The sequence below is a fragment of the Sciurus carolinensis genome, chromosome 17 (assembly GCF_902686445.1).
Source record: "Sciurus carolinensis chromosome 17, mSciCar1.2, whole genome shotgun sequence".
In the NCBI taxonomy this organism is placed as follows: domain Eukaryota; kingdom Metazoa; phylum Chordata; class Mammalia; order Rodentia; family Sciuridae; genus Sciurus; species Sciurus carolinensis.
In genome coordinates, this window is record NC_062229.1 from 1,576,251 (window position 1) to 1,704,343 (window position 128,093).

Genomic DNA, 128,093 nt, shown 5'->3' on the forward strand with positions numbered 1-128,093 from the left:
CCCCGGGTTCAGTCCCCAGGACAGAAATCTTCACACTCTTCTGCTGCCACCGTGAAGTGGAAATGTGATTCTGCTCCTCTCCCCGGCCCACCTCCACCTCGAATGGTGCCTAAAGTCTCCTCCCTGCGTTACCGCTCTGCTCCGGGGTGCACAGGGCTGCGGAGACAGGTCTTCCTTATAACCCTGGGTCTGCCCCTGGTGGCACTGGGTCTGCCATCATGCTGGCAGGCAGGGCACTGAACAATGCTGTCGGGAAAGACCCTGAACTTCATGCTGTTTTTCAAACCCCAGCTTTATTGACATTTAATTTGCATACTACACAACAGAACCAAGTACCTCATACATTTCCTTACTTTTTAGTACCTTCACAGAATTGTGCCTCCAGCTCCACAGTCAACTTTGCAACATTCTCACCCCCCCCCCGACACCCTGGGACACTCAGCTGTCACCCCGCTCCCCCAGAGCCTCTGCTCAGTCAGACGGCTACTCTGCTGTCGGCCCCTACACGCCCCTGCCCTGCGTTTGTATGAACGAGGTCACAACTGTGGTCTTGTCTGGCTGGCTCCTTCATGGAGCACCAAGTGGCCAGGTTTACCCGTGGGGTGCTGTGTCGGTCCCTCGTCCCTTGCCGCTGTGTGGACATGTGGCGCCACATTCTGTTCACCTGCCTCGCATCGCCTCAGTTTGGCAGTTGTGCACAGGGCTGCCAGGAACATCTGTGGACGGGGACCTCTGAATGCCGGCTTTCAGAGATCTTCAGGCTGTATCCAGGAGGGGAATGCTAGACCATCCGGAAACACTGTTTAACTTTTTTCTTTTTAATAGACTTTGTTTTTAGATCCCTTTGTGTTTACAGCAAGTTTGAGCAGAGTGCAGAGTTCCCGTCTCCCCGTCCCCACACACATGCACACACATGTACGGCTCCCGAGTCCACGTCTGGCTCCAGGTGGGGCCCTGGGTGCAGGTGAGGCTCTTGCCCTGACACCTCGTCACCCAAAGTGTGTTGTCAGAATGGCCTCAGATGAATTCCAAGGGGAGAGTTGCAGCCGGCGGCCGTGGGTCCCTTCCCCGTGAGGCAGTGCTGTCCTGCACCTTGCGCCTGTCACCGCAAACCTGACAGTGTTCTAATTGGGAACCTGCCGTGGAGTCAACAGGGGAGATTGACTCCTGGGAGCCCACCCAAGCCTCGGGTCACGTGGGCATGGAGTCCCCACGTTACTGGCCTTAGCTACTCGAGGTCCGGCTCTTCCAGAAACCTCGCGTAGCTGGCCTGGGCCTCCAGATGAACAGAAACACATTCAGCTGTCACACGACTGACGTCAGCTTGGCGCTTGGCGCCGGGACCCAGCCCCCTGCACAGCGACGGTGCTGTCACGGGTGTTTCCAGAGGCCCAGCCTCCTCCCGCAGCCTGTGGGGGTCACGAGCAGGGTCGGGGCAGGTGCAGCCTGCTGGGTCTTCCTTCTGTGACACGGATTTGTCTCATTCCATAGCATCCCCTTCTGTGCCCCGCCGGTGGACGGGAGTAGGACAAGAGAGGTGCAGTGAGGGACAGGTGGGGTCGCGTGAGTCTGCTCAGAAGCACGAGCCTGCAGCGCGTGCGACCTACGTCTGAACGCCCCTGCTGCTGTGCGAGGGCAGTGGAATCGGTGGCCGAGAGACCAAGACGACACCTAGGAACGGGACATCACCGAGGCCTGTCAGGAAGTGCTGGAGGGGGCCATGGGCGGCCGAGGGCTGGGCAGGAGCAGCTCCCCTCGGCTCCGCAGAGGCAGCGCCTCTCGTCCCTCATGCCGCTCCGCTCGGTGGAGGGCAGCTGCCTGGATGGACTCCTCCCTCTGTGTGCACGGTCAGCTCGGCCGGCTTTGCCCCACCCTGTGGCCCCACCCCAGGGAACTTGGCACGTGTGCAGAGGGCAGCGCGGGGTACCGCCTGCCGGCCGCCAGCACACAGAGGCGGGCAGTGTCCCTCGAGTGCCGGCGTGCGCGCATGCGGGACTGCGCTCCCAGCTCCCTCCGCGTGGCCACGTGTGGGGAACAGAGGGGCGCCCGGGATGTGTTCTACAGCTCTTTCAGGCCAGTGGCATCCTGCAGTAGAGGCTGGGGGCCGGGCGGGTCTGGGGTCCACCTCCTATGAACTGAGCCCTGGGCTGCGGTGCTGACTCACAGGTCTCCTGAGGACGCGTGGGCTGTTTAGGGTTCTGTCGCCTTGGAGGACGTGACTGTGGACCTCACCCTGGAGGAGTGGGCCCTGCTGGATTCTGCTCAGAGGGACCTCTACGCTGCAGACCTGCAGGAGCCTGGCCTCAGTAGGTGAGGGTGGCCTCTTCACCTAGTTCTTTGAAAATAATATCTCTTGCTTATCTAAGCCTGTTCCACAATTTGGGAACGTACACGGGGCATACGTTGGTGTCTAAGACAGACTTGGTCATGCTGTCACAGAGCTAGAGTCTAATAGTGTCTCTGTGACAGTGACAATATTCAAATGAAACAGATCTTACTCTTGCCTTGATTTTAAAGACAAAGCTCCTTTGCTGTCATTAATGTGAGTATAGGTTGCACGGGTGGTTTCAGGTCAGAGAGGTTTCTTGTTTGGAATCTCAGGATAATTTTGACCCCATGGGCCCGTTACTGATGGTCTTCAGACTGCCGAACTCTGCGTCTTTCTTTGCCTGTAGAGACCTGCTTCCCTAAAAGATTGGTTCACCATTCTAGCTGGGCATGGTGGCATGTGTCTGTCATCCCAGCCACTCAGGAGGCTGAGGCAAGAGGATCACAAATTCAAGGCCAGCCCGGGCAACTTAGTGGAACTCTATCTCAGAATCTTAGCGTGGGGGCGGAGGCCAGAGAGGAGGTTCAGTGGGGTGCGGAGTCTCCTCCGGGCCTCACACTCAAACACAGCTCGCTTTGTTCTGTTTCAGATTGTGCAGCTCGGCTCTCAGCAGAACCTGTCTAGGGGAAAGTATCTAAGGAACAGAGAAGAGCAAGTTCCACAAGCTGAATCCCTGCGCCTCTGGAGAAGACTGCACACTGGAGAGGTGCTCCAAACCGGGGGCGCAGGTCCGGGGTGCACTGCGCTCACAGGGGAAAGGACGTCCTAAGAACCCGAGCAAGTCCTGACATTCCCTTAAGGAAACAACTATAAGCTGAAGTTCCTGAATCTGTTGCGCTTCTAAATTTGTTTATTTACAAGATTTTTTTTTTTTCAGTGCTGGGGATTGAACCCAGGCCTCGTGCCTGCGAGGCCAGTGCTCTACCAGCTGAGCTACATCCCCAGCCCCTATTTACAAGAATTTTAATGAGAAATTTTTTGAATTTTATTTAGATACTAAATGTTTGAAACAATTCAGAAACCATTATAGAGAAGCCTCCTTTGTATATATATATACATAACATCTATACTTTTTAAATTTTTTGGATGAAAAAATTTAGATGGATGAAATACCTTTGTTTCATTTGTTTATTTTTATGTGGTGCTGAGGATTGAACCCAGTGTCCCTCCGGTGCTAGGCAAGCGCTCCACCACTGAGCCACGACCCAGATGACAGCTATCAATACCACGCATCACATATACTCCCATGCACTAGTGATAGTTATTACTCACTTAATGGCAGGATCCTTGTGTATGGTATTGATATATAAACACCACTGACTACATAGTAATGCCCTAGGTGAATAGCATTAATAATAATATGGATTAATAACACAGTATTAGAACTTTTTCAGGGAGGAATATCCCTAGGCCTCTTCCAGCATGTTTTCCTTTTTTCGGACAATTCGGAATAGAGAAGCTTCACGTACACTGAAATGTAGTGAAACGTGTGCTTCTAGCACCTTTTAAAATCGGGGAAACCCACTGTAAGAACATCTGCGCCTTTGGCAGGAAGCCTCTGGCGGACAGGGCTGGGGAGGCAGTCAGGCGCCGGGGGAAGGGCCTCCAGCCACGGTCCCGCCCCGTCTGCGGGAGAGCAGTCCTGAGGCAGACCCGCCTGCAGGCGCCTCCCCTCGGTGGCCGGCATGGCCGTGGGCCGTGGGCCGTGGGCCGTGGGCGTGCCGCTCGCCTGGGGAGTCTGGGAGCCTCGCCCTGGAGGGCAGCCCGTGGACGGGAATGTGTGGGGACACCTCTCCGCACGGCCACCCTCTGCCGCAGCATCTCAGAGCTGCCCGCCGACACCCCGAGTGCGGGCCTCGGGCCTCGCTAGACACCGAGGGAGAAGCCACGCAGATGCAAGGAGCGTGGGGCCGCCTTCGTCCATGCGGCCAGCTTGCGACGACACACGAGGACACGCTGGGGAGGAGCCCTCAGAGGCCGGTTGTGCAGGGCAACCTTGGGCAGGCAGTTCCGCACTTCAGGACAGACCACCCAGAGCCTGCCACGCAGGCAGGCTGCCCTGTCCTGCAGCCTCCCTGGACACCTGGCCAGTCATCCTGGAGGGCGACCCCCGCGTGGAGGGACCGTGAAGGCATCTGTCTTTGGCCCTCGGCCTTCCGACACTCAGGCCACTCACACCGGGGAGCAAGCGGCGTGGGAAGACCTTTAAATGCTCCGGTCCCTTCAGAGACACCAGGCGACACCCCAGAGGCCTCTGCCGGTGGTCACTGCGGGAGCGTTTCGTCGGCCAGAGACCTTTAGAGTCCACCAGAGGACGCACACCAGGCGGGACCATCCGCCCGTGGACCCGCGGGATCGGATCGCTATATCCTTGAAAGGTCCCGCGGGGACTCGCCGGGACAGGGAGCCCGCGGGCGTGAGCAGCGTGGGAAAGCCTCCAGCTGGCCCTCCAGCCTTCGAGAACCAGTAAGAACCCACACTGAGGAGCCACCGGTGTGCCGAGCGCGGGAAGGCACGCACCGGAGAGAAGCCCTCTGCCCGTGAGCGCCGTCGGGGAGCCTGCCGCTGGCCCTCCACTCCCGAGACCACGGAGGAGGCACTGGGCCGAGCCCTGCGGTCACTCTTGGCAGAACCTCAGAGCATCACCAGAAGTACAGTGACCGGGGGAAAGTGGGAGCCCAGGCCGCGCACGGGTACTGCTCTGAGCAGGCACCGCAGCGGGGCTCGCGAGGCGGCCTTGGTCCTGTCGGGCTTAGAACCGGCGCCGCGGAGCCCCAGCTCTTCCTCGCAATCGAGGAAGGGCCTCTGGCCACCGCGCTCCGCATTCGTCTTCCTCGCCGTTTTCTCCCTCCGTGTTGCAGTCGCTGGACCCACGGGGATTTCAAGTGCATTTCTAGTGTCGCTACAGCTTTGATTTTCATATTGTTTCTAAGTGTTTCTCTTACTTAAATTTATCACTAGAGTAACACAATTTTGGTATGTTTGTGATTTTCCCTGGTGCAGTATGGCAGATAGCACAGAGCACTTAGTTTTTTTAAAATATGGGGTCTCATTAGGCTGCCCAGGCTGGCCCCAAAGGCAGGCCTGCTTCCCCGCCTCCACAGCTGCACAGCTGGGCTCAGAGGCACAGGTCCTCATGTCCCCGTCCACTCGCCCACTTCACACGTCCCACCCGACCCGTGTACCCGGTGATTTTGAGAATTTGCAAGTGTGCCCACTCCGTTCAGTCTGCGGTCTTTTGCAGTTTGCCTTCCCCTTTCTGCCCGGGAACAGCAGTGGCTTTGGGTGAGGAATGCAGCCGCGAGCCTACAGCAGGGACGGTCAGGTGGACTTCGTCGTGGGCACGCAGGGAAGGCTGGAGTGCGTTCCTCTGACTCTCTTTCCTTGATGCTTTGAAGTCAGAATTCACTCATCTGACCTGCGGGAGTTTGGAAGTCAGAATGGAGGGAGCCACTTTTTGGAGACTCACCGTATATGGAGTCTGAAAGGTCATACACAGGGATGTCATGGACGGCTACCTGAGTCCTGCATCTGTGAATCAAGAGTGTCCTGAAAACACCTTCCAGGTGCTAGATTTCCCTTCCCTACAAGCTCCTGCAGCACAAGGACATTAGCATGATGGGACAGTGTGGCTTTCTGCACGGTCCACAGGTCTGACCCCCTCTTTGGATCTTATTTGTATATGAAGTGTAATCTACATTCTGCACATTGTTCTCATGATTACATGTTCCCCCACAAGAAGCCAGACAGAACATGTGCCACGTGTTCCTGTTCTGACCACACTATTGAGTGAACACTGTGAACTAGTTCTTCCACACGAGGATGAGCGGCTTCCTAAACATCCCAGAGCACGGACATCTCCAGCTTCTCCGTGCTGAGTGCAGTCTCTCGGCGTGTTCAGTTATTATGTTTGATTATATGTTGAAAGAATTCAGCACTTTGCCAGGCATGGTGGCCACGCCTATAATCCCAGCATCTGGGAGGCTGAGGCAGGAAGATTGTGAGTTCCAAACCAGCCTCAGCAAGGGTGAGGTGCTAAGCAACTCAGTGAGACCCTGTCTCTAAATAAAATACAAACTAGGACTGGCTTAGTGGTCTGAATTCAACCCCCAGTATCCCCCTCAAAAAAGAATTCAGCACGTTTTGATCAAAGGGTTTTGTTTGTTTCTCTAAGAAAAATTCTATAGACTGTATTTGAATAAGTTGTATAATAACAAATGTCATTTTTCATTTACTCTGAAAATATATTAATATTCCATTGCAGTTAAGAATATGAAATCAACTTTGTGGTTTTGTCATTTCAGGAACCATTTATTCTGAGTCTATATTACCAGATGTACAAGTTTGCATACTTTTCTTAAAGGTATTTTTGTTTTCATGTACCTAAACTTTAGATAGTAACATGACTTCTTATTAATCTTAGGAAAAGTGCTTCATTTTATCAATGTATCCTGGCCAAAGACCACAGAACCTCATATTTCGCCAAGGGAAGTTGAATAATCTGAGTCATCACAATATGGATGACCCACAACCTGACACACTGTGGGGCGTATCCAGAGTGTTTGTAAGAACATGGGGTCAGACCTGAGTGTCGTCAGTGATCAGGATGAACACTGGAGGAGGCAAGCCTGCACTGTGGAAGTTCTCAGATCCCTGATTCTGGGACTGGGAATTCCTGTAGTTCTTATTCATAAGGAGGATGGATGGTGTGAGCTAACACTAATGGACAGAAACGGCAGTCATGGTCACTGTGCAGAATGGAGCTGCTAGACCTTTCAGAGGCGTGACGAGAGGCCCCTCTCCTTCTCGGCCCATTGTGTTCACTAAACACCTGGTTGCTGAGTCTTGGGTGCCTAATGGTGGCTCAGTGCGATCCTTTGCTTCCTGGGATACTTTTCTAACTTATCTAATTACTGAACTGTTTCTTGGTGTTTATCAATGGACTTTTAATTGTTTTCTAGGAAGCCACACAGCTAAACTATTTAGGTTGAGTTCCGCATCAAACTTCATAAGGGAAAAGCTGAGGCTCCTCTGTTTCAATAAATCGACAGGTCACAGACCTAGTGAGGGACGAAGACAGGATGAGAATCCAAACCAAGTCTTTCTTACCCCAAAGCTACTTCCTTCCTTGATGCTAATTTGTGAGCATCCCTCATATACTAAATATTTCATTCTTAAAATGTGCACAATCAAGGCAGTGTAATTATTAGGTATGCAGGTATGAAATGTTTTTTTTTTTTTTTTTTTTTTTTTTGTGGTGCTGGGGATCGAACCCAGGGCTTTGTGCTTGCAAGGCAAGCACTCTACCGACTGAGTCATCTCCCCAGTCCATGAAATGATTTCTTATAGTCTTTGTTATTAAACGTCTGTAGGGGCTGTGTTGTGGCTCAGTGGTAACGCACTCACCTAGCATTTGAAAGGCACTGGGTTCGAATCTCAGCACCACGTATAAATTTTTTAAAAAAGTAAAGGTTCATCAACAACCAAAAGAAATTTTTTTAAATGTCTGTGTACAAAGATAGTAAGCAAATAGCAGAGGCTTGGTTTCTAAGGAAATAAGGGTTTGCGGGAAAGGAAAATACGAAGAGCAGGGGAGACCTAGGAGCGCAAGGCTGGGGACGGGGCTCTCGGAGGGCCCGCGCCAGGCCTGTGCCGCAGAAAGGGGTCACGCAGGGCGGACAGCGCCTGTGGCGGCTGCTGCAGGTCCGCAGCTGCACCTCGGGGTGCTGCGGGGAGAACAGGCGCCCAGGGCAGACGGAGCGGACCAGCCGCCTGCGCGCGGGTCCCCAGGACATCCTGGGCTCAGGCGTCCCACGCCGCTGCAGGAGCTGTGGCCCTAGTGTGCGCCGCCTGCACCTCGGGGCCGCCCCGCGCACCGCGTCCCTGCCCTGCCTTCGTTCAGCCCGTCCTGGGAGCTGCACCCCGCAGGTGTGACGGTGTGACGGCTCTGCCTGTCCCAGCTCTTCCAGTGCTGGCCCTGAGCGGAATGTGAGGCATCCCAAGCTTTCCTGCCGAGCTGTCCCAGGACCGGCGGCCAGGCCATGAGCCCATCTCCAAGGCGAGTGGTTTAGTCGCCACCTGTGGAAGACCGGCCACCATCACCGTCAGCTCGGTGCCACCTAGTGCCCGCACGTGTGATCGCCGCGGCCTTCTGGTTTGGGCGAGGGGTGTGGGCGTACTGGCATCTGGAACTCTTGTAAATCACCAAGAGCAAGATGGGTCATTTACTTCTCGGAGCAGTGAAATTCGCGTGAAATCAGAGAACGTGGAAGAAACAGCCTATAGAACATCTGTAGGAATAGTTTAATGATAAAAGAATCAAAATTATTTAAAACTTGGCGGGATCAAAGAGAGGGGCTGGGCTGGGGCTCAGGGGTGGAGCCCTCGCCTGGCGCGCCTGAGGCACTGGGTCCACCCTCCGCATCACATAGAAATAAATAAGTAAAGCAAAGGTATTGTGTCCACGTAGAACAGTTCTTTTGAAAGTTGACAAGTGAGTTCCTGAGAGAAATATTTAAAAAAAAAAAAAAAAAAAAAAAAAGAACAAGAACAAGAAGGAAAGAGGCTGCTCAGGTAAATGCCCAGGGCACTGGGGTAAAGCCCAGAGGAGCACCCGGCTGGCTCGCCCGAGGACCTGGGTTCATCCCTAGCACCAAAAGGAAAGAGAAAACAAGTAAAGAAACTGCCTAGGAGGTCGTGGCCAGCTGTGCCACGCTCTGCCAGAGCCCTGGGCGACGCTCCAGGTGTTCCTACCTGCAGACAAGGCACAGGTGAGCACCTGGCTCCTCCTCTTTCCTCTGGCCTCTCTATCAGCGATGTGACGCTTAGGACAGTGCCAGTGTAGCGACCCGCCAGTGCTGTCCTCTCCAGCGGCCGGGGTCGTGACCCGCCCATCCGGGCGGCTTCCAGAGCCTCGTCAGGAAGTTGCGCCTTCCGGGAATCTCGTGGGGCTTCTTGTCCAACTCCGTCTCAGTGACATTCCTCGCTGCATTTTCAGTGGTGGCTGATGTTGTCATTTCTGTCATCATCTGAAATACACCATGTCAATCAAGGGGAAAGCTGGTGCACTGGCACATGCCCGCGGTCCCAGCTATGGGCACCGGGACGCTGCAGCAGGAAGAGCCTGCGTCTCAGCGCAGGTGAGACAGCCAAGGAGGCAGTGCCACCAAAGGGCACTCACCGCACTCGGTGAGGCTCTGGATTCAATCCCTGCACTGCCGAAAACATTCTGGGAGGAAACCAGACTGGCATGTGAATGGTGTCTGCGATGACCGGCCAGCTCCCCACCAGCGTCAGCTCCCCAGTCAGTGTGCCACCTGCTGCCCCCTGTTGCCCAAGGTGGCAGATGATGGAGGGGATCATGGATGTCCACAGGTGACAGTTTGCACAGAGGACTTCAACCAGGTTCTTCATGCGTCACTTAAAGACATCACGGATGGGACCTGAGAAGTGACGCTGGAAAGCGTCTGGCCGTGGGCGGTGACGGCGGGACAGCCGGATGGCCGGCACCGCAGTCTGTTCAACTGCCCGCCTTCGCTGGGGTGAAACGTCTGCACACTCAGAACGAAGCTGAGGTGCCCCAAGTCCCAGGGAGCCTTGTACAAGGAAACCAGTGTGGATGCCACTGTGACACCAGAGAAAGAACGTCATCTCCATCACCTCAGCTGGCTTTCCAGGTCACAGGGACACTCAGGTGACTGGATGCACAATGAGCTCTGAAGCCACAGACAACAGTGGCAATCACTAGCTGCTGGCAACAAGGTGACAGGCAGGCTGGCTAGTGCTGCCTCTCACAGTGCCACCAGGGTCACAAGCTACCCAGCTCCAACACCAAATAGCTCAGGATGGGGTCAGTCACCAGGGCAGTTAAGACACAGATGCTCACTGAGAGACCATTGGAGGTGAGAAGAGGCGGAGGTGCTCGCTCCGGGAGCGAAGACCCCTAGCGTAGCCCGTGCTGCAAACCAGAGCCGGGGAGCAGGGCAGTCGGTGCTGGGAGCAACCCGCAAGGGTCCAGATTGGCAGCCCGTGCAAAGACGCAGGATGTGCTGAGGGGACACGAGGCAGTGTCCAGCAGAGCCAATAATCAGAAAATGCGCTGTCACCATGGCTCTGTGCCCTGATAAAACCACTGGGAGCACGGGGTACTCACGTCTGCATTCTGAAACTTGCATGCCGTCGTCTTCTCCTAAACTGAATGGAGCCACCAGTAGGATGCCCAGCCCCAGCCATCGCGCGGCCAGGTAGAACCCCAGGCTCACGTGCCACAGGGTCACCTCAGTGCAGTGGGTCCGAGAGCAACCAAGAGCAACGGCAACGAGCGAGTTCAAAATAGGATCTCCGATCCGCTGGGAAGCCCCTCCCAAGAACCTGCCACAATGACCGATTCCTGTGAGTCGCACGTAGCCATCAACGAGGGAGATGCCCCTTTCGTGATGAAGAACGGAGGGAAGGGTGGACGGAGTCCAGTACCTGCAGCTGGGGACCGGCAGCAGTCATATTATGATCACGGCTGGAAGCAACGACAATAGGACCAAAAGCTGCTCATGTAAATCACATCACACTGCACGGAAGTCGCTCGAGCACCCGCAGGTCCAGAAACCACCGTCACGGAGACCAGACAGGTTTCACGGGAACGTGCGATCAAAGTCTTACAGAACGAAATGTACATGGTGCAACCGACGGTTCCAAACAGGGCATTTATTGTTCACATCAGCAACATAAACCGGGATTTGAAACACGAGGGACCCCACTAAGGGCGAGGCACTCAGAAGGCGAAACGTTAGTAACAACGGAGAGGCTCCCCTCCTACTCCAAGGCTTCGTACAAAAGCGGGGACACAGGTTCCCACAGCCCGAGCACAGGGGCCTTCCCGCCACAAGGTCCTTAGGGCAAGGGGACATTCCCCGCAGGCCGTGCCCTCAGGGTCTCTCCGCGTGGGATCTCGAGTGTGCCTGCAGGGACGCCAGATACCGGAAGGCCTTCCCGCACTGCGGGCACGCGTAGGGCCGCTCCCCGGTGTGTGAGCGCATGTGCACCCGCAGGGACGAGGAGCCGCGGTAGGCCTTCCCGCACCGGGCGCACTCGTAGGGCCTGCCCGCACTGTGTGTCCGCGCGTGCTTCCGGATATACTGGGGACGACTGAAGGCCTTCCCGCACTGCGGGCAGCGGAACGGCTTCTCCCCGCTGTGCGTGCGCGCGTGCTCGCGAAGGGAGGCGCGGCAGCCGAAGGCCTTGCCGCACTGCGGGCACTGGAAGGGCCTCTCCCCGGTGTGCGTGCGCGCATGCGCGCGCAGCGAGGCGGCGAAGCCGTAGGCCCGCCCGCACTGTGCGCACCGGTGCGGCCTGGCGGCGCCGTGGGTTCGCAGGTGCCTTCGCAGGTAGGCGGGGCAGCTGAAGGTCTTCCCGCACTGCCCGCAGGCCCGGGCGCTCCCCGCCGCGTGCGTGCTCCGGTGCGCGCGCAGGGACGCGGGGTAGCGGAAGGCCCTCCCGCACTCGGCGCACGCGTAGGGCTTCGCGCCGCTGTGGGACCGCCCGTGCTCCCGCAGGGACGAGTAGCAGGTGAAGGCCCGGCCGCAGCGCGCGCACCGGTAGGGCTTCTCCCCGGTGTGCGTCCTGGCGTGATCGCGGAAGGACGAGTGGCAGCCGAAGGCCCGGCCGCAGCGCGCGCAGGGGTAGGGCTGCTGGCCACTGTGCGTCCTCACGTGGTCGCGGAAGTACGAGGGGCAGCTGAAGGCCTTCCCGCACGCCTCGCAGCGGTAGGGCTTCTCTCCGGTGTGCGTCCGCGCGTGCCGGGCCAGGTAGGAGCGGTACTGAAAAGCCTTCCCGCACACGCCGCAGGCGTGGGCCTTCTGCCCCGCCGCGCCTCCCCCGCGGGGTGGGCGGCCGGACAGGGTCCCGCCCTTCCCGCCTTTCAGGGACCTTCGGCCCCGGGCACTTCCCGCGCCTTTGCGCGAGGCGGTCCCTGCCTCCGCACCTTCCCCGGGCTTCTCCGGGGAGCCAGCTGTCGCAGGAGGACACAGGCGGCCGCAGGCTTGCTCCCCGTCCTCACCCGGCTGCGGCCTGCGGCCAGGGCGAGGCCCCTGCTGGCTCGCGTTGCGATCACCGGGCTCGCGTGCACACACGGGCGGACTCCCGGGGTGGCTCACGGTGTCTCCACGCGGACCTTCCCTGCTGTCGGAGAGGCTGCTCACATCAGCGCTGTTCAAAGCAGGAAGAGCACTGTTCAACGGCCAGCGTCTGCGGCTGACCGCCCCTAACGGCTCGTCCGTCGTTGCTCATGATGACTTTGACTACTTGGCTGCCCTGGCCTGGGTATGGCCGCAGGCTTCCTGTCCTGGCTGGGCGCTGGCCTTCACCTCGGCCTATCTTACACATGGGGCCTCCTGGTGGGGGTACCAAGCTGTCTCAGATGCTCAACACCAACATCACATGCAGGAAAATACTGGGCTGGGCTCAGTGGTACAGCACTTGCCTAGCACAAGGGAGGCACTGGGTTCCATGCTCAGCACCACACAAAAAAACTAAAATAAAATAAAAGTCTTGGGCTGGGATGTAGCTCAGTTGGTAGAGTGCTTGCCTTGAAGGCCCTGGGTTCAAACCCCAGCACCGCAATTAAAAAAAAAAAAAAAAAAAGAGGTCTTCTGTCCATCTACAACTAAAAATATTTTTTAAAAAGAAAGAAAATACTCTCTTACAAAAACTCTCCGTGTGTACCCAAGTGTTCAGTAACAGAAATGTTTTTTCTTTCTTTCTGAGTTAGTCTAGCGCTGCTGGGAGGATACTCACATGGCTGAGCGCACTCACCTCGAATGCCTGTCCTGGATTTGGTCATCGCCAGGGTTATCAAGTCTCCAGTTTTCTCCAAAAACAGACCAGAAATCACTTCTTGTGAATTTTATGCCTGGATCATTGCTGGATATTCCATTTCTCAAAAGACACCGCTGAAAACTTGACCCCCTAGTTTTAATATGGATGTGACCATCTGCAAAAGTTGGTGAACAGTTATTTCTTGGAAAAGGAATGGAGAGCTAACGGAGGCAACAGGCCCCGGTGTATTTCCTTCTATGCTGACCCAGAAACACACAGTCTGGGCATGTGGCTCAGTGGCAGAGAAGAAAGAGCAGAGGGAAGGAAGCCACGTTTGACAAGCAAAGACGAACACGGGCGCTAAGGAGGCCTCTGGACCTTGGTGCTGGGGGCGCTGTCGGCAGTAAAGGGAACGGACCAGAGGGCAGCCTGCTTCCTAGGAAACGCGTCCGCGTGGACGGAGCTTATGTGGGCAGCAATACTGTGAGAGAAGCCATGCCGGGAGGATCTAGCAAAATGCACCGGCCCAAATCCTGCCCCTCCCGGGGTTCCTGCTCACACAGAGACCCTGAGGGGTCCCCTCCCTGTCCCCAGTGCCACTGGGAGGCCAGATGGGTGTGAGTGGCTGCCTCCCATGTTGAAGGGGCATGACGAGGGCGGACGGGCAGGAAGCAGCCCGCCTGGTGCGCAGCCCCACCCGCCCGTCAGGGCTGCCGCAGGAGAGGAGGGGTCTCACTGCAGCAAAACGGCAGGTCAGCTGCGGCTGGATCACGGCAGAACCTTCACAGCAGTGGGCCCACAGAGCTGCTTCCACTGCTCCAAAGTGACACTGGGGACCCTGCTCACATTAGAAAACTTAGGGAGCCTCAAGACTGACAGCCAAGCCAGGTGGGGTGCTGCGGCCTGTGACCCCAGCTGCTCAGGAAGCCGAGGCAGGAGGCCGCGTTCAAGGCAAGTCTGGGCGATTCATTGAAACCCTGCCTCAAAATTCAAAAAGGGCTGGGATGTAGCTCATTGGTACAGCACCCCTCCCTTCAATCCCGGCATCAAAAAAGAAAAAAAAGACTGGTAAGAAAAATGGCAATAAGATATAGATTTTGTTTCAGGGAGACTTTTGACCTTGTGTTCCACGAAGGCTGGAGCTGTGTCTGTTTCTCCTCAAGCACATTCCAGATTCTGGGCCCAAAGGGAAAAGGACAAGATGCAGTTTTCCCTGGAGGCACAGTGAAGGAAGGAGGCCACTCTCACCTATAGAGGCCAGGTTCCTGCAGGTCTCCAGCATCACATCTCTGTAAAGCTCCCTCTGAGCATGACTCAGCAGCGCCCACTCCTGTGGGGTGAAGTCCACAGCCACGTCCTCCAAGGTCACCGAGTCCTAGAACGTCACACGTGTTATCCCCAGGGTGTTTGGGGAAGGCCAAGGCTGGCAGCCGGGGCTGCTGAATCAACTCAGGAATCCCGAGCCCTTGGCCCTCGCGCCGCTGTGCGAGATGACAACAGGCAGGCAAGTGAATGCCAGGCATCCTGACGGAAAGCACCATGGCGACGTGAGGCCTCAGAAGGCAGCCGCCGGGTGGCCCTGCAGCTACTGAGATGGGCAGTCAGGGGCAGGGGCCGGTGGGAACAAATCACCAGTTAGGCGATGTGGAGATCGCTATGTGGCTTGCTTAAATTTCATGGTAGCCAGATAGCAAAATCATCTCAACTGTCCATCGGCTGACCTGGGTAAGGAAAACGTCTATTCAAACACAAGAAAGAAAGAAAAGGATGCCCGTGTGCACCATCCCACAGTGTGTGGGTCAGGACTCACAACCCAGCCGAGAGACCCCTGGCTGATGAGGACTGAGGCCCTGGGTGGGGGTCTACACCAGGAGGAGATGGGATGTGAGCAGAGATAGGTCCCCTGGGGGCTGAGGGACCCTCCCTCCTTCCTCCAGGTTGTGACTCAGAAACAACCAGACACCCTACAACTCTGAACACGAGGTTTGCCCCTAGTGAGACCTTCAGAAATTTACTCAGTTTGCACAGATTTTACTCTGGCTGCCCCAACTTGGTGCTTAGCCAAACCAAACCACAGGTAATGGCTCGAGGGCCACCTCAGAAGGACAACACACCCACAGACAAATCTGCAGAGCCCCCTGATGCTCAGGAGCCTTCCTGAGCAGAAGTGGCTGCCACTGGCACAGTAGCAGGTCCCCAGCAAGGGAGGCTCCTGAGCCAGCCCAGATGCACCTCCACAACCCCATGCAGGCTCCACTGTGGCTGGGCTCGGACCCCAGTCCCCACCCAGGTGATATAACTGCTTCACACCTAAGCCCTTCGCACTGTATGGGAATCAGAACACAGCAGAGCCACACAGGCACTCCATGTTCAAGGACAGGAGGGCAGATTCTAAGAGATGCCTTGTCCCTCCAATGATGCCTTCAAGGAAACAGCTCAGTTAACTACTGATCCTCATGATAAATCATGAACTCCCAACCCCATGGACACTCCTCGGTTTTATGGGGTACATTTGGCAGAACTGGCATTCATAACTGATGCCCAGCCAGTAATGAGAAGTGGACAAGATCCTGCGCAGCAGGGTCACTGTGGTCTTATCAGTTCTTTCACCCCAAGTCTTCACCCTCTTCACCTGAGTTGTCAGTGGTCTGTGTCTCCCTACAATTTCAATGGAAAGGTGTCTCTGTATTTGAGACATTTTTCCCCAGAAGCATGTCCAGGCTAAGCCCTGAAATACAATGGAACAGCCACTGGCAAAGACAGATCAAAAAAAAAAAAAACTTTCCACCCTCCTTAAAGACAAGAAAAAGGCAAAAAGGAGTTGCTATTTTACATCGAATGGAAGCTGAGGCTGGAATTGGGAAAGACTGGTGCTGAGCTGGACACAGGTGCCACTAGCCACAACTGGCAGGTGACATGGAGTTTTGATGAGTTCTGTGCTCCCAGAAACAGCAAAGAGGAAAGTAATCCCACCCTGTGATTTGGAGAATGGTCCTGCAAACCTGTGGGATGAGAATGGCTGAGCCTTGTAGACCCAGGAGACCAGACCTCCCAACCCCCATTCTCTCTCTCACACTGAACAGCTGCACACTCATCCCCTGGATGCACGCTCATCAACTGGAACAAAAGCGTCTGATAGTCGTGCCTGGGTTCCGCTTGGTCTTCTTCCAGGGGCTGCATGAGGGGAGCTGAGTCTGCAGACAGCCCCTCCTGAGAAGCAGCTGGCATGGGGCGGGGTGGACCTGTGCTCCCATGACCCCTGACTTTCATCATCTTCCCACTACGGCTCTTCTAGCCTTGTTTAGGCTTCCGCGGAGGAAAACTTGTGACCCAGGTCTTCAGATGCATGGCCCTCGCAAGCGGCCAGCTCCCATTCCAGCGCTCCCTCTGCCGTCTCGCAGGAGACCCATCCCCACGTGGCCACATTCCCTTGTCCCCTACACTCAGTCCCCTGATAATCTTTCCAACCCAAGTCTGTACGAAGTTTGGATTCTTTATTTCACACGGGCTTCAAACAGTGTTCCATTTCCCTGTTTCTCACCAAATCATTACTCAGGGAACACGGGGTGGTGCCCAAGTCTGAGCAAGTGCAAAACTGTGACCTGCCCCCTGTCACCTGATGCAGCCGACCTCCCCGTGCTCGCTCTGCTCCCCCTCACAGTTCCTGTTTGCCTCTCCTCATGGATAAAAGGAAAACGTTTTTCTGTTGTATTTGGGGTTTGCAGGTTTCTGAGACTGGAGCATCGTCTCTACTGGCAATCGTCTTCTTGAATAGTCTCTCCTTTTCTAAATCTGGATTCGATTCGGGCAGGCCGCAAGTCCGCTCACCCCGTCTAGGGTACGAGTCCCTCTAAAGACCCAGGCTGACCCCTAAGCTAGTTCCCAAGTCCTCGGCTGCCCCCCATCTGACCCGGAGCCCCTGTTCGCCCCCGCCATCCCCCAAACTAGCCACCAACTCCTCCCGCCCCGACCGTTTTCAGAAAATGCCAGGTTCCCCCGACCTCGGGCGCTGTGGCACTGTCGCCCGCGGCCCAAGCGCCAGGGCTCCGGCGCTGCCCTCCGGGTGTCGCCTCCCGAGGCCGCGGACTCCGGGGCGCGGGGAAACACAGGCCGCTTCCACCCAGCCCTGCCTGGGCTCGGGCGCCGCCCGCACTCACCATCCTCCGCCCTCCGGGGCCCCGTGCTGGATCCCAGCCACCCGCGGTCAGTGCGGGAGAGCGCGGGCACCTTCACCTGGGACCGCTCGGCAGCGAAGCGCCGCCCCCGGTCCCTGATTGGCCCGTGCTGCCTACGCCAGGGCTCTTGATTGGACGGTTCCCGACCCAGAGCTTTTTATTGGTCAGTATCCAGGGCCCCGTCCCCCAAATCGCGATTGTTCGCCGCATCTGCCCAGATTGGACAGTTCTCCAGGTTCGGCCGACCGCAGCTTGAGTGACAGGCGCGCCTGGAATACTCTCGGGCAGCGCTTCCTGTCCCCGGACATCCGAAGCTGGGCTTGCGCCCAGCTCTCCTCTGCGTCCTCCTCCTGGACGTGGGCACTAGGTGTGCACGAGAACTGCAGACTCAGTTTCCTCCTGAGGGACGCCCATACCGGACAGGACTGGACGGCACAGTTGACCTGGGTGCCTTCAGGGTCATCAGAGTCCGCTGGGCCGCGGTCACCCGTGCTTCTGCGCTCTTGGTTTAAAAACAATGACATCACCACGTGGGCTGAAGGTCTGCTCCGTGTGGATGTTGGGCTGGAGACTGGACGCTCCGCACGACCCTCCCGGGCGCACGTAGCCGGCGCTGGACACCAGGACCCAGGGCCTCAGAAGCCCTTTGCACTAGGGAGGGGCTGCAAACCTCAGCCTGTGAACAGGCAGCAGTCAAATCAACCACAAGCAAAAAGCCGGTGGTTTAACTTGCCAGGTTTATGGCACTGAAAGAAAGATTCGTTTTTGAGGATGCCCCTTGAGAATCCTGTAATGTAAAAGGCTGTGGTATCCCTAAGACAACAGTTTGTTTGTGTTTGCTTTTCCATTTTGCAGTTCCTTTAGGTAAAACCTATCCTCGTTCCTGATAACAAACAGCAGCCAGTTATTTCGGACCTCCACACTGGATAAATTCCATCTCTCTCGATACCCAAGTTTGCGTTCATATTCCACAGTATTTGGTGGACCCTGATGCATTGGCTAATTTTGAAACGCTCCCTTAGAATTCTGTGAAATTGCACAAAGATGAGAGCCCTGCTACCAGGGCTGCCACCTCGAAGCTGGTCTCAAAGCTCCTGATACACGTGTCCAGTCAAACCCAGAAACAGTGTGAGCAGGACTTCTTCCGGGCTTGAGAACTGATTTCAGGATCACAGATTGAGAGAACTGAGTGGTGCTCCAAAACCAGGCTGCCCTGGTCCTTTAAAGGGAAGGAAAGGCCAAGGACCAAGGACATCCCACAGGTTACCTAAAAAGAAAGGCAACTGTGCAGAGATGCCATCCTCATGCCAAACTGAGTGTCACCAGGCTGTGTGGATGTAGCTGACCATTAGGTGGAACTGCTTAGCTGCAGCCCCCCAGTGAGAGATGTTAAGGGCTTTACAGACCTTGGCCTGGTTCAAAGGTCAGTATTCTTGTGTTAACTTTTCAGGCCCAGTTCAAGAGTTCACTTTCCCAACCAGCTGCACCTGTCATCCCAGCACTCGGGAGGCTGAGACAGGAAGATCACAAGTTCAAGGCCAGCCTCAACCACTTAGCAAGACCCTGTCTCAAAATAAAAATGAAAAGGGCTGGGGATGCGGCTTAGTGGTTAAGCAGCCCTGGGATCAATCCTTGGTACAAAAAAAAAAAAAAGATAAAAAATAGAGTGCTGAGTTCAATCCCCAGTACCACAAAAAAGAGGTTCACTTTCCTAGGCAGCCCTTCAACACACACATAGCCCTGGTCCCCGATGGCCTTCCGCTCCATTCTGAAATGCTCCTTAGAAGCTGCTTTTTTCAACTTTCTTCTGGACTTCACGCACTGGGTTTGGGACTGTCTGTTCTGTCAGCGAACCTTACTGATGGACTATGGAGTTTGACTACCTAAACCATCCTGTTCATAGACACCCTCTTGCCACTGATTGTGACCCCCTTTGAATTCTTATTTTAATTGATTTAGGAAAAAATAGTAAAATTCTAAATAAATCTGGCTTGAACCTGAAAATCGTAAGGAGATCCAGACAGGATCAGGCAAGAGCTCTTACGGGCGCTCAGGATCTGTACAGCTGACCCAGCCAGCCCTGCTCATCTGGGCTTGCCAGGGCTGGGGAGATGGTGAAACCACCAGAAAACAGATCAAGATGTGCCCTGGACTCACGTTCTGTACTGCTCAGCGTGTCCCATGTGTCCCATGTCCACAGATGCTATAGTCAGGTCTGGAATGTCCCCAAAGGCCCACGGGTTAAGGCTTGGTCCCTAACTCAGTGCTCCTGGGAGGCGGGGGAGGCTTTAAGAGGCAGGGCCCTGTGGGAGGTCGTAGGCCACTGGGGCATTTCCTTGAAGGGGACTCCAAGGAAAGCGACTCTGGTCTCTTCCTGTTACTCCTGGTCATGAGACAATGACTCTGCTCTGCCATGTTCTCCACCATGATGTGCTAACTTACCACAGGCCCAAGAGCAAGGGAACCAACTGTCCATGGACTGAAAGCTTGAAACCTGAGCCCAAACAGACCTTTCCTCTTTATAATTTGGTTACAAAGAGAAAAGATTTAGCCAGATGCAGTGGTGCATGCCTAAAAACCCAGTGACTTGGGAGGCTGAGGCAGGAGGATTGCCAGTTAGAGGCCAGCCTCAGCAACTCAGCAAAGGTCCTGAGCAACTTAGCAAGACCCTGTCTTAAAAATGAAAAGGGCTGGGGATGTGGCTCAGTGGTTAAGCACCCCTGGGTTCAGTCCCCAGAACCAACAAAAAGAACAAGGTTGATATTTCAAAGCTGCCTGATCTCTGCCAGGTAACAATCTTCTTTCTCCCAACCAGGAACCCATAAGAAACTCTAGGTCCCACCCCAGTCTTGGCAAGGTCAGAACTGCACCAAAATATTGGATCCCAAGAGGGAATGAGCTGAGGAAGGACCCTGTTATCCCCAGGCCTAAACGCTGGCAGGCCCAGTCCATGGACATCAAGTGGGTCTGCGTGAGAACAAAGGGCCCTCAGGCAGGCTGGACGGTTGAAGAACCCGCAGGGAGGGCTCAGACTTTCTAAACACAAGTAATTCAAGGGAACTGAGGTGGACATTGAGGCCTTCTCCTGGAGAAACCGTCTTTCCGAGCTCAGCCCTAGGTGTCACTAACAGCACTCTGGTTGTGAGAAGCTGCAGTGGTCTCCTTCTTCCTTCTTCTGTCCACTTCCACTTCCAAGGTCCCACTCCCAGGCTGCCATCAACAGCACTCCCTCCGCTGCCCCCGCCCACAGCAACACTGGGCTCTGTGGACCCCAGACCTCTGCCCCTACAGAAGCCACCGCGGCCCTAATTCCTCCACGGTCAGTTTCCCAAATGCTTAAGCATTGGCAGACTTGGAATCTCCTATCAATTTTTACTTAATAAATCTCACGAATGATCATGTATTAGTTCACCAGCGGCTGGTTTCACTTAGAGATGCTTCAAGGGGGTGGGCACGCTGGCACAGAGGGCCAGAGGCCTGCTCCAGTTGGCTCTTACAGGTCACCGAGTTCAGCCTCTCTGCCGTCACACTGTTTTACAGCTCCGCAAATGGCCAAGGGCTCTGGGAGTGGCTTGGTGGCAGAGCCCTTGCCTGGCATGCGAGAGGCCCTGGGTTCAGTACCCAGCACTGCAGAGAACAGACAGCAACGCATAGGCGCCCTGCCGACGGGCCCGTTCTGCCCAGGGGAGGGCCGACCACCCGCCTCCCTGCAGCGAGCAGGGCCTCCCTGGCCTGCGCTCCAGCCAACACTCCCAGGCTCCAAAAGTGTCCACCAGCTGCAGCCCCAGCTCCTCCTACGACACCCCCCCCCCAGGTTTTTTTCCATTAGTAGATGGGGCCTTGCCAAGTTGTGGGGCTGCCTTGAACTGGTGCTCTCCCCGTCCCCACCTCCCAAGTGGCTGGGAGGACAGGCATGTGCCACTTGCCCAGCAAGCACAATGTCCTCCAGGGGCACCCAGGCTGCCCTGTGTGTGGGGACCTCACTGTCTCTTGGGTTGCTTCTTGGCTGTGTCATGTCCACTATGGAGATGGGCCACCCTGAGCTTAGGCACCTGCCTGTGGATGACGTCTGCTGCTGTGAACGCTCTGTGTCCTGCTTTAATTACCCCAAGGCAGCCGCGTGACACGGCAATACTCTACAGACCGACCCTCAGATCCCACCAACCCCGCACACCCCCGCCACCCCAGCACTGGGGAGGCTGGCGCAGGAGGAGGCCAGGAAAACATGACAAAGGCCGGGAGGGGCTCAGTGCTAACGTGCCCTGGGTTCGAGCCCCAGGACCAGAGAAAATAAAGTTCACATCAAATTGCAAGGAACTCAGAAGGGCCAAGAGCCTTGAAAATGAAGCACAAAATGCTTCCTGGTTCCAACACTTGCCAGAGCGCAGAAGCAGCACCGTGTGGTGGACAGCCAGCACGCCACGCCCTGATCTGGCCCCAAGCGCAGGGAGGGCACAAGAGCCGGTGAGGTTCAGGCACAGGAGAAAGGCCCAGAGAGAGAGCCGGGCGTACAGTCGACTGACTGCTCAGGGGAGTGCCGAGGCCCTGCAGTGGAGAAAGGCTCTCTTCTCAACAGGTGGGTGGCAGGGCAGCCACTGCCAAAGAATGACATCAGACCTGACCTCACGTCAAGTACAAGACTGAGGCGGTCGAACACCTACAGGTGAAGCCAAACTACAAAAGGAGAAAGACGGGTAAGTCATCCTGACCTTGGACCTGGCGGACACGTTCACGCTCTCACGACTCAAAGGACACACTGGAGAGTGAAAAAGAAACCCGCAGAGTGAGAGGTGGGACTTCAAGTCACATACCTGATAAGGAATTTGTACCCAGAATAAATGAAGTCTCACCACTCGATTTGAAAGGGACAAAAACCCAGTGAAGGGGTGGGGTCTGAATAGACTATTTTTGTTTTAAGGAAATTATATAAATGGCCATGAGCCCATGAAAAGATACCCATGACTGTCAATCACCAGGGAAATGCAGATCACACCCACAGAGGGTCCTACTCCTCTGGTCGTAGGATGGGCAGAATCCAAGACCACGACCATGACGTGCTGGCAAGGATGTGGAGCTCTGTGCACTCCAGGCTGCGGCTGGTGGGAATGCAAAACGAGGCGGCAGTTCTTCAAACAAACGAACTGCCATCTGACATGGGATTCTACCCCAAAATAACTGAAAACAGGTATAAACAAAGCCTCATACACTCGTGATTATAGCAGCATTACTCCTAACAACCAAAAGAGGGTAAGTGAAATGTCTACCAATTGATTTCTAAACAAACACAATGCGGTCCACCCACACAATGAAACAGTATTCAGTCAGGAAAAGGGATGTTCCAACATGAACGAACCTTGGCAACATTATGCTCAGGGAAAGAAGCCAGATGCAGGACACATTCTGTATATGATTCTACATATGAAATATCCAGAATAGAGAAACCTATAGAGAGAGGTGGATTAGAGGATACTCACAGCTGGGGGTAGGGAACAGGGAGATGGAGGTAAGGCTAAAGAGTACATCATTTCTTATTGATGTGGTAAAATTGTTCTGATGTTGCTATGGTTGTGCAAGTCTAAAAACACTAACAGTCACTGAATTGTACACTTAAACTGAAGGAATCTTATGGTATCTCAGTTATACCTCAAAAGTCTGCATTTTTTAAATACACAGTGAATATTTTTTTCATATTGGGGATGGAACCCAGGGCCAGCACAAGCCAGGCAAGGGCTCAAACACTGAGCACACCCAGCCCCCTTTACTTATTTTCTATCTTGAGACAGGATCTCACTAAGTTGCCCAGGCTGACCCTGAACTTGTGATCTTCCTGCCTCAGTCTCATGTGGATGAGATGACAGACATGTACCACTGCACCTGGTCACACTAACCTATTTAAATGAAAATAAAAACACTAGATGTCCGGTATCATACTGGACCTCAGAAGCCACAATAAGAAGAATATGTGCAATCATGCTTGTGGAAAACACTGAAAATTCCAAGAATCTGCGGAGAAATCAGGGTAGAAAAAATACCTATTGACTAAAATTGAATCAAATCTTCATGACAAAACTGAGTCTGTGAAATCTGGCCCAGGGAAATGTGCCTTAGGAGAACTTTCAAAAGTTGAAGCTTTGTTGAGTAAATTTGTCACTGTCACCACTGTCACACGTCTGTCAACCAACCTTCCAAGTAACCATGAAGGACATGAGACCAGTGGCACTTTTAAGTGTCAACCAGAATGATTTTCACTCCATGTGGGCCACTCCAAGGATGATCTGGTAGTTTTTATTACAATTTAAAATGTATGCCGTCACAACGGCCACACCTGTAATCTCAGCTATCTGGAGTTTGAGGCCAGCTTGGGCAGCTTAGCAAGATCCTGTCTCAAACGTTTTAAAATGCTAAGATGTGGTTGGGTGTAGAGGGCTTAGGCGGCACGACCAAAACCTCAGGTTCAATCCCCAGCACCAAAACAGTAGGAAGAGGAAGTTCCCCCTCAGTACCTGGGAGAGACCAGTCCCAGGATCCCCAGATACCAAAATGCCTGCAGCCCACGTCATTTCTGCAAAGTGGTCTAGTGCTTGCACAGGGCCAGCACACACCCTCCCTCCTCAGACTTCGGGTTGCCTCTCCATCGCCCAGTTCCACACCAACGTTACCTACACAATTGTCGCACCATGCTGTTTGGAGAAAAGAGTCCACGTGTTCAGTACAATTATTTTTAAAAATATTTTCAAGCCAAGGTTGGTTGAATCTACAGATGCGGCATCGCTGGACACTGATGACCGGCTGACTGTTCATGCTGAGGACATCTCTGAGAGTCCACAGAGGCCACTGGAGGTTTTGGCTCGAGGGGTTCACCCAAATAACAGGGGGCAGACACTGGATCTCCTTTTTCGGGCACACCGTCTGGTGCCATACTGGGTGTAGGCTCTCACAATCCTTTAATCTGATAAGTATACAAACCATACACACATTATGCTTCCCAAATATGGAGCGCCACAAAAGTAATATTGGCAGGGCGGGGGACGTGGCTCCGCGTGCGCAAGACCCCGTGTGGGACCCCAGCAGCCCCCACCCACCGAACACGTGGCGGTCGGGAGGTCTGCACCGCAGGGCTCTGCTTACTTGCCGAACGCAAGGACCAACGGACGTGGGACCCGGGACCCCGAGCACCTTCCGCGGCCTGTCGGCCTCACGCGGGGGCTGACCAGGGCCGGCGCCCGCGGCTGCAGAACCGGATTTGCGGAGGCGTCTCCGCCAGGCCTTCCAGCGGCCGAGGACAGGCCCGAGGGCGCCTGGGCGCAGCGTCTCCCAAGGACGCGCTGGAGCTCAGGTGCCGGCGCTCCGGCCCCCAAGTCACAGCGGCTGGGACGCCATCAGGAACCGCGGGCCGTCCCGCTGGCCCGGCCCCTGCGGCTCTCGCGCTCCGAGAACCCGACTCCATTTCCAGCCCAGGAGCAAGACTCAGATAAGGAGATGGCCGGCACCGCGACCCCGGGCCACCTTCCCTCGCGGTTCCCAAGGAAACCGGGGCGGCCCCTCCACCCGAGGCGCCATTCGCTGAGCCAGAGCAGACCACACTTCGAGCCGGTATCATCTAAGCCCCAGGATGCCCGGAAAATCCCACGGCCCGCCCCGCCGCTCCAGCCTCGGCACCGCCCCGGAAGTCCGCCCCAAGGCGATCCCGCCCCCTGCCCTTTGAACCTCGCCCCGCCCTTTGTCCCTTCCGCCCCAGGCGAGTGCCAGCCGCGAAGGCCACCCAAGGCAGGCGAGGTGGAGAGAAGAGAAGTCATCCTCGGGAGAGAAGGACTGCTGGGGGCAGAGACAGCCGCCCCAGAGCAGCCCGGCCCACGGACCGATACCCCGCTTCCGGTTCCGGTTATTCAGGAAGCGGAAAAGAAGGCGAGTCCGGGGCTTGGGATTGAGGGACGGGCCAGGTCCTCCAATCGATGATCAAAGAAACTGTTCCCCGCCGTCCTGGGCGGCTAGTCCCGCCCCCGAGAGGGCGTGGCCCAGTGCTGTGGGCGTGACCATCCCTGGGCCCGCCCCTGGGCGCGGCTACAGCCGGAACGAGGCCCCGCGGCGAGGCTGGGGGTGCCTTCGGTCCCTCAGCGGCCGGATGCGCTCGTCTACGGTGAGCGCTAGAATGAGTGCGTGTCCCGTGCCCACGCGTGCCAGGAGCAGGTGTGGCACGCCCACCGTGGGGATTTCTCCTCCTCCGGTCCGCCATCCCTTTCTCTCCGCGTGGCGGTTCTTACCAACGAAGGCGCCGTGGTTGCGTCCCCGGCGCTAGATGGCGACCTCGCTCACATTTTCACATTTGCAGATATTTCACTGTGCCTTGGATAGACCCAGCAAAAACTCAGGAAGTCGAAGTCATTACCTTCCAACCCTGTGGCCCAGAGACAAACGCTGTCCGGTGACAACCTTGGGTAGCCTTCCAAAACTGTTCTGTGTCCCTAAGCAAAACTATGCATTTTTTTCCAGTAAGCATCGTGAAACTTCTCTGCATTGAGGAGGTACAGCCATAAACTGATCACAGAAACCCTTGCACCCCTTCTTAGATTTCACTAGGAGGAACAATATTAGAAAATGGAAATATATAATAAATATGTCCCAATGTGGTGGCATGGGCTGTAGGGCCAATCGACGGGGGTATCTGTCCTTTCTGCGGCTTCCTAACCCTGCCCAGCTGTTTGACTCCCGTCCCACCCAGGGAAGGCCCCGCCCTCTCCTGTCCTCCACACCCATCCTTCTGCCTTTTACAGGTCTAAGGTATGAAGCGCTCCGGGTGCAGAGGCTGGCGGAGGGTGACCGAGGTGGGGCGGTGAACATGGTGGGGTGTGGAACATGGATGTACTGAGGCGCAACACACAATCAACTGCACTATTGCAGTTTTTAGATTGACTCTTGGAAAGCCACCATAAAGAAAAGAACGCAGAAGACAAGAAGAAAACACTTGTAAGTGCATCCAAGGATTCAACCAATCTCTGAAACTATTTAAGATGTTTCGTCTGTGAACTTCAGGGGCAGCTCAGTGATGGAGCACCTGGGTAGCATGTGCAAGGCCCTGGGTACCATCCCCAGCAGGAGAGGGAGAGGGGTGGGGAGGGGGCGGGGGAGGGGGACAAGAAGGAGTTGGGGGAGCGCTTGCCTAGCACCTGTGAGGCGCTGGGTTCGATCCTTAGCATCACATAAAAGTAAACAAAGGCATGGTGTCCATCTACAACTACGAAAAACTTTTTTAAAAGAAAGACAAATGGTTTTCTAGTCTGTACTGAACATGTAAGCCAGTTCCCTAAGCAATACAGGGTGACCGCCATATACAAGGCAGGCATTCACATTGTTACTTACTGTAGAGCATCTAGATCGCTCACGGCCCATCAGCAGGTGCGCACGTTCTGTGCGGGCCATCGCCATTTTATGCAAGGGACTTGAACTTCATGGTGGGCACTACCCAGGGGTCCTGTCTCCCCATGGACAGGAAGGGACAATGACAAGTGTATCCAGAATATATAATCAGAGGAAAAGCCACCACAAAAGGGCCCCCTCTTTACTCCAAAACATCCCAGTTTGCTATTGCTCCCCTATATTTCGGGCCAGAGGGCACAGAATGCCATAAACTCCGAGTCAAGTGGTGGGGGGAGGGTATGCATAACCTATAGATACATATTTATTAGAAATGAGGAGAAAGCTAACCACAAAAAGGCGGCACTGGAAGTCAGGCGCAGGAGATGCCAGGGAACTTCCTCTGACTTCTGAAGTTATAACCAAAATTCGCCAAAGCCTGGCATGGGGGCCACGCCTGCCTTCCAGATACTAGGAGGCCCAGGCAGGAGGATGCAAGTTCGAGGCCAGCCTGGGCAGCTTGGGGAGGCCTTGTCTCAAAATTAAATAAAGAAGGGCTGGGGGCGCGGCTCCGTGGGAAGATGCACTTGGGTCCAGGGCAGGGGCGACTCCCCAAATCGTTTCCCTGTTTGGGCACGAGGTCTGTGCCAGCCAGTGGTCAGGATCATTCCAGGGCTCTGCTGCTGTTTTCTGGAAGTCTCGGCTGCAGCCCTTCCTAAAGTTCGGGGGGTGTGCTGTTTTCAAGACTGTCACGGGAAGGTGATTCCTTTGAGGAGTTTTAGAGTGGTTTGTCCGTGGCTGTCACGGGAGTCCCAAACGAAGCCAGCAGCACGTTGCTGGTGAGAGCCGAGCAGAACAAACTGCTGGCCTCACCTGCCGGAGGCGCTGGTCCCACGAGTCCCTGCGAGGGCCTCCAGGCCCCGCTTCCCCCGGGCCCCGCTTCCCCCAGGCCCCGCCTCTTAAAGGACCCCCCACCTCCCAATAGCGCCGGCGGGAGCCCGGCCTGCGGGGTCGCTCCAGATGCAGGCGTAGGGGGGAGTGGTGGAGAACGTGGGTTCCTGCTTCAAAAAGTAGATGAACTCAATTAGCAGGGCGAGGTCTGGCCTGGGCAGAGTGCCAGGCCCCCGGAGCTGCAGCACTGCAGGAGGACGCTCGCTCTGCAGCTGCCTAGTCAAGACCGGTTCAGGCAAGAACCCTGCCCCTGGGAGCTTCTGGCTGGTTTTCCAGGGAGCCACCCCGCTGCTTGCCAGTGCAGGAAGGGGCTGGGGCTGGGTGGCGCACCTGGCTCTGGATGTGATCTCCAGCCCTGGCCTGGAGGACCAGTGAGGCTCCCACGGCCTCTGCAGTCACGGCCTGTACTCTGAGCCAGGAGGAGCCGTAGAAGGACCTTGAGAGGACCAGGGATGGGATCTGCCTTTTTTTTTCCTTTATAGTGCTGAGTCCCCCGAACCTAAGGCCCCACAGAGTGCGCTGCCCCTGAGCTGCACACCAACCCTGGCCTTTGTTTAGTTTTGGTACTGGGGATTGAATCCAGGGGCCCCCCACCACTGAGCCACACCCCCCACACTTTGCCTTTATCTTGAAACAAGGTCTCAGTTGCTCATGGCCTTGCTAAATTGCCCAGGCTGGCCTCGAACTTACAATCCTCCTGCCTCAGCCTCCTGACCCGCTGGGATTACAGGTGTGCACCACTATGCCTGGTTCCAGGAAATGTTTTACATATTTTTGTTCAAAGTCTTCAAACCCTTGTGTGTGTTACACACTGGATTCCGACACGTATTTTGCCACTCAGATGCTTGATCTGTATGTGGATTTCATAAAATTTGCCTTTGAAAAATTCTATTTCTGTGCTCAAATTGTTCCAGACATATTTACACAGGTCCCTAAACATTTACGGTGACCAACTCATGCCCGGTCATCAAGCACTGTCCTGATTTTAGCCCTAAACATCCTGGCAGGAAAACCAGGATGGTGATTCAATCTAATTGAGAGGCTGTTTTTAATTTAAATTTTAATTAACTAAATTAAACACCCATTTCTTTGGTCCTCCTAGCCACGATTCAATAGCCACATGGATGGCATGAAAGGAAAGTGAAACCAGGCGAGCAACTCAAGCCAGACAAGGAGATCCACACACACACAGTTTATTTGCCAGAGTCTGACAAAGCCATCGCTCAGAAAGGGCGAGAGGCAGGGAAAGGCTAACTGGGGTGTTTTATGGGGCGGTTGGCGTAGGCTTGCATGAGCGGTCCATGTGAAGACCCTTGGTGGGCTTTTCCTAGTAAAGCCTGGGGTGGGCAGTTCCTAGGAATTACCTGCGGTGCGTCCTCAGGAGAACAAGGGACATCTCAGTGAGGTTGGTGAGCAGGTGGTGAGGGGCCAGGAGCTACCTGCCAACTTCCGTTTTCTCTGCAAGCACCTCTCTAGGGCAGCAAGACCCATTTTATAAATGGTGTCGAGGACGTGAAATGGTCGCACAGATGCTAAGCCGTTAAGCCTTGGACCTGATGATCCCCCTTTTTGTTTTATGTTGGACCCTTGGGAATGTGGGCGAAGGTTGCTCTTCTAGCTGCTTCCGACTGGGTGGGGCGTGGGCTCAGGACGCTGGGGGCGGGAGGTCATTGGGACATGGGCGAGGGTTTGACCTGGGAGGCAGCCATCATGGTCGGACAGGCACACACATTCCCAGGGAGCCTCTGGCTGACCCCTTAGTGAAGACTGCCCGGTCTGTGTGTTTGGTCAGTGTCCCCATGGACTGACGAGGAGCAGCGCTGCTCCCCAAGGAAGAAGCAGGCTCTGCCTGTTCAGCGGCGCGAGGGCAGAGCCGGCCGCTCCGTAAGGCCACCTCCACCGGGAGGAGACGTGGGCCTGCAGGGCCTGGTGGCCTCGGTGGACAGGTTCAGCCGCCTCATCGGCAGTTGCTCAGATTGTCCAGCAAGGTCTGCGCTGTCCTAGAAGCTCCCCAGAGTCCTGTGGAAGTGAGGGAGGCGGCCGGGGCACTGCCCTGGAGACGGGGAGGCAGACGGCACGTTCTCCGGGGTCGCTGGACCAGTGTCAGTGCCGCTGACTGCAAAGGGCAAGTCGGGCCAGCGTGACCCGCACGCGGGGTCCCACGGCGCGGGAGTGGGTGCCGGTGCTCAGGGACGTGGGCAGAAGCAGGTGCCGGGGAGTGAGGTGGCGTGGAGCAGGGGGTTGAAGGGTGGGGTCTTGAGCGGTGCCCTGCAGGCCGCACTGTCCAGTCGTCCCTGGAGAGGGGACGGGTGTGTTATGGGAGTGCTCTCGTGGCTGTGGTTGGGCGTGGTCGCCGCGACTGGGAACTGGTTTCACGGGGCACCTGCAAGACAGTTCCTTCCACGTCCGAGTCACTGACAGCCTGGAGAAGGGATTGAGAGGGTTTGCTGAGTCACAGAATACAAATGCCATCATCGATCCAAATAAACTACCAGCAGCTGCGTTAAGAAAGGAGGGGTGGCGGGACCCCCAGGAGCCGAATCCTGAAGCCTCAGCACGGGACCCCAGCATCCAGCCTGCAAAGCTCAAAATGAAGCCCGTTATTGGGCTGAAAGGCGGGTGTTGAGCGGGGTCCCCAGACCAACAGCATCGGCCTTTCCTGCTTCTCAGGCTGGCCGCCACTGAGGCAGGGGATTGCCGGGCCGGGGATCAGCCAGCTGAGTCAGCAGCCCCCGCGGCCTGGGGTGCTGCTGGGCTCCCTCCCCAGCACAGGGAGAGGGAGGAGGGCAGAGATGGCCAAAGGACACTCTGGAGGTGACAGAATCGTCCCAAAATTGGACCGTGGAGATGGTTGTACGATCGAATCCACTCACTGAAATCCATGGCGCTGGATGCTTAAATGGGTGACCTCATCTTATGTGATTGGTTCTGTGAGGCTGCGGTGAACCTTCTGCCTGTAGAGGGGGCCAGAGTCCACAGCTCTGCTCGGCCCGCGGTTCCCGCCTTCCAGGGGAAATGAACTGGACCCGGGGCGGCCTAGCACAGCCCTTCCAAGCCCTTCCAAGCCCTTCCAAGTGCCTGGAATAAAGCCAGCCCCTTTGTGTAGGTGCCGGCAGCAGAGGCCCCGCAGGCCCTGTCCAGCCCGCTGTGACCACAGCTAGTCCTGCCTGGTCAAGGCCTTTGACCCCAGGACTGGGACAGTTGGCCATGGCACCTCATCCCAGCCACAATCCTCCCAGAGGGAGGGCTCCACCTGGCAAAGTGCAGACTGGGACCAGCAGCTGGGGTGTGACAAGGGGCCTTGACCTGACCATCAGAAGACCTGGCTCCTTTTTCCACAACTCAAAGACAAACACAGACATAGACGGGCCTCCCCTTTCCTGACCACCTCAGCACCGCTGGGCCCAGCCCCCGTGCAGACAAGTGTCCAGAGGGAATGCAGGGACCTGAGAAGCAAAGCCACCCTCACCCCCCAATTGAGACAGGCAGAGAAACACCAAAAGCACGTGCAGAGTGGACGGCCATGCGTCCCACCATCTTCCAGACGGCAGTGCCCAGCAGGGATTCAGTTCACAAGGGGGTGTCCACTGTCCTTAGGAACTCGGGAGAAATAAATACATTTTTTAAAAGACAACTGTTTGCCTGGCACAGTGGTACATACCTATGATCCTAGCTACTCAGGAGTCTGAGGCAGGAGGATTGCAAGGTTGAGGCTAACCTCAGCAATTTAAGCAACGTAGTGAGACCCTGCCTCAAAATCAAAGATAAAAATCGCTGGGGAGGTAGATCAGTGGTTAAGCACCCTGGGTTCAATCACACATACCAATAAATAAATAAGTAAATAAAAGTTAAAACCAGAAGAGCTAGACATGGTAGGCACACCTGCCATTCCTGCTACTCAGGAGGCTGAGGCAGGAGGATTGCAAGTTCCAGGACAGTCTGGGCGATTTAGCAAGAAAGACCCTGTCTCAAAAGGGTTGGAGGAATAGCTCAGAGATTAGGTCACAGGCACAGGGCCCTGAGTTCCATCTCCAGCACTAAAATATAAATGAATGAACAAATAAATAGATGGAGAAACCATGGGAGAAGAAAGAAAAGAACACAGCAGACGGAGTGGCGGGCAGGGAGTCCTTCCTGAGAGTGGTTCTTGTTTTACTTTTTGGTCCTGGGGATTGAGCCAGGGGTGCTTAGCCACCGAGCCACAGCTCCACCTGCTTTTTTGTTTTATTTAGAGACAGGCTCTTGCTAAGTGGCTCAGGCCTCTCCAAGTTGCTGAGGCTGGATGGTTTGGTTTTGCTTTTTGGTGCCAGGGACTGAACCCAGGGGCAGTCAACCACTGAGCCACACTCCCCGCCCTATTTTGTATTTTATCTGGAGACACTGCACCCCACTGTTAAGTGAGTGTTTAAACAGTCCTGCTGGTGGAAGGCATCCGACTGAGGAAGGGGAGAAGAAAGACTCAACGGTGGGGCCCGTGCCGTGGCCACCCCTGTCATCCCAGCGGCTCGGGAGGCTGAGGCAGGAGATGGCAATTCAAAGCCAGCCTCAGCAACGGTCAGGCGCTGAGCAACTCAGTGAGACCCGTCCCTAAATAAAATACAAAATAGGGCTGGGATGCGACTCAGTGGTTAAGTGCCCCTGAGTTCAACCCCCGGTACCAAATAAAATAAAATGAAATAAAAAGGCCCAAAGGTGGATGATTATTCACCAGTGACACAGGGGCAAAGCCGTCTCTCTATTCCTGACCTCTGACCTCCAGAAATTGTGTGAGATGATAAATGTGGATTGTCTCGAAGGGCTGTTTGGGGCAGTTTGCTATGCAGCCATGGCTGACTGATACTCTGGGCTTTCTTTCGGAGGGAGAGCCAGGTCTGAGAGATCCCAAACCTACTTACAGAATGAGCACAGCTTCCTCCACACTCAGGCCCATGGGGAGATCTGGTTCATTGCCACTGTGTGGATCTGGCGTTATGGTGTAAGGGTTATGGAAAGTGTCCTGGTCCCGGTGATTGTGTGGTGGAGTGTGTCCCCAAAGTTCATATGTCAGAAACAGTCTCCCAAGATGTGCTGGTGGTATCGGAGGTGGGGCCATCAGGAGGTGGTCAGGGCCCAGTGAGGTTGGGGCCGGGGACCCCAGGATGGCATTGGTGGCTTAAGTCCTGAGCTGGCATCTGCTCCTTCCGTTACCTTTGACCTGGACCTGCCAGTTTGCAGAACAGGTTGCCCAGTAACCTGTTCTTCTTTTTGTACTGGGGGTTGAACCACTTAACCCCTGATCCACATCCCCAGCCCATTTTATTTTTTGAGACAGTTTCACTAAGTTGCACAAGGTCTCAGTAGCTGAGGCTGGCTTTGAACTTTCGATCCTCCTGCCTCAGCCTCCAGAGTTGCTGGGATTACAGGCGTGGCCGCCGCTCCCGGCTTGAACCCACGTTCTCTCTGAGAACCCGCAGGCTGTGGTGTCAGTTATGGCAGCAGATGAACAGCCGATCTCTCTGTCTCTCAGGCCTTGGTCTCCTCTTCAAGGTGGGATATCGGCAGGCTGGAAGGGCTGAGTGACTTGCTGCAGTCACTTCAATGCTTCTTCTGTGGTGGGGGTGGGGGGTGGGGGCTAGGGGAACAACCTGGGGCTGCTGTGCCTGAGCTTCACCCCCAGCCCTTTTCACTTTTATCTGGGGATAGGGTCTTGCTGAGGCTGGTCTCTAACTTGCGATCCTCTTGCCTCAGCCTCCGTGGTCGCTGGGATTCAGGCACGCACCCCCACACCCAGCTGGTTACTTCATTTCTTTTTGGAGCTTTGTGGTGGGTAAGAATGTGTCCCAGAAGGATGTGCTGAAGTCTTGTGTCCCCACCCCCCACATACCCATACCTGAGAATGTGACCTTCTTCAGAAATAGAGGTTTTGCAGGTGTGATTCGTCAAAATGAGGTCACACTGCATTAAGGTGACCCTAAATGCAGAGTCCGAGGTCCTAATAAGAAGGGGGAAATTTGGACACAGACACGAGGTGGATGGACAGCCACACAAACGTGGAGGTGGAGACTGGAGAGAGATGCCCTGTGCCTACAAGCCAAGGGACACCAAGGACACAGACCTCCCCGGACCCTGGGAGAGGTGGGATCTTCTCTGGAGCCTGCGGAGGGCCCCACCCGGCTCCCCTCGGGACCCCAGGAGAGGACTTCCTGTTGGGCTGAGCTGCCCAGCTGGCTAAGGCTTCCCAGAAACTGGTGCAAGTGTCCACCAGGCGGCGAGGCCACGCCTCCGTCATCCGGGCACCCAGTGAAAGGGAAGTGGGAGGCAGAGAGCCACGCGTGGGGAGTTTGCTTGCCAGTCAGGCTGTCAAAGGCCATCACCCGTAGGAAAGCGAGAGGGGAGGAAGGACTTGGCTCTGGGGTGCTCACAGGGCAGGAAGGACTTGGCTCTGGGGTGCTCACAGGGGCAGGAAGGACTTGGCTCTGGGGTGCTCACAGGGCAGGAAGGACTTGGCTCTGGGGTGCTCACAGGGGCAGGAAGGACTTGGCTCTGGGGTGCTCACAGGGGCAGGAAGGACTTGGCTCTGGGGTGCTCACAGGGGCAGGAAGGACTTGGCTCTGGGGTGCTCACAGGGCAGGAAGGACTTGGCTCTGGGGTGCTCACAGGGCGGGTTTGGGCTGCCTGAGTGGGAGCCGCGGTGGGGTGGGTGGGTGGGCTGCCGGGACACAGGAGGCGATGCGCCAGGCTGGGAGGGGAGGCTCCCTTTTAACTTTTGTTTTCTCTGCCAGCACCTCTCCAGGGTGAGAAAGCAGAACTTATTTTATAAAACGGCGGTCAGGACTTAAAATGGTTGCACAGGTGTTCAGCCGTGAGAGGTCCAGAGCCTGCTGCTCGGTCAGGCCGCCTCTGCCGGGAGGAGACCAGGGCCTGGTGGCCTGGGTGGAGGTTTCCATAGCTTTGGCCACTTCGTCACCAGGCTGCTGCCATGCTGGCCAGATTGAGGTGACGTCCAGGGCTCCCCCGGACAGTCCTAAGAAGTGGGGGACGTGCTTGGGTCATGGACCAGCGCGGGGAGGAGGGTGGTGCTGCGAGGAGCCCTGGGGCCTGCAGAGCTGCGCGGCGTGAGCTGGGGGCCGGCACCACTCCCAGTGCCGCGGTCCAGGCAAGCGCTCGGAGCAGGGCCATGGGAACCCGGTCGGCTGGGGCGGGGGGCGGAAGAGGAAGAGCGACGTTGGTGGCGCTTGGGACGAGGAGCCGGTGTCCTGGGAGGCGCGCAGCAAGGTCCCGTCGACCCTGAGGGGGGTGCGGGGTATTCTGGGGACTGGACAGCAGGCTGCCGAGACTGGACCTGGCCTGACGTCCAGACTCGCTGACCGCCCGTGGAGAAGTCCAGGAGGAGAACTGTGAGTCGTACCCCAATGGCCGAGGCTGGGGGACCGTTGGTGAGAGGCGAGGGGATGTGCCCTGGACCGGGTGGACGACCACGTCGGGAGGTGCTGGGTGCTTGTGGCCAGTCCTGATACTCTGCGTGGAGCCGTGGCCGCACCGTGGCTCCGACCCCGTGTTCCTATGTTGTGACCCAGGGATCTGGTTTCTCAGGGAGACAAATGGCTTGGTCCATTGTCCCCAGTTAGAGCTGTGTGGACGTTTGGGTAAGCGGGCTCCTGGCCTCCCGTGAGAGTGGTCAGTGTGGGCGATCGCGCGAGCAGGACGTGCACCCCTGCCGGGAACCGTCGATGCAGGAGCCGAGTTTTCAGTTTTCAGCAGAGGAAGGAGCGATGGTAGTCCTGTGAGGTCAGTGTGCTGGCTCCAGCCAGGCAGTGGACCTCGCAGGCCTGAGGGACGTCCGAGGCGAGGCTGACGGCCCGCAGGCCTGAGGTGGGGCGGAAGGTGGAGCCGGGCGGTCCGTGGCGAGCATTTTGAATCACCAGGCATACCTGGTCCCTGGAGGGTGGTTTTGGGGGTGCGATGGGGGCGTTCCACCTTCCCAGAGGACTGGGGGGCACAGGGCATGTGGAAGTGCCAAGGGACGGGAGAGCTTTGGACACCAGCTGGGAGACATGAGGGGTGAGTTCGGGACCAGGGTCACAAGCAAGGGGGACGGGAGTGGACTGAGGAGGGGCGCGTCAGGAGGGTGCTGGCCACGCGTTGCTGGGAGGTGGGGAAGGCCTGGGCCACCCCCTGAAAGTGTCAGCAAGGACAGGAGAACCCCTGGGGCTCAGTCCACGTCCCGAGAGGCCTGTGGGTGGTCAGATCGGTCCCCACGAAAGAGAAGGGCTGTGAGAGTCAGGAGGAAGCGGAACAGAAGAGAAGGCACCGCAGGGGCCAGCTGGCAGGGTGGCTCCGGAGGGGACGCGGGTGGGCGGGCGTGAGGGCCGCAGCCCAGCGGTGCCGCCGCGATCCTGAGCCGGGGGAAGGAGCCACGAGGCTTTCCAGCCGCCGGGGCCGGGGTTACGAGGAGAGGGAGCGGGAACCCTTGTGGGGAGGGTCCTGGATGGGTGGCCAGCCTGGTTCTGTGGACAGCGGGTATTGGGCTTGGGCTGGAAAATGATGGCCTTGAGAAAAACTTGGACGGGCTCATGGTGTGAGGCGGGAGAAGGGCAGCGATGCCTGGACCTCAGGTGGGTGAGGGAGGAGAGCAGGAGAGTGGGCAGGGGCCGGCGCCCAGGGCAGTAGGCCAGCGGGTCCAGGCGCGTGTCCTGCGAGGGGCGTGGGGCACCTGGAGATGGTGCAGCGCAATGAGTAAAAGCTGAAGAGTCAAAGGCACGAACGGGAGGGGTCCACAGGGTCGCGACTGCCCTGCACCTGGCAGGGCGCTGACGGCAGGTGGGCCCCCAGAACTCCTGAGGCTGCATCTGGGGCTCCAGCGTCCAGGGGGGAGAGGGACCTTCCCGCCAGGTGCAGTTTCCCGGCTTCCCGCGAGCCACGGCAGCAGTGAGTCTCTGGGTCCTGGGCCTCGCCCATCCTCCGTAGCCAGTCCTAGGTCTGGAATGAGGAGCGGGCACACCGGATGGTCTGGGGCCGCTGTGAGCTCGGGGACAGTCGACAGCCCAATGTCCTTCCCGCTGGCACTTAGGACAGGGGCCCCGGGCTTGCCAGGTTGTTCTAAATGTGGTCAGACACATTTAGGACAAGGCCCAGTGGGCCCCTTTCTGAAGCAGTGGAACCAGGGGTTGGCGCAGCTGTGGGGGGCTTGGGCAAGCAGCTGGCATTTCCGCTTGCGGGCCTTCTCATCTCTTCCACTGTGCACCTTAAAAGCCGCAGCCCGGACCTCGGCTGGAGGAGCTAGGGGTCCTTTCTCCAGTCGCTTTAGCCCAGCCTTAGTGTCGGGAGAGCTTTGGGAACAGAAGTAGGTCGCAAGGCGTTGCCTCCCTGCCGGACTCGGGGTCTCGAGAGGCGGAGTGGAGCAGGGCCTTAGCAAGGCGGCCCGGGAACATGGGGTCCTCTGCCTAGACTTGGATCACTTCTTGCAAACCTTCACCATCGACAGCCTTATGGGCCGCAGGCCGGAGGCCTTGCCCTGAGCAAGTCAAAAGTCGCCTCGTCATCGTCAACCAGCCTGGTCATTGTAACTCCAGCCAGGTTCCTGATCGGGAAGGGCCGCCCGGCCGAGAGGGTGGGCCTTACTGGTCTGGCGGGTCCCGTGGGCATGTGCCCTGGCCTGTTCCCAGACTCGCCTCACCAGGTGTGAGGGTGCTGGATGTGACCCTGTGGACTTCCTGCCAGGTGAGGTCACATGACTGGGCCAAACACTGAAGTTCCTTTATGTGGGAGGTGGAGCCGAGTCGCTTCTCCACCAGGGAAAGGTCCAAGAGAGAGAGAGAGAAAGGGACAAGACGCTAACATGGCCACAGACTCCAGGGCGCGGAGGGGGCGGGGCCGTGGGATTTGGTGAGTGGCCATTGGTGACCACGTGGCGGGGGAGAGAAGAGAGGGGCCTGGGGTGTCTAAGGCACTGGGAGTTGATATGGTGGGGGGTCATCAGCAGGTCGAAGGTGGCGATTCGGGAGCTGGCGGCTCAGCCTTGGGAGGAGTGGGCGTTGGGTCAGTAGGAGCTGAGAGTCTGCGAGGGAGGGCCCGGGCTGCAGAGAGAAGGTCCAGAGCCCAGGCAGGAAAAGGCCCAAGTGTACGGTATCTCCTTCCATTTTCCTGAACGCTCGCAGGAGTTGAAAGATCCCTAAGGATACTGGGATCCAATGTGCCGTGTGGCGGCCATTTGGAGTCACTGTCGAGGGTATATTGAGGCCAAATTTGGTTACATAAGCGAATAAGCTTTGGGGATTTGAGATCTGGGGTGAGATGGAGCGGCCCTGGGTTGGCCAGGAGGCAGCTGGGGGCTGTGTGGAGGGACTGAGGGGGTGTTGCCATAGTGAGAGTGGGGTTAGTGGGTCTCGAGGCCAGGTGTCCCCCTGGCCTCTGTTACCACTGCGTAGAAGACGGTCACATGGAGTCGTCACCACCGCAGGGCACGCCTCAAGGCAAAGGCCTGTAGGGGTGCCTGGGTGCCCGCACTGGGGCTTTTGTAGACAGAGAGGACCTAGTGAAGCCAGAACTGGGGACAGGCAGTTAGTGTAGGAACGGGATGGGGTCAGGTGGAGGAAATGGGGGCCAGGAAGCCATCTGCCTCGGAAGTCAGAGACGCCCTGGGAGAGTGGAGTGTCAAGGACCTCAGGGCTCCCTGGTTACCAAATTCACCTGCCCTGGTCAGGGACTACAGGCAGGGAGCTGCTGATTCATGCCCCTGGGCCCTCACCTGCCTGAATCACCTGGCCCTCCCCCTGCCCAGTGCTTCTCACTTTATGCAAAACCAGGCCTAGTCACTTAGGCAGGAAGGAGAGATAAGGGGGAGAGAACGGAGAATAAAACCTAAAGAAAGGACCAGACTTGCTCAGTCGGATGGATTCCGCCTTTGGGTCCCCTTCCTCCACTCGGGAGAAGTCTGCTTCTACTTTTCCTTAATAACGCTTCTTACTTTCTCCTCTACGCTTGCCTCGTGCTTCTCTGGCGTCATACTTCACCTGGGGAAGCGGGATCACCGGGCGGAGAGGGAAGGAGCCCCTGCCAGCCCGGAGCGCACCCCACTCAGTGTAGGGATTCAGCTGTGGTTGCCAGAACCGTGGCTGGGGTCCCCGGCCCTCGGAGGACACTCAGCGGTCACTTCCCAGGTCTCCTGGGGCGTTTAACCCAAAGCTGGGGGAGGAGCCACTTGGCCAGTGTTGGGACGTGGAGGAGATGGAGGCCTGGTGTCTCATGGGGGCCGATCGGGTCCCAGGGCGGCTCAGACCCTTAAAGCAGGGGAAGCAGGCCTGCTGGGAGCCAGATTCGAGAAAAGGGTCAAGCAACACAAACCAAGCAGAGGGCCACACGTGGGGAGTTTGTTTGCCAGTCAGGTGCTGACAAAGGCCATCACTGGGCGGAAAGCGGGAGGGGCAGGAAGGACTTGGTTCTGGGGAGTTCGCAGAGGCCTGAGGCCCCAGGAGCTGCAAGTGGGAGCCGCAGTAGGGGGCCAGTCGGGAGGGGACGCTCCCTTTTAACTTCTGTTTCCTCAGCAAGCACCTCTCTCGGCAGGAAAGCAGCACTTAATTTGTAAAATGGCGGCGAGGATTTAAAATGGTGGCACAGATGCTAAGCCTGGGACCTAACGCTGAGGGGTTCACGCTGCCTGTGCTGGGCTCCTGGAGGCCGCCGCCCACAGGGCCGGCCCAACCAGCACCTCTGCGTGGCCTCTGTCCTGCCTGCCTGGTCTGTGCCACCAAGAGGACAGCAGGCCGGGCTCCGCCACCCACGCCCTCCAGAGACTCCTGGGCCTGGGCCCCTGTGTCCCCAGGGGTGGGGGTCTGAGCTCTCCGGGCAGACCTGGGGCATGTGTCCCCAGCCTGGCCCGGGCTGCTGTCCTCAGGGAGGGAGTCCTTGTTACCCAGATGGAGCTGGGGCCCTGCGCTGAGCTGCTGCAGCTTAGTTTTTATTTTATTTTTTTATTTTAAGCAAACATTGTGAATGTCTTAGAATGTGAATGGCTTTTTGGAAATGTCCTACAGACCTCGAACAGCCTTAGCCCAGAGCCGCCAGCCAGGGGCCTCCTTGCCTCTCCCATCTCCTCCCCAGGGCCAAGCCAGGCCAGGCAGAGTGGCCAGAGGTACAGCTGTCACCCAGCCCTGACAGGGCTTCAGCTGGGACAGCAGAGTGGCCATTTAAAATGCTTCCAACTCCCACGGATCACAGGAACTTGCAGAGAGCCCAGATCCCCGACCAGTGCTTTGCTCCTTCATGATGGAATGTTCTAGATCTTTGCTGTCCAGAAGGGGAGGCCCTGACAAGGGGGGCTGGTGAGCACTGGACCTGCAGCTGGGGCACCTAGGAAATGGGACTTTACATTTTATTTATTTACAGAGGTGCTGGGATGGAGTCCAGGGTCTTGTGAGGCAAGCTCTCTAACAACTGCACTATATCCCAGCCCAGCCCCAGCTGCTGCTTGCTAAGCAAGCCTCTCTCTACCATTAAGCCAAACACACAGACTTGTGGTGCTGGGGATTGAACCCAGGGCCTGTGTATGTGAGGCAAGTGCTCTACCAACTGAGCTATCTCCCCAGCCCAGCCCAGCCCCAGCCCTTTCTTTTTTTAAAAGTATTTTTTAGTTGTAGATGGACACAATACCTTTATTTTATTTACTTGTTTTTATGCGGTGCTGAGAATCGAACCCAGTGCCTCACACGTGCGAGGCAAGTGCTCTACCACTCAGCCACAACCCCAGCCTCCTTTTTCTTTTTAGTTTGAGACAGGGCCTCACTAAGTTGCTGAGACTGGCCTTGAACTTGCCATCCTCATGCCTCAGCCTCCAGAGTCACTGGGATATCTGAAAGGCATGCATCACTGAGCCTAGCACATTTCATTTAATTTTTATTCATTTTGGTTTAAATAGACACTGCTTAGTGGACAGCATGTGAAACAATGAAGCTCGGGATGAGGGATGTACCTGAGAGGAAGTCCAGAGCCAGGGACCCCAGAGAAGAGCAAGGCAGAGAGGGAGCCTCAGCAAGCTGGCGCCGGGTCTTCCAGGGCCCACACCCCACTCCACAGCCGCCACAATCAAGCCTTCCTGTGTTTACATCAGAGCCTCCTGGCCGCCCAGCCCCCAGCTCCACAGCACGGATGGAACAGAGGAGCACCCTCCGTGCAGCTCCTGCCTGGGCAGACCTGCCCGGTGCCCATGTGGACAACACAGGTCCGGGGGGGGGGGGGCACCTGTAGCAGAAGACAGCTGGATCTAGACTCACCACCCGAGGCTCCACCACGGAAACCGCTGAAATTCCTTCAAGATTAGGCTAAACGTCAGGACGGCACCCAGGCCTGTAACCGTCATGACCGGACAGGCTGAGGCAGGAGGATCCCAAACTCAAGGCCAGCCTGGGCAACTTAGTGAGACCCTGACTCCAAATAAAAAGGGCTGGGGGTGCAGCTCAGGAGTAGAGCACCCCCAGGGTTCAATACCCCAGACTGAAAAAAAAATTTAGTCTAAGCCAAATCCGGAGAAAAATAGTAAAGGGATACTGAGGGGAAGGGAGGGAGGGAGGCCCCCATGAGGACGTGACTTCTGAGGGCTGAAGGATGTGAGCACCCGAATCAGTGGCTATCCAAGTGAGACTCCCAGGCAGAAGGAACATCTCTTACAAAGGCCCTGGGGCCAGCTGCACAGCCTCTCCCCCCAGAACTCTGGACAGGGCACTTCATAGTTGGAACCAGAGCCAAACACAACTCTTGGATCCTCCTACCATAGGATCCTATCCAGACACACACAGGAGCTTCTTGCCCGTGCAATGCCCTCCTGGCCTCCCTTTCTTTCCTAGTAAACTCAGCTCTGTTCTGCCTTAGAAGCTTCAGGCTCTGCCTGGAATATCCACCACTCTTCCCCACCCTGGTCTTGAACTTGGCGATTCTGAACCAGCCTCAGGCCCTGAGCTGTTCCAGCTGTCAGCACTCAGATCCTTTGTCACTGCACTGGGAGGACAGCAGGGAGATGTCGCTGATAAAATGTGTAGCCCCGGGCGTGGCTCACAGGAAGCTGGGGATCAAGAGGAGCTATCAGGTTCTCTCCGGAAAGGGGACTCAAGCATCATTTATATTGCACGTTATTTAATATTGAGGAAAACCTCATTGGTCTTGATCTGAGGACTAGGGTTAAAATGCCAAAGATCCTACTCTACTGTTCCCCCCTCTCTGCCTAATGTCACTCTTGGACAAAGCTAAAAATACAGACCAGTCACGATGCAGGTACTTGTCGCCCAGCGCCTGTCCAAGCGCCACCCTCTGATCCTCAAACCCTATGGCCTCCTAACTACCCGTGCTCCTGGACCCCACGCCCCACGCTGCCTGCGCCCTTCCTTCGGGCCAGCGGGACCGCAAGGGTTAAGCCGAGCCTGCGCTTCGCTGAGTGACAGCCTGCTCGAGGGCCCGAGCGAATCGGCCAATCGTCGACGGAGAGCGCAGCCCACGTGGGCAAGCGGCCTCGCGATTGGCCAGCGCCTCCGGCGGCCGCGGCTGGGCCCGAGCCCACGTGCAGCTGCGGCTCCGTCCCCGCCCCGCGGCGCGGTCCAGGCGGCGGGGGCGGGGCCGGGGCGGGGCCGGGGCGGGGCCGGGGGCCGCGGGGTCAAATGGCGCGGGGCCGCGGGGCGCTTCCTCCGGGCCTGAACTTGGCCGACCCCGGCGGCTTCCGCTCGGCTCCTCGCCCTCGGGGGTGCGTTGGCAGGCCGTTTCCGGGGGGTCCCGGGGCTCCCGCCCGGAGGGCTGAGGGCGTCGGGGGCAGAGCCCGAGTCCCGGAGGGTGGCCGCCGCGGAAGCGGCCAGCGCCTGCACGTCCCTTCCCGCGCTGATGAATTCTGCCCGGTGCCCCTGGCGCACTCGTACTCGGCCTTCAAAACCCCTTTCCAGGGACCTCCTCTTGTGCTTCAGAACGTGGTTTCGGAGCGAGGGTTGGGCTTCGGCCACCTTCTCTGGGCTCCCCGTTCCTGACAGGCTGGCCTCACCTCCCGCACCTCTGGGGCAGGCCTGCGGGCAGGGCTCTGTGGTTTTTGGAGTCTGGCCCACCGAGATCAGGCGGGGTGCTGGAGGTCAGGGGGCGGGCCTGGGCCTGGGACCGAGGCCTGGAAGTGGGCGCTACTGGGGGGCCCTGAGACTGGGCTGGGGGCCCGGTGGGTTCTGTGCTGTCCTGACTGCCTTCTGCCCTCAGGACCTGCCGGCTACTTGCTACTTGTGGAATCTGTGGTTCAGTCCTGGGAGTCGCTGCCCGAAGATGACCTCTCTGGGCCAGCCCACGCCCAAGGGCACCCGCAGAGCATCTGGGGTGAGAAGGCTGGGGGTGAGGTGAGGCCCAGGCTCCGGCTCCTTTGTCCTTTGGGAGCCGCGGGCTCCTGCGAGGCTTTGCAGCTGGAGGCAATGACCAGTCAATCCCTCCCAAGGACAGGTGTGCAGGTGCAGCCTTTCAACTGAAGCTAGCCTTCAGTCACGGCTGATTAAACACAGCCCTCTGCCCACCTGCCTCCAGAGACCCTGGCCAGCAGGGGACCCTTTAAGTCAAGGGCCACATGGTGGACACTTGGGACCTGAGTTGGAGATGGGAGTGGAAGGGCTCCTTCCCAAGGTTGGGCGGTGCTGCCCACCCCGGTAGGCTCGCTTCTCCTGCGCCGAGCCCCTGAGATGTAGTCTGATTTATGGGGTTGGCACGGCTTGGTGGCGGAGCACCTGCCTAGCGTGCACCAGGGTTCAAGTCCTACCACTGCTGAAAGGGAAAAGTCTGGTCTAGCAGTTGGGCACAGTGAGAGGTCAGTGACCGTGACTAGTGCTGACCTCAATGGTGGCGTGCTGCCACCAGCCGTGGGCAGGCGGGCAGTCTCCCAGAGCGCCGCATTTGCAGTTGGGGCTGGAAACGCCTGCTTCGGGTTTTAGTGCACTGCCCTGACAGGTTGTCCCTGGGGGCAGCCCTGGCAGGGTGGAGGGTCCCAGGGTCCCGGTGACTGAAGGGGTGGAGAGTCCCGGGGTCCAGGTGACTGGAGGGGCCGCTGGTTTTATTCACCCCCCTTGGATTTTCCAGCGGGGTCCAGGAATCTCTGGGCCCGGGAGCCCGCCAGCCCTGGGTCATCCCTGCACCCTGAGCCAGCTCAAGGACCAGGTCTCCAGGTGAGAGGCGGAAGGAGGGAGGCCCTCTCCTTGTGGCCCTGTCGGGTGGTCTCGGCGTGCGGGCCTGAGAGTCGGGACCGTCACTGTGCCTCGCAGGAGCCTGAAGTGAGGGCCTTCAGGTTTTCATTTGAAATGTCCATTTTTCTTCAGCAAGAATCTGATCCCGTTCCATCTGTTTTTGTTGTTGTTTTTTTAATTGAACCCAGGGGTGCTCTGCCACTGTGCTGCTTCCCCGGCCCGTTTTATTTTGAGACGGGGTCTCACTGAGCTTTCCTGACTCTGTCCCTGGGTGGACACGTGGGCCGCCTGCCTGGCTTCCATTTGTCCTTTCCATTACTGCTTTAAACCCTAGGGGAGGCGGGGGTGCGGCTCAGGGCAGAGCGCCTGGGATTGAGGCCCTGGGCTGCACCCTGAGCCCCGCGTCCTGGAGCTGCTCCCTCCAGGGCAGGGGCTGGTTCTGGCCCGCCCAGGGCCCAGCAAGGGGCATGGCGGTATCTCCAGCCGTGTTCCTCCCCACAGGCTGCAGCTTCGAGTGACCTCTCAGCTGGAGAGCATCTGCCACCTGGTGAGTGGCGCTGCCCGGGCCCCAGCTCGGCCGCCTTGCCGGGGACCCCCAGGAGCCCTTGCTGTGGCTCCCTTTGAGCCTGTAGTGTTGACAGGAGTTTTTAAAAGTAACACCTTGCTGGATGTGCTGGGCTTCGCTGTTAGTGTGATGCCGCTGCAGCCCAGTCGGTGGCTCAGGTGGCGGAGTGTAGCTGGAGTCCTCCCCGGAGCTCAGGGATGCTTCCTGCTAGAGCTTCCAGAATGTTCTGCATCCACAGCCCCCGCCAGCCACTCAGCCCTGAAGTGCAGCTGGTGCAACTGGAGAGTGGAATTTTCCTGTTTGATTTAGCATCAGTGCCCCAGGAAGGAGGGGCCGTAGAGGAGGCCGCACAGCATAAAGGCAGTCAGCTGCCCAGGGAATCTGCAGAGGGTCCTGAGCTTAGGCGGTCAGGAAGGGCTTCTGGGGCTGGGCTGGTGACTCAGGGGTGGAGCACTTGCCTGGCACCTGTGTGGCCTTGGGTTCCATTGGCAGCACTGCACTCAAAAAGGGAAAATGATCCAGAGGAGGCTTCAGCTGTCAACCCAGCTGCTGTGGAGGCTGAGGCAGGAGGATGGCAAGTTCAAGGCCAGCCTGGGCAACTTAGCAAACTGTCTCAAAAAGGGCCAGGAATGTAGCTCAATGGTAGAGCACCCCTGAATTCAATCCTTAGTATTCACATTTCAAAAAACTGTCGCTAGCGGGCTGGGGAGACAGCTCAGTTGGTAGAGTGCTTGCCTTGCAAGCACAAGGTCCTGGGTTCGATCCCCAGCACCGGAAAAAAAAAAAAACAACAAAAAAACTGTCTCTCTGGAGAGAAGAGGGAAGGGTGTTCTACAAAGGCCCTGGGGCAGGACCACACCTGGCAGGCTGCCTGCAGAGCAGAGGGTGTGCCCATGGGCAGGCCTGGGCTGTGGGAAGATGATCAGAATTCCTAGATCAGCTATCACTGAGCTTGGCAGCTGGCGTGTCATTCAAGAGTAAGGACCAGAGAGGTAGAGCAGCTTGCCCTGGGTCACACAGCTTGGGGGAAGCACACAGCATTCAAACCCAAGTCCCTGCTCCCATGGGCCACCTCCCAGCATGGTTCCTGCTGTTCGCAGTTCTCCAAAGTCCGGCAGGACCTCCAAGAACATCACAAGCAGGTGAGCTGGGCCCAGAGCTCGGGAGTGTGGCTGTCCCTCTTGGAGAGGGCAAGAGTGGGAGACAGGTGCAGGGCCTGTGGACCTCGGGAGGATTGGGCCTGACCCTGGGGAAGGTGGGGTCATGGAGGGCTGTGGGCTGAGGAGTGGAACCCTACTTGAGTCCCGAGGTCCCCATGAGGCTAGGGGAGCCCCACCTCTTGGAGATCTGCAGGCCCCATCCCGTCTGAGCGGCTTCCAGGAGCCTGGCTGGCCAGTCCTTTCTGGCCTGCTCCCTGGGTCCCTGTGGCCCTGACAGCCTTGGCAGGTTTGCCGCTTCAGGCCGGGTGCGGTTCTGTGCCAGACTCCAAATTGGGTCCCCCGGGTGTCTGAGTACTGCTGAGGCCCCGGCTGCCTGGGCTGCAGGGGCGCCTGGCTCCCCACCTGTCAGCTCCGGGCTCCTGGCCCAGTCAGGCAGCGCACGTCCGCCATCCAGACCGTCCTGCCGCCTGGCCCTTCTCCTGGGGGCTGGCAGGACTCTGCCGGTGCCAGATGTGACTGGCAGAGGGCCCGGGTTGGGCAGCTGGGGAGGGGACGGGGAGAGCGGCAGAGCGTGGTTATTCAACAGACACTGTCCATCACCTGCTCAGAGACCCACGCAGGTGTCGGGGACGCGGGGAGGAGCAGCACAGACGCTCCTGGGCCTGGGCACGGTTGGGGCAGGGTGTGGGTGCGGCCGAGCAGCAGGGGAGCCAGGGCTGGCCTGGGCTCAGTGCAGGCTGCGAAGGTGAGCTGTGAGCAGACGGGCAGGAAGGCACTCCAGCAGGGTGCAGCCCGTGCAAAGGCCCTGGGCAGGGTGGAGCCCCGGCACTGGGGCTCAGCGAGAATCCCATACAGTGGGAGCAAGCGGGGCAGGAGGGCATGCAGGGCCTTGCCCACCGCAGGGAGGACTTTGACCTTCACGGCAGGAAGCGGGAGCCGTGGAGAACTGCGGGATTGGAAGGAGGGACTGGCTCCGTGGGTGCTCTCGCGCCCCCTGCCCGTGCACGAGGGGAGGGTGAGGCTGGAGCTGGAACGCCCCCGTGGTTAAGTGGCCTGGGGTTGTGTTCAGGGAAGGACCTGCCGCAGCTGCAGAGGATTGGGATGGGGCACCCCCAGGAGGGCTCCTGCCCGCCTGCTGCAGCCTGGGGGAGGCCTGGGCAGACCCCCCGCTCGGCGGCCCTCCCAGCTCCCTCCCAGCTCTTACTACCTGGGAGCAGCAGCCCCCTCCGCAGCCCCTGCCGGCAGCCTCCCCAGGGAGGCCCAGCAGCAGGCGGGAGCTGTGCCTGCTGAGCGCATTAAAGCGCCGGTAAATTGCACATTAACAAGCCGGTGAATTGGAGAGGGCTCCCCTGGGCCGGCAGCCGGGAATCCATCACTGCTGCCAGCAGCCGCGGAGGCGGGGCTGGGTGGAGGGTCCCGGCCCCTCCTGGCCCTGGCAGGTGGGACCCCAGGCAAGCTCTGGCCCGTGTCCCTTCCTGACGGAGGAAGTCCTCCCAGCCTCAGGTCCTCGGTTCTCCACCGGCCACGTGGGAATGTCAGGAGGCTGTCAAGTGGGGCTGGCCAGGGTGGCCGGATCTTCAGGAAGGGGACGGCGGCTGGGGACTGGCTTTCTAGACCCACTTCACCTGCAGAACAGCCCCAGCCACTCGGGAGCGGCTGCTACAGGGGGCGGGGGACAGACACCGCCATCCCTGGGGCCCCCGGGAGTGGGGCTGGGCGCACCTGTGCAGCTGCCACCGTGTGCCGCCCTCGGTGCGGGCAGCCCCAGGAGGCTGTGCTCAGGACGCCGTCCTGCGTCCTGACCCCACAGGCCTCAGGACAGACCTGTCACAGGTGTTCAGAGGCTGCCCAACGCAGGCCCCACAGCTGCCTCTCGAGGCTTACGCGCCCCCTGAGCAGCCGAGGCCCCGGCCGTCTGGGTGCGAGGTCCCCTGTGCCTCCTGCAGGTGGACGCCCTCCTCCAGGCAGTGGAGGCCCACAGCCCCGTCCTGGACGGCCAGCCCGTGGAGGTGGGTTTCGGGCCCCCGGAGGGAGGGCCGGGCTGCAGCGTGGCCCCGACTCACCCCCGTGCCCGCGGCACCAGGTGGGCCAGCTCTCCCCTGGGGAACAGGCCGGCCAGGGTCACCGGGAGGCCCCGAGCCCCAAGACCCCCCGGCTCCCAGAGGTCAGGACCCTGCGGCTGTGGGACTTCGAGAACATGGTCACCACGAGGTCATCCGACTGGCTGCGGCGGCCCCAGTCCGTCTGGGACCAGGGCGAGTGGCCCTCCCAGCACGGCGCGCCCCAGTTCTGGCAGGACATCCTGACCGCGCAGCTCTGGCAGGTCTTCACTGACGCCCATCCCTGCCCCAGAGGTGAGTGTCGGTGGGGAGCAGGCTGTGGGGTCAGGCCGAGCCTGCCACCTCTCCCTCTTCTGTTGTCGTAGTGAGCAGGCCGGCGCTGGACATGGTGAGTAAACACGCCTGGTGGGGCCGGGGGCCTGGGCATGGGCGCTGTGGTGTCCTGGCGGGGTCCCGGGTCCCGGCAAGGTGAGTCCCCCTCCGCTCCCACCCCACCCTGCCCCGCCCCAGTCCCCAGGGCCTTGGTGCCACCAGAAGGGTGTTGAAGCCAGCGTTTCTGCAGCCCTACACCTCCAGGACGCGGCCCCAGGCAACGGACGGGCGCCTGGGAGTGGCCTGGGTGTCCCTGAAGCCTTCTGGCTCCGAGACCCGGTACAGCGTGGTTGCTATGCTCAGCAAACCCATGTCCCTCGGGCAGGACAGCAAGGACCCAGAACCACATGACGAGGACACAGAAGCCGGAGACCCCTCGGGTAAGCGGGTGGGAGGGGCCGGCTGGGGAGTGGCACCTGCCTGGGCCCCGGCCCCACAGCTCCCGTCCCGTCCCCACAGCTCCCGTCCCGTCCCCACAGCTCCCGTCCCGTCCCCACAGCTCCCGTCCCCACAGCTCCCGGCTCATCCCTCGGCTCATCCCCTCCCAGCTCCCAGCTCCCCTGGAGACTCCCAGGAAGAGGAGGCTGCCCCGGCCGGCCCTGCCCAGGTGAGCTCTGGCCCGGTGCCACCTACCCTGCAGGCTGTGGCACAGGGCAGGGAACAACTGGCTCTCCTCCCTCCCAGGGGCCCGCCGGAGAAGCCGTACCCCTTCTGAAGCTCATGTAAGTGCCCGCGCTGCCACCTTGCCTGGGAGGGGGCCAGGCAGTGCCTGCCTATCCCGCCACCCCAGAGGGAGGGACCGGAGGCACGGGGCCCACCGTGCTGTTCTCCAGCTGAGCTGGCTCCGGGGACTTGGGGGACGAGTTCCCAGGGAGGGCGGGGCGGCCGCCAGACTCGGGTGCGGGTGATCCCAGTCTCTCCGTCTGGGGGAGACCAGGTGCCGGAGGGAAGGCTCCCTGAGGAAGGGGCTCGGTGCCCGGGATCCTGGAGCCTGGGCAGGAGCTTGGCACTCCGGGCAGAGGGAGAGGAGGGCAGCGGGGACGGTGGGAAGGCGGGTAGAGCTAGAGGACCCCACCTCGGGAGGAAGGGAGAGCTGCCGCAGGCAGGTCACCGCGAAGCTCCGTCCCCAGATCCTGGGACCCCGAGGACCTGGGGGACACCTGCAGGAGGCCGGACGCCTTGCCCGGGCAGTCCCGGAGGTTCGCCATCCCGCATAGGCTGCAGAGGATGCGGCTGCTGCGGCACAGGGAGCCCGTGCTGGCCACGGCCGTCAGCAGCTTCACGCGGCACGCGTTCACCTGTGGCAGGGGCGGCGTCAAGGTGTGGAGCCTGGTTGGCCAGGTGGCCGAGGACAGGTTCCCCGACGGCCACCTGCCCGCACACACACAGGTGAGGGCCGTGGGGCTGCAGGTGTGGGGCGCGGGCAGGCCGCCACAGGAGGTGACGCCCATGCCACCCCCAGGGCCCAGGCGCCTACCTGCGCACCTGCCTGCTGTCCTCCAACAGCAGGGCCCTGCTTACCGGCGGCCACAACCTGGGCAGCGTCTGCGTGTGGGACCTGGCCGCGCCCTCCCTGTGCGTGCAGGCTGAGCTGCCCTGCCCAGGCCTCTCCTGCCAGGCCCTGGCCGCTGACCTGGGAGAGCACTTGGCCTTCGCTGGCTTCACCAACGGCTCCATCAGGATCTGGGACCTACGGGATCGGCGCGTGGTCAGGTGTGGCCCAGGGGTGGGCGGGGGCCTGCGTCCAGCCTCCCTGGAGCTGCGCCGACCAGGGTCTAGCTTGTCGGAGCCAAATCCTTCCTTCTTGAGCTTGGATCTGGGAGTTCTGAGCGGCAGCCTCTGCTGGGCTGCTCACCTGCAGCCATGTCATCTGCTTTTCCCCAGCTGGGACAGACTCCAAGGTGCCTTTTGTCCTGGGGACTGAACCCTGAGGTGCTCTACCGCTGAGCCACACCGAGCCCTTTTCGTTTTTTGAGACAGTACTCACTGAGTTACTTAGGGTCTCACTAAGTTACTGAGGCTGACCTCCAATCTGATCCTCCTGCCTCAGCCTCCCAAACTGCTAGAATCCCAGGTGTGTGCCCTGTGCCTGGCTCAGATTCTTAAAAGGGCAAAATCGTAAACAGCGAGTGGACGGTCTGTCACTGGGAGTCCTTCCACGAGACGCCTCCTTGGCAGCGTTGTGATGGGAGTCCTGGTGGCCTGTGGAGGCCGGGAGGGCCGGGTACTGCACCAGCTGTTGCCCAGCCTGCGCTGGATCCCCCTGGCTGCCGTCTTGGGGGGTCCGCCTGCCTGTGGCCTCAGGCCAGCGCCCCTGCGAGGGGTGTGGGGCAGGCCAGGTTCTGTGTCCTTCAGCTCCAGTGTGAAGGTGCGGACTCGGGTGGGGGCACTGTCCAGTCGGGGCCCAGAGCATACTAGACGAGTGACTGAGAAAGGCTGGTAGCCCTTCAGGAGCCCGAGTTCCAGCCTGACCCTAGCCTGACTCTTCCGGCCAGGGACCTCTCCGGCCAAGTGAACGGGGCCAAGAGCCTCGTGGTCAAGGACCACACCATCTGGACGGGGGGTCTGGACGCCCGGCTGTGCAGCTGGGACCTGAGGATGGTGCGGGAACCCCTGGTGTACCTGTTCGAGTCCCAGGTATGCGGCTGTGGGAAGGCTCTGGTGACGGGCAGCAGCTGCCCTCTGGTTAAGACAAGCTGGATGCTGAGGAGGGCACTTGGCCCAAGTCATTCCAAGTGACGCTGCTGGGGCTCGAGTCCTTAGGGTTCTCGGGGCGGAGCACAGGGACACCCGCCATCAGCCTGGCGACTCGGGAGGCCTAGGCAAGAGGAGGGCAGGTTCCAGGAGGGCCTGGGCCACCCAGCGAGGCCATCTCAGAACATGAAGGGCCATGCGCGGCTCCAGGGTGGGGTGCCCACCTCGCAGGTGCCAGGCCCGGGTTGGGACCCAGCACTGCCACAGAAGATCCTCGACCATTGCCCGAATGCTCCCCAACACTCGCGCTCCGGCCAGGCCTGTCTGGGGAGCCGTGCCACAGCCAGGCGCCCTGGTCCACTGCAGCCCAGGAAGCCGCTGTGCCCTGCCGGGCGGGGCTGACGGCACGGCCTCTGTCCCCAGATCATGAGCCTGTCCCACAGCCCCCAGGAGGACTGGCTGCTGCTGGGCATGGCCAACGGCCAGCACTGGCTGCAGCACGGCAACGGGAGCCGGGCGCGCATGGCGGGCTGCAAGGAGGGTGCGGTACTGGGGTTGCAGTTCTCCCCTTGCGGTGAGCCGCCTGCCCCGCCCCGCCCCGCCCCGCCCCGCCCCGCCCCGCCCCGCCCCGCCCCGCCCCAGTGGAAGCCACGCCCCGCCCCAGTGGAAGCCACGCCCCGCCCCAGTGGAAGCCACGTTCTTGCAGGGGGACGGGCGGAGGGTGTCTGGGGCCCTGCCTTCCACAGGTCCAGCCTCAGCCGTTGCTGTTCCTGCGTGACTAGCGCCCTTCCGCTTCCTCCCAGGCCAGTGGTGGGTGAGCGTAGGGGTGGACGAGCTGGTCACCATCCACAGCATGCCTGCGGGGGCCCTGGTGTTCCAGGTGGGCGGCAAGCTGCAGTGGGCACTGGGGACCTGGGGGTCCCCGAGGGACCAAGCTGACCTGCCAGGCAGGGCCCTGGCCGTGGTCCGGGCACTCAGCTGGCCACGCCCCCAGGTGCCGGAGCCCTCCTGCATCCTGTGCTGCGACGTGTCCTCGGACAACCGGCTGGTCGTGGCGGGGTCCGGAGACCAGGCCTCCGTGTACCTTGTCAGCTACTGAGGCCTCGCGACCGTCCGGCCCTAGCTCCTCGTCGTGTCTGTCCTGGGGGTGGTGGGGGTGCAGGTGGTGGAGGGTGTGGCCCGGCCGGGGCCTGGGGTCCTGCAGCGTTCAGCCGGGGCTTTGCGGACTCCCATCTTCACGTAATAAAGCAGCTGGAAAAGACGGTCGGTGTCCTGTCCCTGGGAGCGAGGACCCTGTCACCTGTCACCCCGTCACCCGTCACCCCGTCACAAAGTGTGGCTAAGACTGAGGGGACTCCGCAGCCCTGTTCACAAGCACCCCTCCAAGCTGTCTCCCGCCCCAAGACGGTCCCCCCCACGGCTGGTCCCGGTCCCACGTGGCTGCCGGGAGGTGATCTGCAGGACGCGTTCCAGGAGACCAGCAGCTCTCAAATGGGCCACTCTGCCCAGGGGCGCTGAGTGACATTTCCCTGGGCCTGTGGCTGTCCTGACTAGGGTGCTGCTGGCACGGCGCTGGAGGTGGCCAGGGCGCCACCCCAGCCACTGCCGACCCCGGCTGAAAGGGGTCTGTCTAGCATCTGCTCTCCTCAACCTGCAGTGTCCTTGCGCCCATGGTGCCTTCAGCAGGGGCCCTCAGGACCCTCCAGCACCGTCTGCCCTGACCCGAGGGGTGGTTCCCGTCCTCTGACTTGGCGGTCACCTGCTGGCAGAGTTCTGAGCCCTGCACCAGAAGCCAGATCCTGGGACCCGGGAGAAGTACAGCCACACCCCAAATAGCCCCTGTGCAACTGGCTTGGATGTGGGTTGTCACCGTGGGGCTCACTCCCTGACATGGCAGTGTTTTGAGGTCATGGGGCCCTTAAGAGGTGGTGCTTCCTGGGAAATGAGGCCTCGGTGTTGCTGTGGCTCCCTTTGGACCCTGGTTCTCTTACAAGAGCGTTGACCCCTGAAGTGCTGTCTGGCTTCCTATCCCCACATAGTGCCTCCTGGTGTGCATCTGCCACGGGGCCACCTGCTGTGAGGTGATACAGCCAAGGGGGCCTCAGCAGAGCTGGCCCAATCCATTTGGATGTCCCATCTCCAAAACTGAGCTAAATAAACCTCCCTTCTTTATAAAGGACCCAACCTCAGTTATTTTGTTATAATAACAAAGGAACTTGCTATACTTTAGATCTTGAATGTCCCATAGAGGCAAGGTGTTGGGAGGGGGTTCAGCCTGGCAGGGGCATTGGCCACTCTGGTCATCCCAGCAACTTAGGCTGAGACAGAAGGATCGAGGGCCAGCCTGGGCCACCTAGCTAGGCACTGTCGCAACATTAAAGGGCTGGGGGTGTAGCACACGAGGCCCAGGTTCCATCTCCAGCCCCGGGAGAAAGGTGGGGCACTGTGGGAGGTCTTAGGTCATTGGGGGCATGCCCTCTCCTCGCCTGGTGGTCACCAGGAGCTGAGAGGCTTCCTCCACCACTGATGTGCTGCCCCAGCCAGAAGCAATGGGCCAACCGACCGTAGACGGAAAGGTCCAGACCCAAGAGCCAGAATAAACCTTCCCTCTTTATAAGCTGATGGTCTCTGGTACTTTGTCCTGATGACGCAGGGCTGGCTACAGGACGCAGGGACCGTGGTGCCCTGTACACCGGGCTGGCCAGAGCTTTGAGGACCACGGGCAGCCCCTCCGCCCCACCTGGGGTGGCGCTCCATGCTGATGCCGCCTGGGCCCAGGGGCCACTGGGGGCACTTGGCAGAGCTCCGGGAGGGGAGCGCGTTACTTGGCCCCCAGCCCCGCCCGGTGCCTGGCTGGTCCTCCTGCAGTGGCCTCTGCCCAGCACGTGGGCTGCCCTCAGCCGGGAAGAAGCAGCGGTGGCGGTGTGGTAAAGACCTTTATTTCCCCAGAGTGTGAAGTCTCGGGGGGAGGGCCGGCGTCGCCAGCCCGAGGTGGCCCTCCTCAGTAGACCACCTCATACACGGTGGCCTTCTTGTCCCCCGAGCCCGTCACGATGTACTTGTTGTTCCTGGAGATATCGCAGCTCAGGACCGAGGAGGATTCCTTGGACTGCAGACAGCAGGAGGGAGAGCGGAGAAGTGAGGCGGACGGCGTGCGGGCCAGGACAGCAGGGCCAGGACGTCCTGGCCCGGGAAGCGGGACAGCCTGTTTTTCTCGAGGGGTGTGGACACCGACTTTGGATGCTCAGCCCACAGCCGCTGGACAGCTGCTGCCTTCACCCCTACGCAGGGTCTGTAGGAGGGCGTGCCTCGGGCGAGCAGCCCAGCGGACTGTTCTGCGCGTGTCCCGTGATACCTGCCTGTTTCCACCCAGGGGTACTTCCGACCCAGGACGGGGCTCTGCCCTGATCCAGCCTCCGTGGAGAAGCAGCTGGGGCTGGGGCGGAGCCTTGCTGAGCAGGCGAGCTCTCTCAGGAAGGGCAGCGCCTATGTTCTCCCAACAGGGAGAGAAGAAACTGCAGGGCGGCCCTCTCCCGGGAAGCTCAGAGAGGGCATGCACCAGCATGCAGCCACACAGCCCAGCAGAGGGCCGAGGCTCCCAGCACAAGGACCAAGTCCAAGGGTCAGCAAACTCTGCAGAGAGCCTGACTGTAAATACTTTTTAGGCTTTGCCTCAAGTCCAAATAAGTCTCCGTTGCGGCCTCCTATCCTCCTATTTTTTTTTTTTTATAATCCTTTAAAAGTATAAAAGTCACTCCACAGCCAGGGGGATGGGTATAATAGCAAGTGCCCCTGGAGGGTGAGGATTCTGGAGCAGCCTCAGGGCGGAGGCAGCGAGGCCATAGGGGCAGGAGCCTCTCTACCACACAAAGGAGGTCTCCCCAACACCTCTGCACGCTGCAGGGTCAGCCCCAGGAGGTCCCTGACATCTCAGAGCCAGAGGGAAGCAGCAGGGGGCGGGAGCGGGTGTGGAGGGGGCGGAGCCTGGGGGGGGGAGATGGGGAGCCCTGAAGGTGGAGTGGGGACCCAGCCCGGCCCCTGACCGGCCCCTGACCGGCCCCTGCCCGGCCCCTGCCAGGGGCTGAGCTCTGCCAGGGCCGACAGTCAAGTTGACCTTGCGAGTTTTACCGCGTCAGAAGCTTTCTAAGGCGGGCCAGGGCGCATGGCCCGTGGGCTGAGTGGCCCGGCGCCCTGCATACCTGGAAGATACTGGCTCCGTAGGGCGTCCTCCAGGCGTTGAGCAGGTTGTCCTTCCCGGTGCTCACGAACCAGCGCCCTGGGGAGGTAGTGAGGACCCTGTGGGCCGCTGGCTGGGGAGGGAGGCACGGGCCCAGCCGCCCCCTCTCTGCCCCCACTTCACTGCTGCAAAGCCAATGCGGCAGGGGCTCCCACACCCTCGAGGACGGAGCCCCGACAGCTGCAACAGCTGTCATGCGCATGCCTGAGCAAATCCGACTCTGCATGTGGGGGGAGGTGGGGGTACTGGGGGCTAAACCCCGCGACCCCTCACCCACCTACATCTCCATCCACCCCCACTTTTTAAATTTGGGGACAGGCTCTGGCTAGACTGCCCAACCTGACTCGAGCTAGCGATCCTCCTGCCTCGGCCTCCAGGGCCGCGGGGATGACAGGCGGGGCGAGGCAGGGCGGGGGCGAGGCATACCGCAGGAGGCGAACTTGAGCGACAGCACGCAGCTCTCGTGCAGGTGCAGCTGGTACTTCTCCGGCTTGCGCACGTGCAGGATCTCCACGCTGCTGCTCTCCATGCCCACCGCCAGCCAGTCCTGGTTGGGGCAGTGGCCCAGGGAAAAGATCTAGGGGAAGAGGGAAGAGGGAAGAGCGGGGATCCGGGACCCCTTCGGAGGTGGGGCCCACATTCTCTGTTGGCGGAGAGCCGTGGCAGCTGGCCAGGGCCGCCTGGGTAAGCCACGTCCAATTTAGTATTAATCAGAGTCACAGCAACCCAGAGCACAGCCATTATCTGCTCTGAGCTCACGACAGCTCTGGGGGCGCCTGGCAGGGGAGGCAGGGGAGGAAGCCAGGCCGACAAGCCTCCCCTTGAGCAGCGGGTGAGGCCAGGAGATTCGATAAAGGCTCAAGGTCAGACCAAGCCTGGAAGCCAGGACTTCCGAGACCCAGCTGGAACTCTGCCCACCGGCCAAGGCCTGCTCCTTGTTTCCACCTGAAAGGACTCGGTGTTCCCCCACCCTGCACGGAGCCCGTCCTGGGCACCGGGGGGACTAGGGCCAGCTCCACCCCAGCCTCCCCGGTCTTCCGGCAGGTGGGACACGTGCAGAAGCGACCGAGAGATAGAAGGGAAGACCGAGGGTTTCAGAGTCCCAGCCTGAAGACCCATTCCTGACGCTCCACTCAGTCCTGAGACCCCTGCATCCTCCCGGCCACTTCCCCACATCCTTCAGCCTTGACCACCACAGCACCCTGCGCAGGGACCTCTCCAAGCCCAGTTTCTGTCCCACATAAGCCTCCACCTGTCCCCTCAGGTCAGTGGCTCCCAGGGTGAGTCCTCAGTGGGGAGGGGAGCTGTCAGGAGCTCTCCATTGAGTCCAGAGGCTGAAAGCTGAGGAGAAACCAGCTATACAGTGAGATGAGAAGACACGAATGGGTGGACAAGAACATGCGGGAAGATGATCTGAGGATCTCAGTGGCCTCATAGCTTAACATGATCAGGCCTTTTGTATTATCCTATGTTTTTGGAGAATTAAAGGGGATGGCCTGTGGATTGATCTGGCGGACAAGAAAGAAGGGCTCAAATAATCCCATCCTGAATCTGGAATTGTGCCACCCACTGAGGACAGGAAAGGAGTCTGGGATCCTGGAACTCCCACCAGACCCACAGCCAGCCCACCTGGGAGCTGAAGTCATGCTGCTGCAGCTGTCGACCCTCCCGCAAATCCCAGCAGCGCACAGTGTTGTCCAGGCCACCAGTCCAGAGCCGAGTGCCATAGTCAGAAATGTCGATGCAGCTGGCACCATCCGTGTGGCCCTGGAACTGCCTGGAGAGAGCAGGGCCCTGTCTGTTCTGGAGTCTGGGCGTCTCCAGCACACACCCAGCGCACAGGGTGGGAAGGCACCTGCTGGAGGTCAGGCGTCACCAGCCACCCACCTGACCATGGTCTGGTTCTGCAGATCCCACACCACAATGTTGCCATCGCTGCAGCAGGAGAAGCAGACCTTGGCATCCGGGCTGACCGCCAGGGCATAGCAGGCCGGCGCGGAGGAGGTCAGCTCGGCCTTGATGCGGGGGGTGGGCGCCGCCAGGTCCCAAATGGACAAAGTGCTGGCCTCGCCGCCCACAATCAGACTCCGGCCGTCAGGCAGCAGCTTGCAGGAACGAATGTAGTTGTCCCGGTTCTGGGGTCAGCAAGAGGCGGCAAGGGCTAGTCACTGGCCCCGGCCACACCTCTTGGACCCTGGCTGGAGGTCGCATCTCCCCAGCCTGGGAGTAGCTCCACCCATTGGCATGCAAGCCCCGCCCCTCCGAGTCCAAACCCCACCCTGGTTGCCTGCAGCCCCGCCCCTTGGTTCAAGCCCCGCCCCTCGCGCGCAGAGCCGCCCTCACCAGGCAGTCCAGCTGGGCCACCGGCGTCTTGGCGCCGGGCTGGCCCACGTCCCACACCTTCACGCAGCCCTTGCCGCCCGTGTACACGTGCTGCGTGGAGCCACTGATGGTGACTGCGCACACCACCTCCCCGTGCGCCAGCGTGTGCAGCTGCCGGGCGTGCCGCGGGATGCCTGCGCCCACCAGCGCGTCCGAGGGGAAGGGCACCGGCTGCATCTGCCCGTCCGCAGACACGTGGAAGGAGTAGGCCCTGCGTGGAAGGCGGCCGTGACCACCGGGGCAGGCCCTCTGCGCCCTCCCTGCAGCCGTGCGGGGGCGCCACCGGCACATTAGGGAAAGGTCAGGAGGACGTGGTGGGAGCGATGGGAGTGTGACCAGGACAGAAAGGACCTGGGTGGTGGCCTGGCGCACGCCAAGCCAGCATTCAACACGCTTGCTGGATCAGGACCCATGAAGATGCCCCCGAGACCCAGCTACTGGCTGCTGACCGGGGCCAGTGAACCCAACTTGGTCTCTTCTTTTTTGTTCTGGGGGTTGAACCCAGGGGTGATCTACCACTGAGCTACAGACCCAGCCCTTTTATTTTTTGAGACAGGATTTTGCTAAGTGGCTGAGGTTGGCCTCCAACTTGCCATCCTCCTGCCTCCACCTGCCAACTGGCTGGGATGATGACTTAAAATCTTTTAAATTTCAGCTCCTTGGCTGCACTAACACATTTCAAGTGCTCAGAAGTCACACATGACTGACTTAGACCACAGAAGGTCTAGAACATTCTCACTGCAGAAAATTCTAGTGATACCTGGAGTCAAATCATTTTCTGGGGTGCTGCAGGGTGCGGAGCAGTGTCCCCGGCCTCTACCACTCTATGCAGGAGCTCCCCCTGCCCCACTGACCACCACAAATGTCCCCTGGTGTGGCCAAGGGTCCCTGGGGGCAGAACCACCCTGTAGATGGCCATACCATGTGCTTTGCACCCTCCTCCAGGAACTGTGTTTGGAACCCCTGGAAGGGTGCGAGGAAACCCCAATGCACAGTGCAGCACCTGGAGGTGGCAGGAGGCGGGCTGGGCCCAGGGAACCCCACCCGGTACTCACGGCTTTCCCCCCGGGATGCCAGGCAGGGAGGAGGAGATGGACGACCCTCGGAGGTGGGGGTGTGACTCAAATGCCATCTGCAAAAGGCCAGAGAGGGTCGCCTGGGGCCAGCGCCTCCCACCCACCTCTGCCCCCTGCTGTGAACTCTCACAGCTGTCTTCAGGAGCCCCAGTGTCGGGAGGGTCCTGAAGCTGACCCAGCTCCCACAGCTACACAGTGCAGTCCCGTTTCCATTGCCCTCCACTTCACTCACGGCTGCCTTTGCCCACAGCCAGGGGTCTGAGTCAGGTGAAGCTTGTGGGCTCCTGAGACCCTCAGGTCACCTGCACACCTGCCGAGCCAGGGCCCACCCCTTCGGCCATCCTCCTGCCTCTCCTTGGGTAGTGTTTCCACCCCCAGGCCCCTGCCCCTGGGCCCTGCTGGTGCCCGCACAGCTGGACTCACCATGGGGGAGCGTCCGTACACCACAGAGCTGCTGACCTGGGGGGACAGGTGGAGACTGACGTAGGAGCCGGGCATGGAGAGGTCCCCATTGAGGGTGCTGTGGGAGCCCAGGCTGAAGGTCGTGGTGAAGGGGCTGGACAGAGTCAGGGGGCTCCTCAGGGCTGAGTGAGAAGGACAGGTCTTCACCACCCCATGCCCGTCCCTCCACGCGGCCTCCAGGATTCCAAGCCCTGGCTGCTCCCGACCCCGGGCACCGCTCCTCTGGGTGGCGTGTCTTTCCAGTCCCTGGGTTGGCTCATTCTCCAAAACCCACCCGGGGTCCACCCGTGCTTTAGGAACGGGCTCCCCACCCCACATTCAGCAGTCACTCTCGTCCCTCTCCTACCCCCACCCTGCTCGTGCAGGGCTGGGAATGTGGGGGCCTGGGTCGCCTCCGTACCACCCGCAGCCCTGAGGGAGCCCAGAACCAGCACAGCGTCGCCAGCCCTGGCGTCACGGGTAGGAAACAGGCTCAGAGAGGCTGGGTCCCTTGTCCAGGGTCACAGAGCTGGTGACTGGCCACTCCTGGCCCAGAACCCAAGCCTGACTCAACACCAGGTGCACCAGGCTGAAGCCCCAGAGGAAGTCACTTCGGTTTTCTGGGCCTCAGTTTCCCCAGGTGTCCAGCCAGGGTGAGGAGGAGTCTGAGAGCCGGAGGCCCCCCAGGGCATGCCGGGCAGGGCTGGGACCCCGCCCCGTCCTCCCATCTTCTGAGAGCCCCCGGAGCAGGCCCAGCCGGGCGGCAGCAGGCTGCACTCACCCACACTGTCGGTGGACGGCGCGGGCTTGGCGGCCAGCGGGCAGAGGTGACTGGCTGAGCTGGGCCCGGGGGTGGGCGCGTCCTGGGGCGGAGAGGAGTCGCAGGATTTGGAAGCAGGCGTGCCCGTGGGAAGGTCGTTCTGCAGAGAGGAGCAGGACCAAGCGCCCAGGGGTCCCGTCAGGAACGGGGCAGGAGGCGCCACAGGGCCACAGGGCCACCGGCCCGGGGGCCACGGACTGTCTGCACACGTGGGAAGGATGGCGGCGACCGGGTGCTGCCGCCGTGCGAGGCCACTGCGCCTCATTCCAGAAGGCTGGGAAGGAGGTGGGAGACTGGGGGGCGGGGACCCGAGCCAGTGGCCACGCCCAGAGGCTGCCACGCCCAGAGGCTGCCACGCCCGAGGCCGGCGGTCCCGGGAGGACCAAGTGGGCAAGCCAGGGTGCACCGGGTTCCTCCTCACCCACAGCCAGACCCGGGAGGGCTCCGTGCCCGCCTCCTCTGCCTTTGGAAAGCTGTTCTTGTCTAGTGTCCAATGTGGCTTCCCGGCTACACAAACTGCCCCGGCCAGGCCCACACGCCCAGGGAGAGGGTGGGGTCGGGAGGACTGGGGTGTCCCCTGCAGAGCTGAGCTTTGCCACATCCCCAGAGGCCTCCCTGCGGGGAGGGAACAGCCCCAACCTCTGGCGGTCACCATGGCAACCCTCTGGGAGGGGAGGCCTAGAAACCAACCTCCTCCGAGGGTGAGTGTGGGCCAGGGTCCTGGGGGGATTTGCACGGAAGGGACTGCGCATGCCAGGAGCCTCTGGCTGGTCCATGCAGCTGTCCAGGAAGGACGCCGGTCTTGGGAGCACTGTAGGAGGCTGGCTCTTCCCGGACAGCTCTCCCCTCCGCCTGGGGCTGGGGGGCTCTGAAGGCCCCTGGGAGGGCTCCACACTCGTGGGTCTAAGTCCAGCCCAGAGAGTGCCAGTCCTCTAGTGGGGTTTTCCCGGGGCCCATCTCTGTGGGACTTACTGTCCATTGCAAGGACACCTGGTTTCCAGGTAAGGTGGAGTTTTTCTTCTTCTTTTTTTTTGCGGTGCTGGGGTTGAACCCAGGGCCTTGTACGTTGGAGGTAAGCACTCTACCAACTGAGCTGTCTCCCCAGCCCGGGAGAGTTGTTCTTAATATTTATTTTCCAAGTTTAGTTACGAAGCTGCTTTTAAAATATTTACTACTGAGGCTCCACAAAGTGGATCTTTGCAGGAAAAATTAGAGGACAAAGGAATCATGAGGAAGCAGTGGGTCTGAGCCCCACTCATGTCCCCCCCACTGTGTCTGTTTTCAGGCCCCTGGGATAAATGGAGTTTCAAGACTCCCCACCTCTTACCAGGATGAGCTCCTTGGGTCTGGGGAGTGGTGAGCCAAGACTGGAGGCCAGGGAGGCTGGACTGTCCACAAGGTCCCCACGGGCAGGGACACAGATGGATGCCTTTCCACAGGGGGTGGTGGCCGGGCTGGGGGGCTCGGAGGGCTGGTCCTGGGTTGGGGGAGACGTCAAGGTGAACTGGGAGCCCTTCTCTCATTGCCCCCAGCTGCGCGTCCACCTCTGGCACGGGCAGCTGGTCACCTGGGCCTCGGGTGTCTGCTGAGTGGGTCTGGAGGCAGCAGCTGCTTGGTAAGGGCTGGGCACTGTCCCCTGAAGGGACAGAGGGGCCAGGGAGCGGCGACCCTTCCCCAGACCACGGGAGCCCGGCTTGACGCCGCGCTCGGTGCCTTTGCTTCCCCGCCTGTGCTGTGACAGGGACACTTCCTGCCCAGGCTGTCCCATCCCAGCCGTCTCACAGAGGGGCCGGGACCCCACGGCCTCTGCCCATTCCAGAAGGCCCCCGGCCGCCTGCATCGGGGAGCGTGGACCCCGGCTCACCTCGTCCACAACCAGGTTGTAGTCACTCTTGTCCTCGTCGCTTTCCTGGGGGAGGAGGGAGCTCATTCTGGTCATGCCCCTGCCTCCGCACCCCTAACATCTCCCAAGAGGGAGTCCTGGCGTGGCCGTACTGTCTAGACCTCCACGGCCTGCGTGCCGCGGCAGAAGGAAGGCTGGCAGTACCGGGATGGCCCTGGGGGGTGTCCCCAGTGGAAAGGAGTAGAGGGACAGAGCCCAGCGTCCCAAGGGTCCAGCCTCTTGGCCTCAGCGCTCTTGGCGAGGGAGAGGCAGGGACCAGAAGCCAGTCTCCCAGCAGCCCTGTGTGGCCGGCTGCTCGCCCACCCCAGCCCTGCCTCCCAGGCCTCCTGGGGCCCCTGGTCTCAGCCCTGCCCTCTTCAGGCAGCCCGTTCTTCCAAGACCCAGCTCCACCTCTGCCTAGATCCTTCTATGGCTCCCCGGTGCTGCTGGTGGAAAGACCAAGCCCAAGGCTCCATCTGGTACAGAAGCACGGTCCTGCGCGCTCTGGTCAGGAGCACAGGCGGCTTGGACTCTGGTACCGGAGGCCACCTTTGGGCAACATCTGGTTTCCTGGACACCAGGAAGACCCAGGTGCAGCCTGCATCCTGGAGGCCAGGTTTGCCGCAGGCGAGTTTGCTGACGTCCCTCCCGTGCCCTTTCCTTGTGAGCCCGGGGCCTCCACGTGCCAGGCAAGCACTCGAGGACTCGCTCACACCCACGCGCTTTCTTCCCTAAGTGAAAATGAGCTGGGGCATCCACAGGAGCTGCGGCCCACGGGAAGATGGAAGACCCGCCGGCTGCCCCGCCGCGCGGCAGGGCCCGGTGGCCAGGTGGGAGCTCGAGGCTACAGGTCCGCAGCAAGTCCCAACGAGAGGGCCCTGGGGAGACCTGAGGGCCCATGGAGGCTGGTTTCCCAAAGGCAGCGGGAGGGGACGCCAGGGGCAAGCACGGAGGAGAGAGGCCACCGAGGTGACCTCGGCAGCCCCGTCCAGAGGCCACAGAGACAGGGCCACCCTCTGGGCTGGCGGCCTGGGGCTACGCTGAGTGAGCGCAGTGGACACGGTCGGGCTCCCAGGGGCGAGCCGGGCCCTGAGCTGGGCCGTGCATGGCGCCCCAATCCTCCACCTGCCCCCAACTCACACAAGGTCCTGGCAGGTCCTTGTCCTCGGGTCTCTGCTTCCCGTTGCCACCAGGGCCACTGGGTCGCTCCTCCTCCACCAGACTCTCGGGGGGTGAGGGGGACGCACTCTGGGGAGACGAGCCGGCGGGGAAGGGTCAGGGCCCTGGGCTCCCACCATGGCTGAGGGCCCCCCTGCTGTTTTGGGGGTCTGTACCCCAAGCTTCCCATCTGGAAAATGGGCCTCCAGAGGGAAGATTCAGGGCTGAGCTCTCGGCTCACGGGGAGCAATGGTGAGTCCCTTGCGGGGGGGTGGGCAGAGCGGGAGACAGGGGCCCTGGCAGGGCCACATGTGACACCCAGGTCCTGCCCCAGAGCCTGACTCCGCGGACAGGTGGGAAGCCCAGTGCGGGGGACACGGCTCCCTCGGAGCCCTGGCCTGGAATAGAGCTCAGCCCCAGCACTCTGAAACGCAGACGGACAAGGCAGACACCGCGGCACCAAAGCGTGGAACAGATGTCACTGAAGCAGAAGCAGCAAGCCACAGAACCCTAGGCACAGAGGCGCTCGCCTGGGCCCGGGGCCAGTGTGGCTTCTGGCTTGCTGTGTGACCTGGGCCAAGTCACCAAACCTCTCTGACTCTGTTTCCTCATCTATATAATGGGGCTCCCCGTGCCCACTCCCCAGGTTTGCTGGGAAGACGCAGGGAAGTCAGGCTGTGGGGACCTGCCGCCCATGTCCAACACAGCACAGCCGGAGTGCCCCACATCAACCTGGACCCTCTCTGGGGTGTTCCTGGGCCCTGCAGCTGCTGGGCAGCCACCCTGGCCTCCACCCACTCCAGACCAGGAGCTCCCAGTGGGACGACCACACGTGTCCCCAGGCGTGGCCCAGGCCCCCGGAGCTGATCAGAGCAAAGACCCACTGCTTCCTCACCCTGCGGGACTCCTGCTCTCAGCTCCCCTGGGTGACCCCACATGTGCGCGTATGCGACACGCGAAGGAAACAGATCCACAAGAGGCCAGCATCCCCGACACCAGGGGTCATCTCAGGAGGTCCTCGTGGGGGGCTGGACAGTGGGCACCAAATTCCATGTGCAACGGAACCTGAATGTGTCCCCACAGAGCAATAGACCTGGGTGGTGTCAATCAGCAAGGCGAGAGCAACAGATGAGTGACAGCTAAGACGTGGTCGTGCTGGGTGGGGGTGGCACCAAGTCCAGTGACTGGTGTCCTTACAAGGCCACATGGTGGGGCGTGGTGGCCGCACCTGTCACCCCAGCTGCCCAGGAGGCTGAGGCAGGATAGCAAGTTCAAGGCCAGCCTGGGCAGCTTAGCAAGACCCTGTCTCAAAATATAATGGAACGGCTGGGGCTGGGCGTGGCCGGGGGCCCCAGACCCGGAGGCCGGAGCACACGGACCCTGCAGGCTTTGCATCCCAGCCAGTCGGAGGCCCCCAGGACTCTCCCAGGCCCACGGTGCATGAGCGAGGGGATGGCCTGCTGCCGCTGACCTTGTGGAAAGGCCACAGAACCCAGGAGTGGAGCCTGCTCTGGGGACGCCCTTCCTGGCACCCTGTCCCCTGGGGTGTTTCCTGGTTAGCTGCTTGTTTCTGGAGCTGCCTGAAGATCTTCGCTACCACTGGGTGGCTTGCCAGGGGCCGCAGGTGCCCGTGACGTGCCCAGGGTGCTCATGGCGCACCCGGAATGCAGAGCGCACTCCGCTCCGGGGAGTCACAGACAAGGGAGATGGGAAATATCTCGCTAACGGAGTTCCTCCCGAATACAGGCCGGAGGGACAGGCGTCTGGGCCCTGCGTCAAACAAGACGCGCTACTGGCGTTCACTCCACCGCGTGACCTTTAGTGTCTACGGGAGGCTTCAGTGCTCACGTCCGGCAGGCCCATGGGACCAGGCTCCCCGGACCCAGCACTGCCTCCTGATCTCCACGTGCGCTACCCAGGGGAGGGAGGGCAGGCTCCCGCACACCTCTGTGAGCCCAGCCTCTCCGGGAACACCAACGTGCTTTGTTTTTTCGGTACCAGGGATTGAGCTCAGGGTCACTCAACCACTAAGCCACCCCCCAGCCCTATTTTGCATTTTATTTAGAGATAGACTCGTGCTAAGTGGCCCAGTTGACCTGGGCCTTGCCATCCTCCTGCCTCAGTCTCCCGGGCCCCGGGGTGACAAGGTGGCCACCACACTGTGTCAGGTGGTCCTGTTGCAGCTGATAACAAGAACGGCCTGCAGGGTGGCTCACGAATAGGCCGCGGGCAGAACAGACGCAGCGCGTGATGGAGCGACGCTCACCCGTGACCCGGAAGCACTGGAGAAGCTGACGGGTGAACCCCGCGGCGGGGCTTCTCCCCACGGGGGCTGGGGCAAGATGGGGACTGGGGTCTCCTGAGGCCCCAGGCCCAGAGTGCCCTGCTCGGGCCCTGTGCACACGGCACGTGCCGGTGCCCCTGGACTTACCCTGCTCAGCGCTCTCTCCACTGGCAGGAGGCAGGAGGCAGCGAGGGAAAGAGAGGAGGCTCTGGTCGGGCGAGGGCGCCCATCCCAGCAGCCCCGCCCGAGCCGCCCGTCCCTCCCGGCCTGTTTGCAAGGGGGCCCTGAGGAGGGCAGAGCTGCCCAGCACGCAGCGGGGCGAGGCTGAGCCTGGGGCGGGCCCTGCCACCCGCCCACACCAGCTCACCTCTGGGCCCCTCGGCCTCGGCACCTGCTCGATCCTCCTTGGCAGTCGCCGCCAGCTGAGCCTGGGCGGCCAGAGCTCCGGACAGGGCGAGCAGCCCAGTGGCACTGCTGCCCACCAGCCCGGCCGGGCGAGGGGTGAGGGGCACGGGGGGGGCGTGGTGGGACAGCGGCTGGAGCTGCTGCTGCTAGAGGGGAGGAAGGATGGGCCAGGGCGGGCGGGAGGGCACCCAGCAGTGCCCGGCCCGGGGTGCAGGGGGACAGGGCAGGGCAGGGGCAACGCCTGGGGCCTGGAGCAGCCAGAGCCCGGCCAGCTGCCTGCCCCTCCCTCCCAGTGGCAGGTGGCCGGGGCCTGGGGGTGCTGTCCCCAGGGCAGCGGGGGCCGGCGGACTCACCCCGATGAGGCTGTTCAGCTCCCCCACCGTCACCTGCTTGGCCCGCTCCACGGCCTGGAGAACCTGCTGCTGGTGCTGGACAGGGACACAGGCAGAGGCCCCCTGAGCCCCGCCGCCCGCAGGGCCCGGCCGCCCAGCCCTCCTGCCGCCCGCCCGTTTCAGCCTCCCTCTTTCCCTCCCGCTCCTCTTTAAATCAAGCAGTAAACACAGTCAGGCACCCGCGGGCGGCCGTGCGGATTCCGCACCTGGGTCCCCCCAGGCTGCGGCGCTCCAGGCTGGGCCCCTTGCTGGGTGGGTCCTGGGTGCTGCTGAGCAGTGTCCCTGGCCCCCACCAGCTCCAGGCCAGGGGCACCCAGTGCGCTGGCCTGCACGGCCCCAGTGGAGAGCCACCGCCCACCAGGCCAAGGAAGAGAAGGGCCAGCCTGGGGCCGTGGGAGTGGCTCAGCGGCCAGCACTTGCCTACAGCGGGTTCCAACAGCCCGCGGCACAGAGGAAGAGGGGGCGGCCTGCAGAAGCCCCCAACCCAGCTGCCTTCCTGTGCGGGGCCTCCCCGGGCCTCCCTCGGGCCTCCTCGGGCTTCTCTGTGTTCTCCTGCCTCTGGCCTTTCACTCAGCGAACTTCTTCATCCCCAGTGCCAGGGACGAACCCAGGGCTCACACAGCTGGGCAAGCCTGCCATTGGTGTGGAGCCTGGCCCAGCTGCGCAGTCACGCAAGTGGCCACACGCGGCCGAGGCTCCCACGTGGCGTGTGGAGAGCAGCGTGTCCTGGACCTATGGCAGTTTGCTCGCTGTGCTCCTGAGGACGGCAGGAGGCCGTGGGAGGACATGCCCGTGTGGGCCTGTCCAGGTCCCCTTCTTCTATAGAGGGTCAGAGAGTGAACACTCTGGCTCTGCGGGCAATGGGGTGTCAGGTACCGACTCAACTCTGCCACTGCAGTGGGAAAGCAGCAATGGATGCCACGGAGGACAATGGCGTGGCTGTGTGCCAATAAAACTTTATTTACAAAAACAGGCCAGAGGGCCAGATTTTGCAGGTGGGCTGCAGTTTGCAGATTCCTGGCCTAGGGGGACAGAGTAGCTGGGGCGGATACATGGGCCTCTCGTCACTCCTTCCCAAAGTCCTATTACCTGAACTTCCTAAGGTTCTTTTCCTTCTCACTCTGGCCCTGTGCCCACTCTCAACTCCAGGTGCCGTTTCTACAACCTGCACCCAGACAGGACCACTTCCTGTCCTGAGCCTCAGGAACCTCAGCCTCAGAGGGAGTGGGAGTCCAACCCGGCTTGCGCATCTCCCCTCCGCTTGGTCCCCACCGCCACGAGGGCCACCCTGAGGCAGAAACTCTCCTTGTCACCAGACACTTCAGACAGAAGCAGGCACAGCCTGTCACAGGCCCTGTGCCCAGACAGTGGGGGTTTCTCCCAGGCTGACTTCAGTTTCTGAAGTTTTGATGAAGTGCTCCTTCCAGCTGCTGAACATCTGTGCTAGTTCTATCTTCTCAGAGCCATTGTCAGAATGCACAACAGAATCGACCCGTGTCGCCACGCGTGAGTGCCCAGGCGGGAGCAGTCGGCAGTCACGGGCCGTCCCCTCCGCCACCTCCAGGACTTTCCATCTCTGCAAACTGAGGCTCTGCCCATTCCACACCAGCCCCTGTTCCCCTCATGCTGCTTCCTGTCCCTGTGGATCTGCCAATTCCAGGGCCCTCCTGGGGGGACCTGCAGTGTGTCCATCTCTGTCTGGTCCCCACTGAGCACCACTCAAGTGTCACCCCTTACGGGGCGCTGACCAGGCCCCGTCCCTTCTTGGCAGTACACATGGTCAGCTCATCGGCACTTTGTGACCACACTGATAAGCAAACAAGCACAGAGAGGCACCTGTCTTGTCTAAGGCCACACAGCCAGGATTGGGACTGAGGCGGCGGCCTGGCTGCAGGGCCTGAGGGGTCAGCTCTACAGCTTGTCACCGCACAGGGGGAAAAGCCCTCCATCCTCGTCCTCGGCCGACAGCTGCCTCCACGGTGCCCGCCTCCACCAGTGGACACCACAGACCAGCGCGGAGGTGCCCGCCGGCCCCCGCACCTGCCGCCCTCCCCACCAGGCCCACTCACCTCCTGGGTCAGGAAGGGGATGATCTGAGCGCAGATACCGCTGAGCCGCTTCACGATCTCCGCCTGGCGGGAAGCGACAAGACCGGCTTGGCCAGCTCCCCGGGTGGCAAGCAGGGGCAGGAGCGGCGCCCCAGGTGCACTGGGGACACCGAGGCCAGCCAGGCACAGGCCCAGGGTGGCCTGGAGTTCGGACACCAGACTCAGGTCCTGTGACTCAATCCACCCCTGACGCACACAGGCCTGCAGGGAGCAGTGCCCCAGCCCGCATGCCCAGAAGCCCAGAGGCACGGGGTGCCAGGCTGGTGGGCCCACGTCGCACCTGGGCACAGCCCCTCTCTGGGCGTCATCTGCCACCTGGGGATGCTGTGAGTCACAGGTGGCAGCGTCACACATGCAAGTGAGGGTTCTGTGGCCCTCGTTGTGAGCAGAGTGCCCAGCAGAGGCCGAGGAGAGGCGGGCTGGGGGGACCGTGGGCTTTGCCTCCACCCGAGTAACAGGTGTACTGCATCTGGGGGGTTCACCCTCCAGTCCCGTGCCGGGAGGGCACAGGCCAGATCCCCAGGGCCTGGGCAGGACACCGCGTCTTTCTCCCGGTGAGAGTGTCTACTGCACGCACCCATGGATGACACTAGGCTCCCCCAGAACAGGACCTCGGGTCCAGACGTGCCACAGAGAGCACGGCAGAGCGGACACCCCGGGTACCCCACATGCCCCGATGGGGGACTCTGCCATGGACGCTGACACTCTGACGGACAGAATCTAAGCATCTGTCGGACTCCGAGGCCCAGGACCTCTGCCGCCTTTAGAAGCCACCGGTCTGTCTCAGAATCTCAGGGCAGCCTTGGGCCACTGCAGTCGATTCCAGAAGCTAACACCACCCTCAGAACCCTGGGGGAAACATCTCAGCAAAGACCAGTCAATCTCAGAACCTTCTGGCAACACCACTGGAATGGACCTCAGAACCTCCAAACTACCAACAGTCTCCCAGGGTCCACCTCCAAACCTCAGGTGCTGGGCAGGAAGGGACCTCCAAGACCGTCCACCGGGGCCTTTCCTGGGACAAAGGCACCTCCACAACCTCCCAGCCAGATGCCCGGCCTGCCCTCCAGCGGACACCCAGCTCCTGCCCTCTGCCTGCCTCTCTGCTGGCTCCAGCTGGCTTCTGTCCCCAGAAACTGAAAATCACTTTGCTTTCGTGAGACTGAGAAATGCTCCCCATTCCCAAATCAGCCCTCCAGGACCTCTGCAGAGAAGTCAGGATAAGCCCTGCTCCTGCCTCTGCTCTGCCCCAAACTGATGCCACCTTCCCTCAGGAACACCCCAACCCTGCAGTTACCTGCTTATGCATCTCTATGTTGAGCCCGTAGGACATTTCATAGTACTGCGAAGGAAGAGCCCATGGGAAGCCTAGGAGCCAGGGGAGGGCTGGCGCAGCCGGGTGACGCCGGGGTCTTCAAGAGCACCCTGGCCAGGGAATCAGCACCACAGAGCCCCCAACCCATGGGGGTCCCAGAAGGCGAGTCCAGAGGAGGAATCAGGGGATCTGCTGGAGGAGCCCCTTTGCCCTCCTAGGAGGTGCCCAGGACCTGGCCCCACAGCCGTGCCCTCAGGGGAAGCCGGGATGCCACCCAGCCCAGGTTTCAGTAGGGAGGGCAGCGCTGGGGCCAGCAGGGGCTGAGAGGTCCAGCCCAGCCCAGCCCTTCTCCCGCCCCCGCGGGGCCGGGACCCCTCACCATGACATAATGCCGCTGCATCTCTGTCTTCTCACTGGCCAGTTTCTCACACTCCAGCTTGAGGCTGGGAAGGAGAGGACAGGCGGTCCCCACGCCCCACGTGGGCCAGTTTCCAAAGTGAGGAGGTGGCCCCCTCCCCACTTCCTGGCAACCCTCCCGCGCCCCCGTGCGCGCCCGCCCCCGCCCCTCCCGCCGGGCGCCCACCTGCCCGGCTGCGCGGCCCCGCCCTCGGGCTCCAGGTGCCGGGCGGCCGCGGGCGCCTCACCTGTGGTACTGCGCCTGCAGAAACTGGAATTCCTCCTTGATGCGGTCGCAGATCTCCAAGATCGAGAACTTGAAGGGCTGGCCGGACTGGAGCGGGGTCTGCGGGGACGCGCGGGTCTGAGCGCCCGGCCCGGGGCGGCGGGGCGACCCCCCTGCGCCCCGGGCCCGCGCTCACCGGGTGCCTTCCCTGGGGGTACATCCTGCCGTCCGAGAGGCCCGGCGCCGCCGGAGCTGGACAATGTGGGCGGGGGCGGCGGCGCGGGGCGCGCGGCGGGCGGGGGCGCGGCGGCGGGAAGGTCGGCGGCCGGCTCGGCGGCGGCGCGGGCGGCGGGCCCCGCGCGGAGCCGCCTCCCTCCGGCGGGGCTCGGCCGGGAGCCGCGGGCAGGGCCGCCTTAAGGTGGCGCCGCCGCCCCCGCCGCCCCGCCCGGCGCCCGCGCCCCCCGCGCGCGCGCGCTCGGGACCCGGTCCCCGCGCTCTGGGCCCGCGGGGAAACTGAGGCTGGCGGCCAGGCCCACGGTTCCACCCCGACGAGGAAGCGACCAGCGCTCCTTGCCCCCCGTGGGGAGGGCACCCGTCTGGGGTCAGAAATGGCTTTTCCCAGGCAGTGACATTGGGCTCAGATGGAAGGGTCAGGAGGAAGCCGCCTTGCCAAGCGCAGGCAGGGACACCTGCCAGGGAAGGGACGGAGCCAGGCTCCACTGCACAGCCCGGCCAGCCCGGGCAGTCTGGGCCTGGGCTGCTCCTCTGGAAGCAGGGGCTGTGTTGGGAGGAGGCTGCCCTCCTAGGTGGGCAGGCCCGGCCTGGCTGCCTGGCACAGGGAGGGAGCCAGCTCTGCCAGCAGAGGGCGAGGCTCTGCCCACCCCGACCACCCGGGAGCATCCTCACCCAGCGCACCTGGCAGTGGGGAGCCCGTGCTCCCATCTTGTGTGAGAGAACCCTGAGTCCATTAAGTCAGTCAGCAAACACGCCAAGGCCTACTGTGCGGAGCTGTCCTGGTCCACAGCGCCTCCCGTGGACGTGTGGCTAGGCAGTGGGGGCAGCTAGGGGAGGCCCCCTGTTGCTGCTGGACCTCTAGGCGGGCAAGTCATGAAAGGGCACAGGAGCCCCTGCAGACAGGGCTCCTCTTCAGCAGACGGGCATTGGCTGAGCACCCAGGACAAGTGCCCAGCGCCCTCCAGGCACAGGGACACAAGGGTGAGGAAGAGCAGCCCCCAGCCCTGCAGGCTAAGCTCAGGAGAGAGGGGCAGCTGACTGCAGGAATCACAGCGTGGAAATGACAGAACTACCCGTGTGTAAAAAGGAACAACGCGGGGCAGGGGGTGTGCACATTAACGAGGGCCCACCACCTGGTACGTGGGGCGAGGCCTCACTGAAAAGGCTGACATGGAGGATTGTACCGGAAGGATAAAGTCGGGGGGCCATAGAAGAGAGAGGAAGAGAGGTCCTGGGGTCTGCAAAGTGGGGGTGTGTGCTGGAGTGCTCAGCGGCCCCTGCTGCCAGCAAAATCAAATTTTGCACGATGGTGCACACCTGTAATCCCAGCAGCTCAGGAGGCTGAGGCAGGAGGACTGCAAGTTTGAGGCCAGCCTGGGCAACTTGGCAAAATACTGTCTCAAAATAATGTGGCTCAGTGGTAGAGCACCCCTGGGTTCCATCCCCAGTACCGAGAAGTAAAACAAACCACAACCCAGGTCTGGGGGTGCGGCTCAGTGAAGAGCCCTTGCTGGGCAGGCGCGAGGCCCCGGCTTTGGCCCCCGGCACTGCAGAGATAAATAAATACACGATCGGACCCAAACTGCACTCCCTTCCCACAATGCTCTGCTCAAACCCCCAGCCCCTTCCTCCATGACCCCGACTCCTGATCTGCCAACACCCGGGGCGCCGCCCAGGCCCAGGGCCTTGGCACTTGAGCGTCCCTGCCTGGACGCTCCCCGGTGGCTTCTCATGGACACTGTTCTTTTTCGGTGCTGGGGATGGACCGGGGCCCCACAAGCCAGGCAGGTCCTGCCGCTTCTCCTGTCACCTCCAGAAAGGCCCCTCCGGCTCCTTCCCATAGTGGCCGGCACCCCACCACCGGCCTCCCCTCAGTCCCACTCCTTGCTGGCCACCTCTGGCCCCTCAGGGGCCTGGCATGAAGCAAGCTGGAGGCAAGTGCCAGAGTCGAGGGCAGGTGCCACACCCCTGCCTGCCAGGTCCCACACGTGACCCCACAGTGCCAAGAGCCCGTGACTGCAGGCACTGGGGTCTGGGAAGTCCCGAACCCAAGCCCTTTCCAGGACATGACCTGCCTCCCCAGGACACAGACTGTCCCGCGCGACACCCTGTGTCCATACAGTGGCACCCAGCCCTCTTCACCTGCCCCATCCCACCCCTGGCTTCTCTGGGCCCTCTCTTGCCAAAGGCCCTGTCTGAACTCCTCAACCCTGGGACCTGCCCTCTGGTGGAGCTGAGGAGGGGACCCAGGCCCTCACATGCCGGGCAGGGGCTCTACCACCGCACCACGTCCCACCCTTTTCATTTTACTGTCAGAAGGGCCTCACTAAGTTGCCAGGCTGGCCTCAAATTTGCGATCCTCCTGCCTCAGCCTCCTGAGTTGCTGGGATGACGGGTGTGGATCACCGTGCCAGGTTCCAGGGCTTTCCTTGAGTCATCTCAAGGAGGCTGCTGGGAACAGCCTCACTTCCTCCCCCACCCCTGTCCCTGAGGCCCTCCACACCTGGGGCCCTCCCTTCTCTCCAAGCACAGGGCTCTCTCTTTCCTTAGCCTGGTCACCTGAAAGTCACCTTGGCCTGTGCCTCAGGGACCCCATTTTCCCTTTGAGGGTTTAGTGACCCCCTTCAGAGGGATCACTAAACCTAGATCCTTACCATGAGACCAGGCCTGTGGACCCGGCCACCAACTGGCCATCTCCCCTGGGTGTCCCCAGACCTGTTCCTGATGCTGTCAGTCCCACACCCACCCTGACACTCAGGCAGAGCATCCCTCAGTGGCCATGTGACCCCCTCCCCACCCCAGCCACCGGCCCTCCCTCCACCAGCCATGTGGCTTCTCTCCAACCTGGACCACAAACCAGCTTATCCCCAGCAAGCTTCCCCCTGTGGCCTTCAATCTGTCTGGCCCTCTTTCACTCTAAATCTTCCCCTGGCTCCCCACTGCCCCCAGGGACAAATTCCCAGTTAGCCTCACCTCCTCCAGCAGTTTACACCTCCAGCTCCCGCCACCTTGCCAGATTACCTGATTTGCTTTCTTTCCCTCCTCAGGGCCTCTTCTCTGCCTGGAATTCCCTCTCCCTCCCTTTCTGTCTAGAGAGAGTACATCCTTCCAAGGCCTGGCTCAAAAGCCCCTTCCTCCAGGTAGCACTTCCAAAAGCCATCTCCTCAGTCTCCTCTCGCCCCTTCCACAAACAGGCAGACTGCCTGATGTTGGAATACAAATGGACATTTATTCTGGAACCACTTTCTCACGCTGCAGGACGCTGGCACCCTAAGAGGACCCAGCACCACGCCGTGCCAGGCAGGGGCTTCCAGGACAGGTGGAGGGAAGGGACAGAGCTGCACACTGCTTGTGCCCAGGCCCAGAGTCAGTGCTAGGCGAAAGAAGAGCCAGGCATGAAGGGACCCAGAGAAGCAGAGGGGAGCTGCCCGCAGAGCAGGGGAGGTTTCCTGGAGCAAGGCTCCCTGCCCCCAGCCACTGGTTCCCTCAGGCAGGCACTCCTCAGGGGAGGCACACACAGGTCTGCGGAGTGCCTGGGAAGCAAGACCACACACACCCCATCTCTTGGTGTGCGCAAGCTGCCAGGAAGGAGGAGCAGCTTCTCTGAGCCGCAGCGTCCCCACCTTTGGGAGCAGCGGGTGGGATTTGGGGAGGCTCAGGCTGTGAGAGGCTGGGAGACCCCTATGACTGCTAACTCCCAGAAATGCACATCCTGCCAGACGAGGAGCAAGGAGGACTCACAGGCAGGGAGCTAACAGTTCTAGCACAGTCTCTTCCCTCTTCCTCCACCCAGAACACTCTCCCCAGCCAACTGCACCCAGGAACTTCAAGCTCCACCTCCTGGGTCTCAGTTTCCCCCTCTGCAAAGAGAGAGACGGAGCTGTCAAATGGAGAAGGGCATTTAGCTTCCACTCTCTGTCCTCCCACTGTACAGAAAGACTCAGCCCCTGGTTCCTGGCTGAGTTTTTATGATGTGGATGTGGGTTTTTTAAAAAAGGAAAAAGCTGAGAAACAGCGCTGGGACCCCGGATTGCTCAGACCACCTTAAATCAGCCTCACCGCCCCAGCTACTGTGGAAATTCCTTTCTCCACGGTGGTTGGCTGAGCGCGCCAGCCAATCCACTCTCGGCGCTCCCACATGGGTCCGTGACGTCACAATGGGCGCTGGCCAATGGGTATCAGGATGCTAGCAACCAATGGCAGGAGGCTGTGAGATCGACTGGGCCAATGGGAAGGCGGCTAGGCGCTGCCCGCGGGGTCTGGCGAGTGTGGTTCCCCCTCCCTAGGCGGAGCAGGGACCCTCGTGGACCGCCAAGCCCTGCTGGGGCGGGGGCATCCGGCTTGATTGTCCCCCAAAACGGAGTAGCAAATAGTGGCAGGTCTCCCCTTAAGAACCAGAGCCTGTCGCCCAACTTGCTACTTTGCGGAAGCCCGGCCTGCCTGCGAGGCAGAGGCGGCGCCTTTCGCCCCATTTCACAGATGGGTAAACCGAGGCAAGGAGAAGCGCAGTCTCGCGGGTCGCCCAGGGAAGAGCCCGGACTCTTACCCGAGCCTGGAGGCACCGGGCATCAGCTCAGTTTTATCCCCAGAAGGTCAGGTGGGGGAGGGCTGGACCCACAGATGGAGGTGGGAGCGGGGGTGGCTGGACTCCGCCTCGGTGTCCCCGAGAGCGGACTGCAGAGCAGATGAGAGCAGGGCTTCTCGGGAAGGACTACCAGCCCCAGAAGCTCGCGCGCCGCGCCGGCCCGGGCTGTCAATCAAAGTAACGTGGGTCCCTCTCCTTGGCGCCCCCGCCCGCGCTTCCCTCCTGCCAGCTCCCGCTCCCTCCCCGCCGGCTCCGGGCCCGGCGCGGTATAATTACAGCCCATTGATCCGACCCGGGCCGGGAAAGCGGCTCCCTCGGGGAGGCCAAGCCTTTGGCTTCCGACACCGCCAACCTCTGCCTCCCGCGCCCCCCAGCCGAGTTGCCGGGCCACCAGCCAGGCCGGTCCCCTCCCGCTGGCCCCGGGCTCGCGGGTGACCTCTGAGCTTCAGTCCCCCGCCACGCTTGGCCGCGAGCCCCCCTGGAAAATTCGCACACGTTTCTTCCTGCTTAGGAACAGGAGGATCCCCGCCCCCAAACCCGAGGCCGGGGCCTCTCTCTGGGCCTCGGTTTACCCCCCTAGGCAGGGCTCGTTCCTGAAAGCCATTCAGAGGCTGTTCGGAGCGCCAGGGCTAGACCACACTGGGGACCTGAGGAGGGGTCCTCGAGCCTGGGAAGAGGGGGCGACAACAGCACCCGTTCAGCCGCCGGTAGTCGGGGCTGGGGCAGCGGGAGGACCAGCACGGTCTCTGAGCGGGCGTGGGAGACGGGAAGACCTCCGGTTGGGCGGTGGCAGGTGTTTCGGCTGGGGTCCTGCGGCTGGTGGGCCATGCCTTTCAACCATCCTAACCTAAAGCTGGCAGAAGGAAGCAGAGGCACCTTCGTCCCTTTCCAGAGACCAGGGAACCTTGAGCTGAACCCTGGCCTTGCTGGTGGGTCTTCGAGGGCCCCGGCTATGAAATGGCAGAAGCGGACACCAGGGTGGCCAAGGCCTTCTCCCCTTTCCCGTGGGAGCTAGGGAACTGGCAGCCAGTGGCAGGAGGCGCTGGAGCTGGAGTGGGAGAGGGGACCAAGCGAGGACCCAGGGGCTCCGCACAAGCAAGACTGCCTGGGTCTCCTCATCTGGAAAGCAAGCTGGCAACAGTCTTCGCGTGGGCTGCCCACAAAGCAGTGAAGTGACCCACGGTGAATGATCAGTAAGGGGCGGCCGCCTGTACCCCACTGGGCCCTAACCAGCCCTCCTCTGCACCTCAACCCCCACCCCTGCCTGGGCTGTGTCCCCTCCCTCCCTCTCACACCGCTGATCACTCACAAAGAGAATCAGATGGTGTCCTGGTCCTGCTCGAGAACCTCGGTACCCCGACTGCCTCGGAATGAGATCCAAACTCATCACCTCCGTGTGGATCTGGCCCCACCAACCTCCCGTCCACCAGTGCTCCAGCCTCAGGGCCTTTGCACCTACCATCCCCTCAGGCCCTCCTGCCCTGCCAGCGCAGTATCGAGTGTCCCACCCTGGAGGGGCCAGCCTGGCCTAGCACCTTCCTTCCTGGACAGTGCCTCCCACGGACCCTCTTCACAGGTCTGTCCCTCCTGCTACTGTCCTGCTTATGTGTCTGTGGTCGGCTCAACGCCCCCCACCCGGGTTTGCTGCACTGTGTTTATTGGGAGAACACATGGGCGAGCCAGAGATGGCAATGGCCTCGGCAGGGTCACCCTGCGTGTTGGGCAGGCAGCCAGGCCCCTGGCTGGGGGCACCTGCAGCTGAGCTCTGAGGCTGGGCCTCCTGGGTAACCCGCGGAGCTGAGGTCAGGTCCTGCCTCCGTGTCATGGTGGCATCCTGACATGGCAGAGTCCTAGAAAGGTGTCCACTGGGTAGCCAGGGGCTCAGATGGCACAGCGAGGACACTCGGGCGGGGCGTGGGGCTGGGCTGCCACTCAGGTGACTCCATCTCCATGGGCCCTGTTCCACGTGGCCCCCAGCTGCCCTGGACACTGCTGCCCCACGCCCCAGGCACAGCACCTGAGGGGCCGCAGGGTGGTCCATCTGAGTGTCCCTCCTCCAGCCTCAGCCTGCTCACCTGGGAAGGGACGGCGGCATCCTCTATGCCAGAGGACCCCTGGCTCCCCTCGGGCTCACGGTGGCCCTCCAGTCCAGGCAAGAGGGTGACAAGTTCCAGGCCAGCCTGGGCACCTGGGGAGGCACCGCCGGGGTGTGGCTGGGGGAGGCCTGGCCGGCCTCCCTGGCAGCAGCAGAAACAGGAACCCAGAGGGACAGGCCAGCCCCACCTCCCGCCTGCCCCGCCCCCACAGTTCCTGGCTTGGAGGTTGGGTCTCTGTCCCCACGCAGCTCCCCAGGACAGGCTCCTGCTGCCGCCAGGTGACCTCAGAGAGGCCTCTTGACTCCCTGCCCCAGCGCCCCCCCCAGCACCTGCCTGGAAACCAGCTCCCCCTCCTCCTCTGTGGGAAGAGGGCTGTGCTCCAGCCTGGTGCATACAGCAAGCGCCTAGTAGATGCTGGCTTTAGGAATGAGAGGACGCCTTTCTACTGAAGGAAGCCAGGACCAGCCCAGGGGCCACCTCTTGCCCGCCTCCCAGGCCTGGCCGAGGGCCAGGGAGCTTGGAGCCCACCATTCACTGCCCGGGCCCAGCGCCCCACCAGGTCCTGCGGGCAGGGGCTGCCTTCCTGGGTCGGGGTCTGGGGATGAGCCCCGACTGACAGGAGAGGAGGGAGAGGGGATGACAGAGGGTCAAGGTGGGCTTCCAGGCCTGGCCAGCAGCCAGCAGCGCTGGGGCTGGGGGAGGTGGCTGAGACCGGGGGGCACAGAGCAGGGACAGAGGGAGGGAGGGGAGGGACAGGGAAAGAGCTTCAGGGACCTACGAAGAGAGCAGAGGAGCAGAAAGGAGCAGACCAGCCAGAGCCACAGACACCCGGCCGGGCCAAGGCAGGGCCGTGGGGACAGCCCTTGGCCAGCGGGCGCTCGGTGGCTGAGCTCCCCCTCGGTCTCCCCAGTCCCTTCCCAGGAGCCTGCTAGCCGAGCAGCTGGCTGCCCTGTCCTGCCGCACACCTGCAGGACCCCGGCGTCCCAGCTCCAGGCTGGCAGGCCGGGTCCTCCTGGACTGGCCAGACCACCAGCTGTCCACCCGCTGCGTCAGGGGCCCTCAGCAGCAGAGGCCAGAGCAGCCACAACAAGCCAGGGGACGGGGAGGGTGGGCCCCAAGAGGCCTCCGCCTCCCCAGAAACTGGGTCCAGAAACTTCTTTTTCTTAGAATGAGTGGTTAAAGGTGGGCCTCCCTGCCTTTGAATCCAGCTTCCTTGGCCGCGTGACCTAAAGCAAGTCACCTGGAGCCCCGAGCCTTCCTGTATCTGTAAAATGGCTTCACAGACATTTTCAGGAATTGCAGAAATCAGCTGGGCACGGAGACTGATGGGCTGAGGCAGGAGGATGGGAAGTCCCAGGCCAGCCTGGGTAACATAGCAAGACCCTGCCTCAAAATAAAACCCAGAAGGGCTGGGACGTGGCTCGGTGGTTCAGGGGCCTGGCTTTAAAAAGAGAAAAAAATGCAGGAATCGAGAGGAACACAGGCGCCTCCAAGGCTCACAGGTTCGCATGGCCTCCCTGGTCGCTGGGCTTGCGCCTAGTGGGCTCGCAGCTGCGTGCTCACCTGCGGACGGCAAGCCAGCGGGCTCTGGTGCTGCGGGCAGCGGCCCGCCCCACAGGCCTGCCTTCCCCTCTGCCCAGGCCTCGCCCCCATCTGCAGAGCTGCCTGTTCCTCCCTCTCCAAGGCCACCCCCAGCGCAAGGTCCCAGGCCACCCAGTGAACAGGGACCTCAGGCAGCAGCCATACTGGCCCTGGCTGCCACGCTCAAGCCTCACGTCCTAATTCTCCTCCCTGGCTGGGGACAGCAGTGGGGGTCCACAGGCCTCCAACCCAGAGATGTAGGCTGGCCTGGTCCTGTGGGGTGGGGTCCCTGATGCCAGGAGTCTGAGCTGCAGGCTGGCCTGGGAACACTGAGGACGCGGAACCACTGAGTGGCTGGGCACCGTGGCGCACACGGGGGAGGCTGAGTCAGGAGGATCATGAGTTCAAGGCCAGCCTGGAACGTAGAGAGACGCACGGTAACCTACACAATAAAACGTAAGAAGGGCTGGGGTGCAGCTCAGTAAGCGCCGCTGGGTTCAAACCCTGCTACCCAGCAAACACGAAAACCCTGGCGCAGATGGGCACAGGAGCGAGGCCCTCCGGGTCTCCTGGCCCCAGCCGAGGCCCAGTCCCTGCCTCAGAGCCAGGGAGGGGGCGGGGGGAGCGGGCAGAGCTCGCGCCTCTGGAGACGGTTCTCCCTGAAGGGCAGGTCCTAGGAGGTCGGCCTCCCGGGTCCCTTCCCTCCAGTGCAGGGCACGAAGTTGGGAGCATCGCTCCCTTCCCCCTCCCCCTCCTCCCCTCCCCTCCCCCTTCCCCCTCCCCTGCCCCTCCCTCTCTCCCCTCCCCTCCCCGCCCCCTGCTCCCTCCCCACCCCCACCCTCCTCTCCCATTCCCAGTCCTCCCGCCCCTTCCCCCTCCCGCCCACCCCGTTCTCTCCCTCCCGCTTCTCTCCCTCCCACGTCCTCCTCCCTCCCACGTCCTCCTGCCTCCCCATCCCCCACCCTCCTGCCTTCCCAGCTCCCCGTTCTCTCCCTCCCCCTCCCTCCTCCACCTCCCCCCTCCCTCCTCCCGCATCCCAACCCCTTGTCCTCCGCCTCATTAGGCTGCGGGCCGCGGGCCCATTAGCGGATCAATTAGCCGAGGTCGCGCGGGCGGGGCCGCACCCTCCGCCCCCGCCGCGGCCGGGATGGTGCGCGCCGCTCCGCCTGCGCAGGGGGCTCTGTGGGGTCCTCGGGTGGCGCCCTGCGGACCCGCCCCCCGGCGCCGGCGCCCAGGGAAGGGAGGCCCGGCCATCCCCCTGCCTTCCCCGAGTTCACCCGTTTTACGGATAAAGAAACCAAGGCCCGGGGCTGCGGTGTGGCCGAGCCACCTGCCCGTGCCCACCAGGTGGAAGAGCCAGGGTTGACGTCCACCTGGGGACCCACCCCAGCCCCAGGCCGCCGAACCTGGGATTTGGCAGGGAACCCTGCTTCGGGAGAGGATCAGGGGAGGGACTCCTGCCGAGACGCAGAGGATTCGAAGGCTGGGGAGGGATCCTTGCAGCCAGAGGAGCTGCGGTGCAAAGGCCCCGGGGCAGCGAGCAGCTGGAGGCTTAAACCTGGCCACCCTGCTGGATGGGAGCTTTCAGAGGGCTGGGCAGCCAGGCGGGCGGCCGCGTCTCCCGGGCCTAGGTGAGGAATTTATAATTTGTTCCAAGGGCCAGGGAAACCAAAAATAATCTACTTTTTGTCTTTTAAAAAGTTGTGAGCTGGGCTGGGTTTATGGCTTTCGGTTGGTAGAGCGGGCCCTGGGTCGAGCCAGGGGAGGTGGTGCCTGTTACCCCAGTAATTCCGGAGCCTGGGGCAGGAGGATCACAGGTTGGAGGCCAGCCTGGCAAAATGATAACAATAATAATAAGTAAAATAAAATAAATTTTAAGAATTGTGGAACAGAGTAAAAGGAAGAAGCCAAAATCGTGAACTGGAGCGCACTGGAGTGAGTGGTGGGTCAGGGTCGCCAGGCAGATTCACTGGCACCCTGCGGCTGAGGGCTGAGGACCAGGCACGGTGACCAGCTCCTGGGCAGCCTCCACAGAGAGGAGCCCAGGGGCCATCCTGCAGGCACCTGGGCCTGTGTTCTTTAGGTAAGTGGGATCAGGCAGCCCTGTGTCTCCCTCCCTCCCTCCTGCCTCCTCTCCTCCAGGTGCTGGGGGTGGTGCCAGGGGCTCCGCCACTGAGCCTCATCCCCAGACCTGGCCTCCAACTCGGGATCCTCCTGCCTGGGCCTCCAGAGCCCTTGGGATGAGAGGCGTGAGGGTGGCTCCTGGTGGCTGTGCTCTCCTGCTGGTACAGGGCTGGTTTCCGTGTGTGCAGGCCTGGTGTCACCTGCAGTGTGGCCTCTTTTTCTTTGTCCTTGTAAAAGCCACTGTGTGAAAGTCTCTGTTGAGCCCTCTGCCCTGGCTGGAGCTCTAGCTCCTGCCTTGGGGCAGTGACCCTGACCTCGGACTGCAAACACCCGCTTCCGGGCGTGCTTGGCAGAGCCACCTAGCATTTCTGGTAGCAGATGATCCAGGAGGTGAAGTGGCACCCCAGCCCTCTTTATTTTTCATTTTGAGACTGGGCCTTACCAAGTTGGTTATGGTCTCACTGGGTTGCTGAGGCTGGCTTTGAACTCGTGGTCCTCCTGCCTTAGCCTCCCCAGCTGCTGGGATGACAGATACAGCCACAGCTGACACACTGGTGCTCCTCCAGGTGCTTTGGCTTCAGTGGGCTTGGGTGGGACCATTCTCTCCTTAGGGACGGAGGCTTCTCCCCCAAGCCAGCTGTTGCCAAAGTGCGCAGCTCCCTGGAGTTGGGGTCCCATGTCCTGCAGCGCTTGCTGAGAATGGATGGACAGCCTGGGATGCCCTCCGTCTGAGTCCGGGGCGGGTCCCCAGAGAGGGCCCACTGGCAGAGGCAGTGGGGGACTGCAGCCTGCTTCCTGTGGGGTCCAGGCTTGGTCAGGGGTCTTCTTTAAAAAGGACTAGCACAGGAGTCTCTGGCCTGAGTATCCAAAGCCAGCTCTGTCTCTTGCTGGCCCAGGGACCCCTTAGCCTTTCTGAGCCCCCTTATCCACCTGTCAAAACAGCTGGCTGACCTGCACACTGGTGCACATCTATGATCACAGCGACCTGGGAGGCTGAGGCAGGAGGACCTCAAGCGGGTGGTCAGTCTGGGCCACTTAAAACCCTATCTCAAGGGAAAAAAATAAAAAAGAGCTGGGGATGTGGCTCAGGGGTAAAATGCCCCTGGGTTCAGTCCCCAGGCCCCAAACCAAACGAAAACCCACCTGGGTAACGCCAGAGCATCTGGGCCATGCTGTGTAACCCCAAGCCTCCAGCACACCCTCTCTGAGCTGAGTATCACCTACCTGGGACCCTGGTGCCACCCTGGACCAGGTGACTAGACTGGAAGGAAGTGCCCTCCACCCCAGGCAGGCCCCTCCAACACAGAGGCGGGACGGGGAGCCTTCTGTCCTTATTTGAAAGGCATGGCTAAGGCCGCTGCCCGATCTCCCTTCTCTGCGGAGATCACAGGGCACCCGGCTGCCCAGCAGGCTGTGTGGGTGCTCTGCTGTTTTCAAACCGCCTTTCTGTCTTCTTTCCCCCTTATATACCTGCTTAGCCCAGCCAAGTACTGGGAAAAGCAAAACAATAAAACGAGCGGCCAAGACGACGTTAGTACCCTCATCTTTATTCGGGAAGGGGAGAAGGGAAGTCCTGGGCCGCCCCCACCCTGCGTGTCCCGCTAAGCTCTCTGCGCTTCGCCCCCTCGGGGGCGACGGGAGGGGACCAGGTGGCTGGGGGCGTCTGGAACTGGCGGGGGAGGCGGAGGCGGAGGAGGAGCAGGTGGGTCCTGGGCCACTGGGTGCCCGGGCGGGAGGTGTCGCATGCAGTGCCGGGGTGGGCGGCGGTGGCGTGTGCGGGAGGGGTGCTGGGAGTGTGGGTTTCTTGAGGTTCTGCTCCCCGCGGACCTGGTCCCCCGGTTGCCCTCCAGCCCTCGGCGTGGCCCACCTGGGCGGGTGTCACCTGTTCAGGCTGCGGGGCAGGAAGGGGGCCGGCTGGGCGGGGGCGAAGCCAGGGGGCTGCGCGGCGGGCGCGCCCATCAATGCGGCGGGGCGGGCCGTGCGAGCCGCGCCGGCCACTCAGCGGCACCGTGCGCGCCGGCCGGCCCGCGCCGTCCCCTCCCGCCTCCCGCCGGCCGCCGCCGCTAATCCGACTTCTCCCCGTCGTCCTCCTGGTGCGCGTCCCCGTCGTGGCCGTTCTTGTCCTCCTTGGAGAGGTGCGCCTGCGAGCCCAGCGCCGACAGCGACAGCAGGCCGGTGCCCGCGCTCACGGCCGGCAGCGACGGCGGCTGCAGCCCCACGGGCAGGGGCGTCAGGGGCAGCGCCAGGGCCTGGAGCTGCGACAGCTGGTGCGCCTGGAGCTGCTGCTGCGGGGTGGAGGGCGGGCCGGCGTGAGCCGCCGGCGGGGCGCCTGTCCCCCCGCCCCGGGGCCCGGACCTACTCGGATGATGGAGTTGAGCTCAGGCGCCGTGACCTGCTTGGCCCTCTCGATGGCTCCCAAGACCTGCTGCTGGTGCTGGAGGCGGGTGGGAGAGAGGGGTCAGGGATGTGGCCAGGGAGCGCCGGGAAGCCCCCTCCCGCCGCTTCCTGTCGCCAAGCCTGGCCTTTTCATCTGGCAAGTGGGGACCAATGGGGGCGCACAGAAGCTCAAAAGGCTGTGTGCCAGGTACTTGGAGAAAGGCTGTGGGTGAGGAGAGAAGCCTGGACCGCAGGCAAGGAATAACGGACATGGCTTCTGCGCAGTACACGACCTGCGCAGCTGTACTGGGACGTCCTGACCCTAAGAGGCCTGGCTGAACTCTGGGTAGGGCTGACACAGGGTCATTTCCTAAGGCAGTTCTGCCTCAAAGTCGGTCATCAGATGCCAGGATCCACCCAGCCCCTTTTCTGCCTTGGCTACCAGGAACCCTGTTTTGAAAGGCAAGCCCCAGGCTAGGGCAGGAGGCGCAAGTGCCCGCTCCTCTGGGGCTTTCCCTGTGTCCTGCTAGAACGGCTCCTGGGAAGACGGGTGGGACCAGGACAATGACAAGCTGCAGGAGGGGGCTTGAGGGCAGGAGGGCGGGCGCATGTCTGTGCAGGCCACACCCTGTCCCCTGCCTGTGTCTCGGCCCCGCCCCAGCCTGCCCACCCGGCCCCACGCAGCAGCCCCCCACTTCACTAGAGGCCGGTGTCAGGGAGGCCCAGAGAGCAGAGTCCCTGCCCCCGGGGCGCCCAGCACTGGCAGCAGGAGGGGGCGGGCGGCTCCTGGGCTCCCTTACCTCCTGGGACAGGTAGGGCAGGACCTGGGCGCAGATGCCGTTGAGTCTCTTGACGATTTCAGCCTGGAACACAGAGGCTCAGTCCCAGGGAGGCCAGGGGCAGGGCCAAGGCTGGGCCAGGCGGGGGCACTGGGCAAGGCCCCTTCCAAGGAGGGAGGGGATGCGGGGACATCCCCAGGTCAGGGCAGAGGCAAGAGCCAAGCCCAGAGGGCCAGGGGCTTCCAGGGTGGCCAGCCTATGGGCACGTGCCCCTGCCCACTGTCACAAAGGAGAGGCCATGCAGGTTGTGGGGAAGGCTGCCCCCCAGGCCGCAGGTGTCAGGTGAGGGCAGCTGCTCCTGCCCAGGGCCGGGACAGCCAGGGACGGTCACCTGCTTGTGCATCTCGATGTTCAGGCCGTAGGACATCTCGTAGTACTGTGGGGACAGATGGGTGGGGAAGCACGGGCCTCAGAGACAAAGGGGAGGCCGCAGGCCGGGGGCAGGCGGGGCGTCCAGCAGAGGGCAGGCCGGGCGCCGCCCCTCCCCCACATCCCAGGGCTCCTCATCTTTTATCTTTCTGTCCAGCCTGCGGGTGGGCCGGGCTCCCTGGGTATAAATAATCCAGGATAAACAAAGCCCGCGGGCCTGGTTCCTGGGCCAGCGGCCTCAGCAGCCCAGGGCTGACCTGCCCCTCCCCTGCCCCCCCCACCCCTTTCCCACGCGTCCCCTGCTGTCCAGCAAGCTCCTCCCCGTCCCGCAGGACCCCAGCCACAGCCCACGTCCTCCTCAGGCAGGGCCCCGGGCACCCCCCTCCCGACGGACCTGGGCGCAGAGGGTTAAAGCGCCCGGTGCCAGGCCTGGGGGGCACGTCAGTTCCAGTGCCCGGCTGCCACTTCCACCTCAGTGCCAAGGACAGCCTGGCTCGACCCGGCGGCTTGGCACCTCGGCCACTACCTAGGCGGCCGGCCAGGCCAGCGGGCGGCTGCAGAGAGCCGCCCAAGTCCTCACGCTGCCCGAGCAGGCGGCCGCCCTGCGGCAGGAGGCCTGGGGTCTGTCCCCGCGGAGGCCGAGGGTCCTCACCATCACGTAATGGCGCTGCATCTCAGACTTCTCACTGGCCAGCTTGTCACACTCCAGCTTCAGGCTGAGGGCGCACAGGGAGAGGGGAGAGGGGCTGGTGCCAGGTCACCTTGGAGGGTGGAGCACGAGCCCTCCCTGGGGCAGGTGCGTCCAGCGGGACTGGGCAGGGACTGGGCAGGGGAAGCCGGCTCCCAGTCTGTGTAGCCGGTGTCGCGAAACCAGCCTGTAGCTACGGTGGCAGAAAAGCCACGAAAATCCAGAGCGGGCCCTCTCAGGACACCGCCACATCAGCAGAACCCTCCTCATGCTCCCTTTAGAGAGGCCCAGAGAGGGTGAGGAGCTGGCTCAAGGTCACACAGCTCTCAACCACGGGGGAGAATTCTCTAGACACACAGGACAGGTGAAGAGGCGGTGGGAGGACCTGGGTGCCAGGTGGGCTCTGGACTGGACGTCCCAGGATCCCAGTTCAACCAGGGGCCTGCATTCCCTCGGAGGTAGATAAGGCGGAGTGGGCAGGAGCGGCCGGCAGCCCCAGGCCCTGCGCGGCCCGGCTGAGCGAAGACACCCTGCACATCTGCACGCCAGGGCCGTGGTCCAGGGTCACTCCTTTGAGGCCGTCCGGGTAAGAATGAGCTGTGGGCACCTCTCCAAGGTCCCTCAAGGTCATGAGGAAGGAGAGCCAGCAGGGAGCCTCCAGACCCAGGAAAGGACTGGGGGCAGGTGTCCCTGTCCCTTAGCTGGTTAAATCCAGTCCCGCAGGGGGCTCCGCATGCCCACCTCCAGCACCTGGGCACAGAGGGCTGGGAGCCCCAGCTGGCCTGGGTCCCCGCTCCACCCTGCGGCTGCCAGGCTGGGTGCCCACATCTCTGGGGCAGTGGCGTCCTGGGACGGACCCACCTGCAGGGCAGGTGCTGGGGGCTGCAGCCTCCTGCGGGCCCTGGACAGGTGCTTCTCCATCCCAAGCCCAGGAGCCTGGCAATGCCACCCCGCAGTGGCCCTGAGGGTGGACCCGCCGGGTACCCATGGGCTCTTCTCCTGTCATCTCAGAGACCCGGGAGGCTAAGGCAGGAGGATGGCAATTTTGAGGTCAGCCTGGGCAACTCAGAGAGACTGTCTCAAAATAAAAACTGACGAGGGCTGGGACATGGCTGGGTGGGTGCGCGCCTAGGGCCCGTCCCCAGCACCAGCCAGCCAACGAAGCAACTAACACCAAAGACAAAATACAAAATAAGAAAGAAAATGTCAGTTGGTGGCCACCATTTAAAAAACCAACTGCGGCTGGGTGGCAGAAGCTTGCCTCGGGGGCGCGAAGCCCTGGGGCCCCTCCTGCCTGTGAGGCTAGCGCTGACCACTGGGTCACCCCAGTCCCTCACCCAGAATCCTGAATTCCAGAATTTCTTGAGGCTCCAGTCTCCCTGGGCCATTGTACCTGGGAGGCCCCAAGTGTGCCCCCAACATGTTAGGGCCCCTCAGTGGACAAGGCCCAGCACGGTGGTCGCACTCAGATCCTCAGCTGGCAATGGACCAGCATCTGGGCTCAGCACGCTGGCGGGGAGCAACAGGCCCGCGGCATCGGGGGACTGGAACCAAGCTCCTGGGGCCTGCCAGGAGCCAGTCCCAGGGCCTTCGGCTGCCAGTGCCTCTCGTCCCCCTCTCTGACATGGGCACAAAAATGGGACAAGAGGGTGAAGCCAGAGGGCCGCTGATCGGCACTCGGCACCTTTCTGGGAAGCACCCAGAAAGGCTAAGTACTTGTTAAAACGACCACCAGAAAAAAAAATCCCCTTTCTTCTTGGAGAACCCGGGATCCACAAAGAATGCGTGGCCGGGACACAGGCCTCGTCTGCAGAGCCCAGGCCCAGCCTCCCACCTCCCTGACGCCCTGGCAAGACTGCTCTTTATTTTTTATTTTTATTTCTTTAATTTTTAGTACTGGGGATTGAGCCCAGGGGGAGCCACATCCCCAGCCCTTTATTTTATATTTTGCGACTGGGTTTCCCTAAATTGCTGAGGTTGGCCTCAACTTTGGATCCCCCGGCCACGTCTCCCGTTGCTGGATCACAGGTGTGCCCGTGAGCAGAGCTGCAAGGCCCTCTGACGGTCGCTCCTGCTCCCAGAAGCGAGCACTGCAAGCTGGGAGTCAGGTGGGGACCTCTCCTACTCAGCTGCTGTACATCCTGCAGAAAATTCCTAACTTCTCTGGGCTTTCGGACACTCTCAGCTCCTTCCCCTGAGTCCTTTAGAACTGTGAGAGCAGTGGGGGGGAAGAAGCAGGAAACCTTCCCTCCATCAGGGAGAGACAGAAGACCAGGCCGCAGATTGTTTTAAAAGGTGACAGAGCTGGAATATGAGCCCCTAAATCCAGCTGTTGGGAAAGCTGTTATCCAATAGGGGTTGGGAGTTCGTGGGGAGAGGGGGGCTCAGACGCCACACAGGCTGGCTCTGCAGGCGGATTATCTTAACATTTCCAGGACTGGGTTCTGTTTTGTTTACATATAGATCTACCTACATACATACACACACACATATATATACATATATTTTTTTTTTTTGGTACCGGGGACGGAGCCCGGGCCCCTCACCCCTGAGCCACACCCCAGCCCTGTTTATTCTTTATTTTGAGACAGGGCCTCTCCAGGTCGCTGAGGCTGGCCTTGCACTTGCCATGCTCCCTGCCTCGGCCTCCCGAGGGGCTGGGGTGACAGCGCGCGTCACCAGGACCGGGTGCCTCGGTGTTCGCGTCTGGGAAATGGGCCGCCCGCGCCGACCGGGCCGCGGCACACGCCGAGCGGCGGGGCCGGCCGCGTGCGGGGTCGCGGGGCGCGGGGGGCGCCGGCTCACCTGTGGTACTGGGCCTGCAGCAGCTGGAACTCGTCTTTGATGCGGTCGCAGGAGTCGGAGGTGGTGAACTTGAGCTGCTGCGGAAGGTGCGAGGAGCCCTGGGGGAGGGGCGGCGGTCAGCGCCCGCGCCCGCGCCCGCCCGCGCCCGCCCGCCCGCCCGCGCTCACCGAGTGCCGGCTTTGGGGGAACATCATGTCAGGGCGGCGGGGGGCGCGCTGCGCCCGGGCTGCGCCCGCTCGGAGCTCGGGCGCCGGGCGGCCGCGCCTTTGTCCCGGCGCCGATCGGCAGCTCCCGGCCGCCGCCTCCGCGCCCGGCCGCGCCCGCTTCCTGCGCCCCCTCCCGCGCCGGCCGGCGCGCCCCGGGCCCCGCTTCCCGCGCGCCCGGCCGCCGCGCTATTGTCTAATGGCGGCGACGCCGCGGGGCCGCGGCTCGGCTGCGCGGAGGCTCCGGCTCCACCTGCTGCCGCCGCCGCCGCCGCCCGAGCCCCGTGCGCGCCGCCGAGGGGGGGACGCGCGCGCCCGGGAGGCCTGCGGATCCCCACCCGGCCGCCGCCCGGGCCGGCCCGCCGCGGTGACCTTGGCCGCGCGCGCCCCCGCCCCGGGCCGCGGCCCCGGCCCGCCCGCCGCGCCGCCGCGCCCCGGCCCGGGGGGCCGCGCGGGCGGCCGGGCCTCGGCCTCCCCCGCGCCCAAGAAAGGGGCCCGCCGCCCGCCGCCCGCCGCCGGCTCCGCCATGGCGCGACCCGGACGCGTGCCGCGGACGTGCGCGCCGACCTTGACTCCGGCCGGCGGCGGCCCGCGCCCGGCCTCGGGGTCCTCCTCCGTGGGCATACGGGCGGCGGCTAGGCCGGCCTCGCGGGAGCCACGCCTTGGACACACATTTATTGAGCGCCTACTGTGTGCCAGGCTGTGCTCCGGGACCCGGGGCGCGGTGGGGGCGGGGTGCACGGCCCCGGGCCGGGTGGAGGCCGAGACAGGCCAGAGACAAAGCCCCAGAGCCAGCTCCCCGGCGGGTCGGACCCGCCGAGAGCCAAGGGGAAACGCGCGAGCCGTGGGCCGGGGAGGCCAGGCGCTGCTTTAGACAGGGTAGGGGAGACCGGCGTCAGAGAGGGCCTCCCTGGCCCCAAGGAGGACGCAGTAAGGGGCTCACGCATGCACAGGGGGGGACGTGTCAGCAGAACGCACGCACTGGCAGAGGCCGACGCAAAGGCCCTGAGGCAGAACTGCCCGGCAGGGGTGGCCTGGGAAGAGGACGGGCAGGGAGGCCTGCTGCACCCTGCGCCTGCCCCGGGGCCTGTTCTCAGAAGGGCCTGGGCTGATTCTCTGCTGGTGTGTTTTGAAATTCTTCAGTCATTTTTGAGCGAGGGGCCTCCTGGTTTCATTTTGCACTGGGCCCTGCAAATCCATTCTTTTCTTCTGGTTTTTTTCCCCCTTTCTTTTGTCTGTTGTATTTTGTTTTTGTCTTTGATTTCTGCACCTGGGGAGGGGGAGGTTGAACCTGGGGGGCTCTGCCACTGAGCTGCACCCCCCTGGGCCTTCCTTATTTTGAGAGGGGGTCTCAGTAGCTGAGGTGGCCTCACACTTGATGTCCTCCTGCCTCTGCCTCAGCATGGAACCAGACCCACACCAGATTCAGGCTTAGCTCATATTTTGGTCCTGGGGATGGAGCCCAGGGGCACTTACCACTGAGCCACATCCCCAAACCTTTAAATTTTTAAGAATTTTGAGACAGGTTTCATGCCATGTTGCTTAGGGCCTTGCTAAATTTCCCAGGCTAGCCTCAAACTTGTAATCCTCCTGCTTGGGCCTCTGCAGTCTTCAGGGTGATGGGTGCGCACCACCGTGCCCAGCTGGGTGGAGGCTGTCAGCCTGAGGGAGGTTGTCGCCATGGACCATTGTGGGCAGAGGAAGACTGTGCCCTGGCTCCACTTCTGAAAGCGTTCCCTTCCTTGCGCAGCCTGGGCCTCCAAGAAGCTGTGGAAACGGTGTTACCTTACCTCGGGCAGCGCGGCCCTCTCCATGGCTGGGCTGCCTCTGGGCCTGCGCTGTTCCTGGGTGCACAGTGAGACCCTGCTCCACACTGAGCAGGCAAGGGGCCGCGACTAGAGCGGACGGTGAGCTCACCCGGGCCCGCCCAGTGCCGAGGGGATGGAGCCCAGGGCCTCATGCTAGGCAAGCTTTCTGCAGCTGAGCTACATTCACCCCTACTTATTTCTACTTTATTTGGAGACAGGGTCTCACTAAGGTGCCTCGTCTGGCCTGGAGCTTGTGATCTCCTGCCTTGGCCTCCGGAATGGCCAGGATGACGGGCGTGGCCATCACACCAGGCCTTAAAGCAGGTAGGCTGGCAGCTGGCTGGCTTTTGCTGCTGGGACTTGAACCCAGGGATGTGCCACCAAGGAGCTGCATCCCTGGCACTTGATTTTATTTTTTATTTTGAGACAAGGTCTTGCTAATCTGCTATGGGCCTTGGCGAATTACTGAGACTGTCCTCAAACTTTCCATCCTCCTACTTCAGCCTCCCAAGTTGTTGGGATGACAAGTGTGTGCAGAGCCACATCTGGCTTCTTTTCAAAATGAAGATCAGCACAAAAAGCCAGGCACAGGTAGCTATGGTCCCAACTGCTTTCGAGGCAGAGGTGGGAGGATCAGATGAGCTCAGGAATTAATTTGAGTCCAGCCTGGGCCACATAATGAGACCCATAAATAAAAAAAAAAAAAATCAGCAGCAGGTATCAACATGCTAAATCAAGAACAGGGTCAGTGGGGCAGGCCAGGTCAGCTGTGCAGACGAGGGTCAAGCTGGCCAGGCCTGGAGCAGCGAAGCAGGAGGCTGTGCCCCGCCGCCGTCCAGCTGGATTCTGGAATCGCAGGCTCCACAGGTCACACGGAGTCCCCATCAGGGTGGGCTGCAGAGCGTTGGGCAGTCAGGACAGAATGAGGATGCAGGGCCCTGCTTAGAAATGACGAGGAACCTTGCCGGTGTGGTGGCCGAGCGGGGGGGCAGGCAGCTGGGCAGCTCCGCGAGAGCCTGTCCGCATGTAACGGGGCTGGGAGCAGAGCTGGTGGTCAGCCCTGGGTCCAGTCCCCACTCGGCTGACAGAGAAGGGGAGGGATGACCAGGAGCTTCCAGAAGGGGCAGCAGAGCCCTGGGCCGGGCAGGGCCCTTCTGGGCAGCCGCCTGGTCTGAGGCTCAGCCTCAGCACACTGGGTGGGGAAGGCAGAGCCAGGCCCCGTGGGCATGTGGGTCAGTTGGGCCTCTCCGAGGGGCCCAGCCCTTTGAAGCAGAGTCCCTGTGAAATGGTGGTTGGTTTTCAGGTAAAAAGGGCTTTTTTAGCCTGTGGAGCAGCCCAGGGTGGTGATGCCGCTGTGACTGATGAGCGGCCAGCGTCCGGCCTCCTCTGCACCAGGCTCTGGCTTAGGCGCCTGAACTGTGGTGTGGCCGTGGTCTGTTTGAGAGATGGCCAGAGAGGTGGATGGACTTGGCCGCAGTCACACAGCGGGGAGGTGGCAGAGCCAGGGCGTAAGGCTGGCTTCACGCTCGGCCCCAGGCTGTGTGGGCAGCTCCTACCCCAAGCGCGAGCGAGGTGATGCCCAGCAGGCTGCAGGCCCGGCTTCCCTGGGCCTGGGGCCCTCGCTCCCGTCCAGGCCCGGCTGATGTCCCCAGGCACTGCACGTGTGCCCTGGGGGTCGGAATCACCCCAGCTGGGAGCGCGGGCCGAGGGCATCGGAGTCCCCAGAGCTGGTGGCAGAAGGCTCTGGAAGGTGGGCGGGAGGCCGGCAGTGGAGGCCACAGCCCAGCCAGGCCCTGCGGGCAGGGTCGGAAATGGAAACGGCCCCGGGACAGAGAGGTCTGGATCCTGAACTGACCGAGGGGAGGGCACGGCGTGCCCTGCGTGTGGCCCCACGTCCTCCTCCCGGCGCCTCGGCCCACATGGCGGCCTTCCCTGGCTGCCCGTTTCTCGGCCACGTCTGGGCCGGGCAGGGCATCTGTCTCCTGCTTCCCTCTCCCGTTACAGATGGCCCTGGCCCCAGCCGGGCCGCGCGGGTGCTGGCCGGTGATGGATGGGGCCGCGGGCCATTAATCAGGCCCCAGGAAGCAGGTGGCTGCCTGCGGGCCCAGGACCTCCCGCCGCCAGGCCTGGTGGAGGTGGCCTCTGCTGCCCGCTCGGGGTTGGAGCCCCGTGGCGGACCCTGGCTGGTGACGGGGCACACTGACGCTCAGCGCCTCGGGGTCCTCAGCCCACACGAGGACTCCTAAATGCAGCTGTGGTTCACCCATTGCTTCGCTGAACACTTACTGAGCACCTACTGTGGGCCAGGCAGGTTTAGAGCGGGGACCAGGGAGGACCAAGAGGCCTCCCCTGCAGGGCTGCCCACTGGAATCCAGTCTCTGCCTCCTCTGCCCACAGCCTCTAGGGCTCCCACCTCACCTCCACGTTCCAAGTCCTCCCTGCAGCCCACAGGGTCCTGCGGGGCCAGCCCCGTCCCTCCCACCCCTCTCCTCCCTCTCTTCTTTGCTTCAGCCACATGGGCTCCTTGCTGTGCGCGACACCCAGGCTGTGTCCTGCCCCAGGGCCTTTGCACAGCTTATGCTCACTATTTCCAGTGTTCTTCCCCATCCCTCAGCGTGACTAATTCCTTCTGCTCCTTCCGGTGAGGCCTCCTTTGACTGCCTGTGTCATTATTTCTTTTTTGTTCGTTTGAGACAGAGGTCCTGCTGGCCTCCAACTTGCAACCCTCCTGCCTCAGCCTCCTGGGTAGCTGGGACGACAGGCGTGGCCCTCCCTCCTTATGACTGAATTCCATCTACCACGGGCCACTCAAGTTTGTTTATTCGTCTCTCGATAGATGTTGGTGGTGGCTGCCACTCGCTGCTAGGATCCCTGATCCCTGAGCGCCTGCACAGGGTGGTGAGATGTGTCCTCGGGCAGTTCGAGGGCCGGACCTGCCGCTCAGCCGCAGCTCTGTTTGACCGTGAGCAGGCCCGACTCCTCCGCGGGCGGCCCGAGAGTCCACCGAGGCTTCCAGCTTGGGCACGACCCCCGCCCGCCTCCCTTTCCACTTTACTTGCTTTTTAGTTTTTGATTCGTTGGTTTATCCACAGAGCTGGGGTGGGAACCCAGGGCCTGAGCACCCCTGGGAAGTGCCGGCCGAGAGTCTCCCGTGGGGTTGAGGGGTGTCTGCGTGGCTCCCACCTGCATGATACGATTTTTTTTTTATTATTTTGGTACCAAGGATGGAACCCGGGGACTTCCTGCCCCTGAGCCACATCCCCAGCCCGTTTTATTTTTTATTTTTAGATGGGGTCTCACTAAGTTCCTGAGGCTGGTCTCCAATTTATGATCCTCCTGCCTCTGCCTCCTGAGTCGCTGGGATTACAGGCCTGCGCCACTATGCCCAGCTTGTAATGCAAATTTTAAAAGTTAAAAAAAAAAAAAGTCATCCTTGTATTTTTAATTATTTGTTTGACACAGGATTTGGCTGTGCTGCTCAGGCTGGTCTCCAATTCCTGGGCTGGAGAGAGCCTCCCGTCTCAACCTCTCTAACTGGGACTACAGGCACCTGGCCTGCATAACACCACATATTTCTTCACCTTTTATCTTCTTATTTATTTTTGTGACACTGGGGTGGAACCCAGAGGCGCTCTACTGAGCTGCACCCTAGCCCTGTTTGTTTGTTTATGTAAACATTTTTTTTTTAGTTGTTGATGGACCTTTATTTTATTTTATTTTATTTATTTACATGTGGTGCTGGGAATCAAACCCAGTGCCTCCCACGTGCCAGGCAAGCGCTCTGCCCTCCAGCCACAGCCCAGCCCCTCTATGTCTTAACAAATCTGAAAGGGTCTCACTGAATTGCCCAGGCTGGCCGTGGACGCGTTGCTCTCCTGCCTCCGCCTCCTGGCACCTGGGTGACTGCCGCGCCTTCCGCCCGCCGACTGAGCCACAGCATCAGCCCCAGCCGCCCCAGCTCCAGGCCTCGCCAGCGCCCGCCCGCACCTGGAGGTGGGCCGCCGACTCGCGGCCTCTGAGATGTGCCTCCCTCTTGCCGTGTGGAGCTGAGCAGCAAGGCAGGTGGCCAGACCCCAGCTTCAACGTGCACGTTAGGTAAGGCCCGGAACGTCATGACGGAATGAGCCCGCCTGTCATCCAGCGGCGGGGGAGGCCGAGGCAGGAGGATGGCAAGTTCACGGTCAGCCTCAGCCACTCAGTGAGACCCTGCCTCAAAATAAAGGAAAAGGGCTGGGTGTGGCTTGGCGGTAGAGCTCCCCAGGGCTCCATGTTCATCCCCAGTTAAAAAAAAATAAAATAGAATATGAAAAGAGGTCTCTTTTCTCCAGGTCAGGGGCGCAGACGGACGGGAAAGGCTGGGGAACAAGTGGCCTCTGGTTTTCACCCCACCACTGTGGCGCAGGCCTGGAAGGCACGGCCCCGGGGCTCCCCGGGCCTGGGGTGCAGCCGTGCCTTCCTGGGAGAGGCCTGCGGCCCGGGAAGACGGGAAGGCCCACGCAGCCTCCCTCCGCCCTGAGCGGGTGCGGGCTCCGCGACAGGCCTCAGGACGGCCGGCCGTGGGGAGGGGTCCCTGCAGCAGGGCTGCTCTGTCTTGCTCACCACCGTCCCAGGGCAGAGCCTGGGGTCTGGCAAGTGACTTAGGCGTGGCACAAAAGCCGCTCAGTGCGCCCAGCGGCCAGCGGTCACCAGGCACGCGGGAGGCCCTGGGTCCCTTCCCCGGCACAGCGGACCTTCCTAGGGGTGGGTTCTGCGCCCACCGACTCACCGCCAGCAGACAGCGACTCCTGGAAGAACCGCCCCCACGCACTCTGACATCCAGTCAGTCACTGCCCCTCAGACCACAGGCAGAAGGCCGTGTCCACACCCACGCTGTGCAGGGCCTCCCCTGGCTCTGTGCAAACCCTGCTGAGCCCACCCCAGGGACAGCAGCATGAGAGAGGCGTGGCTGGGAGTCACGTCCTGCTCCGCAGGAGGAAGCGCGGAAGGGCTTCGCGCCTTCTTTCCCAGAGCTGTCAAGCATTTAGTGAGCAGCTACTGTGTGCCCGGCCCACACGTAGGCGCCAGGGATTGGAGACCTCCACAGCCCCACCTTGCAGCCCCCAGGATGACCCGCACTCATCACATAGCTGCACAGACACTGTGGTGACGCTGCATCACCAACTCCAGTGTTCCCGCGTCACCCCGACGCCCAGGATCCGGCCATGTCCCTCCAACCCTAAGGCCGCCAGCCTGGCACGGGTCTTGCCATCTTGTTCAGTGCAGTAGTTTTTCATCTCACTTAGAATTTAGGGGAGGGGAGGAATAATGACCATGACAATGACAACAGAAAGGGGAAAATGGTTTTAGTGCATGGAACTGAACACTGAGGAGGTTAGGTTAACTTCAGGCACAGCTGGATCCAGGGGCTCCTGATGCTCCCGGGGCTGCCTGGCTGCTCGGTGCTGGCCTCATTCCCGGGGCAGCTGTCTCCCAGGGGCACACCGCCTGCAGCTTTGGGCTTTCATTCCCAGCTCAGCGACGCCAGCCAATTCCTGCCGCTTGATTGCAGCCTGTCTCAGAGCTCGTTCTCAGTGGCCAGTCAGGTCACATGACAGCCAGGAGTCAATCAGGACAGCCTGGGTACAGGCCTCTGATTGGCCAGTCTTGGATCACATGAGTTCATTTCCATCTGCGTGGCCTGTAAGGAAAGGCTGTGGGTGGCCGGGTGCGTCACATGACGTCATCGAGGCTGCTCGCGACCGGATGCTGAGAGGGAGGGGGAGGAGGAGGGGGAGGGGAGGGGGAGAGAAAGGGGGGCGGGGGAGGGGGAGAGAAAGAGGGGCGGGGGAGGGGGAGAGGAAGTGGGGGGAGACCCCGCGGGCCGGGGAGGCAGCGGCCTGGCTGGTGAGGCGGTTGCAGGTGGGGTGCAAACGTTCCCTGCACTTCTGTGCGGTCTCGCCTTGGCTTTCCTTCTCTGTGGAATGGGTGGGCAGGGCCGGGCTGCGGGAGGGACGCCACCCAGATTCCCACGCCGTGCCCCGTCTCCCCGTGTGGCTCAGCCCCGAGACAGCCAGTCGCCGGCCAGGTGCCATACGCCTCCCCCTGTGTGGCCAGGGACAACCTCAGGGCTCAGTGCCCCCTCTGTGAAGGGGGCAGAGGGCCGTGTCCCCAGGTTTCTCCCATCGATGGAGCCAGCAGGACCAAGGCTCTTTGTCGTCCTCGCGGCCCGGCTGGGAGAGGAGCTCGCACTTCGCCCTGGATGCCACCCCAGCACGCAAAGCAACACAAGAAAAACAAAAGAAAACGGAGGGAGGAAGCAGGTGGCCGCTGGCAGCGGGCTGTCTCGCCGTGTGACACCTGTACCTGTCAGGTGCGCTGGCCCTCGCCTGGCACGCGCTTGAGGACGTCCAGCCTCCAGAACCGTGAGCTAAATAAACTTCTGTTCTTAATAAGTCACCTGGTCTCTGGTGTTTAGTTACAGCAACAGAAAGCAGCCGCACACAGTGGCTGGTGCTGGGAGTTCTGCCTGTGTGCTGGCCCCTTGGATGGGGGTGTTGGAGTGCTCGCCCCAGAGGGCTGGCATTTGGAGGTGGGGTCCTGGAGGGGAGCTAGTCAGCTTCCTGGTACTATAACAACAGTCTTGAGGCCATTCACTCAAAAAGAGGAAAGGTTCACACCAGGCTGGGCACAGTGGCACACACCTGTCATCTCAGCAACTTGGGAGGCCAAGCCTGGAGGATCACAAGCTCGAGGCCAGCCTGAGCAATGTGGTGAGGCCACCATGAGAAGCATGACAGTTCCAGAGACCCAGTCTCAAAATGCAAACTGAAGGGGACTGGGGATGTGGCTCAGCCACCGCACACCCCTGACTTCAACCCAGGGCCGCCAAATGCCATAAAATAGAAGTAAAGTCCACACAGCCCTCAAGTGACAGAAGTGGGGTGGCAGCGCGGGTCCAGCCGTTGCCGGTGCCTCCTGTGACTGCACCCTCCCCAGACCCAGCCCGCCCGGAGGTGGGCAGTGAGGACGTGCATGTGCGCTGGACAGCTGCCCTGAACTTCCTAGAACAGAGGTTGTGCAGTGGTGACTTGCAGTGGCTGGGGACACCGTGTGACCTGAGGACGGCGCCCTGCCACGCAGCAGCCCGGAGAAGCCGGCAGCCCGATTCAGGCCTGACCTTCTCCTGCCTGACTCTGGGTTCCAGTGTGGACCTCACAGGACAGATGACGTGGGACACACAGGACCCCTGTGCCCAGGGGGTCTCAGCGGGGGCAGTTCTGGCCCCAGGAGACACCTGCGTTCGTCCACGGTCCCCAGGGAGAGACCCTGTTTCAAAGCTCCGGTGGCCACTAGCCACACCATCTATTTTCTTGCTGAACTAGACAGAAACAAAAAGATGAGGCCTGCCCTGACCAGGCTTCGAGGGTCGGTCAGTCACAAGTGGCCAGTGAGAACCTGGGACTCTGAGGTCAGCAGCCCTAACCACCGGGTAGCCAGGAGCTGCGGTTGCAGGCCCAAGTGCGTCCACACGGGGGCAGCATCTCCCCAGGATCGCCCGCCTGCCGAGGAGCCTTCACAGATCCCAGCCAGCGGCCTCGGCCAGGGTCCTCCTGGCACTGTCCGCCTATGGGGCTGGGCCCTTCCTGAGTGGGCATGCGGGGCCCTGCAGGGTGCTGAGCAGCGTCCCTGGCCTCCACCCCATCCAGGCCAGGACACCCCAGTCATGACTGTTTCTTCCCTGGGGAGAGGCTGAGGGAGGAGGATTGCAGGTTGGAGGCCAGCCTTGGCAGCGAGACCCTGCCTCAAAATGAAACAGAGCGGGCGCGGGTGTAGCTCGCGCGAGGCCCCTGGGTCCTTCCCGGGGCTGAGGAGGAGGGAAGATGTTCCCGGCACCCCGGGCGCCATCGCTGCGCGCCGGCGGCCACCGAGTTCACCTCTCAGGTCCTGCACGTGATCTGCCCTGTTGGTACCCGCGCCCGAGAGCCCCTCCGGTGCCAGTCCTCCCTCGGGCCTTTCACAAGAGGCAAGCGGGCGGGTGGACAGGCGGCGCCCTGGCCAGGCTCCAGGCGGCCCGGGTCAGAGGTCGGCCTCCTGGAGGCCAGCGCGGCGCAGCGACGGCGGGGCTCACACTGCCCACGTGCGCCCCGCGCCCTCCCGCCGGCGGCCTCCGCGGCTTTACTGCTGCTGCTGATAAGCCGGCCGCCCAGAGGGGCGCACCGCACGCACCCCGCCGCGCCCGGCGGCTGCGCCTCCAGGAGCCGGTGCGGAGCCTGGCGCAGGACCGGTGGGCGCGGTCGGCGAGGTCGGCTTCAATTGTTTCAAAGGGCCCCGGCGGGTCGCCCAGGAGCCTGGCTTCCCCAGCGCAGGAAGGAAAGGAGAGGATCAGCCACGCGCGGGTGGGGGCCGGGCCTGCGGGGGTCCTCTCAGGACTGGGCTGCCCAGGGCCCTGCTTCGCGAGTGGCCGCGGTGGCCTGGAACCAGCTCCTCCTGCCTGAGTGCCCCAGGCGCCGGGGGACAGGCCTGGGGCCGCCTAGGGGTTACAAGTAAATCACAGCCAACGGTGATCTGCAAGCACGAGTGCTGACTGTATACAGCTGTGGTTCCATTTATGTACTTCCCAGCTGGACCTCCTGGGGTCTGTTGGCCTCTAAGTCCAAAGGAAGGACCCAGACTGGCTGGAGACCCGGCCACCCAACCGGAAGGCCGGGACAGGGTGAGCATGCTCAGAGTGAGGGGCCTGTAGGTGAGGGCCCTGGCCACACGTGGCACACATTGGAGCTTGGAAATCATTAAAGGCAATAATGAATTCTAAACTTTTTTAAAAGGTGAAAATCCATGAATCCAGTAAAAACATAGATCAATGAAGTGAGAAGGAAGGGTGCAGGTCAGAGGTCAGGGAGGCAGGCGGGGCTGAGGCAGGAGGAGGTTACACGCAGGGTGCTCCAGGCAGAGGACTCAGCTGTACAAAGGCCCTGGGGCAGAACTGAGTCTGGAGTGTTGGGGACACAGCGAGGAGACCGAGGGGGCCCCGTGTCTGAGCAGAGGAGGTGGGGAGGGGCTGAGCAGGCTGTGCAGGGCCTCGTGGGCCGCAGGGAGGACTCGGGCCTGACCCGGAGAGGGGAGGAGCCACGGAGGCCTGGACAGAGGCGGGACAGGACTTAACTCCAGCCTAAACTTAGTTTTAAGCTTCACATGATGATGTGGAGAACCACTAGTTGTGTGTCCCCAACACAGAACGAGGGCTGTCCCTGGCCCCACGCAGGTGCCTCTGTGGGAGCACAGACTCCCCGGGCTCAGAACGGACCCCTTAGAAACACTGCTTCCCAGACTGGGCCCTGCGCAGCCTGCCTCAGGGTCAGAGGGCGGAGTCCACCCGCGGGGCCTGGGGAGCTGGGTGGGGCCGAGGGCCAGTGCCCACAGCCCTGGGCATCACGCCCTTTGGCCCTAGCCTGGAGTCAGACCCACCTGCGCGTGGGAGGGGATAGTTCCTGACTCTCTCTTGGAAGGAGTCAGCTGGTTCTCTGCCTGAGGTTCAGGCAGGGCCTGGGGCCGGGAACCTGTGGGGAGGGGATGAAGTATCTGCCCGAATAACTGGGCACAGCACCTACACCTGTCATCTCAGTCACTTGGGAGGCTAAGGCAGGAGGATTGCAAGTTGGAGGCCAGCCTCAGTCATTTAGGGTCTTTTTCTCAAAATGATATAAAAAGGGCAGGGGATGCAGCTCCGTGGCGGAGCACCTGTCCAGCGCACCTGTCCAGCGCACCTGTCCAGCGCACCGGGGGCCCCAGGTTCGTGCCAGCACTGGGGCGGGAGGCACAGGCATGGGTTCGAGCTGGCTGCAGGCGCCTGCTCCTGTGGCCACAGAGATGCGGACCGGATGCCAGCAGCCAGATGGCCTTGGCCGGGCCTGCCCCGCCTGCAGAGGCCCGGTCACCTTTGAGCTTGCTCGGGCTCCCTGCCAGGCAATGACCTTGCGGCCAAGCCCTCTCGTAAAACCCCTGCTCCTCAAAGTCCGGGGCCACGGCCACCAGAAGGGGAGCAGGCGGGAGGGGCAGGGGCCACCGAGGAGCTGCCGTGGTGGACTCTGTCCCCTGGCTGTGGGTGGAGAAGCCAGAGTCCACGCAGCTCCCGCTCTGCCCGGGTCAGGCTGCTGCCCCTCCTCGGGCCTCGGTTTCCCCTCTTGACCTGAGGGAGACTTTCTGGGCCCCTCCCAGCTCCTAGCAGACCCTCCGCGTGGGAGGGGAACATCGCCGACCCGCCAGACAACCACTGGGCTCCTCCCTGGGGTGGATTCCCAAGCTGGTGGTGGCCAGTGGTTCAGGCAGATGGACTCGTCCATCCCTATGTGTTCTCTCGTGTCTTGCTGGGGTAGCCCCGTGGCTAGTGCTGCCCACATGCGGGAGACCTGGGCTCTGTCCCCAGCACCACACAGGAAAAAGGCTCGCTGGTGTCATTGGCGGATGTGTGCCCAGTTCCTTTTTAGTGCTGAGTAATATTCTACTCTGTGTCTGGTCACAGCTTGCTCATGTGCTTGGTGATGGTGGACACCCGGGATGGGTCCAGTCTGGGGTGCAGTGAGCCCCGTCCTGTGTGGACACTGCTTTCCCTCTGCTGGGCTTGTGGATCAGTGACCAGTTTCTTTGCAGCAAATCAGCCCCAAACAGTGCCTGAAAAGAGGGAGCATTTATTATCTTCCCCAGTTTCTTTTCTTCCCTCTTTTTCTTTTCTTTTTTTTTCCTTGTGGTCCTGGGGACTGATACTGGGGTGCTCTACCACTGAGCTGCACCCCAGCCCTTTTTACTTTATTTTGAGACAAGGTTTTGCTGAGTTTCTGAGGCTGGCCTCAACTTGCCATCCTCCTGCCTCAGCCTCCTGAGTCTGAGGTGACAGGGGTGGGTGCCGTGCTTGATCCTCCCTTTGTTTTCGAGATGGATCTTGCCCTGTCACCCTTGCCGGGTCACCAAGGCTGGCCTTGAATTCCTGGGCTCAGTGATCCTCCTGTCTCTGTCTCCCAGGTGGCTCTGGCTCGGGTGTCTCCCAAATGCAGTCGGGGTGTCAGCAGGGGCTGGGCAGCCTGCCAAGGTGTCCCCCCGGCTCTCAGCAGGAGACCTGTGCTGTCCCAGGGACCCCAGCAGCGCGGCTGGTCCCCTCAGGACGCTGAAGCTGGGCTCCGGGAGCGTGGAGGCCGGCCGGCAGCCATGGCGACCTCCCACTTGGCTCTGGAATGGGCCCGGCTCTGCCTGGTCAGTCACGCGGGCTGCGTGCCAGGGACAGGGGCTGCCGGCGGACTGTCTTGGTGGCCATCTGCCACACTCTCAGAGGCACCAGGAGCGCCCGGGTCCTTCTCCAAGGGCACAAGCACTTACTGAGCACCTAGTGCATGCCAGGTGCTGCGCTGGGGCCCGGGGACGCGGCGGAGGGGCAGGGGGCAGAGCTGCTGCTGGAGTGGCACTTGTGCCCACGGTGACGACCCCCCTCCATTCTCGGCCCAGCGCCTTGCTTGTGGAGGGTGCCACAGTCCACCCGGAGCAGGCTTCCATTTACGGGGGGGCGTACACGCTCCAGAGGAGACGAGGAGGCCTGAGGGGGAGGCTGGCTGGCGGGCGAGGTGGGGTGGGCTCGGAGGGAGACCTTCTGGGACAAGATCAGGGTCTTGCTGTGCTGAATGTGACCCCAGGGGCCCCGTGTGCAAATGTCCAGGGGCAGCTGACCCCACGTCCAGAGCTGGGGAGGCCTGCGCTGGGTGGCCCGCGGGTGCCTGCGGGCGTGGGCAGTACTGAGAGCCACCCTGGAGAGGCCAAGGTCCGGTGCTGGACTGGACAGCCCGTGGAGATGGGGAGCCATGTCTGGCAGGGGACAAGGACCATGGCCAGTGTGACCAGTGCACACGCAGTCACTATGCTGACGTCATGACCCGGCGGCCGTGGCGGGAAGCCATTGAAGACCCCAGGCCAGCCGGCATGTGGCGCTCCTCTCACTCCTGACTTGGGAGGCTGATGCTAGGAGGGCTGCAGGTTCGAGGCCAGTCTTAGCGACTTAGTGGGCCCATCTCAAAAAATCAAAGAAAAAGAAATACAAAGGGCGGGGGATGTGGCTTGGTAAGTGCCCCTGGCGTCAATCCCCACGCCAAAACCGCCACAAAATCCCTCAGGCCGGTTACAGCCGAGATGTATATGTCCATTCACACGCCCACTTTTATTGAGCACCTACTGTATGCCAGGCCCGATTCTAGATACAGCAGAGCCAAGACAAAAGCCCCGTCCCCGCTGGAGCGGGAAGCCACCAGCCGAGAGCAGATGAAGGGGAACTTCAGACTGAGAGGCGTTGGAGCGGGTTCAAGGGCCGCAGAGCGATGGAGTCAGGGGAAGACCTGCAGGAGCCGCTTTCGGGCAGAGGCCCGATGACAAGGTTTTTGTCCACTGTGCCCTTGGTGCCTCTTGTCTGTGAGTGGGGCTCAAATCCATTTGTGGGGGAAGCCAGGAGCCCCAGCCTGGCTGCATCCAGCTGAGGTGAGGATAGAGGCCCCAGCGATGAGAGTTTCAGGGAGATAACCTTCCCGCACCCCCATCAACCCATAAACGGAGACTTTGACCCTCCTCCCCTCCTTATCTCAAGACGCTGAGAGCAGCAGATCAAGGGCCAGCGCCAAAGACGTGACAGGCGGCTGGGGCTTGGAATCTGGGCGGGGCCCGGTGGGGAGAGGGCGGGGTCAGGCCAGGCCAGGACAGAGGTGCCAATCCAGGGAGCCTCTCGGCTTCTCCCCTGCAAAATGAGCTTCCTGCCCCAAGAACTCTCCATCATTCCAAGCACGTGGACCAAGCATCGTGTGTGTTTAGGTTTCTTTCGGTAAAAGGCCAGGTGGAAAATGTTTTCGAGGGCTGGGGATGTAGCTCGGTGTAGAGCACCCCTGGGTTCAACCTCCAGCACAAGAAAAAAAAAAAAAAAGAATCCCTCAGGGCTGGTTAGGCCGAGACCCCTCCGCAGAGGAGCGCCACAGCGTAACAGGGTGTGGTTATGTGCCAATAACACCGTTCTTATGGACGTGAAATTCCAAGTTCACGTGGCTCAGAACATGGCTCTATTTTTAAATGTAAAGCCATTTTGAGATCTGCTGTCCAAGAGCTGGCAGCAGCCAGAACTGACCAGGGTGGCGGCCTGCCAGTCCCTGTCCTAAGTGGCCACCAGGCAGGCCCGCCTCCACCTGCAGGCAGCTGAGCGTCACTGTCACTGCCTCCAGCCAGCAGAGAACACACAGGCGAGCTGCGCCCGGGCGGGAGGGCATCCCAGGAGGCCGGGAGGGCCAGGAGGGCTTTAGGCAAAGTCAGCCGCGGGAACACACTTGTGTTTCTGCAAGTTTGGTGGCAGCTTCACCTGCGTGATGAGCATCGACATGTCAGCTCGCTGCGTAGATTTAAGGGGCATACGGCAGTGCCTGGTACACAGCAGGTGCTCCGCTGATGCCTGGCACGTGCCTGGTACACACTAGGCATTCTGTATATGGCAGGCACAACAGGAATGCCTGGCGTGGGCCTGGTAAACAGTAGGCACTCTGTTCCTGCTTGTATCTGTCTGGTATTATGGCAGGCAGCATTGTCGAGTATACAGCGGGCGCCCATCAATGCCTGTTCCAGCAATGAAGGCGCGCAGGCCGTGGAGACGGGCCGAGAGCGCCCGAGCACGCCCGAGGCGGGGGAGGCGGGCCGAGTCGGAGGCCGAGTCCGCCGCATTCCCACAATCCCGGGCGGCCTCGCCCGGCTCTCGGCGGCGCAGCCCCTTCCCACGTCGGCGCAACCAAACGCGCCCGCCCCGCCCCGCGCGCCGCGCCCCGCCTCTGGGCCGCCGCAGTCCCCGCCCCGCGGTGCGCGCGCAGGGCCGCGGAGCTCCCATTGGCCGCGCCGCCTGCCCGTCGCGCGCCCAGCGGGCTAGGTTGTGCGGCGCCGTCGCTCGTCGCGGCGGCTGCGGTTGGCGGCGGCGGTGGCGGCTGCGGTTGGCGGCGGCGGTGGCGGCGGCGCGGCGCGGGCGGCGGTGGGTCCGCGGCGGCGCGGCCGAACGGGGTCGGCGGCGGAGGCGGCGGAGCGGGGGCCCGGGCGAGGGCGCTGCCGGGCGCGGCGGAGGCGGCTCCGGCGGGCCGGGCCGGGCCGGGCCCGGCGGCCGGGGGGCGGCGGCGGGGGCGGCTGGCGGCGGCCGGCGGCGGCCGGGGCCGGGACGATGACTCTGGAGTCCATGATGGCGTGTTGCCTGAGCGACGAGGTGAAGGAGTCGAAGCGCATCAACGCCGAGATCGAGAAGCAGCTGCGGCGGGACAAGCGCGACGCCCGGCGCGAGCTCAAGCTGCTGCTGCTGGGTGAGTGGGGCCCGGCCCGCGCGTCCCGTCCCGGCGTGGTCACCCCCGCCTGGACCCCTGGACGTCAGCCCCGTCCCCAGAGGTCCAGCCCTGCCCCGGGTCCCTGGACTGTCACGCTGCCCTGGTGGTCAGCCTGTCCCGTGCCTGGACAGTCCGCACGACTCCAGTCCCCTGGATGGTCAGCCTGACTCTATCCCCAGAGGACCAGCCCTTCCAAAACTTGGAGGGTCAGCACTGCCCATGGTGCTATCCTTCCCCATATCCCCGCAGGGGCATCTGCCTATGTTGTGCAGGGCGGCCCGGGTCTCAGTGATCAGTCTGTGCCTGTGGCCATCAGTCCTTTCCCAGATCTCAGGAGGGTCGGCCTGACCCTGCTGTGTTGGGCAGCCCAAGCTCAGTTTGCTGCAGATTCTGTGGTGTTTTCATCTGCCTGTGGTGGTCAGTTATCCCCATCCTTCCAGGGTCAGCCCCTGCCTTAATCCCTGAAGGGTCAGTCCCTGCCCAAACTGGCCTGAGTCCACAGTGGTCAGCCTGTGCTGATCATATGGTGGTCAACCTTTCTGTAGTGGTCAGCCCTGTTGCAGATCTGTGTGTGGCCAACCCCTGCCCTAGCTGTCCATGGTGGCCTTGATTATTTGGTGACCAGTCCAGCTTCCTTTGTGGCCTGTTCCTGTTGTGATGTCCAGGATAGCCTGGATCCCTGTGTGACCAGCTCTTGCCATGCTGTCCATGTTGGCCTGCTCTTTGGGGGTTAGCCTTTGTGGTCAGCCCTTGCCCCTGCTCTCCAGGTAGGGCTCCTGGATCCCTCTGGGGTCAGCCCCTGCCTGTGTTGTTCAGGCTAGAGCCCCTGGAACTCTTCGTGGTCAGCCTCTGCCTGTACTGAGTGGGGCCCTGGCTTCCTCCAGGGCCAGTCTCCTGCTTCTTTGGAGTTAGTACCTGCCTTTTCTGTCCAGGTCAGGTCCCTGCATCCTGGGCTCCTGGGCAGCTTCCTGCATCTGCTCTCCACATTGGCCCCCCGGACCTTTGGGGCTCTGCCCTCTGTACCTTGTGACAGCCCCTCCTGCATAGGACTGGCCTCTAACCCACCCCACCCAGTGTCTCCCTCTTGCTGTCCCTGTGTCTCTGCAGGGCCAGACCTTTGGGCTGTGATCCACAGGACACTCACCCCTCACCTCCCAGGTTCCGCCTGGACGTGTCCCATCAGGTGGAGTCCTGTTCACTGCAAAGACTCAGCTGTCCCCCTCCAGACTCCGCTGTGCCCAGCTCCCCTGCCTCCCTCCCCTTCACAGGGAAACAGTTCCTCTGCGTGGAATACACCCTGCTGGGAGCAGGCAGCCCCCCTTTGGGTTGATGCTGAAGGACGGCTGTGGGTTGTCAGGATGGCCCATTCCTTGGCCTTTGTGGCCTCTGTCCTTGGTGTCCTGGTGGAGCCGTCACACCCTCTAGGGAGAAGGTTCAGTGGGAGTGTGTGTCTCCATGGCCTCAAGGAACACCTGTTGCTAGGAGCCAATCAAACCAGCTGTCTGGTGTTGTCACCCCAAATAAGGGCCCCGGGGAGGACTGGCCCCTTCAGCGGTTTGCAAAACAAGCTCTGGCCCGCCAGTCCTTCCCTCCTCCTTCCCAGGTTGCTGGGTTAGCTCTGGACCCTGGGCATACGTAGTGCATATGTGCCCTGTGCCCACAGGTAGCCTTGATGGGCTTGGTGTGGCTGTCCCCGAGTGGACACACCGGGGACCTCACCGCCACCCAGCCGGGTGGCAGAGGAGCCAGCTGGGGAAGGGAGCGTGTTGCCTCCCTGACTTGAGCTGGGCTCCTGGCCCAGGCTAGAGGCACCTTCTTGAGAGCTTGTTTGGAGATTCTAGCAGGGGAGCGCAGCTACTCGTATACCCTTGACCGATTAACGGTCCTCCTCTATCGGGGAAGGTCGTCCTCTTTGTGTGCGCAGCTTCGGGAGGGACGCACGTGGAGCGGTGAGGGAGGAAGGGGACATCCACCTAGCCAGCCAGATCAGCCGAATCAACCCTGGTGATCAAAGGGGTGACAGACGTCGCAGCTAGGTCGCCCTCACATCCGAGAGGCACCTTCCTGAAGTGCCTCCAGGTTGACTTTCCAGATGTGTTGGGTTCACCTAAGGCTTCACGGTGGCCATCTCTCCAGGAAAGGGAGGCAGGCGGAGGACAGCGTGGTCCTGGCTGGCTTCTGCAGCGGGTGGGAGGCTTTTCTTTGCTGTGGGGAGAGAGTTAGGATGATCTGCATCAAAGGACAGTACAGATGCCTCGCCCTGCCGCTGTGACCTCAGGCCGTCCTCCCCTGTGAAGCCCAGCAAATGAGCCTGGTGGTTGGGCCTGAGGTTGGGTCCACGTTGCTGCCAGAACTCCCATGCCTGCGACTTTGCTGAGCCCAGACTCAGGCTGGACGTCTTGAAACTCCCATGCCCGTGTCCTGCAGTGCCCACCTGTCTGTAGACCTACTCTTCCCCTGCTGGGTGACCCCAGCAGACCCCCTTCCCAGCCTGTAAAAGGGGCATCCTGTGAGGCTGATGCCAGGTTCAGGGTAGGCAGGGCAGAGGGGAGAGTGTGGAAGCCCTGTGTGCCCAAGGACGACAGGCGTAACGGCGTGAACATCACACAGGGACTCAGGGCCACGCTAGGGGATTGCGGGGCTTTGCATTGGCCTGGGTGTTGGGAGCTGGATGGACGCAGCACACTTCTGTCCAAGCGGCCTTTCAGTCCAGATTGAGGACTTGCTGGAAGAATCGTGACCTGTGGGTTGGCACTTGAGGGAAGGGATTCACTATTAAGTGCCCCTCTACCCAGCCAGTACCCACTCCATTTTCCCAGTAAGCCAGCCTGAGTGCACTGATTGTCCCCATTGGGCAGGAAATACATTGCAGGTGGACTCTGAGGTTCCCAGCCTGAGGCTGCTGTCCACTTACAGCGGGTGGCACATTCGGGTACCTCTGAGTGGTAGCCACCTGGCCCTGCTGCCAGGGGTGGAACCAGGCAGGCCTTGCTTTTCCCTGGAACTCTTCCCCGGTCCCCCTGCGGCTCCTTCTCAGAGTCACAGAGTGGAGTCAGGGAGGCAGGGAGCACGCTCTGTGGTTCTGGCCTCTCCCCAGGCTGGGGAAGCAGGCACGCTCTGAACACCTGGTGCGCAGCAGGTGGCGCATGCTGGGGAGGAGCTGGTGCACTGGCTCCCGAGCAGCATGTGACCTGTGAGACTGGTCAGCTAGGCGGGGTCTTCCTGGCAGCACCGTGGACATTAGGGCCGGCCGTTCTCTGGGGGCGTGTCCTGGACACTGTAGGGTGTGGACAGTGGCCTGGCCTCCACCTGCTCTAGGCCAAGAGCTCCAGACAGTGACAAGTGTGTCCTGGGGCAAAGCACCCCATTTGAGAAGTCCTGTCACACAGTGGCGTAGGATGTGACGCGCTGGCGGCAGCTGGTGTGTGATGGGCGTGCGGTGCCTCCTCAGAGTTTGGTGAAGGCTGGTGGCGTGTCGTTCTGCTGAGCGGTCCGTAGTCCTGTCTCGTTTCCCTGCTCCCAACATGTGCGAGCACTGCTTGTGGGTTTCATCTTATTCCTGGTGCTGTCTCCGGCGTGTCCTGCCTTCCTGTCCATGGTGGTGACCACCAGCAGCGGGCCTGGGCGGTGGGGACTGTGTGTGTAGTGAATGTGCTGATGCAGCCTCCACCCGACATGCTGCTGCCGCTCGTAGGGCCCCCAGGAGCAGGGAGCACGGAGGGGCAGAGGCCCCTGAGGAGCCGGGTGCTGGGCTCCCCACAGGCCCCCAGACCCCTGTCCCCAGCGCCTGGCTGTCGTGTTTCCATCAGTTGGTGATAGACTCCCTGGAGGCCGCTACCTGAGCCTCTTGGCAGGAGTGTGGTTGGGAACTGGGGACAGGGAGTGCTGTGCCGAGAGGCCCCCATCCTAGCAGGGCTGAGCTCACGTGGCTCCAGCCTTTCTGACAGTAAAGCCGGTGGTGAGTTCTGGAGGCTTCCTGTCCGCCCTGCGGCCCTGGCCTGGTAGCCAAAAGCCTGGGATCCGGCCTGGGGAACGCTGGCCCCAGGAGGACCGGGTGTGCCTCCCTGTGGAGGAGGACACAGGACGAGCTTGCTGACTTCTGGCAGGGTCCCTGTGCCTTGTACCCGCAGACTGTGGAAGCAGGAAGCACCTCGGATGGCCTTGTCCACCCTGGAGCCCGCAGGAGAGGGACAGCACTCACCCCAGGATGTGCGCTTACATCCTTTACATTTAAATTCAATGATTAGCTGGGTGTGGCGGCACACGCCTGTCATCCCAGCAGCTTGGGGTGAGGTAGGGGTGGCAGGTTCAAGGCCAGCCTGGGCAACTCAGCAGGACCCTGTCTCAGAATGAAAAATAAAAGGGCTGGGGGTGGGGCGCAGTGGGTAATCGCCCGCAGTTCAGCCCCCAGTGCCCAGAAGAAGAAGAAGAAGAAGAAGAAGAAGAAGAAGAAATCGGCCAGCTGGAGGCCAGGGTCGCCCAGCCCACTGCCCTGGGTCACCCCTCTGCTCCGGGAGGGTTGCTCCTCCTCCCACAGCCACAGGGCTGAGCACCTGAACTGAGTCCTGCAGTAAAGACTGCCCCACACCAGCAGGTGATGTGCCTCCCCACTCTGGCCAGGCCCCTCCTGAGGTCAGGGGTGGGCCTTGAATGCGGTGTCCTCGGGTCACGGAGGTCCTCTGTGGCTGTCCCTGTCCGGGCCTCCTGCCTCCACACTGCGGTGGGACCAGCAGTGCCTGTCCTTGGCTCAAGCCACAGAGGGGTTTCACTTGCTGGCTTTTTCTGTGGAGTCCTGCTCTGTCGGGGACCAGGATACTTGGCAGCAGGACCAGGGTTCTGGCTGTGGGAGTGTGGGATGTCTTGGTGTGCAGCCACCAGACCATAGGGGAGTGGTGAGGCCCAGGCGGGGTAGCAGAGTGAGGGGTCCTGCGGGACCCTAAGCAGATGCCCCCAGGGACCTGGGGATGCCTGGCAGTACTGCAGTTTGACAGGCATCCAGTGGCTCACAGCACTGGGCCGCTGGGCACCGGGTCACTGGCTTGGGGCCTGTGCCACCTTGCGGTCATGTGTGCTTCTGCCCTCGAGGCCTGCGCCTTCTTCCTGGGTCTCCTGCCCTCCTGGCTGCAGCAGCATTCTTCTCCAAAGGCCTCCTGCCGGATCGGGTCATCCGGGCCCTCTGAAACTGCTGCCCTGGAACCAGACTCCCAGCTGGGCACCCGAGCCTGTGCCCCTTGCCCACCTCTGCTCCCTCTACCCTTCCTTGCACGGTCTCTGTGCCTTTGGTGTACAGCTGGCTGGAGCATCCTGCATCTCCTGGGTCCTCTGGGTGTCCCAGGTCTCTGGGTAGTGAGCAGTTCAGAGGCACCTCTGCCACTTGCAGCTGTGAGACCTCAGGCCCGTGTCTGTTTCTCCACGGGGTGCAGTTGAGCTCAGGGACCTACCTCCAGTCCCATGAGCACAGGGGGATCTCACATGGCTGCACACACCCAGGGTGAGCCTGGCTGCAGCGGGCCTCCACAGGAGCTTTTTCCCAGGAGGCAGAGCCAGGCTGTAGGAGGCTCAGCTGCACACTTGCGTCAGGCATCCCCACTTGGGCCTGCGGACGTGGGGCCGCGTCAGCCTCGGGGGTAGGTGTCCTGGGCGCTGCAGGGTGCTAAGCAGCATCTCTGACCTCTGCTCACTCCAGTTCAGGAACACCCCGAGTTGTGACAACTATGGATGTCCCCAGACATGGCCCTGTGTCCTTGAAGTGGTGGGATCACCCCTGCTTAAGGACTGCTGACCTGTGTCTCTCAGGATCCCTTCCCTGCCTTTTTGCTGCTGGTCAGCTTCTTGTTCTGCATCCTCTGTCCAGGACACATGGCACCAAGCCACAGGGGTTTCCAGGTGCTTGTTGAGTGACTTGTTGGCTGATTAAAGCCCATTTGCTGAGGAAATGAAGGGAAATAACCTGGCATTCCGGACTCCTGACACCCACAAGCTCACCCTAGCTCTGTCACCAACTACCTGTGACCATCTGCACCAATCCGCAGGCAGGTGGGACCCAGGGACAGTCTCCCACCAACTCCTCTTGAGTGCTTTCAGAGCCGGGCTGCCCAGCGTTGGGGGAGAGCACATGAACCAGTCTTTTGGTGTCATTAAGCCTCAGTTTCCTCATCTGTCAAAAGGTAGCCATGGTCCTCTGCCGTAGAACTGTCGCTGGATTAAACTGAGGGAGACCAGTACTGCCCTTCTCCCGCAGTGGGTCACCCTGCTGTAGCTACTCCCTGAGTGGGTGTGGCCGAGCTGGAGGGCTTCCTACTGTCGCTTCTCCCCAGTGGGTGTGGCGAGCTGGAGGGCGTCCTGTAGCTCCTGCCCTAGTGGGCGTGGTAAAATGGAGGGCCGTCCTATTGCCATTCGTCCCTGAGTGGGCGTGGTGAACTGAAGGGCCATCCTATTATCGCTCCTCCCCAAGTGGGCGTGGTGAGCTAAGGGACCGTCCTACTACTATTCCTCCCTGAGTGGGCGTGGTGAACTGAAGGGCCATCCTGTTGTCGCTCCTCCCCGAGTGGGCGTAGTGAGCTGGAGGGCCTTCCTACTGCTGCTCCTCCCCGAGTGGGCGTGGTGAGCTGGAGAGCGGTCCACTGTCGCTCTTCCCGAGTGGCCGTGGTGAGGTGGAAAGCCCTCTGTTGTTTCTCCTCCCCGAATGGACGTGCCTAGTGGGAGAGCTGTCTTCTGACCCCGGGAGGATGCTGAGCTGCACTGTGTATAGGCGTCTGTCCTGGCAGACTCTGAAGCTAGTGCTCCCCATGTGGTCCTGCTGAAGTCAAATCGCTGCCTTCTGGGACCACCAGGAAGATTGAGGGTGACAGCAGGAAAGGTTGCGGCCATGCTGGGGCACACCATCTCTCTTACCTCCTAGTCAATCCTAAGAGGTCTGTGCTGATGGGCAGTGGTTCCCTTCACGCCTGCCTGGGCCTGTGTCGTGGGGCGAGTGGTGCTTGACCTGCTCTCAGTTGCTGCTTTTCTGACCCCTAGGGCCAGGAGTGGTGCTTGGCCTGGGGTGTGTAGTGAGCACCGCGTGCGGTGGGGACTGCCTGCCCCTCTGGGCTTCACTCTGCTCAGGGCCTCTGAAGGGGTGAGGCTTGCCTGGTCTGAGCCTCCCTGGTGACAGATGGCAGCTGGGCAGACACACTCTGTCCCCATGCCTTGGGAGGTGCTAAAGTTTGGTTCTGGAATGTCCCCCAAAGACCCAGGTACTAAAACTTGGTCCCTAGATGGGGCTGTGGGTGTGTAGTGCCTTTAAGAGGTGAGACCTGGTGGGAGGGTTTAGGTCATTAGGGGGCCTGCTTGCACAGGTGACCATGGGACCTGTCCCTTCCTCTGCCTCTGACCCTGGCCATCGTGAGGGTAGCGGTTGGCTTCTGCACCATTCCTGCCGTGGTGCGCTGCCTCCACCGAGGCAGGGGCAGGCGCTGTGCCTGCACGAGGACTGGAACCTCCACAACCAGGAGTCGCGATAAACCTTTTCTGTGTGTAAGTCGAGCATCTCAGGTGTTAGAGTAGCAGAAAGCTGGCACTGCCCAAGCCCAGTGTCCTGCTCACATGCCCACAGCTGGGTTCAGATGGGCAGGTGGGCAGGACTAGGGACTCACCAGGTCTTCCTGACTCTAAGGGGGCTTTAGAAAGGGCACTGATAAGACCCCAGGATGCAGGGACAGGGCTGCTCAAAAACAGATGTTGGTGGATGACACGTGACTGAGCGGGGTGGGGTCAGCCAGCCAGCCTCAGGGTCAGTCTGCAGGGTTCTTACTGTAGCAGGGTAGTGAGGGGCCATCGATGTCTGCACCTTTGAGGCTGCGGGAGGGGCAGCAGCCAGCCCCAGCCACACCAGGGTGGAGAGATAAGGCTATTTCTCTCACTTCCTGTGGTTGTCACGTCGCCTGTGGGGCCCCTAGTGTCAGCAGTGTGGGGCCCCTGAGCAGGTCCTCTCAAGGTCCTTGCTGGCTGAGGGGCTGTCAGTGTCCCTCACTTCTCTTTAAGGAGGGACCATGTCCCTGACAGGGACACTGATGGTACTCAGACCTGGCAGTTCACAGCTCTGTGGCCTCTAGGAGGGACTCAACCTCACTGCCTCCATTTCTCCACCCATTAAATGGCAACTGCAGCGACAGGCAGTTCTGTTGCTCCTTCTGGATGCAGTGACTGGTCTGTGGACCATCTGAACTGGGCAGTGGCTGTGGCTGTGTTCTGCTGTCCTCTGCCGCTGGAGACTGCCTTCCTCTAGGCCTGCAGCAGCTCCTGGCCCTCTTCCACCCCGCTCCTGTCATTGTGGGCCTGGCCCGCGTGGGTGGCGCAGGTGCCTGTGCGCACACGGGGCCCTGGTCTCCCTTGGCCCCGGGGGCCTTCCTGCTTTAGTTCCCATCTCAGTCTCGGGTGTTGAAGGCTGGGCTCTGGCCCTGGAGCCCCGAGGCAACCCTCAAAGCCCTGCTCCTGGCTCCGAGGTGCACTCTGGGGTTGCAGCCGTGGCCCCGGCCTGGGGTCGTGGGCAGGGCGGCGCTCGCTCCATCCATCCTCCAGCTGCCGCGAGTGCGGGCTGTGCTCCTCCTGGGCTCTGAGTCCTCCCTCCCTTGCCCTCGCCCCTTCCGCATGTGGAGACTGGGAGGACTCCTGGCTGGCCTGTCTCGCGGCATGCTTGAGGCTGAGTGTGACTTTTTCACTCTCAAGCTGGATGGCGGCCTCAGCTCGGCTTCCGGCCCCTCCTAGTGGTGACAGTGAACTGCCCAGGCGTCCTGCAGGGACCTGCTCCACTGACCGCAGGGGCCCTGGCAGGAGGAGCCGGCACTGTGACCGCGGGTGGCAAAGCGCCTGCTTGTGGTTGTGTGGGAACCTCTTGGAGACGTGGGTGCGCCAGACCCTGAGACTTGGAAGAGCCTGGGGGCAGGGCCAGGAGGCAGGCCGGTCCCTTCAGCCCTTTCAGGAGTGTTGTGCAGCTCTGGCCACGTGGGGGCTGCGGCAGAGGGGCCCGCAGGATGGGGTGCCCAGTGTCCTCCACAGAAGGGACCGTGTTTGGGAGTGCTGGGTGCTTGCTGAGAACTGTGTCCAGGTTTCCGCCCAGGGTTCCTGCTGTGGCATTTGGGAAAGGGAAGGACCTAGGGACAGCCTGACTCCACGACACCACCTGCTCCCAGGCGGTGGGTGGGTCCCCCTCCATTCAGTGAGGCGCGGTGTGACCCCCGCCTGGTGTCACCTTGCTGTGACCCTGGCCGCCATCATGTCCATTCCCGAGGCTCCGTCACTGCCTCAGCGTGGGGGCCCTGGAGGAAGCCAGGTGCTTCTCTGCAGATGCCAGGCGCTTCTCCTCTGGCTCCCTGTGCTGCTGGAGGCGTCCGGCATGTGCTGTGTGGGGACGCAGGCAGGAGGAAAGCATCCGGCGGTCATTCTCCCTTCTGTGGGTGTTGGACAGTAGGTGGCTGATGTGGGGTGAGCGAGAAGTGCTGAGCTCGTGAGAAATGGGGACTTGGGAGACTGGGACAGCACAGTGCCGTACAGTCCAGTCGGGCCCAGAGACCACGTGGCCTCTGAACTCCTGACCTCTGGGAGGGTGGTCCCTCAGGGCTCCTGGACACAGCTGCCAGAGGCAACAGAGGCAGCTGTGACGGCAAATGCTGTTGTCCCCGAAGGGGGAAAGTGACCAGCTAACCCGATGCCAAGGAGCCTGCCTCGCTCCCTGCCTCACTTCCACATCTGCAGAGTGGGCAGGCCGCACGTCCCGCGTCAGGCCCGGCCGCTGCAGAGCTCTGTGTGCGGGGACCGTGGGCAGCGGCCCTGGCTCACCTTCCCCGCCCGCAGGCACAGGCGAGAGCGGCAAGAGCACCTTCATCAAGCAGATGCGCATCATCCACGGCGCCGGCTACTCGGAGGAGGACAAGCGGGGCTTCACCAAGCTGGTCTACCAGAACATCTTCACGGCCATGCAGGCCATGATCCGCGCCATGGAGACCCTGAAGATCCTCTACAAGTACGAGCAGAACCAGGTGAGCTGCGGCGCAGGCGCCCCTAGTCCTCCCGCTGCTGCCCCGGCCTGCACAGCAGCGCCGTTCCCTGGGTGCCATTGGCTGCTGTGATGGACACCACCTGGTGTCCCTCGGGGGGCTGTTGGCTCCCTGCTCTGCCGATGGGGACCTGCGACCCTGCAGGGGAACCGCCTCTCCAGGCCACCTGGGCAGTTGAGCAGTGAGGCCCCGCACGCACAGGCAGCCTCCGTGACACCTGGTGCAGGTGCAGTTGCCAGGGTGTGGCTGGCACGGTGCGGCTCACCATGCAAGTGGCAGCTTAGTGGTCTTAGTGTGCACAGGGTTGGGAGCCCTCAGTGTCACCTGGCTCCCATCCCTCCCTCGCCCCCGTGTCCCCCTGTCCCATCGCCAGACTCCCCTGTCCTGGACCTTCCTGTCCCTGGTCCCACACTGTGGTCTTGTGTCGGGCTGTCACTGAGCACCAGGTCCTCAAGTTCATCCACGCTGCAGCTGTCCCCACGCTCCAGCGTGGGGGGCCCGCCGTGTGCCCCCTTCGTCCACTGATGGGTGTGCGCACCCTCCCGCGGCCACTCTGAGCCGTGCTGCTGCGTGCATGTGCCCTGAGGCGTCTCCAGGCCCTTGGGTTTGGATCCTGCTGAGGACCTGCCAGGTGGCCCTGGGTCGAGGCCGCACCATTTCACGTGCCGCCAGCGTGTGCTCGGCGACCCTTGCTGGAGACCCCTCCGGCCTTTCTTTCTCTTTTATTCTTCTTCCCTTTTTTTTTCTTTTTAATAAAAGATGTTTTTTTAAAGAATCTTTTTTTCGTTGTTGATGGAGCTTTGTTTTGCCATTCGTGTGTGAGAGGCGCTGAGGGCAGAACCCAGCGCCCGCCTGAGCTGCCTGACGGGGATGGCTTGCCTTTGCGGTCTGTCTTCAGGAACGTGGGTCTTACCCCAGAGACCCAGGTTGCCCTGTGCCGACCCCGGGCTTGGGGTCTGTCTGTCCAAACGTGCTTTAGGTCAGTCTGTTTACTTGAGACTCCCGGGCACTCAGCCAGGCCTCTGACATCTCTTTGATTTGAGCCCCCCACCCAGAAACTCCAGGTCGCTGGAGACCCTCATAAGCCTGGGGTTGGGTTGGGGCCTCGCTCTCTGGGGCCTGTGGGGTCCTGCCACGGATCTGCAGTCTTCTCGCCGTGACTGCTGAGAGTCCAGCACTTGGGCTGTCGGGTCTGGACCGCGGTCACGACAGCCACTGGGTCCGTGAATGGAGTCACTGGTGTGCACCTTTGGTTGCCTCCTGCCTGTGGCTGCTCTGCTAGGATGGCAAGTAGATGGCTGTCTGTGTGGCCACAGAGCTGGCAGGTTCTCTGCCCCCTTGGGAACAGGCTTGTCCCTGATCAGCAGTGTCGGGTGGTGGCTTCCTGGAGGCACCCTGCTCACCCAGGTATCCCCACGGGGGCCACAGGGGCTGTGGGTTGGAGAGGGCTGCCCGGCAGGGCACCAGCCCGTGAGGACGGCCCCGGGTTCTGGGACCCAGCCGCAGGCTGCCCTTGTTTTCCACTTGGCCGGTCACATCCACCCGCAGTCTGAAGAGGGGCAGGTGGAGAAGAGGCCTCTGCCAGGCGCCTGCCCTGCACAGTGAGCGCGTGCCGCGGGCCTGGCCCTCCTCCCAACTCCTGAGGCGCGAGGCCTCCACTGCGTGCCTGGGGTCACGTGGCCACCTGCCGCGGGCTCCAGTGCTGGCTGTGTGGCCACTGAGTGCAGGCGGCGCTGCTGGGCGTGTTGAGTGAGGCTGGCTCCTGGAGGCTGCCCCGCAGCCCGGCCCGCTTCCCCTGTGGACTGGGACCCAGAGGGCAGCATCCTGGCACCTCTGGGAGAAGTGGAGGTGGCGTGCGGCGGTGCCCCTGCCTGCCAGTGCCTGGCCTGTCCATCCCGGCCTCAGGTCGGGGCCGAGTCCCGTTTGTGGGGCTTGTTGTCGTTCTTGGTTCAGGACGTTTCTGTTCGCGTGTGTGCTGGCTTCCAGTCCCCTCGTGTCCCCACTTGAAAAGCAAATCCGAGGTCTGCCGTGCAGCCCTGGGAGGCCCGTGGGCAGCCGCCTCGTGGGGCCTGTAGTGAGGCTGAGTCTGCCAGGCCGGAGGCTCCAGGACCTTGGCCTTGGGAAGCCAGTCCTGGGCTCCTCTTCTGCCCTGGGCACCATGCTGCCCATTCTGGCTGGGACCTGGCCGGGCACCCTGCCTGAGCTCTGGGCTTCTCCATGTGGCCAGGCCCTGCCCGTTCACGGTGCCCTTGCCCCCAGGCCAACGCGCTCCTGATCCGGGAGGTGGATGTGGAGAAGGTGACGACGTTCGAGCACCAGCACGTGGAGGCCATCAAGACGCTGTGGGAGGACCCTGGCATCCAGGAGTGCTACGCCCGCAGGCGGGAGTTCCAGCTCTCGGACTCTGCCAAGTAGTGAGTGCCCATGTCCTGCCCGCCAGTCTCGGGCCTACCACAGCATCCTGCAGGGTCGCATCACCCCTGCGCAGGTTGTGCCACGTGCTGGACGTCAGGACTCGGTCCCCCCGCCTGGGTCGGGAGGGTGGGTGTGCCTTCGTGAGTTGGGCCTGGGCCCTGCCAGGCTGCTCCTGCTTCTTCCTGGGGGAGCCCTAAGCTCTGTCTTCTGGCAGCGGCCACCTCTGCGGGACCACCAGGGCCAGGGTGGGCTGCCAGCCTCCCGCCCCCCCCGGCCTCCCACCTGCCTGCCCACCTTTGGGAGACTGTGGTAGAGCCCAGACCAACAGGGGCTTGGGGCGTGGCGCCTGGTGGGAGGAGGACTCCAGCCAGACCCAGCTGGGAGGCCTGCTGAGGACTGCAGAGTGGGTCTTGGCCAGGGAGGGCCTTCAGGGCCCCCGAGGAGCTGCTACTGCGAGGTGAGGCTGGACACACTGGACAGCACCTCGCGTGCCGTGACGCGCCGGCAGCAAGATGAGCGCAGTGGGCCGCACACCAGGCTCCCGGGGCAGGTCCGCCCTCCTCTGGGAATCTGCAGCTGCCGTCAAGTGACACGCCTTCCCTCGCCTCCAGCCAGGGCCCGGGTGGCCAAGCGAGAGCCTGTTGCTGCGACCCAGGGGGCGTGGGGGTGCCTCCCCTTCCCCGCAGCCTGGCCCTGCCTGGCCCCCGGACCCGCAGCCTGGCTGTGGCGCACGGTGCCGGCTCTGCCCCTCCTGGGCGGGTGGCCCAGCAGCCCTGCCTCCTGTGTTTCAGCTACCTGTCTGACGTCGACCGCATCGCCACCTCCGGCTACCTGCCCACCCAGCAGGACGTGCTGCGGGTCCGCGTGCCCACCACTGGCATCATCGAGTACCCCTTCGACCTGGAGAACATCATCTTCAGGTGCGGCCCAGGGCGGTGCCCTGTCCCCAGGCCAGGGCCGAGGGCAGGTCCAGGGCGGGGTGGATCGTCCTGCCTGGAGGTGCAGAAGAAGCCCGCTGTCAGAGGCTGCCTTTCCTCGGCCCCCGAGCCGGCCCCGGCCAGGAGCTGGGGAGAGGTGAGGCGCTCCGAGCTGCAGGCCCAGGGCGGGCTTCCTAAGGCCCTGGGGTCCTGCCCTGGGCTCTGGGTCTGCTCCAGCTGCTGGACCAGTGGTGGACGGAGGAGTCCTTTCTGGGCCCTCCCTGGACCCTGTGCGTGGTGATCGCACGGCTAGAGCGGGCCTGCTGCTGCCCCTGGGCACGTGAGTCCCCGCTCGGGGACTCCACACCCGCAACAGGGCGTCCCAAGTGGGCAGTGAAGCAGGGCTCCAGTGGGGCCCTGGGATCTGCCTGGAGGCTGCTTCGGCCTCAGTGCTGCCCAGCAGCCCTGCTGCTCCGGGGCTCTTGCCACCCTCCCCAGCATGGGGCCTGCGTCCAGGCTCTGAGCTGGTCCCTGCAGCCCAGGCCGGTGCTCTGGACCCTCAGGAGCTGCAGTGTCCACCTTGTTCAGTGAGACCTGAGGTTTGGGGTTGTTTTCTTTTTTTCCCGTGGGGCCTGTGACCTCAGAGAGTGGTTGAGGCCGCCCAGCCAGGCCTGGTGATGGCTCCCGCCCGCTGTGCTCCTCCCTGTCCCCTTGTCCCTGGGGTTGCTCTGCCCTGGCCGCACCGTCAGCAGCACCCTGTCTCTGAGCTCAGGCTCGGAACACCATCTCCATGTGGCCGTGGCCTGTCTCCTGCCCTCTGCTGGGCACACGGCTCCATCACATGCCCCGGCCCTCGGCCCATCGCCCTTGTCCCTCTCCGTGAGCTCAGAGGGCTGACCAGGGGTCAGGGTCCGAGTGTGCCACCCAGAGGCACTGGGGATGCGTGGTTGCCCAGCTGTGAGAAGATCCTGGTCCCCAAAAGGGAGACTCGCATGGCAACAGGGCTCCCAGGGGCTCATGTGCATCAGGACGCCTCAGGGCTGGAGAGGCTGTGGTCCCACAGCCAGGCCCTGACCACACGCCCACTGCTGCAGCTGCCAGCCTGGGCCAGGTCCCGGCACACCTGCCATCCACCTGTGCCCACTGCGCCCCTCACGCCCTGCCCGGGCTCCCTCTGCCCCAGGCGGGCACCCTGGGCTTGTGCCTGCACCCTGCCTGTCATCAGCAGGCCCCAGGGTGCTGTCCCTGCCTCTGAGCTAGGAGGAGTGCCCACCACTCGCTGTGCCCAGAGGCGACTCCCCGCTTACCCTTGCCCTCTGCCTGGTGCCGCCTGCCCGTCATGCTGGACAGCTGCACCCGCTCCTCTCCCAGCAACCGGACAGCCCCCTTGCCCTTGGCGGCTGCCATTTCCCAACGGCTGAGGTGCATGGCAGGCGTGAGAGACATCAGGACTTGCTGGACCCTCCAGCTCTTTCTCGCTGGTGGACGAGGCTGCGGTGGACGCCTGGCCCGCTGCCCACTCCAGGAGAGGCTTTCTGTCCTCCGTGGGTTGAGATGGGGCAGCAGGTCCCAGGGCCTGTCCAGCTTTGGCTGCATGGCGCTGCCAGGGCCTCCTGGGGCCTGTGCCCTGTAGTCTGCCTCCACCCCCAGCTGGGTCTCTGGTCTCAGAACTGTCCACACTTGTGGGGAGGCAGAGACGCCGCCCTCCGCGTCTCCAGATCCAGCTGGTTGTGGGGAGCACTTGGAGGAAAGCCACCTCTGCCCTGGGCACGCAGGGATCTCTCCTGCTGGCCTCCCGAGCCAGGCAGGGCACGGCTGTGCGCCTACGTCTGCACCGCAGGGTGGCGCCGCTGCTCGGGCACCTGGGCCTGCACGCCAGCCCTGTGCGCCTGTTCCCGTGTCAGGGAGCCTGGCCCGTGCTGACCCCACGTCCGGCCAGCTGCACGCTTTACATGAGGCACTTGGCGCCTGTGGGCTCGGGGACGGCTGGGCTGGTCAGGGGAGGTGGCGCCACCTTGGCTGAGGGGAGAACTGCTGGCTGGGGACGGGCTCCTGGCGCGCGCTGGCCTCCGCCACACCTGTGGGACTGGGCTTGTGAGCAGCTTCGGGTGGCAGCCACAGCCACAGGTTCAGGGCTGGTCTCCCGGGCGCTGAGCGCTCGTGGGCCTGCTTCTGTCCAGGATGGTGGACGTCGGAGGACAGAGGTCCGAGCGGAGGAAGTGGATCCACTGCTTTGAGAACGTGACGTCCATCATGTTCCTGGTGGCGCTCAGTGAGTACGACCAGGTCCTGGTGGAGTCGGACAACGAGGTGAGTGCCCGCCCCGCCTGTCCCGGCCATCCTGTGCCTGGCGGCCTCCCTGGCCAGGCGGCTCAGATGCGCGCTCCCGCAGAACCGCCTGGAGGAGAGCAAGGCGCTGTTCCGCACCATCCTCACCTACCCCTGGTTCCAGAGCTCCTCCGTCATCCTCTTCCTCAACAAGAAGGACCTGCTGGAGGACAAGGTCCTCTGCTCCCACCTGGTCGACTACTTCCCCGAGTTCGACGGTGAGCCCAGACCCGCCCTGCCCCGTGCCCCTGGGTGGGGGGTGGCTGCCACCACTGTCATCCCCGTGTGGAGTGGCCGCTGGCAGGCACGGAGGCCTGGCGCTGTGGTCCTCCGCTGTGTCCCTGGAGTGCCGTCTTTGGGAGAGCGCTCAGGGTGGGCGCCCTGCGTGGGCGCATGGAGTGGCCCTGGCCGCTGACTCCCAGCAAGAGGAGCCGCGGCTCCTGTGAGCCAAGGGCGGGACGGCCTGTCTGGTCAGCACTGCTGCCGGTGGCCTGTCCCGCAGGCTGCCTGGGCCGTGGGTAGGAGCCAAGGTGCCAGGCCCTGGCTGCTGCCCCAGCCCCACATGGAGGTGACCATGTGGGGGCAGCCCTGTGGTGGGGGGCTGGCGAGGCTCTGTCTCCCTCAGCAGAGCCCTGTGACCCTGGAAGGCCGTCCCTGCCAGGGTCCTGGGCGGGAGGGCGGGAGGGCATGTGGGGAGTGGGCCAGGGCATGGGGCGCCCCGGGAGCAGGGCGCGTGCAGTGCTGAGAGGCGCTGCGGTCTGGGGACCCTGGCGGTGCGCTGAGGCCAGGGAGCTGGGCCAGTGGGGGCGGCTGAGGGGCCGGGTGGAGGCCTGGCGTGCCCTCAGCGCTGCCTCAGTGGGCCTGGCGGGACCGCAGTGCCCAGGGCCACGGCACAGGGCCGGGCGCCCCATCCAGGGCCGCCTGGGTGACCCAGGGCAGAGGGCTGGGGAGGAGCCCGCCCAGGGCCTGGGAGGCCCAGCCTCACCCCCGTCCTGCCCCAGGGCCCCAGCGGGACGCGCAGGCGGCGCGGGAGTTCATCCTGAAGATGTTCGTGGACCTGAACCCCGACAGCGACAAGATCATCTACTCGCACTTCACCTGCGCCACCGACACGGAGAACATCCGCTTCGTGTTCGCGGCCGTCAAGGACACCATCCTGCAGCTCAACCTCAAGGAGTACAACCTGGTGTGAGCCCCGCCGCGCCTCCCCGCCGCGCCTCCGGCCGTGACTTCTGGCTCCGTTTTTTTCTAAAAAAAAAAAAAAGGAAAGAAAAACAAAAAAGAAATGGGAGGTGGGGGGGGCCCTGAGAGCGGAGCGCCCTGCGCCCTGCGCCCGCCTGCGGCTGCCTCCTGCCTCCTGCCTCATCCTGGCTCCCCAGGAGCAGAGGTGCGGGCCTGGGGCCACGGACCTGCCTTCGCCAAGTTATTGGGTCCTCGCGCCCACGCTGTGGTTTTGCCCCCTGGACTCCAAGAAGTGGGGGTGGGCGGCGCCCGTTGCCCGCCCGCCCGGAAGTGCCTAACCTATATATATATATATATTTTTTTTTTTGGGGGGGGGGGGGGAGAAAAAACCAGTTCACCTGGCTCCCAGGTCGGAGGGACCCCGCGGTGCCTGGTGGCCGTCAGCCCGTCTGCCGGGGTCAGGCACTTCAGGATTCCTGTGCGTGGGTCCTGGGCCCGGGTCCTGCTCCTGGTGCCTGACCCAGGACCGTGCTGGGGACAGGGGCTTCCGCTCGCTCCGTTGGCTCGTCGTGGTTTGGAAAGCGAGGGTAGACGGGGACTTTTTCAGAATCTTCTCAGGTCTGTCCCCAGAGGCGGAGAGGAAAGGTGGGGGTTGCTGCTGGCGGCCATGTGCACAGCTGTCCCCAGCACTGTCCCCAGCCTGCCGCCAGCACCTGCGCCTTGCCAGGCCATCGAGGGCCCGTGGTGGCCAGGTGCTGGGCAGGGTGAGCGGGCACGCCAGCCCCAGTGGCCTGCAGACCAGGCCCCGTGCTCAGCGTAGCCGCGCCTCCCGAGACTGGCGGAGAGCGGGGGTGGAAGTGGCCGTCCACTGTGGGCTGCTGAGCACCATGGCGTCTGTCGTCCGGCTGGCTTTTTGCACGTTTGTCCTGGGAGTGGATGGCCAGTGATGCCCTTGTCCCTGGCGCCCAGCGGAGCCTGCTGCAGCTCTGGGCCTCGGACGGGGCACAGAAGAGTCAGCTCGCGGCGAGTCGGCCCGCAAGCCACTGGAGAGAGGACCTGAGGGGCTTGTGCCAACGGAGGGCCCCTGCAGTGGTCCAGGTGCCAGTGGACATTCCTGGCCGTGGTCAGTGGGGCCTCAGCGTCCTCAGGCAGGGCGTCCCCCTCTGTCCCCAACAGGGGTCCTTCCCTGTGCTCTGTGCACCGAGAAGGGTTTGTGCCAAAAGCCCTGGCAGCAGGGCTGGGCAGGGTCCCAAGGGCAGCTGGACATGACGAAAGGGAGGAGGGCAGGGTCCCTCACACAGGCCTGGGCCCCTCCACCAGCCAAGTGTTGACCCCTCTCAGGGCCGCGTGCCAAGTGTCCCTGGACTGGCCAGGGCCTCTGCCCAGCAGAACCCAGGTCGCAGCCCCGTGCTGGTGCCCCGGGCTGCAGCTGCTGTCCTTGCCCCGGCGTCCCCTCTGAACGCCGTCGTGAGCCACCCCAGTGGCCTGGGGGAGCCCTCAGCCAGGCCCCTGCTGCGTCTGGCGACCTGGGCATCACAGAGCCCTGGTTCCGCACGCCGGGGACCCGGCCTGGGTGAGGGTAGAACGCCTTTTACGCCTTCCGCCCCTCGAGGTGCCTGTGTCGGCGTGTTGGGGACAGTGGGAGTCGGGCGCGTCTGGGCTCCACGTCCACCTCCTGGACTGAGGGGAGGGCACCAGGGTCCCCACGGCAGGTCAGGGGCCCTGACCCCTTAATCCAGAGGTTCCTGATGGAAATCGACTTTTCATATCTTTCTCTTGAAATGAATTGTTTTAAATTGGAATAAACTTGGTTCCTACACGCGTGGCCCTGTCGGCTTGTTTCCTGTTGCCAGCTAGGGCACCGTGGGAGCAGCCGGCCTGGCCCCCAGCCCCAGGTCCTCGCCGGCCTCCCGCCTGGCTCTGGCATGCTGTCCACCTCGGGGCCTCTTCAGGTTACTTGCTTGGCCCCTGACGTCCAGCCTGCTTGAGGGCCCATGTTATTTGGGGACTGGGCCCAAGAGCTACTCCAGGACACTCGTGGGGCAGATGTGCCTTCTGCATCTGCCCAGGGGGCTGTTGGGCCAGCGGCCTCTCTGCTCCGCCTTCAGGTAGGATTTCCTTTCCACAGACAGTTGCAGCTCTGGTAACTGCACCACTACCATTTAGCCTTTCCTAGCGCCCAGTTCAGGGGTATTAGCACATGTGCAGTGTTGAGCGACCATCACCACGTCCTTGTCCCCACCCCACCCCAGCTCCCTCCCCTCCCAGCCCCTGCACATGCTGTGCTTCCTGTCTCTGTGGATCTGAGGACTCCAGGGACCTCCTGCGGGTGGGTCCCGCAGTGGCCCTATGCCTGGCTCTTTTAATTAGCATGAATATCCGTGAGGTCCATCTCATTGTAGCAGGTGGCAGGATTTTCTTCCTTTTCCTGGCTGCATAATATTTCACCACGTGGATGCACCACATTAGCCATGCACTTTGGGTTATTGCTGGACTGTTTCTACCCCGGCTGTTGGAGATCTTGCTCCCTCAGTGGTGCTGTGTGGCTCTCAGTTCTGGGTATGCAGTTGCATCGTATCCAGCAGTGGCTGCTAGTCCTATGGCTGCACCATGTCCCATCCCCCAGCTGTGTGTGGTGGTTCCAGTTCCTCCCTCCTCCAGTGTTACTGCTTTGTCATCAGGCCCAGTGTGGCCCAGTGTGGCCCTGAGTGAGGACAGCAGCAGGAGGCAGCACTCCCACCCGCCAGGCAGGAGGGGCAAGGGTCATCCTAGGCAGTCTGTTCAGAAGGGAAGGAGCCACACTCTCACCTGAGGCAGAGGCCCAGCCTGGGTGAAGGCCCGGAGGCAGGACAAGCCTGGCAAGCCAGAGGCTCAGCGAGGAGCCTGTGGCTGGAGCAGAGGGAGGAGGGAGGGGGAGAAGGCACTAAGGAGGGGCCTGGGCTTTGACCCCAGGGAGGTGGGAGCCAAGGAGGGCTGTGGGCAGAGGAGGGCCTGGCTCGGGTGGCAACTGACGCAGGAGGGCAGGCTGGGCTGAGGGTGGGAGGTGACCTGCTGGCCCAGCAGACGGGAGTTTCTGCACCCTGGGGTCCAGAGGAAGCCGCAGGGGCCGGTGTTGTTGGTGGGTGCTGTGCCCGCCGTGTCCAGCAGGCGTCGCCCAAGGCCGCAGCTGGCCTGTCGGATGCCCCATCTGGAGGACGGCCTCCCTCATTCCAAAGGGGAACAGGCTCTACAGGAGCCCTCGGCGCCCTGTTCTGCAGGGCCACACCCGTGGGCACGAGTTGCTTGCACGACTGGGTGTCATGAGCCACGTTGCTGTGGACAGAGGCCCATGCGCATCTGCAGGGGCCCTGCGTCCAGTCCTGGGCACACCCTGCAGCCCGATTATTAATGAATGGCAAGAACCACGTGGCTTGTCTGGTAAATCTGCGGAACCAGGAGGGCTGGGGCAGAGCCCAGTGGTTCCAGCCCAGCACTGGAAGGCGTAGGAAGGGAAGCCAGCCACCAAGGTCCCCAGTGCGCACTTGCAGCAGAACTGGGAAGAACTCGAGAGGGGCAGGCGCACAGGCACAATCCACCGCAGGCAGGCAGACTGGCTCTGAGGCTGCCAGCCACACCGACCTGACGTGGAGCGGAGCTCCCCATGGCAACAGCAGAGGCCTGTTATGGCCACAGGGCGAACCCCAGCACACCTAGAACAGCCGACTTGCCCAAAGCATCGTCTTTGACCCTAACAGAACGAAACTATAAACTAAGAGCAGAATGACGGTTACTTGGAAAATCCTCCTAATGTTGGGAGTTAAGTGACACATGACTGAATTATCCAAGGGTTCAAGAGCCTCAAGGGAGATTAGAAAATACTTGGAACTGAATGAAAGAAAATAGAATCTATCAAAATTTTCGGGGCGTGAGTCAGGTACGGTGGCACATGCCTGTGATCCCAGCTACTCAGGAGGCCCAGGGAAGGGACACAAATTTGAGGCCAGCGGAGACAACATAGCAAGACTCTGTCTCAAGAATTTTTGTAGGATGCAGCTAAATCAGTGCTTCAAGGAAAATTTGTACCAGTGAAGTGCTTACATCAAGAAAAAAGAAAGGTCTCTGCAGTATTGCCCAGACCACTGCAATAATGTGATTATTGCAAAAAAGGAAGGGACAGGTTTTTGTTCCTCATTGCACATAAAGGTGTATTTACACGATACAGTTCATTGGGTATGAATAGGATCATGTCTAAAAATATGCATGCATTGCCGGGTCAGTGGCCACACCTGTCATCCCAGTGGCTGGGGAGGCTGAGGCAGGAGGGTCACAAGTTCAAAGCCAGCCTCAGCAACTTAGAGAGGCCCTAAGCAACTTAGTGAAACTCTGACTCTAAATAAAAAAGGGCTGGGCAAGTGCTTAGTGATTAAGCACCCCTGGCTGGGTTAGACCCCTGGCACAAAACAGAACCCAAAACCTCGAAGAACTGCACATACATAAATTTGACATCTTGGAGGAAATGGGCAAATTTCTTGAAGACACACACTCAAGAAAAACAGATATCCAGAATAATCCTACACCTGTTAAAGAAGTAGAATTTGAGTTAAAGGCCTCCAAAGAAAAAGACTTCAGGCCCACATTGTTCCATTGGTGAATTCTACCAAACCTCCGTCTGGGCAGCTGTGGTTCAGTGGTGGAGCACTTGCCTAGCGTGTGCAAGGCACTGGGTTAAATTCTCAGCACCACATATAAATAAATAAAAATAAAGGTCCATTGACAAATAACATAAACCAAAAACCCTCCATCTCTCCCAGAAGATAGAAGGGGATGTGCTACTTCCACCTCCTTTCTGAGACCAGCATTATGTTGATACCAAAATTAGGTAAGGACAGTGTAAGGAAGCCACTGAGCAGAGTCCCCCTTGAACACACACAAGCATCCTTAACAAAACACCAGCAAATCAAGGCCAGCAATCTTCAAAAAGAAAAGTACATCACAACCAGGTGGGGTTTATCCCTGGAAGGCGAGGGAGGTTTAACATTAGAAAAAAAATCAATGAAAATAACTTGCCATTCAAACTAAAGAAAACATGATCACATCAATAGATAAAGAAAATGCACCTGACAAAGTCCAACATCTCTTAAGGCTACAAACTCTCAGCAAACCAGTAATAAATGGGAACTTTCTCAACCTGATAAAGAGAATTCACATGTGCGTGCACACACACACACACACACACACACACACACACCACAAATGCACTAACTACAGCAACCATCATAATGTGAAAGATTTAATGTTTTCCCTTAAAGATCAAGAACTAGACAAATATGTCCATACTCACCGTTCCTATTCAACATCACACTGGAAGTCCTAAAACATGCCACAGTAAAGAAAAACAAGTGACAGATTGGAAAGAAAAAGAGAAAACATAACTATTCACAGGTAACACGATTATCTACATAGAAAATCTGTAGGAATCTACAAAAAAATGAAGATTCTGGTATTAATGAGTTTAGCAAAGTTGGAAGGTACCTACATACAAAAATCAACCATATTTCTATACAGTAGTAGTGAACAACTGGAAACCCAAAATTGAAAAACAATACAATTGCTCCAAAAAATAAAATACTTATGTGTAAACATAATGAAATATGTGCAAGCTTGTATGCTGAAAAATATAAAACCTCGGCAAAAGAAACCAAAGGAAACTCAAATAAATGGAAAAGCATACCATGTTCATGGATCGAAGCCTCAGTACAGTTAAAATACCAATTCTCTTTAAAAATATCTATAGATTTAATGCAATCTCAGTCACAGTCCCAATAAGGTTCTGTGTACCCATAGAGAAAAGATTCCAACGTTTATGTAGAAAATGAAAGGAACTAGAATAACCAAAACAATTTTGAAAAAGAACAAAGTTGGAACAATACAATACACTAAGAACACTGCATGAGTGCTCTCCAGAGAAATCGAGTCAATAAGATAGATCGCTAGGTGATCGAGATGAGAGATGAGAGATCATAGGAGATAGATGAGAGGGAGAGAGAGGAAAGACAGGCTGACGTGATCGTGGAGGCTGACCAGTCCTAAGTACTGCAGTGAGCATGGCGGAGACCCAGGAGAGCTGACGGGTTGGCGCCACTCTGAGCCTCCACTCTGAGGACGAAGGCCTGAGAACCAGGAGAGGCAATGAGGGAAGCTCCAGTCGGAAGGTCAGTGGACTCGGAGGCAGAAGAACCAGCACCTGGGCTCAAAGGTAGTGATGCCAGCGGGATACCTCCCTCCACCTTTTGTTCCATTCGGGCCTCCGGCTGTTTGGACAAGGTCCAGGGCCTTCTCTGTCACTCAGTCCACTGAGTCGAACGTCCATCACATTCAGGAAACGCCTCACAGATGCACCCACAATAATGGGTGCCTCGCGGCCTGGTCAAGTTGACAAGTAAAGTCAGCCGTCCCCAAAACCGTCACACCACACCCGTCAAACTGCAGTGATCGAGAGGATGTGATATTGGAAAAAAGACGTCGGGTCACGGAGCAGAATCCGGAGAGACTGCGGCGGTGAGATGGCTCCCAGCAAGGGCACAGCAGGGAAAGACTGCCTTCAGCCAGCGACTCAGGACACCTGCAGACGGAAGCACGGAGGGACCCGCTTCCCCCAGGCCGTGCCCGGGCCCACTCGGGGGATGACCCGCCTCAACGTTCGCCAGACCGAAACTCAAAGCGAGAGAGCACGTTGTTGGAAACCTGCATTTCGGCAAAAATAAAACAGCAGAAGCACGAGAGAGAGAAGGTGCAGCACCTCTGCAGTCTTCTGGCCACTCGGCAAGTTCGCTCACGGTCACCCGGCCCCCAGCCCCACTTCCCGGGGTGTCCTGGAGCCATGAAGCCGACCTTCACCTCCAAGGGCACCAGCGCGCTCGGCACTGTGTCTGTGACCTCCACGGGCAGGGAAGCACGGAGACGTCCCTCGGAGGACGAGAGGCCACGGTGGCAGGTCCTCACAGGATGGTCAGCCCTCTGACGGGTGACCTGGCTGGGGCGAGGCCCTGCGGTTAGCGCTAGCCTCACTCAGGCAAGGCCCTGGGCTCCACCTGCAGCAGCGAGGGGGCGGGAAGCAGGAATGTGCCTCCGGTGTCCTCAGCAGCGGGGACAGCCAGTGCCCAGGGAAAAGGGCAGTCTCGTGGGTCGCTTTGTCACACGGGGGTGGCTCCACGTGGAGGGCAATCTCAGAAAGACAGAGGTGGCACGGCTCAGTGGTAGAGGCCTGCCCGGGCTGTGCACGGCCCCGGGTCCTCTCCCGAGCACCGAAAAACCAAACCAGGCAAAAGCCCAAATGAACCGTATGCCAAGACAGACCCGAGACTCAGAAATGAACACCCTAGAGGTCGGGCAACGGTTCCCAGGGTCCTGACCCAGGCAGGAGGGGCTGGGGCTGCG

General features: G+C 61.4%; 5 protein-coding genes and 2 long non-coding RNA genes across 15 annotated transcripts; 3 read left to right on the top strand and 4 right to left on the bottom strand.

Moving 5' to 3' along the window:
• Window positions 1-7,631: 7,631 nt before the first annotated feature.
• Znf77 (zinc finger protein 77) lies at window positions 7,632-17,565 on the bottom strand. 3 transcript variants are annotated; one of them, XR_007105944.1, is made up of 5 exons: window positions 16,213-16,991; window positions 14,387-14,513; window positions 13,136-13,313; window positions 9,083-12,529; window positions 7,632-8,407 (listed from the first exon to the last, which is right to left on the bottom strand). XR_007105944.1 is itself a non-coding variant. In XM_047532120.1 (4 exons), the coding sequence occupies exons 1-4, from the start codon at window positions 17,296-17,298 to the stop codon at window positions 11,251-11,253; spliced, it is 1,587 nt and encodes a 528-aa protein (XP_047388076.1). In that variant the 5' UTR covers window positions 17,299-17,565; the 3' UTR covers window positions 8,855-11,250. The 3 variants fall into 3 exon arrangements, 2 of the variants coding, with proteins under 2 accessions (XP_047388076.1, XP_047388075.1); XM_047532120.1 differs by lacking the exons at window positions 7,632-8,407; window positions 16,213-16,991 and adding an exon at window positions 17,296-17,565 and having other exon boundaries at window positions 8,855-12,529; XM_047532119.1 differs by lacking the exon at window positions 7,632-8,407 and having other exon boundaries at window positions 8,855-12,529.
• Window positions 17,566-24,018: 6,453 nt separating this feature from the next.
• On the bottom strand, window positions 24,019-24,971 carry LOC124968873 (uncharacterized). Its single transcript, XR_007105880.1, has 2 exons — window positions 24,442-24,971; window positions 24,019-24,262 (listed from the first exon to the last, which is right to left on the bottom strand). It is a non-coding gene; the product is annotated as an uncharacterized LOC124968873 (long non-coding RNA).
• A 1,148-nt stretch (window positions 24,972-26,119) lies between these two features.
• Window positions 26,120-52,808, top strand: Tle6 (TLE family member 6, subcortical maternal complex member). 5 transcript variants are annotated; one of them, XM_047531886.1, is made up of 17 exons: window positions 26,120-26,277; window positions 40,508-41,856; window positions 42,811-42,924; window positions 43,672-43,757; window positions 44,277-44,322; window positions 45,420-45,482; window positions 47,447-47,509; window positions 47,584-47,854; window positions 47,926-47,948; window positions 48,123-48,312; window positions 48,481-48,539; window positions 48,617-48,654; window positions 49,063-49,321; window positions 49,395-49,645; window positions 50,428-50,569; window positions 51,050-51,200; window positions 51,621-52,808. In XM_047531886.1, the coding sequence occupies exons 2-17, from the start codon at window positions 41,851-41,853 to the stop codon at window positions 52,142-52,144; spliced, it is 2,286 nt and encodes a 761-aa protein (XP_047387842.1). In that variant the 5' UTR covers window positions 26,120-26,277; window positions 40,508-41,850; the 3' UTR covers window positions 52,145-52,808. The 5 variants fall into 5 exon arrangements, with proteins under 5 accessions (XP_047387842.1, XP_047387843.1, XP_047387844.1 ...); XM_047531887.1 differs by having other exon boundaries at window positions 45,441-45,482; XM_047531888.1 differs by lacking the exon at window positions 45,420-45,482.
• Window positions 52,809-53,549: 741 nt separating this feature from the next.
• Window positions 53,550-70,121, bottom strand: Tle2 (TLE family member 2, transcriptional corepressor). Of its 2 annotated transcripts, none has more exons than XM_047530559.1 (20): window positions 69,945-70,121; window positions 69,771-69,868; window positions 69,506-69,569; window positions 69,109-69,153; window positions 67,773-67,835; window positions 65,665-65,739; window positions 65,274-65,454; window positions 65,054-65,073; window positions 62,605-62,712; window positions 61,447-61,491; window positions 60,910-61,059; window positions 59,544-59,682; window positions 58,745-58,905; window positions 58,301-58,377; window positions 57,207-57,456; window positions 56,751-56,998; window positions 56,493-56,640; window positions 55,290-55,440; window positions 54,826-54,902; window positions 53,550-53,735 (listed from the first exon to the last, which is right to left on the bottom strand). In XM_047530559.1, the coding sequence occupies exons 1-20, from the start codon at window positions 69,966-69,968 to the stop codon at window positions 53,628-53,630; spliced, it is 2,232 nt and encodes a 743-aa protein (XP_047386515.1). In that variant the 5' UTR covers window positions 69,969-70,121; the 3' UTR covers window positions 53,550-53,627. The 2 variants fall into 2 exon arrangements, with proteins under 2 accessions (XP_047386515.1, XP_047386514.1); XM_047530558.1 differs by having other exon boundaries at window positions 65,274-65,457.
• Window positions 70,122-81,894: 11,773 nt separating this feature from the next.
• Tle5 (TLE family member 5, transcriptional modulator) lies at window positions 81,895-88,005 on the bottom strand. Of its 2 annotated transcripts, none has more exons than XM_047530561.1 (7): window positions 87,613-88,005; window positions 87,446-87,543; window positions 84,605-84,668; window positions 83,915-83,959; window positions 83,545-83,607; window positions 82,728-82,802; window positions 81,895-82,650 (listed from the first exon to the last, which is right to left on the bottom strand). In XM_047530561.1, the coding sequence occupies exons 1-7, from the start codon at window positions 87,637-87,639 to the stop codon at window positions 82,432-82,434; spliced, it is 591 nt and encodes a 196-aa protein (XP_047386517.1). In that variant the 5' UTR covers window positions 87,640-88,005; the 3' UTR covers window positions 81,895-82,431. The 2 variants fall into 2 exon arrangements, with proteins under 2 accessions (XP_047386517.1, XP_047386516.1); XM_047530560.1 differs by having other exon boundaries at window positions 81,895-82,653; window positions 87,613-87,999.
• Window positions 88,006-88,056: 51 nt separating this feature from the next.
• Window positions 88,057-90,173, top strand: LOC124968309 (uncharacterized). Its single transcript, XR_007105668.1, has 2 exons — window positions 88,057-88,527; window positions 89,399-90,173. It is a non-coding gene; the product is annotated as an uncharacterized LOC124968309 (long non-coding RNA).
• Window positions 90,174-103,550: 13,377 nt separating this feature from the next.
• Window positions 103,551-122,496, top strand: Gna11 (G protein subunit alpha 11). Its single transcript, XM_047531150.1, has 7 exons — window positions 103,551-103,780; window positions 113,633-113,817; window positions 116,095-116,249; window positions 117,042-117,170; window positions 119,348-119,477; window positions 119,560-119,713; window positions 120,497-122,496. Exons 1-7 carry the CDS (start codon window positions 103,645-103,647, stop codon window positions 120,685-120,687), a joined length of 1,080 nt encoding a protein of 359 aa, XP_047387106.1. The 5' UTR covers window positions 103,551-103,644; the 3' UTR covers window positions 120,688-122,496.
• The last annotated feature ends 5,597 nt before the right edge of the window (window positions 122,497-128,093 follow it).

Coding starts and splice junctions, on each gene's coding strand:
- Tle6 (XM_047531886.1), top strand. Junction 45,483..47,446: donor TCCAAGAACATCACAAGCAG/GTGAGCTGGGCC, acceptor TGCCTCCTGCAG/GTGGACGCCCTCCTCCAGGC. Junction 51,201..51,620: donor GTTGCAGTTCTCCCCTTGCG/GTGAGCCGCCTG, acceptor CCACGCCCCCAG/GTGCCGGAGCCCTCCTGCAT.
- Tle2 (XM_047530558.1), bottom strand. CDS start 69,968: ATGTACCCCCAGGGAAGGCACCCG. Junction 67,836..69,108: donor ACATAGAGATGCATAAGCAG/GTAACTGCAGGG, acceptor GCTTCCCGCCAG/GCGGAGATCGTGAAGCGGCT. Junction 56,999..57,206: donor TGGCCCAGCTGGACTGCCTG/GTGAGGGCGGCT, acceptor TGCTGACCCCAG/AACCGGGACAACTACATTCG.
- Gna11 (XM_047531150.1), top strand. CDS start 103,645: ATGACTCTGGAGTCCATGATGGCGTGTTGCCTGAGCGACGAGGTGAAG. Junction 103,781..113,632: donor GCTCAAGCTGCTGCTGCTGG/GTGAGTGGGGCC, acceptor CCCCGCCCGCAG/GCACAGGCGAGAGCGGCAAG. Junction 116,250..117,041: donor CTCTCGGACTCTGCCAAGTA/GTGAGTGCCCAT, acceptor CCTGTGTTTCAG/CTACCTGTCTGACGTCGACC.
- Tle5 (XM_047530560.1), bottom strand. CDS start 87,639: ATGATGTTCCCCCAAAGCCGGCACTCG. Junction 87,544..87,612: donor TCCCCCAAAGCCGGCACTCG/GTGAGCGCGGGC, acceptor CCCCTCCCCCAG/GGCTCCTCGCACCTTCCGCA. Junction 83,960..84,604: donor TGCAGCGCCATTACGTGATG/GTGAGGACCCTC, acceptor CTGTCCCCACAG/TACTACGAGATGTCCTACGG.
- Znf77 (XM_047532119.1), bottom strand. CDS start 16,233: ATGAGTGTGCAGCTGTTCAGT. Junction 14,514..16,212: donor TGAGTGTGCAGCTGTTCAGT/GTGAGAGAGAGA, acceptor GTGACGTTCTAG/GACTCGGTGACCTTGGAGGA. Junction 13,314..14,386: donor CAGGAACCTGGCCTCTATAG/GTGAGAGTGGCC, acceptor CAACTTTTGCAG/ATGGTCACATCCATATTAAA.